The sequence below is a fragment of the Bombina bombina genome, chromosome 4 (genome assembly GCF_027579735.1).
Source record: "Bombina bombina isolate aBomBom1 chromosome 4, aBomBom1.pri, whole genome shotgun sequence".
Lineage (NCBI taxonomy): Eukaryota > Metazoa > Chordata > Amphibia > Anura > Bombinatoridae > Bombina > Bombina bombina.
This window is the reverse complement of record NC_069502.1, coordinates 624,168,396-624,280,911: the sequence shown is the minus strand read 5'-3', so window position 1 is coordinate 624,280,911 and position 112,516 is coordinate 624,168,396. Positions and strand designations below refer to the sequence as shown.

Sequence of the window (112,516 nt, the reverse complement as noted above, 5' to 3'; positions counted from 1 at the left end):
CCCTAGGTGTTAGATTTAAGGATAATCTTGTAGCATAATCTACATCTTAATTATGCTATTGTGTATTGTTTTGTAAAAAAACACCTTATTTTAGAGTATTAGTTAGGCTAATCGTTCAATTATATTAACACTGAAAGATCAATTTCCCATTTATCAATAGTTTTTAAAATTCTAAACCGCCATTATTAGAAATATCAGAAGTTCTAAGCAGCCATTATTGTTAATAATGCTCAGTTTGATTTAAGTATCAGATTCATATACGGTAAATTTTACATAGATACTATTCAATTTTTATAGAGTCTGTAAGTCAATATTGCGGCACGTTAAAAAACAGGAGTTCCCCTCAACTCCTAAGGCCCTAACATGTTTCGCTGTTTCACACAGCTTTTTCCAAGGGTATCGCGAGTATGGCCATAAATGAGGCCCCGGTCGAACGCCTGTGAGAGGAGGGGCCAGTGACCTCACTCTAGGCGTAGGGGTGTGTCTACGTGAGCCGTTGCTCACTTTCCCAGTCAGCGTCGACAGAAGAGGACCTGGAAAGAAGCGTCGTACTTACCATGGCGGATCTTCAATCAATTCTCGGCACAGTCCAGGAGCTGCTGAAGTCGAAGGGAGTCGAATGAATCCAGCGGAGACTCGTAACATGTTTCGCCGTTTCACACAGCATTTTCAAAGGGTATCGCGAGTATGGCCATAAACGTCTTTATTTATAGCGTCTCCAAGTGTGACTCCAGTGTGGACGTGTCTTGAAGGGGTGGAGTCACACTTGGAGACGCTATAAATAAAGAAGTTGACCACACATCTAGGTATTGCTAAATGATTAAATAAAGAAATAACACACAGACACAAACCATGGATGAAAAAGGCTGCAGCCCACATTTATTAAAATTAAATGAAGATCAAAACTTTATTAAAATACACAAACTTCATTTAAAGGTGCTTGCCCTAAAACAAAAAAGGTGTGCCTTCCACTGGCTCTCAGCCAGGCACGCCCCCAGCTATAACCTCTCCCCATATCTGAGGAGGTACCCACAATAATATTTCAATTTTTAGGCTAGCACCCCGCAACAGCTGCGACAACCACTTACCAAATAAAAGGGGGAGGGACGCTTCTTTCCAGGTCCTCTTCTGTCGACGCTGACTGGGAAAGTGAGCAACGGCTCACGTAGACATGCCCCTACGCCTAGAGTGAGGTCACTGGCCCCTCCTCTCACAGGCGTTCGACCGGGGCCTCATTGACCACACATCTAGGCATTGCTAAATGATTAAATAAAGAAATAACACACAGACACAAACCATGGGTGAAAAAGGCCGCAGCCCGCATTTATTAAAATTAAATGAAGATCAAAAATTTATTAAAATACACAAACTTCATTTAAAGGTGCTTGCCCTAAAACAAAAAAGGCGTGCCTTCCACTGGCTCTTAGCCAGGCACGCCCCCAGCTATAACCTCTCCCCATATCTGAGGAGGTACCCACAATAATATTTCAATTTTTAGGCTAGCACCCCACCACTGCACGAATTACAATCATGCACCAACCCACAGGGCTAAGGCCTTTTTCACCCCTTCGCTTAAATTAAAGTTAAACAAATGAAGCCCAATCTCGTTAAGGTGAACACCATCATTTAAAAAGAAACATCTGCCCGTTTCACCTTCAAATTCTACATGACGGATTGCACAACCACCCAATTTTGCCACAAAGCTAGAAATAGTCCTGTTGACATTCTTTCTAGAACTATCCAATTTCCTAGAATCCCATGCTGATCCAACACAGTCTACATTCTATATCCGACCAAACTATCGTGATTCGAGGAAATAACTCCCTCAGTCTAATGATGTCCCACTTAATCATATCTATTAACATGTTTTGAGCCATAAAACCAAGGTCATTGCCCCCTGCATGAATGACAAGAATATCGGGAGGATGGAAAAGTCTCGCCCAACTAATAACATGACCTATTAATTGATCCCACCTCAAACCCCTAATTCCAAACCATTTGATAAACACATTCTCATATGAACAACTAAGCTGGGACCCCGCATCTTTACATGAAGCCGCTTTTCTCGCCCAGTAAATATAGGAGTGGCCCACGATCCAACAATGCGGGGGACCTGCCGAAACAAAAAACTATCACACTAAATCAGGCCTAACATATAACCTGAAACATCCAGATTTCCACCTTCCAATCTTTTTCACCACACCTTCATTCAAGCCCAAAATGCTTGCCTCCGTAGCTGCCCCAATCATAAAAGAATGGCAACCAAAATCCTTACTATCAATTCCAATCTCCACTAATGCTTTCTTCAACACAGCTTCAAATTGAAAACGAGATAAACAGGTCCCATCTTCATGAATTAACAAAGCTCTACCCTTTAAACAACTCCTAAATTGCAAAAATTCCCTAACTGCCGTAACCGGGCAGCACACCCATCATTCAAATCAAAACCACCTTGACTCCAACGATTCGCTGAAACCAATTCAGACACTCTGAAAACTCCAAAATATGCTAATAAAAAAGCTACTTTAAATAGTAACACCTCAAAACTAGAAAAACAAACTCTATGTAAGACTAAAACCATTCTTTCCAAAATAGAAAAAACCAAGGGACGCCTCTTATCCAAAACCACTTTTCTCTTTAACAAACCTCTCACCGCCATACGTATACAAAAATTTTTGGACAAATCAACCCAACCTAAAGTTTTAAACAAGAATGATAAGGCCGCCATGTTACGTTTTATCACCGATTTAGAAAGTCTCCTATCCCTCCAATCCTCAATCCAATCCAAAAGCAAATTTGCTTCATCCACATGCCTATCCTTCCCAACTAGTTTATTGAGCCACTGGACCCAAACAGACACATAAGCATTCCATGTCCTAGGAGCTAAGGCTCCCCTCACCATATTCAGCACTCTAGAAAATTCAGGTACCACATTTCCTCCGGGCACGTAGCACCCAACATGTCTGCATCCGGAACTGCTTCTCGAAACCTCTGCCACTGAAAACGAGAAAGAGCATCAGCCCCTATATTCTCCTTTCCAGGAACATGAACAGCTCTAAAGTACACATTATGTTTCAAACATTCGAAAACAAACATTCTGATCAAACCAATAACAGGTTTAGAGCTAGAAGATAAATGGTTGATGGCAAAAACCACGCCCATATTATCAGAATGAAAAAACACTTTTTTGTTTTCAAACTCACAACCCCAAATCTTCAAAGCCAACACCAACGGGAATAACTCCAGAAAAACAAGGTTTTTTGTAAGGCCAGCTGCCGCCCAATCTCCAGGCCAAGCACCCGAACACCATTTGCTACCAAACAAAGCACCAAAACCATGCACACCAGAAGCATCAGTAAATAGATGCAATTCACTGTTTGCCACTTCCGCAGACTGAATCAAAGAATTACCATTGAAGTCCTTTAAAAAAGCCTTCCAAACACGTAAATCCTCCTTAACCTGAGCAGACAAACGAATCCTAAAATGGGGAATCTTAACCCCAACCGTTGACAAAGACAATCTCCTGCAGAAAATCCTGCCAACAGGGATAATCTTACAAGCAAAATTCAACTTGCCAACCAAAGATTGAATTTCCCTCAACGAAAGCTTCTTTTTCTTGAGAGCAAAATCAATAGAAAATACCAAATCCTTCACCTTGTCCTCAGGAAGCCTACATTCCATAACCACCATATCAATGCAGATACCCAAAAAACAAATAACAGAAGGCCCTTCTGATTTATCAGATGCAATTGGGATACCAAAATCCCCAGCCATAGCAACAAAAGAATCCATAAGGACCTGACACGAATTCTGTCCAGAAGGGCCCACAAAAAGGAAATCATCCAAATAATGGATAACTGATGACAACCCAGAAGTCTGCTTAACCACCCATTCCAAGAAACAGCTAAATTTCTCAAACAAGGAACAAGAAATGGAGCAACCCATAGGTAAACATAAGTCCACAAAATAAGAACCATCCACAAAACAGCCCAATAAATGATGGCATGACGGATGGACAGGCAACAACCTAAAAGCCGATTCAATATCCACCTTAGCCAACAAGGCATTAGAACCCGCTTCTCTAACCAAAGACAAAGCTTTATCAAAAGAAGCATATCTTACATAGACAATTCAGGTTCAATTCCATCATTCACCGAAAAACCTTTCGGAAAAGACAAATGGTGGATAAGTCTATATTGATTCGGAACCTTTTTTGGAACAACACCCAAGGGGGACACCCTTAGATTATCAAAAGGAGGAGCAGAAAAGGGGCCCACCATCCTGCCTAAAGAAACCTCTTTCTGAATTGTTTCCAAAACCACACCAGGGAAATCCTTTGCAGACTTAAGATTACCAGCAAAAACAGACTCAATACCCTCGACAAATGGTATAAAGAAGCCATCATTGAAACCATTGAACAGAATCTCCGCATCAGATGCCATACCCCTTCTCCTACCGTACAACCTTAACCAACGCTCCATCCTTTCTACCTTCACCGGAGTCTTGGCCTTGAATGACACTATCGACCTTTGATGCAGATTTAACCCTCTTGAAACACTTGACGCTGGAATGAATTCCTCCACAAAAGGAACATTCATGCTTGTACTTGCACGCCGCTCCAAATTTACAAACTCCTTCATTGAACTGAAAGCAGAGACCTTTCCTAAAGGCCACTGCTGATGAAGCCGAAGTGGAGGCACTGGAAACAACTCCCAAACCCCAAAGGGCTGCGCAGACCTTAAAGGAGTCATAAGCTCCAACCAGATGCCCATATCCCTATCATCCCAAAGCATCTCCGGCCGAACCGCCAAACGTTGGCGGAACTGCTCATCATACTTCCACCAAGCTAAACCACCATAAGTATGACAAGCACTAGCTATCTATTCTAGGTAACAAAAAAGGGAAGAACACAATTCTGGGTTCTTCTCCCCAATCACACTAGCCAAAATACAGAAGGCCCTAGACCAATTAGACAAAGTCTTAGGAATCTTCCTAAATCTTCTTCTACGTTCGTCATCTTCCTTCTTTCCCGAATCACTCTTAGGATCATCCTTACTTTCAAAACTTTGATCCACAGGAAGAAGAGAAAAAATTTAAACGAACTCTTGTCTCCAAATCTTCTCTTTAACCTCCTTAGAAAGGTGAATTCCCAAAGGCCCCACCGAACACAAACAAGGACGCCTCAAAGCTTGATCAGATATTCTAACCTGACTAACCACAGGAGTACCAGATGCTACTGAGACAGCCTGATCCAAGAGACTACCTCCAGATGCCACATTCTGTGCAACCCACGCACCAACCGGACCCGAGGGAACACTAACATTAGACTGCGCACTGTTAGGAACACTAGCATTAAACTGCGAACTATTCTCAATCTGAGAAACTAAATCTTTCAAACCTCTCAGTAAAGCTTCACACCTATCATCAGCAACACTCGCACTCTGTACAGGAATCACACTACTACTCACACCTGCATCACATGAAATTTTAGATGTCTTCTTAGAAGTACCTGCTTCCTTCCTTGCATCCAGGCGTAAAGATTAGCTTCCCTGCCTCGGACCAACTCTTTCTTTGTGACTCCTTCTTTCAGGAGATCTGGATCTCCTATATCTCACTCTCTTCCTTGACTGACTATCCAGTGTACCCCAGACAGACGTTTCTGAATCCTGATTCTTTCTGACACTAATTGGCGAACGGGATCTTACCCGACGCCGTGCTACTGGGATCCTGGACCTTCCTTCCTGTCTCTTCCTCTCTCCTGAGTTGCCCTGTGACCGAGAGGATGCGTAATCCCTATTAGCTATAATTCTACCACTAACAGAATTATTATCCTCCCTATGACCCCTATCAAAGCTAGGCCTAACAAAGCTCTCCCTCATCTCAACTAAAGGAGAATTCCTTTCCCCCAAACTACCGTAATATTAAACCCTCCTACTTTATCAGGAACTAAAGCCCTAATTAATTGATTTAACATTTCAATACCCCCTACCTGTTCTGCTGAAACTGGTCCTGAACAAGATGGGGACTGCTCCTCCTCCTCACCAAAGTTGCTGTACTGCTCCTCTAACCATAAAGAATCACCATCTTCATGTCCACTCTGGCGAGCGATGTCAGTCTGCCCTGAAGCACAGCACCTATCCTGAAAAACAGCTGGGGATAAAGACACATTACCCTGCCTAACGGCAGCCCCCCTAAAATCCTTAATACCCTGATTAACTCCACTATCCCTACCTCTGCTAACCTGCCTACCTTCCCAAGCTACCTCATATTCTTCTAAAAACCCTCCCTCCTCAACTCCCACGTCTAAACTAACATCCTGTGCCACAGTGTAAACAGGTCCAGCTAAATCATCACAATGCTTGGTTTTACATAAAGCTTTTTTACCAGACCCTTTAGAATTAGGGTCTTGAAGGGTCCTAGCTGCAGCAACCACAGGCCTCTCGAGCCCGTTACATTCCCTTTCGCTGCAGGCCTTGTCAATATGTCCCTGGCACCTTCATTGAGGGCCGTAAATTCCTGAAATTGTTCTAAACTAGGCCTTGTTGCCGTAACACCCCTCCGGATAAGTGAGCCTGCTGGGCCAGCAACGGCCATTACCTGCTCCTTAATTGGCGCCAAATTTGTGAGGGCCTCTTCTTCAGAGTCTTCCTCCACAGCACCCATTGCTGCCTCACTATCCTCCTGCAAACCGCCAGACACCCCGCATTCACCTGTGAAAGGAAGAAGATTACCTGCACCAGGCTCCGAAACTGGCAACCGTGACTCCTCCGGAACGCTGCCAACTCCACTCCCGCTCCGCCGCTTGCTTCCAACTCCAGACTTGCTTGCGATGGTGCCGGCCTGCACCGCCCGTTGATCGGAATCACCTCCAGCTGTTGACGTCCTCACCGCTCTTCTTCTCCTGCTTCCAGAATCCTGCCTCTTCGCTCCCGACGGGCTGAGTCTCTCAGGCGGGCGGGACCTGCGAACAGGCCTAGAGGCTCCTCCACCCTCCGTTGCCGCTCCTCCGGAACCGATGACCTCTTCAGGAACGAGTCTCCGCTGGATCCATTCAAATCCCTTTGACTTCAGCAGCTCCTGGACTGTGCCGAGAATTGATTGAAGATCCGCCATGGTAAGTACGACGCTTCTTTCCAGGTCCTCTTCTGTCGACGCTGACTGGGAAAGTGAGCAACGGCTCACGTAGACACACCCCTACACCTAGTGTGAGGTCACTGGCCCCTCCTCTCACAGGCGTTCGACCGGGGCCTCATTTATGGCCATACTCGCGATACCCTTGGAAAAAGCTGTGTGAAACAGCGAAACATGTTAGGGCCTTAGGAGTTGAGGGGAACTCCTGTTTTTTAACGTGCCGCAATATTGACTTACAGACTCTATAAAAATTGAATAGTATCTATGTAAAATTTACCGTATCTGAATCTGATACTTAAATCAAACTGAGTATTACTAACAATAATGGCTGCTTAGAACTTCTGATATTTCTAATAATGGAGGCTTAGAATTTTAAAAATTATTGATAAATGGGAAATTGATCTTTCAGTGTGAATATAATTGAACGATTAGTCTAACTAATACTCTAAAATAAGGTGTTTTTTTACGAAACAATACACAATAGCATAATTAAGATGTAGATTATGCTACAAGATTATCCTCAAACCTAACACATAGGGACGCTGCATTTATTTCAAGGTGTTGTGACAGCAGTGTACAAACTGCAGCTCCGGCGGTTACTCACTAAACAGCACAATCAAGATTCAGATGTGCTGCAAGCTGACTTTATCATACAGCTCATAGGGACGCCATACCTATTAAACAGCACACACTAGCACAATTAAGATTTAGATTGTGCTGTAAGCTGACTCTATCATTCAGTTTATAGGGACGTTACATTTACTTGCTTGTGTTCTATTGGCAGTGATACAACTGCAGCCCCGGTGCAGTAAACACCCAATAAAGATGTGTATTGCACTATAACTATACTTTAGTACACAGCTCATAAGTTTGTTATTTTTATTATTTTGTGGTGGCAGTGAATTAACTGCTGCTCAGGTTACAACTTTAATATATATGTTTAATTAAATACATATGTTTAATATCATCTGCAAACAGTGTTGCTATTTTCCACAGAATATATTTAGTGAGTAATAAATGTATGGCCACAACATGGATACTACCATTTTATAAATTAATCGCAGCATTTCTGATCCCAAGTAAGGAATATTAAAAACTTAAAATCTAGATCTTAACATAATTTAAATTGCTGCTGCAATTGCAGCTTTAATATACAATTTTCTAGATCTAATATAAACATACGACAGATGAATAGCTGCTGTTTCAAACACACTTTGAAGATACATTTCGGAAGATCCAAAAAATATATATATATATTGTGCATGACAAAACATACAGTTGCGACATTGTTACTACTATGTAACATTTAATTTAAACAAATGTAGAAACTGAGCACAAACCGCAACACTTATGTATGTACTATAAAAAATATATACAAGTGTACTACATAGACAGTGAAGCCCGAATTGCAATCCTAATATATACTTTCATCATCCAAAAATTAAGTGCACTATTATATCAGTGGTGTTATATCTAACAACAATACATAATTTCAAAAATCAAATACAAACAGACTATATATGTATAATGTGCACTACCACACTAGTGGTGTTACTAACTAATATAAACTACTGAAATACTTTTTGCTATTATTTAGCACAAAACATAATATTAGTATATATGCTATAATAAACATAGGGAATATCCAATTCAGGTTGTTGACTTTTTGGTGCACAATATGAATAAAAGGATGTATACTCCTTAAGGTTGGGTTATTAACCACACTTATATGAGCCATTTTACAGATGATCAAGACTAATCTTCTTAATACTATTACAATACGTGCTCTAATATTCATGCTAGCATACCAATACAATTTGTAGACTACAATTGGATAGTAATATTTCCCAATATCGTTCTCAGTTTGGATCCTTACAATGGGCCTATCTTCACCCTTCAGTAACAGAGGGTAATTACATAGATATATATATATATATGGTCGCTTTACATATTAGTCTATATATATTGTGTTTTTAAATTGTTTGCATCCCCCCCATTATAAAAGCAATTATGTAAATAAAAGTTATATTTTATTATCTCCCTTTCCTCTCCCCTGCTACTATTATACAATCATTTATTGTGACTAACTGATAGTTATTTCACCACAATTTTGTTGTCATATACACGAACAAACAGCTCTTGAGGGCTATAAGTGTATTCTTTTTTGGAGGGTTTTCCTCAACCCACCATAAGTTTGCTTCAAGTTTAAATAATACACAGCACCACTAACTCATTTACTCTGAATTTACAGAGTTTATAATTAATATTTACTTAAATACTGAAGTTATTGAGAGTTTTTCCTAAAAACCTATACAACTAGTAGTGCCATTGGTTTTTTGTCTGTTCACAATCTGTAGACTTCAGTCTATGGGGCTGATTTATCAAGTGTCGGGCAGACAGGATCCGCTGTAGTGGATCCTGTTAGCCTGACTTCGCTAAATGCCGACAGCATATGCTGCCAGCAATTATCATTGCACAAGCATTTCTAGTGAAATGCTTGTGCAATGCCGCCCCCTGCAGATTCACGGCGGTTGTCAATCATCCTAATCATATCTGATCGATATGATTGCTGTCCGCCGCCTCATAGGTGGCGGATGAGTTAAGGAGCAGCGGTCTTATGACCGCTGCTCCTTAACTCTTGTTTCCGGCAAGCCTAAAGGCTCGCACGGAAACAGCTGCATTCGCAGCTACATAAATCTACCCCAATGTCTGATACTTTGGGGCTGAAAATCAAGACAATGTTATTATACAAATAAGCAAAACTATACATTGTTACAAAAACACTCACAGCTGAGCTATATAAATGGACCACCTACAAAACATTTATGCAAAGAGAATCCAAGAAAAACTTGAAAAAAAAAATCTGATCACCTGCAATACTGGCAGTTGTTGCAGCACAAAGTGAAAACGATTACTGTACAAACATTTTTTCGAATGAATTTGAATTTACCCCATCACCCAATACTGAGTCCTTTAGACTTTTTTTGTGACCGGTGTGGGAGGAGGAGCAAAACTGAGTGGTCCTGGAGACAAATTTCTGCAGAATGGAGGACAAATTTGACTGATCCTGACAGAGCTGCTTGTGAAAGTGGAAAATAAAAATGGAAGGTAAAGTGAAAAAAGGGACATAAACTGTAATAAAAGCTCAAATTGTGGGATGGTAATTGTGTAATTGGTTACAGATAAAGCCAAAGTGCTTTAACACCAATTTTCCCTACTCTAGACTTCCATCAGGAAAGTCCCAGCATGCTCACAGAATGCTACGAGTTGTGGATAGGCTATGCGCGATCCACCATCGGTAACCCCTCTACTATGTGATCCTTTCCTCTATCGCCAATACCTCCCAAACAACTATGTCATATAAACCAACCTCATCCCTATAAAAATATCCTTAAACTTCCTAAAGTCTGTCATGCCATCACAATCTTTCTCGCATCTACAAAACAATCCAGTAGTGCGATGTATTCCAATCTCTGAAGTGCAGGTTACAGGTAGGGTTGTCAGTCATGTTTGTCTCTCCACCTTTTCAGGTTACAGTATGAGGCAGGTAGTGTAGGTGTAGTTACAGTTAGGTTACACAGACATTATTTGAAGTGTTTCTAAACAGAAACCGTTTTTGGTTTTTAGTGAGTGCACTGTCTGTTCTGTGTAGGAACACTTCAAAAATGCCCCCCGTGCTAAAAATGCCAACAAGTTGCGATGTTGGTGGAGTTGAGCAGAAGCTGCAATTCCCATTATGTCCAATGGGAGACGCATCGCCATTCGACGGTACTTCACAGCTCCGTCCCTTTTATTCAAATATAATGACAGACCAACGGACTGCGAGCCTGGCAAACCCAAGCAGGCAGTTTCTCGTTGTTCTGTTAATGTTTTGAATATCGGGGCCTTAGTGTTACTGCATTGTCTTGTTATCATGCATTTGTTGATTATTCAAATCCGCGGTTTTACTAGTCCTTTAAGTAGAACACTGTTCCCAATGAGCGTATTATCTTGTGCTATTACACATTAGAAAAACTGCCAACTCACAGTAAAATCCATACCATTTATGTTAGAATGATCCTAATAAACAGTGCTGTTTACATATGGTAAAGTACTGATTAAAAAAAAAGAATATATTTATGGCAGGTACTGAATCTCAGCTCTTGATAAATTGTGGAGAATTAAAAGCTTACAGCTCTCCTTTATATGTGCATGAGTTCAGGTTCTAAAATCATGATCTATTATATTCTCTCAAGAGGCTCTATCAAGACATAAGCAGGATGTGATTATATTTGTCAGGATTTTATTTAGCTTGCTCTACCATATTGAATAGGATCAATAGTGGACAGCAGTTCTTAAAGTGAAGGTACATTTAGATTATAAAGTGCCCGTTTTTTTAAAATACTATTAAAAACAGGGGCACTTTAATTCATCAAAATTTACATTTCACTCCTGTTGTGAAAATACTTACCTTTCAATCTTGACAGCCGCCCCAGTGATTACCCCGGTTGTCACAAGCCTCTTCATACGCCAGAAATGAAGGATCGGTCATCCAATCACAGCTTCCCCCGGATTCCTCATTTTAGACCCGGGAAGAGGCTTTGCGATGGGCGGGGGAAGCGATGCAGTGGCTGTCAAGAAGGTAAGTATTTTCACAACACGAGTGAAATGTAAATTTTGATGAATTAAAGTGCCCCTGTTTTTAATCGGATTTTTTAAAAACCGGGAACTTTAGCATCAAATTTAGCTTCACTTTAATGATATGCTATATATATTGTGTGAGCCTACATCTAATGCATTTCAATGCTGACAAAAAGCAAAATGAACAGCGCTTGCGCGTTATAAAATTATTATAGTTCACTTTATAAAAATTCATACACAAATACAATCAAATACAACTGACAGTGACAAATAGAACAATTATATAAAATAATATTCCTGCACTATTAAAAGCAATTTGCAGTGACATTGCTGAAAGCGCACAGCTGTCTGGCACAAAACCGCTCAGCTGCAGATTGCTTTTATTATTAGATGGATTTTATTTTATATATAATTGTTTAATTTGTCATTTTATTGTATTTGGGTATGAATTTTCATAAAGTGAACTATAATCTATTTATAACGTGTGAGCGCTGTTCATTTTGTTTTGTGAGTTTTGGTTGTGATCTATAATGGCAGCTTCCATTTAGTTATACACCTTGGTTTTAGTAACACCTAGGGTCTTGTTGACCTAAAGCTCTCTGCTCTGGTGAGATTATCTAACAAATCTTGTCAGTACTGTGAGGTGAGGTTCCTTAAATAATTTTAGAAAGGCAAAATAGAGTACTAAGGACACTTACACGCTTCTATGAGCCCACCAAGATTAACTATTCAACAAAGGATAAAGAGCAAACAAAGAGAAGTAATTTGGACAGTTTCAATTTGCATGAAGCTTTACTTTTGACTTCACTGTGCCTTTATTCCACAATTATTTCTGCAAAGGAGTTTAACCTATTTACTGTCACACATACAGATTATTTGTGTAATACAGTAAAACTTTTTTATGTGAAACTCAATACGTGCATAAAAAAATGATGTCAATTCTTTCGCCTATAAAACACACAGGACTCCATAAATTAGCTATAAATACACGTACACGCAAAAACAAACGAAAATATAGTATATGTAAAACTTCTCATCCACTATCCTCACACATCTAGGTCCCAAAATGTCTAAAGAAAAAAACAGTTAATTATGAAGATTCGTTTCTATGATATTCATTCGTTTCCCACACAAAGTCAGATAATTCTAAAAGAAACATCATGATGAAGCAAAAACAAACACTATCGTCCCGCAGCTCTCCGCATCATGTGATCGCCGCAGTCACATGACGGCTGTCACATCATGTGACATTTAACTGTCTGGGAACAAACGTCTATTGTTACAATGTACATGTGACATCATAAACACCTGTACTCTAGATACTCCTAGTGGCCGTTTCACTAGACTGGGGTGCAGCACTAATAGAATGTGAGCCATGTTCCTGGCAGCTAGTGTGCAGATAGCGCTCCCCCTGCTGGCGGTGCTGATCTTGCAGCCAGCGGAGGCTAGATACACTTACGAGCCTACCTGGGAGTCCCTGGATAGTCGGCCGATCCCCCAGTGGTACGATGAAGCGAAGTTCGGGATATTTATCCACTGGGGAGTATTCTCAGTGCCTAGCTTCGGCAGCGAGTGGTTTTGGTAAGTACAGGGGGTTGTTGCTTGGGGCTGATTAGCATTTGTATAAAACATCTGAGTTTTGCAGACTGATCTTAAACATAGAAGTGATCTATTTCTCACGTCATTGTTTCTAGTTGTAGTTCCAGAAATCTGATCGGAGTTATTGTATTTGCAATTTACACCTGCTGCAACTTAACCCTTTGCTTACCAGATTTTACTATGAAATGATGTGAGAAAACACTAAGCCAATGGGGTTTAGTTACTAGTTAATTTTCTTTTATACCATATTTCTACTTTTTAAGTCTATGTTAGTAATTTATACGTATTTTTAAGCATTATGTGCAAATTATCAATTTATTATGTATTTGTTATGAAATTAATTAAGATTTTTTTTGTATTGTTGTTTTAGTTGTCTACTACACCCACAAACATCTTTCTTCTTTTTAACTGCTACAGTTCTGAATTTGATATTATTTTTATGAATATTAAGCTGTGCTGTGTTCCCATACCGGTGACAGTTATAAGATTTGTATCATTCTGTTTTTGATTGTGATATGTAAATATCTTTGCAGTTTATTGTAAGTATGAATATGCAGATATTTACTTTTACATGTGTTTCTTTAAGAAAAAAAAACAAACAAAAAAACCTATATATATATATATATATATATATATACACACACACACACATATACTGTATATACATGCACTTTGGAAGTTTTTTATAAACATAAAGGGAACTATTTAGCCTTTAATTAAAAGAACATGGTTGACAACATTTTAATGTCTTCAAAAGGACATGGGAGTTTACTGGCTATCAAAATAAGATGCTTATACTGTGTATGTATGTGTATATGTATATATATGTTACAGGTAAAGTCAGAAATCCAGGTAAACCTGACATTACCCAAGTGGCTGTGGGTAAAGCCAGATGTAATGTAATTCCTCCATCTACACTATTTCTTATCCTCCGCCTAGGAGGTTCAAGGAAGGCGCCCCCCGCCAATCCTCTGGCATCCAGTCCAAGTGAACCTTGGGGAAGGAGGTTTACATGAACCCCTCAGGCGGAGGCAAAAAGATAGTGAAGATGTGTGAATTGCAGTGCATTGTATATATGTTTGATGCAGTGACTCAATGCACTCTTGAGAAGATTTATCATGTTACATCGGGCTTTACCCACAGCCACTTGGGTAATGTCACATTTACCCAGGTAATGCTAGGATTACCCAATTTCTTACTTTACCCACAAGAAATATATATATATATATATATATATATATATATATAAAATTCAAGAAACGTCACCAGCGCTAAACCCTCCAATACAGTATTCTTGTTACACAATATATGTATTTGTAAGTTTTTTGTTTTTTTTTTAGTAATGTACTGTTGTAATTCACAATACTTTGTAGTTGCTAATATAAGCACAGGATCGTGCTGCTCCAATGTTGATACAGTGTACCCGTGTCACTGTTAGAATTAATAATAAAAAGAGGAAATCAATAATACAAACAAAAGCACACTGATACAATATATCTCTATAAATAAGAATGGATTCCAAATAACAATGAATCGCAGTTCTTTCACATCACTTGGTATGCAGTCCCACTCTAAATGGAAGTAATGTTTTCTGCTTAACAGATGAGACCTCAATCCTAAGAGGTACGTTTTCAGCTCTATGAGGGTGAGGGGAACCCTCTGTCCTCCAATGTAGGAGTTGTACCTCTGCCTTGGATCGCTTGTCCTAATCCCACTCCAATGAGTAGTGAAGGAAGGGTCAGTATTAGATGAGTGCTCCAGTTGGATCCTTGGACTGGTCTCAATCTTTCATGTGGTGGTGAGAATCCTGGTCAGCTCAGGAGTATAGATTATTAGGACTTTTTATCAGCTTTTCTCAGCTCAGCTGCAAAGTGTCTCTCTCCAAGTCAGAAACACTCTCACTGGCCACTTTATTAGGTACACTTTGCTAGCACCGGGTTGGACCCTTTTTTGCCTTCAGAACTGCCTTAATTATTTGTGGCATAGATTCAACAAGGTGTTGCAGGGCCGGACTGGAACTAAAAAAAGGCCCAGGCATTTTAGGGCAAAAAGGCCCCCGCCCCTCCACTAACCATTTCTTATTCACATACATGGAGGCACAGCATTCACATACATGCAGGCACAGCATTTACATACATTCAGACAGACACAGCATTCGCAGGCATGCAGACACACACACACACACACACACACTATACAGCATTCACATACATACATGCAGGCACACAACACACACAGCATTCACATACATGCAGACACAGCATTCACATACATACACACTACACAGCATTCACATACATGCAGGCACACACTACACAGCATTCACATACATGCAGGCACACAACACACACATCATTCACATATATGTGACTTGATCAAAGGGTTAAGTTAGTTACAACACTCAGTGTACTAGGTTAGCTTTAGTTTAGACTGACTGTAATCTAACACAACAGGACAGTCATGGTTTGTGCCCCATTTTCCCCTCAGGGTAAACATCCCAGTTTCCAAAAAAAAAAAACAGGGACTGCCTAGGCTTCACCCATAACCTGCACCCACTATGCCCATAACCCAACCACGCCCATGGCTTGCTCTTGACTTTGGCTTTTTTTTTCAAACTTATTACAAGGATTTATTGACTTCACAGGGCAAAGTTGTTTTTTTTTACAAAAGTTGAATATTTACAGAAATATCTACAGACGAGCCAAGAATACAGCCAGATAATTACATTATGGTGTAGACCTCAATATCTGCAGACATGCTAAGAGTTACTGTTGGGGACAATGGTTTATCTTTTGTGAAGAAATTCAAATATCTAAGTGCAAATGTAAGCTGGACTGGCTCATTCAATTAGCATCCTCCTCCTTATCAACATTTGAGGTCTGTGACAACTTCACATTTCTAGTCCCCAGTTCTCCACATGGTTGTGAAGGTGGGCTGTGTTAGGTAAAAGGCGGGCTATACAGATCATATGATGGGCCACTTATTCAATGGCTTTCTGCCACCCGATCTGTTCCCTTGTCTCACAGCTACACCAAGCCGCTAAAACAGGTGCCAAGTCTTGACTCTGGCTTAACATACCTGCAACCCATCCTGTCTGTCATGGCTCTTCCTATACCCAGCTACCCGCTTCCCTCACTGGCTGCTGTGCTCCAGAACTTCCTTCAAGCTACACGAAGATCCAGCGTGTGGCAGCCAGTGAGGGAAGCAGTGATAACTCCGCCCCTCAGCAGCCAGCTCCGGCTGCCGCACACCTGCAATCAGCCAGTTTCTGCTGATAGACAGTGGGATTAGGCATGCTGCTGGAGATCACCAGGGACAGTTTTTATGCAGGCGCAAGGGGCAGCTGCTTTGGGCCCCACAACAATGACTGGGCCCAGGGCAACTGCCCCTTTTGTCCCAAAGACGGCAGCAGAGCTGGTTGTAATACCAGACTGTCCAGCAACCCTAGGTGGGTGGTCTAAGGGGATCAGCGGCCCACCAAGCATTTGCCCGCTATGCCCGATGGCCAGTCCGGGCCTGAGGTGTTGTAAATATTCATCCAAGATTTTGGTCCATATTGACAAACTGCTGCAGATTTATCGGCTGCACATCCATGATGCAAATCTCCCGTTCCACCACATCCCAAAGGTGCTCTATTGGATTGAGATCTGGTGACTGTGGAGGACATAGAATACAGTGAACTCATTTTCATGTTCAAGAAACCAGTTTGAGATGATTTTAGCTTTGTGACATGCTGCATTATCCTGCTGGAAGAAGCCATCAGAAGATGGGTACACTGTAGTCATAAAGGGATGGTCATGGTCAGCAACAATACTCGGGTAGGCCGTGGTGAGCCCCTTAGTGGCTCAACTGGTACTAAGGGGCCCAAAGTGTGCCAAGAAAATATCCCCCTCACCATCACACCACCACCACCAGCATGGACCGTTGATACAAGGCAGGATGGATCCATGCTTTCATGTTGTTTACACCAAATTCTGACCCTACCATCTGAATGTCGCAACTGAAATCGAGACTCATCAGACCAGTTAACGTTTTTCTAATCTTCTATTGTCCAATTTTGGTGAGCCTGTGCGAATTATAGCCTCAGTTTCCTGTTCTTAGCTGACAGGAGTGGCACCCAGTGTGGTCATCTGCTGCTGTAGCCTATCTGATTCAAGTCTCGACGTGTTGTGCGTTCAGAGATGGTATTCTGCATACCTTGGTTGTAAGAAGTGGATATTTGAGTTACAGTTGCGTTTCTATCATCTCAAACCAGTCTGCCCATTCTCCTCTGACATCAACAAGGCATTTTCTTCCACACAATTGTCGCTCACTGGATATTTTCACTTTTTTTGATCATTCTCTGTAAACCCTGAAGATGGTTATGCGTGAAAATCCCAGTAGATCAGCAGTTTTTGAAATACTCAGACAAGTCCATCTGACACCAACAACCATGCCACGTTCAAAGTCACTTAAATGAATCCCCTTTCTTCCCCACTCTGATGCTCGGATTGAACTTCAGCAAGTCATCTTCACCACGTCTAGATGCCTAAATGCATTCAGTGTCTGCCATGTGATTGGCTGATTAGCAATGTGTATTAAAAAGCAAATGAACAGGTGTACCTAATAAAGTGGCCGGTGAGTATGTGTGTGTATGTGTGTGTGTATATATATATATATATATATCTGCGGAATCTGTTGGCGCTCTACAAATAACCGATAATAATAATAATAATATATATATATATATATATATATATATATATATATATATATATATAGGTAAAAGTACAAGAAGACAGAGGGGCGCCTCATGTGTGGTATAATCAGATGGTATGATACAGAACAAACAGAATGGAGCCAAATGAGTACTCACATACTATTGAAGCGCACCTATGTGCTGGTAGAGACAAGCTGCAATTTCAGATAGGTGTGACAGCTCACCCTCCAGGCAAAACTGTGTATCTGGTGAGAGATTGAAAAAAAAAAAAAAAGCACTACATGTGCAGACCATTAAAGGTATAACCGGCAATATCTCTTAGATGATACAAATGGGTACTCACATACTCCTGTAGCACACTTATGTGCTGGTAGAGGCAGGCTGTAACTTTATGACAGGTGTAGCAGCTCACCCTAGATGTAGATTCTTGGTTGTACAGGGGTATAGGTCCCAGTGAGCAATCAGCAAAGGCAGAAGGTAGGAAAAGAACTCCACTCAGAGTGCATTTAGAATAAAATGTAGCTATTTATTAAAAACAAAGATAAAAAAACAACACAGCAGTTGTTTATGATGAGTGGATAAAAGGGTTTACAGTGGCACCCCTCAAATGCAACGCGTTTCTCGGTTAGAACCGTTTCATCAGGCATATATTCATTCAACATCCTACCTCTGCCTTAAATAACAAACTAACAGTTATCCACCTCCTTACAAAGGGGTGTGTTTCCTAATTGATATCTAACACCTGTCTGATGACATCAGATCTTCTAATTGCAACAGTTTTTCGCATAGAGTAAAAACCACATTATACACATGTAAAGTATTTTAGCAATAGTATCCTATACTAAACAATAATTAGACAATCCAATAGAACACTGCATGTTTGCATTTAAAAATAAAAAAATTGGTATTGACCCACAGTAATCAAAGGGTTATTCGATCTATTCTCCTATTCACACAATGTTTATAATTCAAAATATATATTGGGAATGTTAGCTTCTATTCAAAGTAAAAATCTGGGCTAGATTTAAACATATTGTTAGTATGTGGAACGACCTACTGTGCGTTAGACCCGTATTAAAAAAAAATATATATACAAATAGTAAGAAGTTGGGCGTGTATGTTTACAGGAGCTGTGTGAACACCGCCAATAGGCTGACGTGGGTGTATCTATCGGGGGGGGGGGGGGGTGAAGGCAGCCGATGAGCTGACATTAGTAAATATAGTAAATAGTAAAAAGTGGGTGTGTATGTTTGCAAGTGCTGTGTGGAAACAGCCAATGGGCTGACGTGAGTGTATCTACAAGGGGGTGTATTAAGGCAGCCAATGAGCTAACATTAGTGAGCATGTGAACCCTAGATGCTGTGTGAAATACACCTTTTTATAGTGGACCTAGTTACATGTATCTGGCAAAAACGGATACATAAATATAATGTCCGTGGTGAAGTACATGCACATTAAGCATTTAGTGTCAAACCCAAAAGTATATTTTAATGACACACAAATCAGTGAGAACGAGAATATCAATATTCTATGCTATATAAAGGATTGGATGCGCTAACTCATATAATAATTCAGAAAAAAAATACCAAATAATTGTGTCTAGGGAGAGCCCTATAATCTCTCTAAACTTAACGTGATGTATATGTGATAAGACACGCTCTTCGAAGAGATGCTATTTATCTAAAATAGAATAAATAAAAAGTGATAACCATGTGTTTGATGGTATATAATCTAATGATAAAAAGACTAGCTTCTTAGAAAGAACAGAGTAAAACACCAAAGACACCCTATTTGGAGGCGTGCAACTCCAAAGTGAAAATATCAAAAATGGAGTAAAATAATCCGTAAAGGACCACGAATGATCAAATATGTAAAAACAAATGATATAACTATATCTAACAGTGAATTGACCAAGAGATAATAATATATCCAATATATATCATAATAAACCCTAAGGCATCCTACCATAACAAGACATAAAATAAACAACTAAACAAAAATAACAAATAATACAAGTATCCAAAATTTTCAACCCTAACAAAGCAAGCGGTTAACTACCACCTAGACTAAATAATTATTTAAGTCAAATGACTATAGATAATCTGATAGTATAGTACTATATAGAATGATTTTAAAAAGCTGCCAGATCGAGGACCTCATTTAAGCCAGAGGGAAACAGAGATTGGAACTTATAAATCCAATATGTTTCCCTCTGGCGTAGACGAGTTTATCTGTTAGAGCCAACCTCATATGGTATGTGTTCAAGGGGAGTAATGGAAAAGGTATGGTGATGTCCTTGATGCTGTATCGTACTATGTCGAGAGATGCTGTGTTTTAGTGACCGTTTTTTAATATTTCTTAAGTGCTCACTCCATCTCGTACGTATCTTCCTGCAGGTGCGCGCTAAATACTGCAGACCACACCTGCATGTCAGAACGTAGATGACAAATTCCATACTACAATCTATTCTGTTTCTAATAGGAAACACTTCCCCTGTGATATGACACTTGACAGAGGAATTGAAAACAGTTACAAGGGAAACTACACAAAAGGCATACGGTATATTTTTGTGAAATATTGTTCAATCCTGCAATCTAGCAATTAAACAGTCCCAGTTCTCAGGGCAGTACACATAAATGAACAACAACAGATGATGTGGTTGGAGTCTGTCTTACCGCGTCCGGTCCACGGGTGTGACTGTGGTTCCCCGTCGTCAGGCTTGTATCTGAATTCCTTTACGCCTGAGACCTCCTCCGATCAGACGGTATCTAGGGTCTCCGGGCTTCCGCGTAACAAACACACCCTCCTCAGACAGGTGCAGTTGCTCACGCCCTGCTCAACGTAGGACCAATCCGGATTGAAGAAGGGAGGAGACACACAACTCAATTGGTGTCTGCGTCCGTGCTCACTGTGGGGAATCCTGTAATGGCTGCACAAATGAAAAGTCAGGAGCACCAGTAGATGAAAAAAGTAGCTTTTATTCACTCATAAATAGCTACAAAATAAAAGTTCCAATGCTTGCTTGCTTACTTATTTTGATATATTCTGTATATTCAGAATTTTTGGGCTTGACAGCTTAGCTGTTTTTTCTTTCTCCATCTTACCAACCAGCTGCTGTCAAGCCCAAAAATTCTGAATATACAGAATATATCAAAATAAGTAAGCAAGCAAGCATTGGAATTTTTATTTTGTAGCTATTTATGAGTGAATAAAAGCTACTTTTTTCATCTACTGGTGCTCCTGACTTTTCATTTGTGCAGACTTGACAGAGGAATGTCCATGTGTGATGTAGCTACACATAAGGCATCTTGTTTTATTACATCTATAGACTCCTAATCTTCTTTTCCCATTGACTGAAGTTTTTTGAATTTGTGTACCTTTCCTCCTTGATACTACTATCTTACTGGGAGCCAATTTCTGTTTTAGAGTGGGTGCCCTACGGAATACTATCTGTGGATTGTTACCAATGCTATTCTTAAGGATAGGATCCTTACGTATTATAGGCCAATGTCTTTTTAAGGTTTTTCTGATAAAAGTGTGTTCAGAATTGAACTGGGTTATAAAAAGAGGATCTTTGGCAAAATTATTCTCTCATCTTTTTTGACCATTTGGGCGGGGAGCTAGAATGGTACTCCTATTTTCTTCTCTCACTTTCATATAGCTATCCTTAATTAATTCAGAGGGATAGCCTTTTTCTCTGAATCTGGTGATTAAGACCTCCGATTGTATATCATATGATGATAATGTGCTGCAGTTTCTTCTAATCCGCCTAAATTGACTGTAGGGGATGTTGATCTTCCAGCTATTCAAATGGTTGCTGGAAAAGTGGAGGAAATTGTTGCTGTCAACCTCTTTGAAATAGGTGGAAGACACAACATCCCCCACGTCACCCCAACCAAGACAGACATCCAAAAACTCAATCTGTTCAACTTATAGATTGTATGTAAAGGAGATACCCATATTATTAGAGTTTAAATGACCAATGAATGTTAAAGCCTCGTCTTGTGTCCCTTCCCAGATAAAAATGAGATCATCAATATAGGTTTTATATATATATATATATATATATATATATATATATATATATATATATATATATATATATATATTTGAGTTTTATGAAACTGCATATTTCATGTAGCCAGGCAGCACCAACCAGTATCAATAAATACTAGACAAAAGTGGAGGCTTTTAAAACATTTATTTAATGAAAATAGTTATTTTTTACTTTTCTCTTTAAAAAAAACTATAGCTTGTCAAAATGTAGGTGAGATTCCAGCGAAAGAGTCACCAGACAAAGCACCTGGGCAACTGCAGAAGTGTCACTTACCTCGTGACTCACTGTTTACTTTGCAGAGCCAGAGAAGCTGACTTTGCGTTAGGTAGGCTGGCAGTTTTTTTTTACAACAGCGTTACGGCTTTTGATTTGACTTACCACCTGCTTTATTTTAGGAAAAAAGAGCTAAAGGATATGGGCAACTGATGAAAGGAAGATGGTGGTAGGTGGAAACATGGGGGGGGGTAAAATGGTTCATGGACCAAGTGTTGTAGTCCCCGACTGAGACATACCATTATGGTTTAACAGGTCTTTTACACAGAAGCTTTAAAAAGACATGACACCCAACAAAAATTATTTCAAGATTCAGATATAGCATACAATTTAATCTATTATCTAATTTGCCATTTTTATTGATATCTTTTGTTGAAAATAATACCTAGGTAGGTTTAGGAGCAGTAATGCACTATTAGGAGCTAGCTGCTATTTGGTGGCTGCTCTTGTCTTTAATTCACAAAATGTGTTCAGCTAGCTTCCTGTAGTACATTGCTGCTCTTTCAACAAAGAATACCAACCGAATGAAGCAATTTTGCTAATTGAAGTAAATTGAAAAGTGTTTAAAGTTTTATGCTGTATTTGAAACATGAAAGAAAAAAAATGGGTTTCATATCCCTTTAAACAGTGTGAATTAAGGGTTCCTTTAACATAAATAAAATAATTTTGTAATATACAGTCATTACACATTTTGCTTTCTATTGCTTTAAAATACCTTTGAAAAGTGTGCTTACTTGATTACATCTAGAGAAGAGTAAGCATCTCCTTCATACTTAAGTATGGAGAAAGTTACCTGAGCCTCTAACACACTACACAGTGGTTGGGTACACCAGAACACAAGTTCATTTTCATTTGTCTCTATTTGGCCACAGACCAGGAAAATCCAGTCTATTTCTATTGTCAAATTTATTTTTACCTAGTGGAAGCTTAGCTCATTTATGTAAAAAAAAACCTCGGTAGGTTCAGGAGCAAACACTAGGTGGGCAGTGTTTTTGTAAAAATGTATAACATTGTTAAAAGACATTGCTGTGATATAGTGTTCAAAACACATGCACAATCATGAGCATACCTAGGTATTCCCTCATGCAAGGAGTAAAGTTTCAACAAGGATATCAAGAACCAATACATTTATAAAAGTAAATTGGAAAGTTTTTCTTGTAAGTTGCATGTCCTATCTGAAAGTTTCCTTTTTAACTTCCGTGTTCCATTAAATTGTGAACAAAACCAGTTCTCAAACAGGTTCCAAATGTAACTGCAATAAACAAGAACTTGTGTTTTAATGAGTTAACTCAGTTTACCATTGTTTACTTACAAGAAAAAAAAATAACTTAGCTGGGATCAAGATTAAATTATTAAATGTCTAAAAATGCGTCCATGGCATATAAATGCATATTGAAAGAATAAACACTATTGCACGTTAAATAGCAGGATGACTGTAGCATTAAATTAGACACACACGCATATATATATATATATATACACACACACGTATATATATATATATATATATATATATATATATATATATATATATATATATATATATATATATATATAGATATATATATATTGTGACCTGGGATCTTGGAAACACACAGTCCTCAAAGCTGGAAACACCACACAAGGTTGTAGCTTTATAAAATACAGTCTGTTTATTATCAGGTCTGGCAAAAACAGGCAAAATAAACATAAACAAAACAAAAGAGGCTTGCTCCACTGAGCACTTACTAACAAGTACAACTGTCTGCACTAAGTAGCTTTTCACAAAAGTAATATTGCACAGACCTTTCAAACTTTGTCCTTTAGATATAATTCCTCTCAGTCTCTCAGGAGAGTGTTTGCAGTTTTCCTTTACTGCTGGCAAAAATCTACCTCTCAAACCCTGACTGGGGATTTTATTAGCACCTGCTGTCAATTACCATATGCAGGTGAGTAGCTAGCTGAGTCAGACAGAATTCCTGGACTGGACTTTTTGACATAATGTGCTACCTGCAAACTGCGGGGTGGAGCACTGGCCCACCCTACTCTCCAAATACTCCACCCCAGGGACCCAGAAATAAATCACATATTTTCTCTATGTGGCAAACAAACATAACAATTCTCCCTGGGGTTGTCAGACCATACCCCGCACTGCAGCACTTTTGAGGGAATATAGACACCTTCCATTACTATGCCTTGGGTTCTGTCACAAATCCTCCCCGCCAGCTCAGACCTAGTGGGATGAGCGACCATGGCCAAAAGCGTATGCATACGTGAAAGGCCATCAGCATTACCCTGTTTACTTCCTGCCCTGTGTTCTACTGAGAAGAGATAGGGTTGCAAACTAAGGAACCAGCGTGTAACTCTACTATTATTATCCTTATTTTGACTCATCCATTTGAGAGGTGCATGATCAGTAACTAGTCTAAATTTTCTGCCCAACAAATAATATTTGAGAGTTTCAACAGCCCATTTAATTGCTAGACACTCCTTTTCAACAATCGAATAGTTCTTTTCTCTAGGTTGAAGTTTACGGCTCAGGTATAGTATTGGGTGCTCTTCACTTTGACTTTCCTGGGAAAGCATTGCTCCAAGCCCTACATCAGAGGCATCCGTCTGTAAAACAAACTCCTTTGAAAAATCAGGGGTGACTAACACTGGTTGTCTACAGATGGCTTCCTTGAGATTTTGAAATGCCTGTTCAGCTTCAGAGGACCATTTCACTATTACTGGAGCTTTTGCTTTAGTGAGGTCAGTTAAAGGACCTGCTATAGTAGCAAAGTTGGAGATAAACCTTCTGTAGTAGCCAACAAGCCCAAGAAATGTTCTGACCTGTTTCTTCGTCATAGGTCGTGGCCAATTCCTTATGGCTTCAACTTTAGCAAGTTGTGGCTTTACTATTCCTCTTCCAATGGAATAGCTAAGATACTTGGCCTCCTCCAAGCCAATGGTACATTTACTCGGATTTGCTGTCAGACCAGCATTTCTTATGGAATTAAGGACAGCTTGCACTTTTGGCAAGTGAGACTCCCAATCTTCGCTATGTATGACCACGTCATCTAAGTAAGCTGCAGCATAATGAGCATGTGGCCTTAAGATCCGGTCCATCATTCTTTGAAATGTTGCTGGAGCACCATGTAGGCCAAAAGGTAACACCTTGTATTGGAAGAGCCCATCTGGAGTAGAGAAGGCAGTCTTTTCCTTTGCCCGTCCTGTAAGCGGCACTTGCCAATAACCCTTGGTCAAATCCAATGTTGTAAGGTACCTGGCTCTCCCGAGTCTCTCCACAAGTTCATCAACCCTTGGCATGGGGTATGCATCAAACTTGGATATTGCCTTCAGCTTCCGGTAATCATTACAAAACCTGATTGTGCCATCAGGCTTTGGTACAAGCACAATTGGGCTACTCCAGTCACTTTGGGATTCTTCAATTACCCCAAGGTCCAGCATTTTCTTTACTTCCAATTTGATTGCTTCCCTCCGGGCTTCAGGTATTCTATATGGCTTTAGATTTATCCTTTTTCGTGGTTCAGTGACAATGTCATGCTCTATTATCGTAGTTCTTCCTGGGACTGAGGAGAAAACATCTTTATTTAACCTGATGAAGTCTGTTACCTCCCTCTTCTGGTGGATAGTCAGGGTTTCTGAGATATTGACTACGGGTTCATGCTCCTCCATTGTAGGGAGGTCTGCTGTTTTTATAGCCACAAGTGTTTCTCTTTCTTTCCACGGTTTAAGTAAATTCACATGGTAAATCTGTACCTCCTTTCGCCTCCCAGGCTGTCTTACTTTGTAATTTACTTCCTCCACTCTGTCAATGACTTCATATGGCCCATGCCATGTTGCCAAAAATTTGTTCTCTACAGTGGGAACCAGGACTAGTACTCTGTCTCCTGGATTAAACACACAAACCCTGGCATTTCTATTATAGCTCTTCTGCTGGTGCTGTTGGGCATTTTCCATGTGTTCTCTAACTATGGGCATAATGGCTGTCATCCGATCCTGCATCTGAGTTATATGTTCAATCACACTTCTGTGAGGGGTTGACTCCTGTTCCCAAGTCTCCTTAGCTATGTCTAGCAACCCTCTGGGGTGTCTTCCATACAAAAGTTCAAAGGGCGAAAACCCAGTAGAAGCTTGAGGGACCTCTCGGATGGAAAACATTAAATAAGGCAAAAGGAAATCCCAGTTTTTTCCATCTTTATCAATTACTTTTTTGAGCATAGCCTTTAGTGTTTTATTAAATCGCTCTACCAGACCATCAGTTTGTGGGTGATATACGGATGTTTTTAGATGCTTTATATGAAGAAGATTACACAACTCCTTTGTAATTCTCGACATAAATGGAGTGCCTTGGTCTGTTAATATTTCTTTGGGAATCCCAACACGGCTGAACATTAACATTAACTCCTTAGCAATTGCTTTTGCTGAAGTAGTACGCATGGGTATTGCCTCAGGGTAACGTGTAGCATAGTCTACTATTACCAATATATACTGGTGCCCCCTTGCAGACTTTACAAGAGGACCCACAAAATCCATACCAATGCGTTCAAATGGGACCTCAATTATGGGTAAGGGCACCAAGGGGCTACGGTATGCTGTAAGAGGGGCAGTTAATTGGCATTCAGGACAAGAAGAACAATAATTTGTGATAGATGCCATTACACCTGGCCAATAAAACCTCCTAAGAATTCTCTCTCTGGTTTTTTCAATCCCCAAGTGCCCCCCAAGTATGTGGCTATGTGCCAGATTTAATACAGTGTGTCGATATGCCTGGAGTACTAACAGCTGTTTGACAGACTCCTTTTTCCCAACTCTGTACAATAAATCATTTTCCACTTCAAAGTATGGATAGGTGAGTGCTTTATCAGTATTAATGGGGGTGCCATTTCTTACGGAAATATCGTTTCTAGCCGCAGCTAAAGTTGGATCCTCCCATTGTGCAGCCCTAAAGTTACTTGGGCTAACCTCTAGGTCAGTTATTTCTACATTAGGTTCAGATATATTAGATTGACCTGTATTATTCTGTTCAGTATTACCTCCAACTAGGGTTTCCATAGGGGTTGAGTGTTTCCCTCTAGCAGGAGTTATTTTGTCTAAGTCATCCCCCAATAAATCAGAAAAGGGAAAGTCACAAACAGCGCCCTCTACTGAATCCAGTGAATTTTCCTCAGCAGCATCCCATAGATTCAAAAAATGGGGAAAATCTCTGCCTATTATCATTTCATGGACTAATTTATCAACTAAACCAACTCTATGATTTATAGGGCCATTTTGAGTTTCAATAAGTACTTTAGCAGTTGGATACTTGTGTATGTCCCCATGGACACAAGCAATATCTAGGTTCTGGTAATTATCAATAGGAGTATTTCTCAACAGACCCCTGTCTATGAGCGTAACCATGCTACCAGAGTCCAGCAAAGCTTTAATTTCATTTCCCTCCACCCTTACAGTGCACCAAGGGTGGCCATTTAAACAATCATTTTTGGTAATTACATATACTGAGCGAGAGTACAATGAATAATTGTCTCTCATATTGCCAACATTACATTCCATAGCAACATCATTCTCAGGGCAGTCCTTTGCAAAATGTCCATACTCTTTACATTGAAAACATTTAATATTAGCATTAGACAACATCTTTGAGGCTATTGTGGACCCTTCCTGCCTCACAAAACTCTTGTCCCTTGCTGTAATGTCTCTCGGGTTGTAAAAACCCATCTGCTCCTCCCGATACCCCCTTTTCCCCGGAACAGTCTTACCCAATTTACTGGGACTCTGGATCTTCGGGGTTCTAGGTCTTTCCTGGTTGGGGATTTGTAGAAACTCTCCGGCAGTCAAATAGCGTTCCACCAGGGCAACTAGACCGTCAGCAGTTTTAGGTTCACTCTGGCTGACCCACCGCCGCAGGGAAACAGGCAATCCTCGCAGGAACCGGTCCATCACGAGCTGTTCCACAATGTGACTAGCTGAGTTGACCTCTGGCTGTAGCCATTTCCTGGCAAGATGTATCAAGTCAAACATCTGTGACCGCACGGCTTTGTCTTGACTGTAAGTCCAGGAGTGAAATCGCTGGGCCCTTACTGCTGTCGTTACTCCCAGGCGGGCCAAGATTTCTGTTTTTAGCTTTTTATAGTCACTGGCCTGCTCAGGCTCCAAATCATAATATGCCTTCTGAGGTTCTCCACTCAGAAATGGCGCAAGGAGACTTGCCCATTCAGACGCAGGCCACCCTTCTCTTTCCGCTGTCCTTTCAAAAGCCATCAGGTAAGCCTCCACATCATCTGTAGCCACCATCTTTTGCAAATAGTTACTCACTCTCAGAGTCTTAGAACTGTGTGGAATTTCTGCAGCACACCTGCCCAGTCTTTCAGATAGGCCTCAAATCTCCTGCTGCATGGTACGTGTGATATTCTGCTGTTCCTCTCTTTGTGTTAATACCAGTTTTTGTAGCACTGCAATATTTTCTTGCTGGCTGGCAGTAGCTTGCTGCTGTGTGGCAGTGGCCTGTTGCTGTGAGGCCGTAGCCTGTAGTAAAGCCTTTACAACTTCCTCCATTTTAAGTGTGGTATTGTTTCCTTAACAGACTATCAGTGTGTTGCCCGCTACCTCCACCATATGTGACCTGGGATCTTGGAAACACACAGTCCTCAAAGCTGGAAACACCACACAAGGTTGTAGCTTTATAAAATACAGTCTGTTTATTATCAGGTCTGGCAAAAACAGGCAAAATAAACATAAACAAAACAAAAGAGGCTTGCTCCACTGAGCACTTACTAACAAGTACAACTGTCTGCACTAAGTAGCTTTTCACAAAAGTAATATTGCACAGACCTTTCAAACTTTGTCCTTTAGATATAATTCCTCTCAGTCTCTCAGGAGAGTGTTTGCAGTTTTCCTTTACTGCTGGCAAAAATCTACCTCTCAAACCCTGACTGGGGATTTTATTAGCACCTGCTGTCAATTACCATATGCAGGTGAGTAGCTAGCTGAGTCAGACAGAATTCCTGGACTGGACTTTTTGACATAATGTGCTACCTGCAAACTGCGGGTGGAGCACTGGCCCACCCTACTCTCCAAATACTCCACCCCAGGGACCCAGAAATAAATCACATATTTTCTCTATGTGGCAAACAAACATAACAATTCTCCCTTGGGTTGTCAGACCATACCCCGCACTGCAGCACTTTTGAGGGAATATAGACACCTTCCATTACTATGCCTTGGGTTCTGTCACAATATATACACACACACACAAACATTCTATGATTTGAGAGGTTAGTATATATCTCTAGTTTTCTATGTTAATCTTTTTAATTTTGTTTTTACCATATTGCTTGTTCAAATGTAATTAATACTCTGTTTGTCTTTATTCAATAATTTAAATAAACTGTACAATTATGTAGAGTTTGATAATCCACAGCACTAGGTCACCATGATGACCTAAAAGCTAAGCCTGGCACAAAGAAATGTGAGCCCTGATCTTACCACCCTACGATTACAAAGCTTTAATTAGAGTGAATTTAGTGACCCTTTATTATAAAGTAGCTTTGTAATATATAGTCAATACTTATTTTGCCTGCTTTTGCTGTAAAATACTTTAGAAAAGTGTGCTTACTTCACTTAATCTACAGTAGAGTGGCTGGAGTGTCTTTTTCATACTTAAAGGCACAGTTTTCCCTATATTTTTCTCTCTTTTAATTTGTTCCCAGTAATCCTCTTTACCTGCTGGAGTGTATTAAATTGTTTGCAAATAGCTTACTTTATATCAGCACTTAAAATAGCTGATTTTGCCTGCGATAGCCCTACCTTTATTGAAAGTTCCTATACTTAAGTAAAGTCTTTATAAAAGCTGTATAAACATAGCCAGCAGAAGAAATTACACTCCCAGTCGGAGGTAGGAGAGATAACCAATAAATATTAATTTTGAACTGTTCAAGGGCCTGGTATTCAAAACCCTTGCCATCATGGAGAGAAATCACGCAAAATCTTAGGGATTTTTTTTAGAGCTTGTATTGCGATGTATGAGTCCCCGTTTCACATAAAGAACACTAAATAGCAAGCAACATAATCATTTTTTGGTTTACTGACAGATAATATAAAGAAGCATGTGCGAGTACAGAAAGGGATACAATAAAGAAATCTGATTTCCCTGCAAGCTCAACCCATTTTAATTACAAGCCATTGGAAACAGATTAAGGGAAAAACTATTTTAAAGGCACTGTCCCTTTAAAGAGCCATTATCAGTGGTGGCTGGTGAAGTTTTAGGTCAGTGGTTCAGAATATTCTTCCATTACCATAACCTTACTAAGTTTAAAATTTAGCTAAAATATTGTTTGTATCATATTAAAGGGACACTGAACCCAAATTTTTTCTTTCAGATTCAGATAGAGCATGAAATTTTAAGCAACTTTCTAATTTACTCCTATTATCAAATTTTCTTTATTCTCTTGGAATCTTTATTTGAAATGCAAGAATGTAAGTTTAGATGCCGGCCCATTTTTGGTGAACAACCTGGGTTGTCCTTACTGATTGGTGGATAAATTCATCCACCAATAAAAAAGTGCTGTCCAGAGTTCTGAACCAAGAAAAAAAGCTTAGATGCCTTCTTTTTCACATAAAGATAGCAAGAGAACTAAGAAAAATTGATAATAGGAGTAAATTAGAAATTTTCTTAAAATTGCATGCTCTATCTGAATCACAAAAGAAAAAAATTGGGTTCTGTGTCCCTTTAAATCTCTCTCTTTTCTTTTTCTCTCTCTCTTGTTGCCATTTCTTTGCAGAGGGTGTATATGTGTGCATGTATACAAGTATGTGTGTATCTATTCATGTATATGTAAGTGTGTATGTGTGTGTGTCAATGAAAGTGTGTGGGTGTAATATACAAGTGAATAATAGAAGCATAAATCTACATATTTAAAATTAAGCTTCAAAGAGGTTACAAAAATTAAACGGCCTCACATTTTGCCTCCCACCTGGCCTCACAAACTTTAGAGCTGGCCCTGTTATTGATATTTATTTAGAAATAATCACTGAAGGAACTAAAACGCTCAAGAAGTTAACATTACGTTTCTGACATTTAAACAAGTGTTTAGTGAACAAACTTCACCTGCATGAAGCTGTCGAGATAAATCAGTGAGACCTCTGAAGGTATAAATTATTAGAGAATATCATGAGCAATGGGATGGAGATTCAGACATACCCTGGGAATTCCCCTGCTAAGCCTAGGGAACTCTTCTGTCCTTTCCACTTTCGGAAACCGTCAGGCTTATTTCACATAGAACAAATACAAAGCACAATTTGTTAAAGTTACACAGAAACTTTCAAAACATAATAAGAATTTGTAAAATCACTGCTGTATACATAATCTAAATGCATTAAAACACAAAATATGAGGCATTGAGAATACAAGGCTTCTGGTTGATGGAGGAGCGAGCAAGGCGGTGCAGCTCTGTGTCTCTCCGTGTCTGAGACTTACACCAACTCCCGTCATCGAAGAGTCCCTTGGCTGTTTTAACTATTACCGGCCTAGACGTCGGATCTATGGATCTGCGATGTGAAAGTCCTACGTAGGCAGCAACGGGCTTCGTGGTTGAAGCAACCCCATTACAAGCAGTCTACCCTAACCCTGCAGCAGAACCGTTACCCACATACTCTCCTGCTAAATTGTGCCTTGGAGGCACTGGATTACAATACAGCCTGGCACACTGGCACCTGTCTATCTCATATCAATTGTGCGGTCTACCCGGGGATGGGCAAATCCCGCGGCCCCTTGGCTGTCAAACCTGCGGCTCTGTGGCAACTCTGAGATCCATACCTGGAGAGTTGGCTGACACTCTGGGAGACGACCACCTGCGCCGGAGCTGTGGATATCGGAAGGGCAGAAAGCTGGGTCACAGCTTCATACATCAGGTGTACTTGTGCCAGTGCCATCTAATTCTCTCGCATTGGTGGTGATGTAAGGAAAGTGCGTCGGAAGCTGTTACACACGGAGGATTGACTGACCGGTGAGTGACAGGCAAGCCCGTGGATGAACATGGGCTCTACGGAGATTCCAATTGTTGGTAATATCAGTGTCTAGGGCTGGGCTAAACTGACGGCACATAAAGGACCCTGAAAGAATCACAGCAGACTGTAAGACACTATTGAGCGATTTTGTTGTGTAATTGCTGGCTCCTTCTGCATACAGAATGTGTATCTGCTGAGACTAAGGGGAATAACATTCCATGTATATCTATTTACCCCAAGTGTCCTAAATACCTATCCCAAGATTTGCTTACATTGCCTTTAATGCTGGATCTATAATGGCGTTTGAACCAGCTGGTGATATTTGACTATACAGACCAGTCAGGTCTTTGTGACTGTTTAATCAACGCTTGAAGGCCTAAAGTACCCTATGCATATTGACTGTTCTTTATATATAAGTATTAACCTAGTTCAAGGCTCACTTGAGAACATATCAGAAGGGCTCCCTTCACTGCTTATGTGCTTATGCTTATACTCTCTAATTGTGTATTTGGGACTCACTGAATATACTTTATATTTACCTCCTATGGGACATAAGGGTAATGGAAACAACAAAAAGGGCTACTACCCTACTTATTCTAACCTAGATTTAACCAGTGAATAGTAGATGTTCCCACTTGGGCCTTATAATATGGTTTAATTTGCACAATGTATATTTATTTCACCCTTGTGTAGATGCAAGGTTACACATATTGATTATTTGTTCACTAACCTAATTAGGTTGCTTACATTGACACATCCAATTTAAACTGGATGTGCCACAGATTCACGACTGATCTAATCTTGGACTCTGCTATCCAAGATTTTGTATTTTTTGGATCTCGTCTCTTAGAGATTCTCTGTTTAATAATACTAAGTCACTCTAAGAATTTGGGGAACAACGGTTCTCCTTTATTTTATACCCCGTGTGAAAGGGTTATTTTTTCATTTTTTTATTATTGTTTATTGTCACTTTCACATAATATTGCACTGTGTGGTAGTTTATCACTGTGATGGATACCCCGGCTACCCCGACTCCTGCTTCCTCCCTGCCGACTGCAGCTATGTAGCTGGCAAGTGACCACAGCCTGTAGCCACCCCTGATGCCCGACAGCACCAGTACTCAGGGTCCCACCCTGTGGCAGACTCCAGCTACCCAGACTAGGTAGCTCTGCCAGAGTGTCCTTCCTCTGCCTGGAACAGACTACTATGTAGCCCAGGAAAGTGATTTCTATGTAGCCCAGGAAAGTGATTCTAGCAGGAGCCCACCTAAATGACTAGACAGACTAGCATTCAGGTGAAATAAGGACTGATTTTATTGAGAAACATACACTCCTTTTATACACACAACTCATCTTGATAAGAGGCTGAACAATGCCCCAATTTTCCCGCCCCTCCAGACAAGCTGGCACCTGCATAGAAGGCACAGTCCCACATAATCCCAGTACATAGGGGTGGGGGTTTCGGGGTGATCCCGGTGGAGCAGCGGCACTTCCAGGGTGTCATTTTAAAGAATGATTTGTTCCTGGGGACCGGAGTTACAGTCCTTTGAAGTTATGGGGTTAGGGGTGTCCAAAACCCCCGGTTCCCAAAGGAGCTCCCCTCCCATAATTCCCACAGCTCTTGTCCTCCCTAGGGGCTACCAATCCCAAAAGAGCGGAGCTCTGGGACAAAGGGCTGCTGGAGTGACCAGGGGTAAATTTAGCGGGTGTCCTGCTGTTCTGTGGCCGACCGGGAGTTCCAGGAGCCCGGCCAGCCTGAGAGGAGTTAGGCGGGTGTCCGTTGTCAGGCGGCCGACCGGGAGTTCCAGGAGCCCGGTCAGCCTAGGAGGGTTTTCCTGGTCATAGACCAACTCTTCTCTGAACCAGTTTTCAAACACAAAACAAGCCAACAAAAGCTTCCAGAGATTGTGGTTACTCTGAGGAGCCCAAAACCACTGAGAAACAACAGGGGTGAGGTTGTAGGGGGGTGGGGGGTAGCCTTAGCTGTCTGGTATCCATTACATCTCCCCCCCTTCAGTTCGGCAGACCTGGCTAGACCCTTAACGGGTCGGCCTGGGGCTCTCCGACGGTGGCCCTCCACTTCTCGGTTGCTTGGAGATGTTATTCCATCTCTCCTGAGTTTGGGGCATCCTGGGGGGTTCCTGCTGGCGTTTATACCCTGCGACCTGGGCACAGGGATAGTCACATAAGGCAAAGTCTCAAACAAGTATGCCAAGGCTGGCTCCCAAACAATTGCTGTCCCATAAGTTCCAGGGTCCTCAAGTTCCAGGGCCACACTGCCTCTCTCCGTGACACTCAGTTTAGTACAGGCGGACCCACCCACAAACAATTCCAGTGCCAGTTTCCCGGCTGTAGGTGGAAGTTGCTCCTTGGTGGGGCAGGCAAAACTCGGGTGCCCAAACTTGTGGCACCAACTGTATAAACTTTTCTCCTCCTTGCCTAATGCAACGCCTGCCCCCGGTGAGAAATACTCCAGGACAAGAAAAGGGTAGAGACCCTGCCAAGCTACTGAGGGGAGAGACCAACTGTCTCCTCTCCCAGAAAGGGATTCGACCGCTGGGGAGAGATATCGATATCCATCTCTCCCTGCAAGGGCTCCTCTGTAAAGGGAGGGAGGATGACTACCTCTGCTCCCGAAGGATGGATCTGCCGCTGGGGAGAGAGACCGACTGTCTCCTCCCAGGAAGGTGTTCTGCTTACGGGGAGGGAGGATGACTACCTCCACTCCCAAGGGATGGCTCTGCCGCTGGCGAGAGAGACCGACTGTCTCCTCTCCTGGCTCTGCCACTGGGGAGAAAGACCAACCAGCCAGGGTACCCCCGAGAGATCCAACAGCTGCTCTCGGGAGAGGTATATGTTCATTACTCTCAGTTTTGCCCTGCTCCCAAATTCTGGGTCTTCTGTCAACTTTTCCAATAGTAACCCAGGGCTGCCAAAGCCCTCTGTGGGGGAGCAATCCTCCAGCCATGGCCGTGCTTGCATAGCAAGCCATCGGAAGTCCCAGTAAATGTCCTCCACCCACATCTCTGCCCGGACCAGTCGATCTAGATCCGATAGCCATTCCTCCATGGGCTGCTCTCCCAGGAAAAGCGCTAGCAAGTCCTACCGGACCCAGTACCTCTCATCATCTGTGGGGAGGACCATTCCATCACAATCCTTTTCTTGTTGAAGCCTCTCCCTCCATAGTTGCCGGCGGACAATGCTCCTGCAGCTCAGCTGGTCCAGTTCAGAACCAGGATCGTCCAGCTGGGTCAGTGCCTCCTGTACTCTCCTTAGGTACTCAGCTTCCATAGTTACCAGCTACTATGGCCCTTCTGTCAGCAGGAATCTTGTGGAAGAAGCAGATCCCACCGCTGCCAGCCAATGTGACGGATACCCCAGCTATCCCGACTGGGTAGCTCTGCCAAATGGGTCCTGCTTCCTCCCTGCTGACTGCAGCTATGTAGCTGGCAAGTGACCACAGCCTGTAGCCACCCCTGATGCCCAACAGCACCAGTACTCAGGGTCCCACCCTGTGGCAGACTCCAGCTACCCAGACTAGGTAGCTCTGCCAGAGTGTCCTTCCTCTGCCTGGAACAGACTGCCAGGAAAGTGATTTCTATGTAGCCCAGGAAAAGTGATTCTAGCAGGAGCCCACCTAAATGACTAGACAGACTAGCATTCAGGTGAAATAAGGACTGATTTTATTGAAAAACATACACTCCTTTTATACACACAACTCATCTTGATAAGAGGCTGAACAATGCCCCAATTTTCCCGCCATTCCCGCCCCTCCAGACAGGCTGGCATCTCCATTGAAGCCACAGTCCCACATAATCCCAATACATAGGGGTGGCAATAGGATTGAGCTTGCATTCTATTGGCTGATTGGAACAGCCAATAGAATGCCAGCTCAATCCTATTGGCTGATTGCATCAGCCAATATAATTTTTTCTACCTTAATTCTGATTGGCTGATAGAATTCAGCCAATTCAGCCAATCGGAATCTAAGGGACGCCATCTTGGATGACGTTACTTATTTATTGTTAGGGTTAGACTTAGGTTTAAGGGTTAATAAATGTAGAATAGTGGCGGCGACGTTGGGGGCGGTAGATTAGGGGTTAATAAGTGTAGGTAGGTGGCGACGATGTTGAGGTTGGTAGATTAGGGGTTAATAAAAATACTGTAGGTGTCGGTGATGTTGGGGGCAGCAGATTAGGGGTTTTTAAGTATAATGTAGGTGGCGGCTATGTCCGGACCGGCAGATTAGGGGTTAATAAATGTAGGTAGGTTGCGGCGATGTTAGGGGCGGAAGATTAGGGGTTAATAATATTTAACTAGTGTTTGCGAGGCGGGAGTGCGGCGGTTTAGGGGTTAATATGTTTACTCTAGTGGCGGCGATGTCCGGAGCGGAAGATTAGGGGTTAACAATTTTATTTTAGTGTTTGCGATGCGGGAGGGCCTCAGTTTAGGGGTTAATAGGTAATTTATGGGTGTTAGTGTACTTTTTAGCACTTTAGTTATGAGTTTTATGCTACCGCGTTGTGGTGTAAAACTCATAACTACTGACTTTAAAATGCGGAAAGAATCTTGACAGGATAGGGTGTACTGCTCACTTTTTGGCCTCCCAGGACAGACTCGTAATACCGGCGCTATGGAAGTCCCATAGAAAAAAGACTTTACAAAGTTTCCGTAAGTCGTTTTGCGGTAAGGCCAAAATAGTGTGCAGTGACTCTAAACCTGCAAGACCCGTAATACCAGCGGTAGTAAAAAAACAGCGTTAGCACCTGTTAACGCTGCTTTTTATCTTACCGCAAAACTCGTAATCTAGCTGATTGTGATTTCTGATCACGCCATCATTCATTGGAGTTAAGTGTTTGATCACCCCAAACGAATAGTAATAATAAAATCAACTTTCCTAGATACTTAATTAACAACACCAATTTCTAAAACTGGCTAAGGGATAGATGGAGAGACTATTATAATTTTAAGTCTGCATATTTAGAGAAAACAGAAATTTTTGGGGAGTCAGCTAAAGTGGTGCTGCGGAGTGAAATTAAAGCCTATCTTTGCTCCTTTAAAAAAAGAGCTAAGCAAAGAGAACTACAATTCTCCAACCAGGTTAAAAATATATATAATGCGTATATAGCCAATTCAAGTAAGGTGTTATGGGTGAAATATGTGAACGCTAAGTCTCAAAGAGACATTCAAATTAAGCAAAAAAACATAATTTATGTAAGAACTTACCTGATAAATTCATTTCTTTCATATTAGCAAGAGTCCATGAGCTAGTGACGTATGGGATATACATTCCTACCAGGAGGGGCAAAGTTTCCCAAACCTCAAAATGCCTATAAATACACCCCTCACCACACCCACAAATCAGTTTAACGAATAGCCAAGAAGTGGGGTGATAAGAAAAAAGTGCGAAAGCATAAAAAACAAGGAATTGGAATAATTGTGCTTTATACAAAAAAATCATAACCACCACAAAAAAGGGTAGGCCTCATGGACTCTTGCTAATATGAAAGAAATGAATTTATCAGGTAAGTTCTTACATAAATACATAAAAATGTTTTCTTTCATGTAATTAGCAAGAGTCCATGAGCTAGTGACGTATGGGATAATGACTACCCAAGATGTGGATCTTCCACGCAAGAGTCACTAGAGAGGGAGGGATAAAATAAAGACAGCCAATTCCGCTGAAAAATAATCCACACCCAAAATAAAGTTTAAATTATAAGCAGAAGATTCAAACGGAAACAGCTGCCTGAAGTACTTTTCTACCAAAAACAGCTTCAGAAGAAGAAAACACATCAAAATGGTAGAATTTAGTAAAAGTATGCAAAGAAGACCAAGTTGCTGCTTTGCAAATCTGATCAACCGAAGCTTCATTCCTAAACGCCCAGGAAGTAGAAACTGACCTAGTAGAATGAGCTGTAATCCTTTGAGGCAGAGTTTTACCCGACTCGACATAAGCATGATGAATTAAAGATTTCAACCAAGATGCCAAAGAAATGGCAGAGGCCTTCTGACCTTTCCTAGAACCGGAAAAGATAACAAATAGACTAGAAGTCTTTCGGAAATTCTTAGTAGCTTCAACATAATATTTCAAAGCTCTAACAACATCCAAAGAATGCAATGATCTCTCCTTAGAATTCTTAGGATTAGGACACAATGAAGGAACCACAATTTCTCTACTAATGTTGTTAGAATTCACAACCTTAGGTAAAAATTTAAAAGAAGTTCGCAACACCGCCTTATCCTGATGAAAAATCAGAAAAGGAGACTCACAAGAAAGAGCAGATAATTCAGAAACTCGTCTGGCAGAAGAGATAGCCAAAAGGAACAAAACTTTCCAAGAAAGTAATTTGATGTCCAACGAATGCATAGGTTCAAACGGGGGAGCTTGAAGAGCCCCCAGAACCAAATTCAAACTCCAAGGAGGAGAAATTGACTTAATGACAGGTTTTATACGAACCAAAGCTTGTACAAAACAATGAATATCAGGAAGATTAGCAATCTTTCTGTGAAAAAGAACAGAAAGAGCAGAGATTTGTCCTTTCAAGGAACTTGCAGACAAACCTTTATCCAAACCATCCTGAAGAAATTGTAAAATTCTCGGAATTCTAAAAGAATACCAGGAAAAATGATGAGAAAGACACCAAGAAATATAAGTCTTCCAGACTCTATAATATATCTCCCTAGATACAGATTTACGAGCCTGTAACATAGTATTAATCACAGAGTCAGAGAAACCTCTTTGACTAAGAATCAAGCGATCAATCTCCATACCTTTAAATTTAAGGATTTGAGATCCTGATGGAAAAAAGGACCTTGCGACAAAAGGTCTGGTCTTAACGGAAGAGTCCACGGTTGGCAAGAGGCCATCCGGACAAGATCCGCATACCAAAACCTGTGAGGCCATGCTGGAGCTACCAGCAGAACAAACGAGCATTCCTTCAGAATCTTGGAGATTACTCTTGGAAGAAGAACTAGAGGCGGAAAGATATAGGCAGGATGATACTTCCAAGGAAGTGATAATGCATCCACTGCTTCCGCTTGAGGATCCCTGGATCTGGACAGATACCTGGGAAGTTTCTTGTTTAGATGAGAGGCCATCAGATCTATTTCTGGAAGTCCCCACATTTGAACAATCTGAAGAAATACCTCTGGGTGAAGAGACCATTCGCCCGGATGTAACGTTTGGCGGCTGAGATAATCCGCTTCCCAATTGTCTATACCTGGGATATGAAACGCAGAAACTAGACAGGAGCTGGATTCCGCCCATACCAGAATTCGAGATACTTCCTTCATAGCCAGAGGACTGTGAGTCCCTCCTTGATGATTGATGGATGCCACAGTTGTGACATTGTCTGTCTGAAAACAAATGAACGATTCTCTCTTTAGAAGAGGCCATGACTGAAGAGCTCTGAAAATTGCACGGAGTTCCAAAATATTGATCGGTAATCTCACCTCCTGAGATTCCCAAACCCCTTGTGCTGCCAAACAGCTCCCCAACCTGTCAGACTTGCATCTGTTGAAATTACAGTCCAGGTCGGAAGAACAAAAGAAGCCCCCTGAACTAAACGATGGTGATCTGTCCACCACCTCAGAGAGTGTCGTACAATCGGTGTTAAAGATATTAATTGAGATATCTTTGTGTAATCCCTGCACCACTGGTTCAGCATACAGAACTGAAGAGGTCGCATGTGAAAACGAGCAAAGGGGATCGCGTCCGATGCTGCAGTCATAAGACCTAGAATTTCCATGCATAAAGCTACCGAAGGGAATGATTGTGACTGAAGGTTTCGACAAGCTGATATCAACTTTAGACGTCTCTTGTCTGTCAAAGACAGAGTCATGGACACTGAATCTATCTGAAAACCTAAAAAGGTTACCCTTGTCTGAGGAATCAATGAACTTTTTGGTAAATTGATCCTCCAACCATGATCTTGAAGAAACAACACAAGTCGATTCGTATGAGATTCTGCTAAATGTGAAGACTGAGCAAGTACCAAGATATCGTCCAAATAAGGAAATACCACAATACCCTGTTCTCTGATTACAGACAGAAGGGCACCGAGAACCTTTGTAAAAATTCTTGGAGCTGTAGCTAGGCCAAACGGTAGAGCCACAAACTGGTAATGCTTGTCTAGAAAAGAGAATCTCAGAAACTGATAGTGATCTGGATGAATCGGAATATGCAGATATGCATCCTGTAAATCTATTGTGGACATATAATGCTCTTGCTGAACAAAAGGCAGGATAGTCCTTACAGTTACCATTTTGAATGTTGGTATCCTTACATAACGATTCAATATTTTTAGATCCAGAACTGGTCTGAAGGAATTCCCCTTCTTTGGTACAATGAAGAGATTTGAATAAAACCCCAGCCCCTGTTCCAGAACTGGAACTGGTATAATTACTCCAGCCAACTCTAGATCTGAAACACATTTCAGAAATGCTTGAGCCTTCGCTAGGTTTACTGGGACACGGGAAAGAAAAAATCTCTTTGCAGGAGGCCTTATCTTGAAGCCAATTCTGTACCCTTTTGAAACAATGTTCTGAATCCAGAGATTGTGAACGGAATTGAACCAAATTTCTTTGAAAAAACGTAATCTGCCCCCTACCAGCTGAGCTGGAATGAGGGCCGCACCTTCATGTGGACTTGGGAGCTGGCTTTGGTTTTCTAAAAGGCTTGGATTTATTCCAGACTGGAGATGGTTTCCAAACTGATACTGCTCCTGAGGATGAAGGATCAGGCTTTTGTTCCTTGTTGTGACGAAAGGAACGAAAACGATTATTAGATCTAAATTTACCTTTAGATTTTTTATCCTGTGGTAAAAAAGTTCCTTTCCCTCCAGTAACAGTTGAGATAATAGAATCCAACTGAGAACCAAATAATTTATTACCCTGGAAAGAAAGGGAAAGCAGAGTAGACTTAGAAGACATATCAGCATTCCAAGTTTTAAGCCATAAAGCTCTTCTAGCTAAAATAGCTAGAGACATATACCTGACATCAACTCTAATGATATCAAAGATGGCATCACAAATAAAATTATTAGCATGTTGTAGAAGAATAATAATGCAATGAGAATTATGATCTGTTACTTGTTGCGCTAAAGCTTCTAACCAAAAAGTTGAAGCTGCAGCAACATCCGCTAAAGATATAGCAGGTCTAAGAAGATTACCTGAACACAAGTAAGCTTTTCTTAGAAAGGATTCAATTTTCCTATCTAAAGGATCCTTAAAGGAAGTACCATCTGCCGTAGGAATAGTAGTACGCTTAGCAAGAGTAGAGACAGCCCCATCAACCTTAGGGATTTTGTCCCAAAATTCTAATCTGTCAGATGGCACAGGATATAATTGCTTAAAACGTTTAGAAGGAGTAAAAGAATTACCCAAATTATTCCATTCCCTGGAAATTACTTCAGAAATAGCACCAGGGACAGGAAAAACTTCTGGAATAACTACAGGAGATTTAAAAACCTTATCTAAACGTTTAGATTTAGTATCAAGAGGACTAGAATCCTCAATTTCTAATGCAATTAGGACTTCTTTAAGTAAAGAACGAATAAATTCCATTTTAAATAAATATGAAGATTTATCAGCATCAACCTCTGAGACAGAATCTTCTGAATCAGAAGAACCAATATCAGTATCAGAATGATGATGTTCATTTAAAAATTCATCTGAAAAATGAGAAGTTTTAAAAGACTTTTTACGTTTACTAGAAGGAGGAATAACAGACATAGCCTTCTTAATGGATTTAGAAACAAAATCTCTTATGTTATCAGGAACACTCTGAGTATTAGATGTTGACGGAACAGCAACAGGTAATGTAACAGTACTAAAGGAAATATTATCTGCATTAGCAAGTTTGTCATGACAAACAGTACAAACAACAGCTGGAGGAACAGATACCAAAAGTTTACAGCAGATACACTTAGCTTTGGTAGCCCCAGCACCAGGCAGGGATTTTCCAGAAGTATCTTCTGACTCAGCTTCAACGTGGGACATCTTGCAATATGTAATAGAAAAAACAACATATAAAGCAAAATTGATCAAATTCCTTAAATGACAGTTTCAGGAATGGGAAAAAAATGCCATATAACAAGCTTCTAGCAACCAGAAGCACAAAATAATGAGACTTAAATAATGTGGAGACAATAGTGACGCCCATATTTTTTTAGCACCAAAAAAGACGCCCACATTATTTGGCGCCTAAATGCTTTTGGCGCCAAAATGACGCCACATCCGGAACGCCGACATCTTTGGCGCAAAAAAACTTCAAAAATGACGCAACTTCCGGCGACACGTATGACGCCGGAAACAGAAAAAAATTTTGCACCAAAAAAGTCAGCGCCAAGAATGACGCAATAAAATGAAGCATTTTCAGCCCCCGCGAGCCTAACAGCCCACAGGGAAAAGTCAAATTTTTAAGGTAAGAAAAAATGATTAATTCATATGCATTATCCCAAATATGAAACTGACTGTCTGAAATAAGGAACGTTGAACATACTGAGTCAAGGCAAATAAATGTTTGAATACATATATTTAGATCTTTATATAAAAGTGCCCAACCATAGCTTAGAGTGTCACAGAAAATAAGACTTACTTACCCCAGGACACTCATCTACATGTAGTAGAAAGCCAAACCAGTACTGAAACGAGAATCAGTAGAGGAAATGGTATATATAAGAGTATATCGTCGATCTGAAAAGGGAGGTAAGAGATGAATCTCTACGGCCGATAACAGAGAACCTATGAAATAGACCCCGTAGAAGGAGATCACTGCATTCAAATAGGCAATACTCTCCTCACATCCCTCTGACATTCACTGCACGCTGAGAGGAAAACCGGGCTCCAACCTGCTGCGGAGCGCATATCAACGTAGAATCTAGCACAAAACTGATTTGTGGGTGTGGTGAGGGGTGTATTTATAGGCATTTTGAGGTTTGGGAAACTTTGCCCCTCCTGGTAGGAATGTATATCCCATACGTCACTAGCTCATGGACTCTTGCTAATTACATGAAAGAAATGGCTCTTGAGGACCTTAGACAGAGGGCTATATTCGGGGGCCATGTGGGCAGATCATCAAAATTCCTTGCCAGGATCACTAAACCAACATCTAGAAATATCATTACCTATATTAGAAGTGGTAAGGACAGATTTACAGATAACACAGACATTGAAAAAGTGTTTTATAGCTTCATCCAAGATTTATATAAAGCTGATAAGGTAGACCCAGTAAAGAAATATTCTGGAGAAATATTAAGATACCTAAACTCTCGCAAAAGAAATGATAGACTTAAATAGACCCATCTTACTCCAGGAGATCTCTGATGGTATTAAGACTGCAAAGTTAAATAAAGCAGCGGGCCCAGATTTACTTCCCTTAGAATTTTATAGAGTTCTGCAGGACCAAATCACTCTATACTACATAAATTATTCAACCTGTACTTTTCTGATAATACTGCATGCTCACCGTATTTCGCTGCGTCAAACATTACTCTAATCCCCAAAAAACACAAAGATCCAGAACTCCCCACCTCATATAGACCAATCTCCCTCCTGAATTTTTATTATAAATTGTTATCCTCTATCATAGCCAAAAGACTTAAAGGTTATTTAGGCAATATAATTCATGAGGACCAAACAGGCTTCATGGCGGGTAGGAAAAATATAAACATTCGGAGGACAGAAGTTTAATTGATTTTGCACTATTAACGGTTGATGCGGAGAAAGCTTTTGACCATATTAGTTGGGACCATCTTTTCTTTACGTTAGAACAGTTTGGGTTTTCAGGCCATAGAAATAATTTTATAGATTTGATATATAGTACCCCAGTATCCTCCCTGGTTATTAATAACTCACTCTCCAAGCGGTTTTCTCTATACAGGGGCACTAGACAAGGCTGTCCATTGTCTCCGCTTGTCTTTAATATTTCTCTGGAACCCCTAGCAATCCTTCTATGCCAAAATCTTGATGGGCAAACAAATAGGAGGCCAGAAACTCGTACTATCATTATATGCAGAGGACTTATTATTTTTAAGTAATCTTAAAGTTAATCTACCAAGGGCTTTAGTCAATACTAATTTATTTGGCATTACCTCAGGGTATAGGATTAACCTGACGAAATTGTTTTGGCTGTATAAATCCAGAGACAGTAACATTAAACACCCCTTTATAGAGACCCAATCTATTAACTATCTGGGTATCAGATTAAGCGCAAATCCTCAGGAGTGGTATCATTTAAATTTTCCTAAGTGCTTCAACTTTTGCATAAATAAATTGGAGGATTGGTTTAACCTACCGATTTCTCTCTTCACACGTGCCATGCTGATTAAAACATTAATATTTCTAAAATTGCTATATCTAATACAAAATATCCCGGTATTTATATCTAAAGCAGATATTAAAAAGTTTAACAAAGCTTGCTCCAGGTTCATCTAGAAAGGAGCTAAGCCCCGGATAGCGTCTTATGAAGCCTAGATTCTCGGCAGGTTTAGCTCTACCCAATATCAAACATTACAATTTAGCTGCTCTGGGCAAATTTGCGATAGATTGGATCACCGAGAAGGAACAGGTCACATTCTTGAACTATGAATCTGAGTTAATAGCGCCATTCCATCTGAACGCTATACTTCACTGCCCGCTAAGGTCCCTGCCATCGAACATTTTGTAGTTTAATAACAAATAAAAATATAACTTTAGCATGGCAGAAAACTTGCCTAGAGTCCAAATGTACCCCATTCGCTTCAGAATATCTCAGATTACTCAATGCTCGGCGGATCAGTATAGATTTCAGAATCTGACCATTGCACACCTGGCTGCATATTTAAAAAAAATGGACTGGGTTTGTTCGCACCCTTCCTGAGATAGCACAAATTCAATTAATAAAACCATTAATAAATTCTGTCTATGTCCAAGTGAATATCTACCCTGGGCACCTGCCCAATGTATGGTTAGGACTATAGGGATAAGGATTTCCCTAACCAGTGCGCCCCCCTTATTTTATTTAATCTCATTAATCCACTAGTCTATCATCCCCCTTTATATTTGTGTTTTTGTATTTTATTTTTTTTCTCCTCTTCTTTTTTTATATTATTGATTGATGTTATTGTCTTATCTCTATTGTGGATGGTAGTTTTTGGTGACCAATCAATAGTTAAATGTTATATAGGGAATTGTTTAATTTCAATGGAAAATACCAACAGGTGGGTTACAAGAAATGTAAAACATCTTGTTTTTGTATTCGGGACTTGAAACATGTATGTTTACTCCTTTTTTCTATGTCCTGCGAGACGTCAACTTTATGATTGGCATGCTGTACCCACTGTTTTCTTTAAATAAATGATTTGGAAAAAAAAACACAAAATATAAAATAGAAAGTGCAAAGCTTAAATGTGATAAAACTTAAAAGACAAAATCGGAAGTGTAAAATATTATAAAATACAAAGCACATAGTGTAAATGTAACAAAAACATAATTTATGTAGGAACTTACCTGATAAATTAATTTCTTTCATGGTGGCAAGAGTCCACGAGCTTGTTACTGATGGGATATACATTCCAACCAGGAGTGGGAACAGTTTCCCAAACCTCAAATGCCTATAAATACACCTCCCACCTCATTTGTACCTCAGTGCCAAGTATTGCCAAGTTGGTGAGGTGTATAAGGAGTAAAAGCATAAAAAGAGGAATAGGATAAATAATGTGCTTTAGATTCTCGCCACCATAAAATAAATTAATTTATCAGGTAAGTTCTTACAGAAATTATGTTTTCTTTTATATAGGTGGCAAGAGTCCACAAGCTTGTTACTGATGGAATAAAATACCCAAGATGTGGAAATCCACAAGTAACAATAAAGGGAGGGATAAAATGAGAAAACGCTATTTTCGCTGGGAAATGAAATCCAAAAAAATTGTTTCTTTAAGAATCAAAAAACTTAAATTATAGGCACTAGAATCAACCTGAGACAGCTGCCTGAAGAACCTTTCTACCAAAAAATTTTGTAAAGGTATGCAAAGAAGACCAAGTAGCTGCTTTGCAGATTTGATCAACTGAAGCTTCATTCTTGAAAGCCCAAGATGTGGAAACTGATCTTTTAGAATGAGCTGTAATTCTCTGAGGTGGAGACTGGCCTGCCTCCAAATAAGCTTTGTAAATCATAAGTTTCAATTAAGATGTTAAAGAAATGGCAGAGGCTTTCTGACCTTTTCTAGAACCAGAAAAAAAATAGCAAATAGACTAGAAGTCTATCTGAAATCCTTAGTAGCATCAACATACTATTTCAAAGCTCTTACCACATCCAAAGAAAGCAAAGATATTTCAAAAGTATTCTTAGGATTAGGACACAAGGAAGGAACAATAATTTCCATATTAATGTTGTTAGAATTCCCAACTTTAGGCACATTTTTTTTAAAAAGTCTGCAAAACTGCTTTATCTTGTTGAAAAATCAGATAAGGAGACTCATAAGAGAGCACAGATAATTCAGAAACTCTTCTAGCAGAAGAGATTGCCAATAGAAATAACACTTTCCAAGAAAGTAGTTTAATGTCCAAAGAATGCATAGACTCAAAAGGAGGAGCATGCAAAGTCTTTAATACTAAATTAAGTCTCCAAGGAGGAGAAATATATTTAATATCAGGTTTAATTCAAATCAAAGCCTGGGCAAAACAGTGAATATCAGGAAGATTAGCAATATTTCTGTGAAATAAAACAGAGCAGAGATTTGTCCTTTCAAAGTATTGTCAGACAAACCATCCTGAACGAACTGAAGAATCCTAGGAATCCGAACGGAATGCCAGGAATAATCGTGTAGAACACCAAGAAATATAAGTTTTCTAAACCTTGTGGTAAATTTTCCTTGAAACAGGCATACGGGCCTGAATCATAGTTTTAATCACTGAGTCAGAGAATCCTCTATGACTGAGGATTTAAGTTCAATTTCCATGCCATCAAATTTAGAGATTTGAGATCTGGATGGAAAAACAGGCCTTGAGACAGAAGGTCTGATCTTAGAGGAAGAGGCCAAGGCTGGCAACTGGACATTCAGACAAGGTCCGCATACCAAATCCTGTGAGGCGACACTGGTGCTATTAGAAACACATAAGATTGTTCCATTATGATCTTTGATATGACTCTTGGAAGAAGAACCAAAGGGCAGAAAATTTAAGCAGGCTGGTAAGGCCAGGGAACTGCTAGAGCATCCATCAATTCCGCCTGAGGTTCCCTGGACCTGGAAAGGTACCTGGGAAGTTTCTTGTTCAGACGAGAGGCCATCAGATCTCTGGAGAACCCCACATCTATACAATTTAATAGAATACATATGGGTGAAGAGACCACTCCCCTGGATTTAGAGATTGCCGGCTGAGATAATCCGCTTCCCAATCGTCTACACCTAAGATATGAATTGCCGTGATTAGACAGGAATTGGATTCCCAAGAAAGTATGCAAGATACTTCTTTCATAGCTAGGGGTCTGTGAGTTCCCCCTTTATGATTAACATATGCCACTGTAGTGATATTGTCTGTCTGAAAACAAATATAAGGTGTCCTCTTCAATAGAGGCCAAGCCTGAAGAGCTCTGAAGAGAGCACAGTGTTCCAAAATATTGATTGGTAACCTTGCCTCTCGAGGATTCCAAACTCTTTGTGCTGTCAGAGACCCCCAGACAGCTCCCCAACCTGTAAGACATGCATATGTTGTGTTCACAGACCAGGTAGGAAAAACAAAAGAGGCCTCTTGAATAATAAAGTGGTGGTTTAGCCGCCAAGTCAGGGAGAGTTGAGTGTTGGGATTTAAGAATATCAGTTGTGATATCCGAGTGTAATCCCTGCACCATTGGTGCAACAAGCAAAGCTGAAGAGTTTAGAGAATTATAAAGACTGAAGGTTTAGACAAGCTGAAACCAATCTTAATCATCTCTTTTCTGTTAGATTCAGTGTCCATGACTCTATCCCTATCTGGAAACCTAAAAAAGTGGCCTTTGTCTGAGGAATCAAGAAACTCTTCGGTAAATTGATCCTCCAACCGTCTCTTCGAAGAAACAACAGTAGCTGGCTGTGTGAGATTCTGCTAAAAGATTGAGCTAGTACCAAGATATTGTCCCAATAAGGAAACTCTGCAGTACCCTGCTTTCTGATAACAGATAGAAGGGTACCAAGAGCCTTTGAGAATATTCTCAGAGCTGTTGCAAGGCCAAATGGAAGAGCGACAAATTGATAATGCTTTTCTAGAAATGAGGATCTCAGAGATTGATAATGATCTGGGTGGATTGGGATGTGAAGATAATCATCCTGTACGTCTATTGTGGACATAAGTTGACCTTGCTGAACAAAAGGCAGAATAGTCCTTATAGTCACCATCTTGAAAATTGGGACTCTTACAAATCGATTTAAAGTTTTCAGATCCAAAATTGGTCTGAACGAATTTTCCTTCTTTGGGACAATGAAAAGATTTTGAATAAAAACCCAAACCCGGTCTCCTGAAGAGGAACTGGGACAATTACCCCCAAGAGTTCTAGATCTGAAGCACATTCCAGAAATGCTTGGGCTTTTACAGTTTTTTTGGTATATGGGTGAGAAAGAATCTTCCCATGGGAGGCCTTATTCTCAATCCAATTTGAATCTGCCCAAGATTCTTGAAATAGCTTTAGTCTGCCCCCTGCCGGAAGAACTGGATTAAGGGCCACACCTTCATGCAGGTTTAGGGGCTGGATTTGGTTTCTTATAAGGCTTGGATTTATTCCAATTTGGAGATGGTCTCCAATTAGAGCCAGAGGCTTTTAGGGCAAAGAGCAGTTTTCTGTTCTCTATTCTGATGAAAGGAACCAAAATGATTAGTAGCTTTAAATTTTCCCTTAGATTTTTTTTGTCTTGGGGAAGAAAAACTCCCTTTCCCCAAGTAATAGTGGAAATAATATAATCAAATTGAGAACCATAAAGGTTTTTACCTTAAAAAGAGAGACCGTAATCTTGTTTTAGACACTGTCAGCATTCCAAGATTTAAGCCATAATGCTCTTCTAGTAAAAAATTTCTAAAGAAATAGATTTGATGTTGATTTTCATAACATCAAAAATAGCATCACAAAGAAAATGATTTGAGAGTTGAAGTAAAAGAATAATGTTAGATAATTCAGGTTCTGAAGACAGATGCTGAGCTAAACTGTCCAGTCAAAACGCAGAAGCCTTAGACGTAACGGGTCTAAGAATATAGCCAGTATGTAAATATGCCCTTCTAAGATAAGATTTAAGCTTTCTATCTAAAGGATATTTAAAAGAAATGCTGTCTTCCATAGGAATGGTAGTACGTTTAGCAAGAGCGGAAATAGCCCCATCAACCTTAGGGACTGTTTCCCAAAGTTCCAAATTAGCAACAGGCAAAGGATACACTTTTTTAAACCTAGAAGAAGGGTTAGAAGAGGTACCAGGTTTAGACCATTTTTTAGCAATCACATTAGAGATAGCATCTGGAATAGGAAATACTTCAGGTGTAATAACAGTAGTCTTAAATACAGAATTTAAACGATTACAAGATTTATCATCAGGAGGTTTAGACTCCTCAATACCCATAGTAAATAAAACTTCCTTCAAAAGTAAGTGAATATGTTAAATTTTAAATAAAAAAGATTTATCAATTTCTGTCTCTGATATATGATCCTCTGAATCAGAGAAACCCCCATCAGTAGAAGATACATCAGTTTGCTTTCGGTCAGTAAAATTTCACTAGACGTAGGAAAAGTTTGTAAAGTCCTTTTACATTTATTTGAAGGTGGAATAGCAGTCATAGCCTTCTCTATGGCTGCAGCAATAAAATCTTTCATTTCTGTAGAAATGCCTTTTGCTTTAGACTGAGATGGAATAACAGTGGATGCATTTGTATTCATAGAAATATTATCAGCATGTAATAATTTATCAAAACAGAAGCCTCATAATTGAGCTGAATTTAAATCAGCTTTTTTTTTACAACAAACACACTTAGCTTTGGTAGAAATATGTTCAGGCAGCTCAGATTCCTTGATAACATCAGAGGCAGGTTCAGTTTGAGACATCCTGGCAAAAAAATGTAACAAACAAAAATTAAAAGCAATATTAGTTGCAAAATATCACATTCTCCTTAACCCCTTAACGACCGAGGACGTGCAGGGTACGTCCTCTAAAGGATGTCAGTTAACGATCAAGGACGTACCCTGCACGTCCTCAGTCTGGAAAGCAGCTGGAAGTGATCCTGCTCGCTTCCAGCTGCTTTCCGGTTATTGCAGTGATGCCTCGACATCGAGGCATCCTGCAATAACACTTTCTGGCCATCTGATGCAGAGAGAGCCACTCTGTGGCCCTCTCTGCACCGGACATCGATGGCCGGTATCATTGGTGGGTGGGAGCCGACTTGGGAGGCGGGTGGGCGGCCATCGGTGAGCTCTGTAAGGTGGAGGGGGCGGTATTGGGGGTGGAGCCTTCGGGGGCGCGCACGGGGGTGCGCACGTGCACGGGGGTGGCGGGCGGGTGCGTGCACGGGGCGGGAGCGGGTGGGAACCGCTACACTACAGAAAAAAAGTTACAAGTAAAGTGTAAAAAAAAATGAAATAAACTTTTTTTTGAAAAGCATCTAAGGGATCTGGAAGGGGTGGGGGTTGGTATTGGGGGGGGGGGAAGCTACACTACAGAAAAGGGACATTTTTTTTTAATAAAAAAAGCATATTTTTCACTAAAATGGGTACTGGCAGACAGCTGCCAGTACCCAAGATGGCGCACATTAAGTCAGAGGGGGAGGGTTAGAGAGCTGTTTGGTGGGGGATCAGTGAGGTTGGGGGCTAAGGGGGATCCTACACAGAAGCATATGTAAATATGCACAAAAAAGCCCAAACTTTCCTTTTATTTTAGTACTGGCAGAGTTTCTGCCAGTACTTAAGATGGCGGGGACATTTGTGGGGTAGGGGAGGGAAGAGAGATGTTTGGGAGGGATCAGGGGGTCTTATGTTTCAGGTGGGAGGCTGATCTCTACACTAAAGCTAAAATTAACCCTGCAAGCTCCCTACAAGCTACCTAATTAACCCCTTCACTGCTAGCCATAATACACGTGTGATGCGCAGCGCCATTTAGCAGCATTCTAATTACCAAAAAGCAACGCCAAAGTCATATATGTCTGCTATTTCTGAACAAAGGGGATCCCAGAGAAGCATTTACAACCATTTGTGCCATAATTGCACAAGCTGTTTGTAAATGATTTCAGTGAGAAACCTAAAATTGTGAAAAATGTAACGTTTTTTTTAATTTGATCGCATTTGGCGGTGAAATGGTGGCATGAAATATACCAAAATTGGCCTAGATCAATACTTGGGGTTGTCTACTACACTACACTAAAGCTAAAAATACCCCAAAAAGCTCCTTACAAGCTACCTAATTAACCCCTTCACTGCTGGGCATAATACACGTGTGGTGCGCAGTGGCATTTAGCGGCCTTCTAATTACCAAAAAGCAATGCCAAAGCCATATATGTCTGCTATTTCTGAACAAAGGGGATCCCAGAGAAGAATTTACAACCATTTATGCCATAATTGCACAAGCAGTTTGTAAATAATTTCATTGAGAAACTGAAAGTTTGTGAAAAAATTTGTGAAAAAGTGAACGATTTTTTGTATTTGATCGCATTTGGCGGTGAAATGATCGCATGAAATATACCAAAATGGGCCTAGATCAATACTTTGGGATGTCTTCTAAAAAAAAATATATACATGTCAATGGATATTCAGGGATTCCTGAAAGATATCAGTGTTCCAATGTAACTAGCGCTAATTTTGAAAAAAAAATGGTTTGGAAATAGCAAAGTGCTACTTGTATTTATGGCCCTATAAGTTACAAAAAAAGCAAAGAAGATGTAAACATTGGGTATTTCTAAACTCAGGACAAATTTTAGAAACTATTTAGCATGGGTGTTTTTTGGTGGTTGTAGATATGTAACAGATTTTGGGGTTCAAAGTTAGAAAAAGTGTGTTTTTTTCAATTTTTCCTCATATTTTATAATTTTTTTATAGTAAATGATAAGATATGATGAAAATAATGGTATTTTTAGAAAGTCCATTTAATGGCGAGAAAAACGGTATATAATATGTGTGGGTACAGTAAATGAGTAAGAGGAAAATTTCAGCTAAACACAAACACTGCAGAAATGTAAAAATAGCCTTGGTCCCAAACAGACAGAAAATGGAAAAGTGCTCTGGTCACTAAGGGGTTAAATACAGCAGATTTCAGGAATGGGAAACAATTCTTATTAAAAATTGTTATAATTAATATCAGTGATGAATAAAAACAAGCGTTATAGCGCTCTGAAAAAATATGAGAGCACAGAGTGAAGTGGGAGCATCTTTTTAAACTAGAAAAAAGCGTGAAAAAAGGCACGAAATGATGACGCTTGATGATGACGTAAATAGTGTCATCACATGTGCGACTTTGTGAATGCAGAGGTAATAGGGGCCTAAAGGTAAGCATTTTAAAATAATAAATAAAAACCCCACATTCAAATTTCTAAGCAAAATTTCCAATACTGATAAAAACAACCCGTCTCTCATATATATATATATATATATATATATATATATATATATATATATATATATATATATATATATGAAGCTGCCTAATGTTGGATTATGGAGTGCCTATTCTATTGACTGTTTGAGATTGATATATATATACATTAAGAACTTTACAAAATAAAGTGCTTTTCCATAACTGAGAGTGTCCCTTAAAAAAAAATATATATATATATATACCATAAGACACCCGTTCACATATAGCAGACAGCCAAACCAGTACTAAAACAAATCAGCAGAGGTAATGGTAGAGGAGTATAATGTTGATCTGTAAAAGGAAAGCAGCAGATGAATCCCTGCGACCAATTTACAGAGAGCCTTATGCATAGATTTCCCATAGGTAAAACATTGTATCATCAGGCAATAATCCGTTCACATCCCTCAGACAAACACTGTACCTAGAAAGGAACTGGGGTTCAATATGCTTAGAAGCACTTTTCACTGAAGAATCAAGCACATCAGGCTTCACCACCTCCTAAAAAGGCAATTTTAAAAAAAACTGAGGTATGAGTGAGGTGGGAGGTGTATTTATAGGCATTTGAGGTTTGGGAAACTTTGCCCCCTCCTGGTAGGACTGTATATCCCATCAGTAACAAGCTTGTGGACTCTCGCCACCTATATTAAAGAAACATGCATAGCACACTGGTCTTGTCTCTCCTTCACATTCAGAAATGCAGGGAACATAAATATAAAAATATTTGTGACTATTCACAAATGTCTTGGAATAATTGTATTATGTAGTGCTAATGCAATGCACTCTGAAATGGCCACAGATGCCATTTTAGATGTATTTTCTCAATCTATGGATAAACAAATGTTATTCAGTTTGTTTATCAATTATCAAGATAGTTTTCACAATAAAAAAACATTAATTTTACACTTGAAAATATCCAAACACCACAATGTTGTTAATAAAAGATTTTAACATAGTAAATGAGGTTGAAAAAATACTTAAAGTGCCATAAAACATGTTGAGATCTGTGCATATTCTAAAAGGCATATTAAGTAAAAATAGTTTGCTTAAAAAAATGTTTGAAAGTTGCTGACAAGTATTTTAAAATAATTTTCAAAAATAAGCAAAATTACTTAGGCCTAGATTTAGAGTTCGGCGGTAGCCGTCAAAACCAGCGTTAGAGGCTCCTAACGCTGGTTTTGGGCGCCCGCTGGTATTTGGAGTCAGTGATTAAAGGGTCTAACGCTCACTTTTCAGCCGCGACTTTTCCATACCGCAGATCCCCCTACGCCATTTGCGTAGCCTATCTTTTCAATGGGATCTTTCTAACGCTGGTATTTAGAGTCGTTTCTGCAGTGAGCGTTAGAGCTCTAACGACAAGATTCCAGCCGCCTGAAAATAGCAGGAGTTAAGAGCTTTCTGGCTAACGCCGGTTTATAAAGCTCTTAACTACTGTACCCTAAAGTACACTAACACCCATAAACTACCTATGTACCCCTAAACCGAGGTCCCCCCACATCGCCGCCACTCGATTAAAATTTTTAACCCCTAATCTGCCGACCGCCACCTACGTTATACTTATGTACCCCTAATCTGCTGCCCCTAACACCGCCGACCCCTGTATTATATCTATTAACCCCTAACTTGCCCCCCACAACGTCGCCGCAAGCTACTTAAAATAATTAACCCCTAATCTTCCGACCGCAAATCGCCGCCACCTACGTTATCCCTATGTACCCCTAATCTGCTACCCCTAACATCGCCGACCCCTATGTTATATTTATTAACCCCTAATCTGCCCCCCACAACGTCGCCGACACCTACCTACACTTATTAACCCCTAATCTGCCGAGCGGACCTGAGCGCTACTATAATAAAGTTATTAACCCCTAATCCGCCTCACTAACCCTATCATAAATAGTATTAACCCCTAATCTGCCCTCCCTAACATCGCCGACACCTACCTTCAATTATTAACCCCTAATCTGCCGACCGGAGCTCACCGCTATTCTAATAAATGTATTAACCCCTAAAGCTAAGTCTAACCCTAACACTAACACCCCCCTAAGTTAAATATAATTTTTATCTAACGAAATAAATTAACTCTTATTAAATAAATAATTCCTATTTAAAGCTAAATACTTACCTGTAAAATACATCCTAATATAGCTACAATATAAATTATAATTATATTATAGCTATTTTAGGATTAATATTTATTTTACAGGCAACTTTGTAATTATTTTAACCAGGTACAATAGCTATTAAATAGTTAAGAACTATTTAATAGTTACCTAGTTAAAATAATTACAAATTTACCTGTAAAATAAATCCTAACCTAAGATATAATTAAACCTAACACTACCCTATCAATAAAATAATTAAATAAACTACCTACAATTACCTACAATTAACCTAACACTACACTATCAATAAATTAATTAAACACAATTGCTACAAATAAATAACATTAAATAAACTATCTAAAGTACAAAAAATAAAAAAGAACTAAGTTACAGAAAATAATAAAATATTTACAAACATAAGAAAAATATTACAACAATTTTAAACTAATTACACCTACTCTAAGCCCCCTAATAAAATAACAAAGCCCCCCAAAATAAAAAATTCCCTACCCTATTCTAAAATACAAATATTACAAGCTCTTTTACCTTACCAGCCCTGAACAGGGCCCTTTGCGGGGCATGCCCCAAGAATTTCAGCTCTTTTGCCTGTAAAAAAAAACATACTATACCCCCCCCCCAACATTACAACCCACCACCCACATACCCCTAATCTAACCCAAACCCCCCTTAAATAAACCTAACACTACCCCCCTGATGATCTTCCTACCTTGTCTTCACCATGCCAGGTTCACCGATCCGTCCTGGCTCCAAGATCTTCATCCAACCCAAGCGGGGGCTAGACATCCACTGAAGAAGTCCAGAAGAGGGTCCAAAGTCTTCCTCCTATCCGGCAAGAAGAGGACATCCGGACCGGCAAACATCTTCTCCAAGCGGCATCTTCTATCTTCTTCCATCCGATGACGACCGGCTCCATCTTGAAGACCTCCAGCGCGGATCCATCCTCTTCTTCCGACGACTAGACGACGAATGACGGTTCCTTTAAGGGACGTCATCCAAGATGGCGTCCCTCGAATTCCGATTGGCTGATAGGATTCTATCAGCCAATCGGAATTAAGGTAGGAATTTTCTGATTGGCTGATGGAATCAGCCAATCAGAATATAGTTCAATCCGATTGGCTGATCCAATCAGCCAATCAGATTGAGCTCGCATTCTATTGGCTGTTCCGATCAGCCAATAGAATGCGAGCTCAATCTGATTGGCTGATTGGATCAGCCAATCGGATTGAACTATATTCTGATTGGCTGATTCCATCAGCCAATCAGAAAATTCCTACCTTAATTCCGATTGGCTGATAGAATCCTATCAGCCAATCGGAATTCGAGGGACGCCATCTTGGATGACGTCCCTTAAAGGAACCGTCATTCGTCGTCTAGTCGTCGGAAGAAGAGGATGGATCCGCGCTGGAGGTCTTCAAGATGGAGCCGGTCGTCATCGGATGGAAGAAGATAGAAGATGCCGCTTGGAGAAGATGTTTGCCGGTCCGGATGTCCTCTTCTTGCCGGATAGGAGGAAGACTTTGGACCCTCTTCTGGACTTCTTCAGTGGATGTCTAGCCCCCGCTTGGGTTGGATGAAGATCTTGGAGCCAGGACGGATCGGTGAACCTGGCATGGTGAAGACAAGGTAGGAAGATCATCAGGGGGGTAGTGTTAGGTTTATTTAAGGGGGGTTTGGGTTAGATTAGGGGTATGTGGGTGGTGGGTTGTAATGTTGGGGGGGGGGTATAGTATGTTTTTTTTTACAGGCAAAAGAGCTGAAATTCTTGGGGCATGCCCCGCAAAGGGCCCTGTTCAGGGCTGGTAAGGTAAAAGAGCTTGTAATATTTGTATTTTAGAATAGGGTAGGGAATTTTTTATTTTGGGGGGCTTTGTTATTTTATTAGGGGGCTTAGAGTAGGTGTAATTAGTTTAAAATTGTTGTAATATTTTTCTTATGTTTGTAAATATTTTATTATTTTCTGTAACTTAGTTCTTTTTTATTTTTTGTACTTTAGATAGTTTATTTAATGTTATTTATTTGTAGCAATTGTGTTTAATTAATTTATTGATAGTGTAGTGTTAGGTTAATTGTAGGTAATTGTAGGTAGTTTATTTAATTATTTTATTGATAGGGTAGTGTTAGGTTTAATTATATCTTAGGTTAGGACTTATTTTACAGGTAAATTTGTAATTATTTTAACTAGGTAACTATTAAATAGTTCTTAACTATTTAATAGCTATTGTACCTGGTTAAAATAATTACAAAGTTGCCTGTAAAATAAATATTAATCCTAAAATAGCTATAATATAATTATAATTTATATTGTAGCTATATTAGGATTTATTTTACAGGTAAGTATTTAGCTTTAAATAGGAATTATTTATTTAATAAGAGTTAATTTATTTCGTTAGATAAAAATTATATTTAACTTAGGGGGGTGTTAGTGTTAGGGTTAGACTTAGCTTTAGGGGTTAATACATTTATTAGAATAGCGGTGAGCTCCGGTCGGCAGATTAGGGGTTAATAATTGAAGGTAGGTGTCGGCGATGTTAGGGAGGGCAGATTAGGGGTTAATACTATTTATGATAGGGTTAGTGAGGCGGATTAGGGGTTAATAACTTTATTATAGTAGCGCTCAGGTCCGCTCGGCAGATTAGGGGTTAATAAGTGTAGGTAGGTGTCGGCGACGTTGTGGGGGGCAGATTAGGGGTTAATAAATATAACATAGGGGTCGGCGATGTTAGGGCAGCAGATTAGGGGTACATAGGGATAACGTAGGTGGCGGCGGTTTACGGAGCGGCAGATTAGGGGTTAAAAGTGTAATGCAGGGGTCAGCGATAGCGGGGGCGGCAGATTAGGGGTTAATAAGTGTAAGGTTAGGGGTGTTTAGACTCGGGGTACATGTTAGGGTGTTAGGTGCAGACTTAGGAGGTGTTTCCCCATAGGAAACAATGGGGCTGCGTTAGGAGCTGAACGCTGCTTTTTTGCAGGTGTTAGGTTTTTTTTCAGCTCAAACAGCCCCATTGTTTCCTATGGGAGAATCGTGCACGAGCACGTTTTTGATGCCGGCCGCGTCCGTAAGCAACTCTGGTATCGAGAGTTGCATTTGCGGTAAAAATGCTCTACGCTCCTTTTTTGGAGCCTAACGCAGCATTTGTTTGAACTCTCGATACCAGAGTTAAATTTATGGTGCGGCCAGAAAAAAACCCGCGGAGCGTTAACAGCCCTTTTACCGCCGAACTCTAAATCTAGGCCTTACATAGCTATGCTGTCAGGAGTAGTCTGATCCACCCCTTATCAGTGTTTAGCATCATAATCACAGGCATTGTATTTAAACTGATTTCACAGGTGCTTATTTGCTTCTAGGCAATCAGATGAGTGGCTACTTTTGCATTCTACCAAATCAAATGTAGATATAGATGCAACCATAGAAGAAATTGTGTGGGGGGAGTTAGAGCTGTACAATTCGGAAACTTAAAAGAAAGGGTTAATAGTGGATACTGCAGAATAAATTTGCAGGTAAAGTAATTAAAGTACATATTATTATATTTTGTCTTCCCAACTTGTTTTATGTCCCTTTAAGTCCATCGAGTTCAACTATACAAATCTAATATAATTACAAAAAGATCCAGTTTAATTTAACTTAATCCCATTAAAAAAGGTGACCGATTTAACACAATGATATCCCTGAATTCTGTTTCTAGCCAGAAATCTATCCAAACCATTTTTAAATATATCTAAGGTATTGGCATTCACTACCTCCTTTGGTAGTGAGTTCCAAAATGTTATTGCTCTTACAGTGATGGATAACAAGAGAATGAAGAAAATTTGATAATAGATTAAATTGGAAAGTTGTTTAAAATTGTATGTTCTATCTGAATCATAAAATAAAAATTTGGGGTTTACTATCCCTTTAAGCTGCAAAGAGAAGCTTTTGCTTTAGAAGGCAGTAGCCAAAGACTTTACCTGCTAATTTAATTACTGGCTGCCTTAGACTTATGTTTTCTCTCTTAGCACTTTGTCAGGGTGACCTGTAAACAATAATTCATCCATTTATACATATGTCATGAACATAATGTAGGTTACGTAGCCTTTTTCCATTGTTGTCTCAACCCTTCATGACTAGCACACCATTTAAAGCTTGTGTAACGTTTTTGTTACCTCAGACTGGTTTTGGCTTTATAATCCACTAAGGGCTAGATTACAAGTTAAGCACAGATTCATTGCGTGCCTGTAAACTGACAAATTTGCGGGCACACAATAAATAACCAGCCATTACAAGTGGCTGGTTAATGCTACCACAAGCTCGCGGTAGAAATTAGCGCTTTAAAAATTAATTAGGTCAGACCTCTGGTTAACTTTAAAAATATCCCCCAATTTAAGTGTGAGGTCCCTTTTTAAAATATTCATGCCTTTGCCAGTGAATTGCTTAAAAAAAATAAAAAAATTAGAAGCATCTGCACAACACAAATCCGTTCCTAATCATGCTACAAAAGTTTACCATCTGCTTGCTGGTGAGCAACAGTGTAAACAAGACAGCAACACTCTCTCACACACACACACACACTCTCTCTCACTCTCACTCACTCACTCACTCACTCACTCACACACACACACACACACACACACACACACACACACACACACACACACACTCTCACTCTCTCACTCTCTCTCTCTCTCTCTCTCTCTCTCTCTCTCTCTCTCTCTCTCTCTCTCTCTCACACACACACTCACTCACTCACTCACTCACTCACTCTCTCTCTCTCTCTCTCTCTCTCTCTCTCTCGCTCTCTCTCTCTCTTTCTCTCACACACACTCTCTCTCTCTCTCTCTCTCTCTCTCTCTCTCACACACACACACACACACACACACACACACACACACACACACACACACACACACACACACGCTCTCTCTCTCTCTCTCTCTCTGTCTTTCTCTCACACACACACTCACACACACACACACACACACTCTCTCTCACTCTCACACACAAATACTCATACACACACACACCCACACACTCACTCTCTCTCACTCTCTCTCTCTCTCTCTCTCTCTCTCTCTCATACACGCACAATATAGCAATAATTTTTCATATAACTGAAACATAACATTTATCATTTTTTAATACATTTTTTAGAACAATAATGAATAAATAACAAACTTTCATGAGGTTTACATGCTAAAATTGTAAGTTTTTCGGGCAAGTATACAAGTGTTTGCTTGGTTTTCCCGTGTAGTGCTGAGTTTTCTAGTAGAGTGTAACCTTCCTCTGTTTGTGTGCATTATGGTTTATAGTTTCTTTTGCATATTGTTGTGAATAAGGTCCTGCTGACTGGATGTGTTTATAAGGCCCCCCCCACCCCTTACCTTGCCTCAGTTGCCTTCCAAGTTCTCTGTCTGTTCTAAGGGGCTTTTAATCTGCCTCTTCAGGCCACCACGCCCACAGTAGGAGTGGAGCAGCCTTGAATAGATGTGCTGTGCTTGCGCACAAGGCTTACTCCATGACCTCCCTGTAGGCTCCCTCTGCCCAACAGATGTGGTTCTGCTGCGCCGGTGGAAAATTCCCGGTATCCCAGTGGGCCAATCTGGCACTGCCAGTCAGAACAGTAAATGATGTAAGAAACACAATTTGTACAGCACTAGTTGAATATTTCTGGCATAATTATAAAATTAACTAAAATGTACTTAAAGCACTGTGAAAAGCTTCTTTGCCATATAATAAATGGGTGCTGTCATACTGTATATTGCTTACAGTAATAAAAACTACTAACAAATAACTTGTATTCGATATTTTTATTTTAGGTGGAACTGGCAGGGGCGCAAATTAAAGTCTTATGTAGATTTTATGTCAAATAATTACCCCCCTGGGTTTCGATATGAAGACTTTGGACCACAGTTTAAAGCAGAATTTTATGATCCCATGCAATGGGCAAACATACTGGAAGCTTCTGGAGCAAAATATGTTGTCCTAACGTCAAAGCATCATGAAGGTAATATTTGTTAACAAAACTAATTTTTATTTATCTGCTCATATAATTCTTGAACTGACTTAAAGGTTTAGGGAAGAGTAGCCAAAGCTTGTTTCGCCAGGATGGTAAGATGATTTTTTTTAGCTTTATTGTAAATGCCACATCACTCTGAATTAAATCTGTTATTTTTGATTTCTTAAAAATAGCAAGGTGTTCCTAGGTTTAAATGCCCTTATCTAATGACAGTAACATTTTTGAGGTCAAGCAGACACTGCATTGAATGACAAGGGTAATCCTATACACTTAATAATTGTAGTAGTAATTTAACAATAACAATTGTGAAAATTTGTATTTAAAAGATTAGAAGAGAGGGTCGGATACAGAGCATTCTTTTTAGAATAAAAAAAAACCAAACTGTTTTTGTGTGACAAAAGTACTTCTTGATTTTAAAAAAACAAAACGTTTTCTTTCCTATGACATAGAGAGTCCACAACGTCATTCCAATTACTAGTGGGATATTCAACTCCTAGCCAGCAGGAGGAGGCAGAGAGCACCCCAGCAAAGCTGTTAAGTGTAACTTCCCTTACCCATAACCCCCAGTCATTCTCTTTGCCCCTGTCAATGGAGGATTTGCGAAGATGGTGTCTGAAGAATTTAATCCTATAATGGGTTATTTTCCCTGCAAGCAAAGATAAGATGCTATGCTGTGTTCATGTCAATCTCTTTAGTAAGAGTAGTAGTAGCTTTTAGCAGTTTGAAGACGGCGAGGAAGTTTTTGCTTAACTTCTAACATCAATGCTACCCCTTTTATAGAAATCCTGGGTTGGTTACTGTTTTTGCTTGTCTACAGATCCCTGTCAGACAATTCTGTCACACCTAAGACACTGTTCCTGTCCTACACTGCAACTGAAGCTCCAGGGTCTATGTCAGGAGTCTTTCTGTCACACCGGGGCCTTCTGAGAAAGCTGCAAGACTGGTAAGTCCCTGATTCCATTATCCTCTCCTTGGCTTGTGGTCTGAGAGGGGGACTTTACTGCTAAGGGGGGGGGGACTTTTACTATTTTTGATACTGTGGGGGCAGGAATATCTGTAAACTACAGATTTTGAAAATGAAGCGTTAACTATGGCTTCTTTGCGGTTGTGAATTCTGATAGCGTTATTAGGGCGGCAGAGCCTCTGTTTATAACATTCAGAGGTATAGCTCGCTGTTATCTGTGTTTTTAGACCTCTAACATCCAACGTAGTTGTGCTGGTAACAGAGGTACGGGCCACATATCTATCTATGAGATGGTGTCTCATGATATTGTGCATACTGCATAGCGGAGCAATTAGCTTTAAAAGCAATCCAAGTCCAAAATGTTGATTTACAGTCTATCTGTATTCACTATAGGCACTATGAATAGGCTGAGTCAATCTTTCCTATTCCTTTGATCATACATATGGTTTAATCCGTATGTGCGGATTATATTCAGGATTCTCCGGTGTATATTTTGTTTCACACTGGAGCTCATGTTTCTTATGCATGGGTAGTATATTTTTCTTTATTCTTGTGAGACCGCGTGGCCGTTGTCCTCTTTATATATTATGCTTCTACCCTCCCCTGTGGCTATAATCGCTTCTATTGGCAGATCTCTAGCACAGTATTGTTGGCGACATTTTTTATTCTCTGACTTTTTACGCTGCGTCTCTTCCCGCCACTGGCGGGGTGTTTGGCGCTCTTTTATTGAGAGAAGTCTTATGTACTAATGACTAACTGTGGTTTAGAAGTCCTGCACAGTAATAGGAGCCATCAGTTCTGGGTGTAATAACCGTGTAAGCTGAGACAGAGTATGCAATCTTTTAAGCTTCTAAATAGTTTTATGGTGGCAGCCATATCTGTGAGAAGAACCCTATCCTTCGAGAGATCAGGTTCTTTTCTGAATTGTTGACAAGCATTTTCACTCGAAGGAGTTCTGTTTAGGTGCAGTTTTTTTTCTTCTAGGGACATATGTAAAGGGTTTTTTTACCTTTATTTCCCTATAGCTGGTATTCTGGGTGAGGAAGTTTGTGTGTGATGGTAGACTGACGTTTTTTATTTTATCAAAATACTGGTCTCTACTTTCGCTAAAGTTCCCTATATTTCTGCAACCTCATGTCTGCTTCCATCTAGTGGCTCTTTTTTATTACTGCACCTTATGAAGTTCCGTTTTTTTTTTCTGTACCCTGATTAAAATTCTAATAGAGCTTTTCAATGGCTCAAGAGAAAAAGACACAGCCAGAGAATCTGGGAAGCCCAGGCTCAGTCCTGGGCATGGGCCTGACAATACATAGTTTAATCAAAGTCTCAGACATATATCTATTAAATTGTCCTTGACTGAATATTTGTGCTGATATATTATTCAGGTCAGGTGTATGTCTCATTACAGCGGATGTTTGGGGTATGTGTACTCATATACTTTTCTCCTGTTGTTGTTTTTTATACTTATGGTTGCATTATGTTATGTCCTGAGGACCATTTTTTGTAGTTATCTTTGTCCTCTTTATTTTTGGGAGAATAGAATTTTCTCAGTATAGAGACTGTTTTTCATGAAAATTGATTTGTCACTCTAGCTGTTTGAGTTCAACAGCGCAGGTGTTTTCTTTGACTGTGTCTTATATTTCGTCACTCTTATAACTTCTACTGGAGTGTATTTATCTTGGATCTCCCTCCTGTTGAGACCTTTACATGAGGTCTGAGACTGAGATGTATCTTAAGTATAGGAATTTTCTTGATTTTTTTCTAAATTTTTGTTTTTAGCAGAATATCTGCTTGTCCTTCGTTGGTCTTTCAGACATTTTTCTATAGTCCTATATTCCTACAGTAGAATATATGATGGACTGTATCATAGGCATATTTATCTTTGACCTACAGTGCATTTTAGAGGAGGTTCTTAGGGATTTAATTGTTATCCCTGTTCTTTCTGCAGTATTTCTATATCGGGAGATTGTTATAAGCATTATCTGCTTATTTTTCAAGTTAATAATTCTAAATATGTTTTGGAATTTTATTTTCATGGTCTATTTTTTCTCTATGCAGTACACCTTAGGATTGAGATTGCTTAAGCATTCTATTTGCTTGTTTTAATCCTTTTATGCTGTATGTTTGCAGTATTCTGCTGTGCAGGTCTATGCTTACTTTTAGATATTTTGTCCTTCTCTTCTTTGAAGGGACAAACATTTTCATAACGGACATAGGAGAGGAATAGGTTTGTGGTTCCTAAAACAGAGGGAATTTTCCGTCCCATCCTAGACTAGAGGGTTTTCAACTAATTCCTCAGGGCTCCGTCTTTCAAGATGGAAACTATTCGTTCCATTTTTCCTTTGGTTCAGAACGGTCAGTTCATGGCGATAATAGACCTGAAGGATGCGTATTTACACATTCCATTCACAGGTATCATCACCAGTTTCTCAGATTTGCCTTTCTGGACAAGCAGTTCCAGTTTATTGCTCTTCCCTTTGGTCTTGCCACAGCTCCCAGAAAATTCACAAAAGTTCGTGGAGCTCTATTGGCAGTGATCAGATCCCAGGGAATTGCTGTGGCGCCTTATCATCTTGGTTCAGGCCTCATCTTTTCAGCTAGCAAAGTCTCATACAAAGATGTTGTTGTCCTTTCTACGTACCCAAGGGTGGAAAGTGAATCTAGAAAAGAGTTCCCTAGTTCCAGTTACAAGAGTGTTTCCTTGGGACAATTATAGATTCCCTGTCCATGAAGATTTTCCTGATGGATGTCAGAAAATCCAAGCCTCTTGCTTCTTGCCTTTCTCTCCAATCTGCTTTTCTTCCAACAGTGGCTCAATGCATGGAGGTGATTGGTCTGATGGTGGCTTCAATGGACATCATTACTTTTGCTTGGTTCCATCTTTGACCGCTGCAGCTTTGCATGTTCAGTCAATGGAACGGAGACCTTTCAGACTTATCAGAGAGGATAATTCTGGACTCCCTGACAAGAGACTCTCTCTCGTGGTGGATTTTACAGGAACATCCGTCTCAAGGCATTTGCTTCCTGAGACCTTCCTGGGTAATGGTGACTTCTGTCGCCAGCCTGTCAGACTGGGGAGCTGTTTGGGGTTCTCTAAAAGCTCATGGCCTGTGGTCTCAGGAAGAGTCTTCTCTTCCCATAAACATCTTGGAGTTGAGAGCAATCTTCAATGCCTTGACAGCTTGGCCTCAATTATCTTTAGTCCAGTTTATCAGATTTCAGTCGGACAACATCACTTCAGTTGGCCATGAAGGAGGTGACTCGAATTCTGCAGTGGGTGGAAGCTCACAATTGTCTTCTATCTGCCATCCAAATTCCAAGAGTGGACAATTCTGATGGCATCTCGTCAGAACGCCAAGCTTCCAAAGTACGGTTCAAGGTCTAGAGATCCTCAGGCTGCCCTTATAGATACTCTGGCAGTTCCTTGGGACTTCAGTCTAGCATTCCTTTTCCTTTGTTTGCTCTCCTTCCACAAGTCTTTGCTCATATCAAGCAGGAGAGAGAATCTGTAATTCTAATAGCTCTTGCATAGCCTCACAGGATCTGGTTCGTGAACCTGGTGAAGATATCATCTCTTCCACCTTGGAGGTTACCTCAGGGTCCATTCATCTATCCGAATCTGGATTCTCTGAAGCTGACTGCTTGGAGATTGAACGCCTAGTTCTGTCCAGACGTGGTTTTTCGGAAACGGTCATTGATAGTATGCTTCAGGCTCATAAACCTATTACTCGCAGGATTTTCACAAGGTATGGTATAAATACTTTTATTAGTGCCAAGCTAAAGGTTTCTCATGGAGTCGGGTGAGGATTCCCCAAATTTGATCTTTTCTTCAGGATGGCCTGGAGATAGGTTTGTCAGTCAGTATTCTGAAGGGTAAGATTTTTGCACTGTCTATTCTTTTGCACAAACGTCTGGCAGATTTGCCAGATGTTCAAGCTTTAGTTTAGACCCTGGTCAGAATTAGGCCTGTGTTTAATCCTGTTGCTCCTCCTTGGAGCCTTGACTTAGTTATTAAGGTTTTGCAGTAGGCGCCATTTGAGCCGATGGCATGTTGTTGATATAATGTTATCTTGGAAGGTTTTGTTTCTCCTTGCTATTTCTGAGCTTTCAGCTCTGCAGTGTGATTCCCCCATACATTATCTTTCATGCAGATAAGGCGGGCCTTCGTACTAAAACATAATTTATGTAAGAACTTACCTGATAAATTAATTTCTTTCATAGTGAGAAGAGTCCATGAGCTAGTGACGTATGGGATATACATTCCTACCTGGAGGGGGCAAAGTTTCCCAAACCTCAAAATGCCTATAAATACACCTCCCACCTCACTCATACTTCAGTTTAATGTATAGCCAAGAAGTGAGGTGTAAAAAAAGAGTAAAAATCATATAAAAAAGAGGAACTGGAAACAATAATGTGCTTTATACAAAAAAAAAACATAACCACAAAAAAGAGTGGGTCTCATGGACTTTTGCCACTATGAAAGAAATAAATTTATCAGGTAAGTTTTCTTTCATGTAAGTGGCAAGAGTCCATAAGCTAGTGACATATTTGATATAATACCCAAGATATGGAAGTCCACGAATAACTAGAGAGGGAGGGATACATTTTCCTGGAAATAGACTTATCATAGAGTCAGAAAAACCTCTATGACTCAGCACTAAGCGTTTAATTTCCATGCCATCAAATTTAGAGATTTGAGATCCTGATGGAAAACGGCCTTTGAGACAGAAGGTCTGGCCTTAAAGGAAGTGGCCAAGGTTGGCAACTAGACATCTTGACATGGTCGTCATACCAAAACCTGAGAGGCCAAGCTGGAGCTATCAGAAACACATAAGATTGTTCCATTATGATCTTGGAGATCACCTTTGGAAGAAGAACCAGAGGCGGAAAAATGTAAGCAGGTTGGTAAAACCAAGGAACTGCTAGAGCATCTACCATCTCTGCCTGAGGATCATTGGACCTGGAAAGATATCTTGGAAGCTTCTTGTTCAGATGCGAGGCCATCAGATCTATATCTGGGGGACCCCACATCTGTACCAATTGAAAAAACACATCTGGATGGAGAGACCACTCTCCTGGATGTAAAGTCTGACGACTGAGATAATCCGCTTTCCAATTGTCTACTCCTGGGATATGAATCACAGAAATTTGACAAGTTAGATTCCACCAAAGAAAGTATCAGAGATACTTCATTCATTGCTGAAGGACTGCGAGTCCCCCCCCCCCCTTGATTATTGACATATGCCACTGTAGTGATATTGTCTGTCTAGAATTGAATATAAAGTTCTCTCTTCAATAGAGGCCAAGCCTGAAGAGTTCTGAAAATAGCACAGAGTTCTAAAATATTGGTTGGTAACCTCCAATCCTGAGGTTCCCAAACCCCTTGTGTTGTTAGAGACCTCCAGACAGCTCCCCAACCTGTAAGACTTGCATCTGTTGTGATCACAGTCCAGGAAGGACGAACAAAGGAGACCCCTTAAACAATAAGGTGATTGTCGAATGTTGGGACTTAAGTATATCAACTGTGATATCTGAGTACAATCCCTGCACCATTGGTGTAACATGCAAAGCTGAAGAGGTCTCATATGAAAATGAGCAAAGGGGATCGCGTCCGATGCTGCAATCATGAGACCTAAAACTTCCATGCACATAGCCACTGAAGGGAATGATAGAGACTGAAGGTTTAGACAAGCTAGCACTAACTTCATTCATCTCTTTTCTGTCAAAGAAAGAGTCATGGACACTGAATCTATCTGGAAACCTCAAAAGGTGACCTTTGTCTGAGGAATCAATAAACTCTTTTGTAAATTGATCCTCCAACCATGTTTTTGAAGGAACGACACAAGTTGTTTCGTGTGAGATTCTGCTAAATGAAAAGATTGACCTAGTAAGAAGATATCGTCAAAATAAGGAAATACCGCAATACCCTGCTTTCTGATTACAAATAGAAGGATCATCGAGAACCTTTGAAAAGATTCTCAGAGCTGTTGCTAGATCAAATGGAAGTGCGACAAATTGGTAATGCTTGTCTAGAAAAGAGAATCTCAGAAACCGATAGTGGTCTGGGTGAGTTGGAATATGAAGATAAGCGTCCTGTAAGTCTATTGTGGACATGAAATTACCTTGCTGAACAAAAGGCAGAATAGTCCTTATAGTCCCCATCTTGAAAGTTGGGACTCTTACAAAACGATTTCAAGTTTTCAGATCCCGAATTGGTCTGAATGAATCCTCCTTCTTTGGGACAATGAACAGATTTTAATAAAAACCCAAACCCTGTTTCTGTAGAGGAACTGGAACAATCGCCCCTGAAAGCTCTATGTCTGAAACACACTTCAGAAAAGCCTGAGCCTTCACAGGGTTTGTTGGAACATGGGAAAGAAAGAATCTTCCCATGGGAGGTCTTATTATGAAACCCATTCGATACCTCTGAGAAACAATATCCTGAATCCAATGATTTTGGACAGAATCTGCCCAAATTCTTGAAATAATTTTAGTCTTCCCCCCACCAGTTGAACTGGATTGAGGGCCACACCTTCATGCAGTCTTAGGGGCTGTATTTGGTTTCTTATAAGGCTTGGACTTATTCCAATTTGTGGATGGTCTCCAATTGGAACCATAGGCCTTAAGGGAAGGAGTGTTTTTTTTTGTTCCTTAGACTGACGAAAGGAATGAAAAAACGATTGGGAGCTTTAAATTTACCCTTAGATTTATTATCTCGGGGCAGAAAAACTCCCTTACCCCCAGTGATAGTGGAGATAATAGAATCCAGTTGAGAACCAAATAAATTATTACCTTGAAAAGATAATGATAGTAATCTAGATTTAGACACCATTCCATGATTTAAGCCATAAAGCTCTACTAGATAGAATAGCTAAAGACATAGGGGCCTATTTATCAAATGTCTTGCGGACCTGATCCGACAGTGCGGATCAGGTCCGCAAGACATCACTGAATGCGGATAGCAATACGCTCTCCGTATTCATCATTGCACCAGCAGCTCACAAGAGCTGCTGGTGCAACACGGCCCCCTGCAGACTCACGGCCAATGGGCCGCCAGCAGGGGGTGTCAATCAACCCGATTGTACTCGATCGGGTTGAATTCCGGCGATTCCTGTCCACCTGCTCAGATTAGGCGGACAGGGTTATGGAGCAGCAGCCTTTGTGACCGCTGCTCCATAACTTGTGTTTCTGGTGATTCTGAAGACTCGCCAAAAACACGGGCCGTCAAGCTCCGTTTGGAGCTTGATAGATAGGCCCCATTGATTTAATATCTTAATAATATCAAATATAGCATCACAAATGAAATGATTGGCATGTTGAAGTAAAACAACAATGTTAGACAAATCAGGATCCAATAGATGCTCTGCTAAATTGTCCAACCAAAAAGTTGAAGCAGCAGCAACATCAGCTATAGAAATAGCAGGTCTAAGAATATAGCCAGTATGTAAATATGCCTTCCTAAGATAAAATTCAATCTTCCTATCTAAGGGATCTTTAAAATAAGTACTATCTTCCATAAGAATAGTAGTACGTTTGGCAAGAGTAGAAATTGCGCCATCAACTTTAGGGACTTTCTCCCAAAGCTCTAAATTAGACACGGGTAAAGGATACAATTTTTTAAACCTAGAAGAAGGATTAAAAGAAGTACCAGGCTTTACCATTCCTTAGTAATCATATTAGAGATAGAATCTGGAATTGGAAAAACTTCAGGAGTAACCTCAGAAGTTTTAAAACAGAATTCAAATGTTTGCTATTCTTTTTATCAAGAGGACTAGATTCCTATATACCCAAAGTAAACAATACTTCCTTTAACAAAGAACGGATATATTCCATCTTAAAAAGAAAGGAAGATTTATCAAATTCAGAGTCTGAAGTAGGATCCTCTGAGCCAGAGAAATCATCAGCAGCAAACAATACTTCAGTATGCTGTTGGTCAATACAAACTTCATCAGAATTATGAGAAGTAGGAAGAGACCTTTTACGTTTATTTGAAGGCGTAATAGCAGTCATAGCTTTCTCTATGGCTGGAGCAATATAATATTTTATATCTACAGGAATATCATTCACATTAGACTGTGAAGGTTTAACAGTAGTTGTATTTGTACTTATAGAAACTTATAGAAACTTTATCACCATGAAACAATTTCTCATAACAAGTGCCACATACTTGAGCTGAAGAAGGAAGATCAGCCAATTTACAACATACACACTTAGCTTTGGTAGATTTGTTTTCAGGCAACTTGGTTCCTACAATAACATCAGAGGCAGGATCAGTTTGAGACATCTTGAAAAATATAACAAAAAAGAAAATATAACATTTAAACAAAATATCCAATTTCCTCAAAAGTTTCAGGAATAGAAAAAAAGGGAGAGATTTAATATCACAAAATTTTTGGCCCAAAAAATGACGCCAACAAAGATGATGCAAATGCTGAGAAAAAACTTTTGGCTCCAAGGTTAACAGGAAATGACACAATTTGCGTCATAACAGGCACGATTTTGCACCAAAAACATTTGCATCAACAAAGACACAGAAATGACGTTACTGGCGTCACAACAAATGCAACCTTTGTGCCAAAAAAATTGTGCCAAAAATTATGCAATAAATAGAAGTATAAGCCTAATTTGCCCCGCGAAAATTTGAAAAAACAGACCAAAGTTACAACTAGCTGAAACTTCAGGTATGTAAAAAATATAATAAATTTCTCCCGAACATAATTTTCCATGCTGAAGCTGATAGACTGCAAACGGAAATAAACATAGACCTGACTCATGGCAAATATATGCAATATATATTTAAAACTTGTAAAAATATAAAGTGCCAAACATAGCTGAGAGTGTCTTAACAAAAGATATATACTTACCTGAAGACACCCATCCACATATAGCAGGCAGCCAAACCAGTACTGAAACATATCAGCAGAGGTAATGGTAGAGGAGTATAATGTCGATCTGTAAAGGGATGTGGCAGATGAATCCCCATGACCGAATTTACAGAGAGCCTTAGAATAGATTTCCCATAGGTGAAAACATGGCATCATTAGGCAAATACTCCCTTCACATCCCTCAGACAAACACTGTACTTTAAGAGGAACTGGGCTTCAAAATGCTTAGAAGCGCCTTTCACAGAAGAAATCAAGCACGACTTGCTTCACCATTCTCCAATGAAGGCAAAGTTTGTAAAACTGAAGTATGAGTGAGGTGGGAGGTGTATTTATAGGCATTTTGAGGTTTGGGAAACTTTGCCCCCTTCAGGTAGGAATGCATATCCCATACATCACTAGCTCATGGACTCTTGCCACTTACATGAAAGAAATTGGGTTTTCTCCCTAAGGTGGTGTAGTTCCTTCTTTTTGTCCTAATCCTTCTCATAAGGATGTTGTGCATGCTCTAAAGTTTTACCTTCAAGATACTAAAATTTTTCGGCAATCTTCTGCCCTGTTTGTTTTTTTTCTCTGGAAAGCGTAAAGGTCAGAAGGCCACTTCTACTCTTTCACTCTGGCTAAGGAGTGTGATTTGTTTGGCTTATGAGACTGCTGGACAGCAGCCTCATGAGAGAATTACGGCGCATTCCACTAGGGCTCCTCTTCTTGGGCTTTCAAAAATGCACGGCGGCAACATGGTCTTCCTTGCATACTTTTTCCAAATTCTACAAATTTGATACTTTGCCTCGACTGAGGCTTCTTTTGGGAGCAAGGTTCTTCAAGTGGTGGTGTTCTGTTTAGGTCCTCCTGCCTTTTTCTCCCTCCCTTTTCATTCTGTGTCCTCTAGCTTGGGTATTGGTTCCCACTAGTAATTGGAATGACATTGTGGACTCGCCATGTCATAGGAAAGAAAACAAAATTTATGCTTGCCTGATAAATGTCTTTCTTTCCGGACATGGAGAGTCCACGACCCGCCCTCCTTTTTAATTTATAATTCGGCAGTTTTTTTTTTCAGTTAACCTCAGGCACCTTTTCACCCTTGTGTTTCTTCTTTTTCCATTTTCCTTTGGCTGAATGATTGGGGGTTATGGATAAGGGAAGTTACACTTAACAGCTTTTCTGGGGTGCTCTTTGCCTCCTCCTGCTGGCCAGTTAGTTGAATATGCCACTAGTAATTGGAATGACTCTCCATGTCCGGAAAGAAAGACATTTATCAGGCAAGCATAAATGTTGTTTTCCATTGGAAAGAGAGAATAAAAAACACATATAATCACATACACATACAAACACACACATACATGTACACACACATACATATACACACACATACACATACATATACTTATACGCACCCAGACACACATACATATACACACACATATATATATATATATACACACACACACACACACATATATATACACACACACACACACATACATATACGAACACATATACACACACACACATATATACACACACGCATATATATATATATATATATATATATACACACACACACACACACACACACACACACACACACATATATAATGTACATACATACACACACATGCAATCTCCTGACTAGTAACTTGATTGCTAATCTATAGTATTATGTTAAAAACTTGATATGTTGATTTCCAGTTAATTAGGTTCAATCTGATGAAAAAGTAGCATCCCAAAATGTAATTTATAGGAGGAAACAACATGACATTGCTGAAGAAATGATGCCATTATCCTGTATGTCTTTAAACACCATCTGGTAATTTGTTTTCAAGGTTTCACCTTATGGGGATCAGACGTCTCCTGGAACTGGAATTCAGTGGATATTGGGCCCAACCGTGATCTAGTTGGGGAGCTGGCTGTTGCCATTAGAAAAACAAACATGCGCTTTGGCTTGTACCACTCTCTCTTTGAGTGGTTTAACCCTCTCTTTCTCTCTGATAAAGCCAGCTCTTTCCAGACAAGTATATTTCCAGCCTTAAAGTCATTGCCAGAGCTTTATGAGCTTGTGAGAAAATATAAGCCAGAAATCATTTGGTCTGATGGTGATGGTGTTGCTCCATATACCTATTGGAACAGCACTGGCTTCCTAGCATGGCTCTATAATGAAAGGTAGGCACTCGTTTCAAATAGATTTTGCTTTTAATGCGCACTGTACACATTATTAAGAGTTAACCAGTGTTAAATGAAGTATTGCTGGGCTGGAAACACATGAGTTTAAATTCTGTGTTTTTCTCATCTACAGTATCTCAGAAAAGTGAGTACACTCCTCACATTTTTGTAAATATTTTAATATATATTTTCATGTGACAACACTGAAGAAATGACACTTTGCTAAAATTAGACATGTGCGGTTCGTTTCGGATTAATTCGGAAATTCGGTAAATTCGGTAAATTCGGAGATTCGGATCGATTCGGATTTCCGAATTAAAATACTTCCGAATCTACCGAATGAATCCGAAATAGCTGCCGTATCTCCGAATAAATCCGAATTAGCTCGTTAAGATTCGGCATTTCCCCATAGGAAACAATGGGAGTTTCGGCTGAAAAAAAACTAACACCGCAGCCCCATTGTTTCCTATGGGGAAACACTAAGTCTGCACCTAACACCCTAACATGTACCCCGAGTCTCTAAACACCCCTAATCTAACACTTATTAACCCCTAATCTGCTGCCTCCGCTATCGCTGACACCTGCATTATTTTATTAACCCCTAATCTGCCGACCCGATATCGCCGCCGCCTACATTATAACTATTAACCCCTAATCTGCTGTCCCTAACACCGCCGACCCCTACATTATAGTTATTAACCCCTAATCTGCCCCCCCCAACGTCGCCGCAATCTAACTACAAGTATTAACCCCTAATCTGCCGACCGAATATCGCCGCCGCCTACATTATAACTATTAACCCCTAATCTGCTGTCCCTAACACCGCCGACCCCTACATTATAGTTATTAACCCCTAATCTGCCTCCCCCAACGTCGCCGCAATCTAACTACAAGTATTAACCCCTAATCTGCCGACCCGATATCGCCGCCGCCTACATTATAGCTATTAACCCCTAATCTGCTGTCCCTAACACCGCCGACCCCTACATTATAGTTATTAACCCCTAATCTGCCTCCCCCAACGTCGCCGCAATCTAACTACAAGTATTAACCCCTAATCTGCCGACCGCAAATCGCCGCCACTATAATAAATGTATTAACCCCTAAACCGCCGCACTCCCGCCTCGCAAACACTATAATACATTTTATTAACCCCTAATCTGCCCTCTCTAACATCGCCGCCAACTACCTACAATTATTAACCCCTAATCTCCCGCCCCCATCGTCGCCGCTACTATAATAAGGTTATTAACCCCTAAAGCTAAGTCTAACCCTAACACTAACACCCACTAACTTAAATATAATTTAAATAAAACGAAATAAGTTTACTATAGTTAAATAAATTAATCCTATTTAAAACTAAAGACTTACCTGTAAAATAAACCCTAATATAGCTGCAATATAACTAATAGTTACTTTGTAGCTATTTTAGCATTTATATTTATTTTACAGGCAACTTTGTATTTATTTTAACTAGGTACAATAGTTATTAAATAGTTAATAACTATTTAATAACTACCTAGCTAAAATAAATACAAATTTACCTGTAAAATAAATCCTAACCTAAGTTACACTAACACCTAACACTACACTATCATTAAATTAACTAAATAAATGAATCATATTTAAAACAAAATACTTACCTGTAAAATAAACCCTAATATAGCTGCAATATAACTAATAGTTACATTGTAGCTATTTTAGCATTTATATTTATTTTACAGACAACTTTGTATTTATTTTAACTAGGTACAATAGCTATTAAATAGTTATTGACTAATTAATAGCTACCTAGTTAAAATAATTACAAAATTACCTGTAAAATAAATCCTAACCTAAGTTACAATTAAACCTAACACTACACTGTCATTAAATAAATTAACTACAATTATCTACAATTAAATAAACTAAAGTACAAAACCCCCCCACTAAATTACAAAAAAAAACAAACACTAAATTACAAAAAATAAAAAAATATTACAAGAATTTTAAACTAATTACACCTAATCTAAGCCCCCTAATAAAATAACAAAGCCCCCCAAAATAAAAAAAAATGCCCTACCCTATACTAAATTACAAAAGTTAACAGCTCTATTACCTTACCAGCCCTGAACAGGGCCCTTTGCGGGGCATGCCCCAAAGAAAACAGCTCTTTTGCCTGTAAAAAAAAAACACAATCCCCCCCCCACATTACAACCCACCACCCACATACCCCTACTCTAACCCAAACCCCCCTTAAATAAACCTAACACTACCCCCCTGAAGATCTCCCTACCTTGAGTCGTGTTCACCCAGCCGGGCCGAAGTCTTCATCCGATGGGGCAGAAGAGTACATCCAGACCGACAGAAGTCTTCATCCAAGCGGGGCAAGAAGAGGTCTTCCATCCATCATACAAGTACCAAAATACAAACAAACACTAAATTACCAAAAATAATAAAATATTACAATAATTTTAAACTAATTACACCTAATCTAAGCCCCCTACTAGCTATTAATATAGCTTCAATATAACTAATAGTTACATTGTAGCTATTTTAGGATTTATATGTATTTTACAGGCAACTTTGTATTTATTTTAACTAGGTACAATAGTTATTAAATAGTTAATAACTATTTAATAACTACCTAGCTAAAATAAATACAAATTTACCTGTAAAATAAATCATAACCTAAGTTACAATTACACCTAACACTACACTATCATTAAATTAACTAAATAAATGAATCCTATATAAAACTAAAGACTTACCTGTAAAATAAACCCTAATATAGCTGCAATATAACTAATAGTTACATTGTAGCTATTTTAGCATTTATATTTATTGTACAGGCAACTTTGTATTCATTTTAACTAGGTTCAATAGCTATTAAATAGATATTGACTATTTAATAGCTACCTAGTTAAAATAATTACAAAATTACCTGTAAAATAAATCCTAACCTAAGTTACAATTAAACCTAACACTACACTATCATTAAATAAATTAACTACAAGTACCTACAATTAAATGCAATTAAAAAAACTAAACTAAAGTACAAACCCCCCCCCCACTAAATTACAAAAAATAAAAAAATATTACAAGAATTTTAAACTAATTACACCTAATCTAAGCCCCCTAATAAAATAACAAAGCCCCCCAAAATAAAAAAAATGCCCTAACCTATACTAAATTACAAAAGTTAACAGCTCTATTACCTTACCAGCCCTGAACAGGGCCCTTTGCGGGGCATGCCCCAAAGAAAACAGCTCTTTTGCCTGTAAAAAAAACCCACAATCCCTCCCCCCACATTACAACCCACCACCCACATACCCCTACTCTAACCCAAACCCCCCTTAAATAAACCTAACACTACCCCCCTGAAGATCTCCCTACCTTGAGTCGTGTTCACCCAGCCGGGCCGAAGTCTTCATCCGATGGGGCAGAAGAGGACATCCAGACCGGCAGAAGTCTTCATCCAAGCGGGGCAAGAAGAGGTCTTCCATCCATCAGAAAAGTACAAAAAAACAAACAAACACTAAATTAGCAAAAATAATAAAATATTACAATAATTTTAAACTAATTACACCTAATCTAAGCCCCATACTAGCTATTAATATAGCTACAATATAACTAATAGTTACATTGTAGCTATTTTAGGATTTATATTTATTTTACAGGCAACTTTGTATTTATTTTAACTAGGTACAATAGCTATTAAATAGTTAATAACTACCTAGCTAAAATAAATACAAATTTACCTGTAAAATAAACCCTAACCTAAGTTACAATTACACCTAACACTACACTGTCATTAAATTAACTAAATAAATTAATCCTATATAAAACTAAATACTTACCTGTAAAATAAACCCTAATATAGCTACAATATAACTAATAGTTACATTGTAGCTATTTTAGCATTTATATTTATTTTACAGGCAACTTTGTATTTATTCTAACTAGGTACAATAGCTATTAAATAGTTATTGACTAATTAATAGCTACCTAGTTAAAATAATTACAAAATTACCTGTAAAATAAATCCTAACCTAAGTTACTATTAAACCTAACACTACACTATCATTAAATAAATTAACTACAAGTACCTACAATTAAATACAATGAAATAAACTAAACTAAAGTAAAAAAAAAACAAACACTAAATTACAAAAAATAAAAAAATATTACAAGAATTTTAAACTAATTACACCTAATCTAAGCCCCCTAATAAAATAACAAAGCCCCCCAAAATAAAAAAAATGCCCTACCCTATTCTAAATTACAAAAGTAATCAGCTCTATTACCTTACCAGCCCTTAAAAGGGCCTTTTGCGGGGGCATGCCCCAAAGAAAACAGCTCTTTTGCCTGTAAAAAAAACACAATCCCCCCCCCACATTACAACCCACCACCCACATACCCCTACTCTAACCCAAACCCCCCTTAAATAAACCTAACACTACCCCCCTGAAGATCTCTCTACCGTGTCTTCACCCAGCGGGCCGAAGTCTTCATCCGATCGGGCAGAAGAGGACATCCAGACCGGCAGAAGTCTTCATCCAAGCGGGGCAAGAAGAGGTCTTCCATCCATCAGAAGTCTTGATCCAGGTGGCATCTTCTCTGTTCATCCATCCGGAGCGGAGCGGCAGCATCCTGAAGACATCCCACGCAGAGCATCCTCTTCTTTCTTGATCCGACGACTAGGTGACTGTACCTTTAAGTGACGTCATCCAAGATGGCGTCCCTTGAATTCCGATTGGCTGATAGGATTCTATCAGCCAATCGGAATTAAGGTAGGAAAAATCTGATTGGCTGATTTAATCAGCCAATCAGATTCAAGTTCAATCCGATTGGCTGATGGAATCAGCCAATCAGATTGACCTCGCATTCTATTGGCTGTTCCGATCAGCCAATAGAATGCGAGCTCAATCTGATTGGCTGATTGGATCAGCCAATCGGATTGAACTTGAATCTGATTGGCTGATTGAATCAGCCAATCAGATTTTTCCTACCTTAATTCCGATTGGCTGATAGAATCCTATCAGCCAATCGGAATTCAAGGGACGCCATCTTGGATGACGTCACTTAAAGGTACAGTCACCTAGTCGTCGGATCAAGAAAGAAGAGGATGCTCTGCGTGGGATGTCTTCAGGATGCTGCCGCTCCGCTCCGGATGGATGAACAGAGAAGATGCCGCCTGGATCAAGACTTCTGATGGATGGAAGACCTCTTCTTGCCCCGCTTGGATGAAGACTTCTGCCGGTCTGGATGTCCTCTTCTGCCCCATCGGATGAAGACTTCGGCCCGCTGGGTGAAGACACGGTAGAGAGATCTTCAGGGGGGTAGTGTTAGGTTTATTTAAGGGGGGTTTGGGTTAGAGTAGGGGTATGTGGGTGGTGGGTTGTAATGTGGGGGGGGGGTATTGTGTTTTTTTTTACAGGCAAAAGAGCTGTTTTCTTTGGGGCATGCCCCCGCAAAAGGCCCTGTTCAGGGCTGGTAAGGTAATAGAGCTGTTAACTTTTGTAATTTAGTATAGGGTAGGGCATTTTTTTATTTTGGGGGGCTTTGTTATTTTATTAGGGGGCTTAGATTAGGTGTAATTAGTTTAAAATTCTTGTAATTTTTTTTATTTTTTGTAATTTAGTGTTTGTTTTTTTTGTACTTTAGTTTAGTTTATTTCATTGTATTTAATTGTAGGTACTTGTAGTTAATTTATTTAATGATAGTGTAGTGTTAGGTTTAATAGTAACTTAGGTTAGGATTTATTTTACAGGTAATTTTGTAATTATTTTAACTAGGTAGCTATTAATTAGTCAATAACTATTTAATAGCTATTGTACCTAGTTAAAATAAATACAAAGTTGCCTGTAAAATAAATATAAATGCTAAAATAGCTACAATGTAACTATTAGTTATATTGTAGCTATATTAGGGTTTATTTTACAGGTAAGTATTTAGTTTTATATAGGATTAATTTATTTAGTTAATTTAATGACAGTGTAGTGTTAGGTGTAATTGTAACTTAGGTTAGGGTTTATTTTACAGGTAAATTTGTATTTATTTTAGCTAGGTAGTTATTAACTATTTAATAGCTATTGTACCTAGTTAAAATAAATACAAAGTTGCCTGTAAAATAAATATAAATCCTAAAATAGCTACAATGTAACTATTAGTTATATTGTAGCTATATTAATAGCTAGTAGGGGGCTTAGATTAGGTGTAATTAGTTTAAAATTATTGCAATATTTTATTATTTTTGCTAATTTAGTGTTTGTTTGTTTGTTTTTTTGTACTTTTCTGATGGATGGAAGACCTCTTCTTGCCCCGCTTGGATGAAGACTTCTGCCAGTCTGGATGTCCTCTTCTGCCCCATCGGATGAAGACTTCGGCCCGGCTGGGTGAACACGACTCAAGGTAGGGAGATCTTCAGGGGGGTAGTGTTAGGTTTATTTAAGGGGGGTTTGGGTTAGAGTAGGGGTATGTGGGTGGTGGGTTGTAATGTGGGGGGGGGGGATTGTGTTTTTTTTTACAGGCAAAAGAGCTGTTTTCTTTGGGGCATGCCCCGCAAAAGGCCCTGTTCAGGGCTGGTAAGGTAATAGAGCTGTTAACTTTTGTAATTTAGTATAGGGTAGGGCATTTTTTTTATTTTGGGGGGCTTTGTTATTTTATTAGGGGGCTTAGATTAGGTGTAATTAGTTTAAAATTCTTGTAATATTTTTTTATTTTTTGTAATTTAGTGGGGGGGGGTTGTACTTTAGTTTAGTTTTTTAATTGTATTTAATTGTAGGTACTTGTAGTTAATTTATTTAATGATAGTGTAGTGTTAGGTTTAATTGTAACTTAGGTTAGGATTTATTTTACAGGTAATTTTGTAATTATTTTAACTAGGTAGCTATTAAACAGTAAATATCTATTTAATAGCTATTGTACCTAGTTAAAATAAATACAAAGTTGCCTGTACAATAAATATAAATGCTAAAATAGCTACAATGTAACTATTAGTTATATTGCAGCTATATTAGGGTTTATTTTACAGGTAAGTCTTTAGTTTTATATAGGATTCATTTATTTAGTTAATTTAATGATAGTGTAGTGTTAGGTGTAATTGTAACTTAGGTTATGATTTATTTTACAGGTAAATTTGTATTTATTTTAGCTAGGTAGTTATTAAATAGTTATTAACTATTTAATAGCTATTGTACCTAGTTAAAATAAATACAAAGTTGCCTGTAAAATAAATATAAATCCTAAAATAGCTACAATGTAACTATTAGTTATATTGAAGCTATATTAATAGCTAGTAGGGGGCTTAGATTAGGTGTAATTAGTTTAAAATTATTGTAATATTTTATTATTTTTTGTAATTTAGTGTTTGTTTGTATTTTGGTACTTGTATGATGGATGGAAGACCTCTTCTTGCCCAGCTTGGATGAAGACTTCTGCCGGTCTGGATGTCCTCTTCTGCCCCATCGGATGAAGACTTCGGCCCGGCTGGGTGAACACGACTCAAGGTAGGGAGATCTTCAGGGGGGTAGTGTTAGGTTTATTTAAGGGGGGTTTGGGTTAGAGTAGGGGTATGTGGGTGGTGGGTTGTAATGTGGGGGGGGGGATTGTGTTTTTTTTTTTACAGGCAAAAGAGCTGTTTTCTTTGGGGCATGCCCCGCAAAGGGCCCTGTTCAGGGCTGGTAAGGTAATAGAGCTGTTAACTTTTGTAATTTAGTATAGGGTAGGGCATTTTTTTTATTTTGGGGGGCTTTGTTATTTTATTAGGGGGCTTAGATTAGGTGTAATTAGTTTAAAATTCTTGTAATATTTTTTTATTTTTTGTAATTTAGTGTTTGTTTTTTTTTGTAATTTAGTGGGGGGGTTTTGTACTTTAGTTTATTTAATTGTAGATTATTGTAGGTACTTGTAGTTAATTTATTTAATGACAGTGTAGTGTTAGGTTTAATTGTAACTTAGGTTAGGATTTATTTTACAGGTAATTTTGTAATTATTTTAACTAGGTAGCTATTAATTAGTCAATAACTATTTAATAGCTTTTGTACCTAGTTAAAATAAATACAAAGTTGCCTGTAAAATAAATATAAATGCTAAAATAGCTACAATGTAACTATTAGTTATATTGCAGCTATATTAGGGTTTATTTTACAGGTAAGTATTTTGTTTTAAATATGATTCATTTATTTAGTTAATTTAATGATAGTGTAGTGTTAGGTGTTAGTGTAACTTAGGTTAGGATTTATTTTACAGGTAAATTTGTATTTATTTTAGCTAGGTAGTTATTAAATAGTTAATAACTATTTAATAACTATTGTACCTAGTTAAAATAAATACAAAGTTGCCTGTAAAATAAAAATAAATGCTAAAATAGCTACAATGTAACTATTAGTTATATTGCAGCTATCTTAGGGTTTATTTTACAGGTAAGTCTTTAGTTTTAAATATGATTCATTTATTTAACTATAGTAAACTTATTTCGTTTTATTTAAATTATATTTAAGTTAGGGGGTGTTAGTGTTAGGGTTAGACTTAGCTTTAGGGGTTAATAACCTTATTATAGTAGCGGCGACGATGGGGGCGGGAGATTAGGGGTTAATAATTGTAGGTAGGTAGCGGCGATGTTAGGGAGGGCAGATTAGGGGTTAATAAAATGTATTATAGTGTTTGCGAGGCGGGAGTGCGGCGGTTTAGGGGTTAATACATTTATTATAGTGGCGGCGATTTGCGGTCGGCAGATTAGGGGTTAATACTTGTAGTTAGATTGCGGCGACGTTGGGGGAGGCAGATTAGGGGTTAATAACTATAATGTAGGGGTCGGCGGTGTTAGGGACAGCAGGTTAGGGGTTAATAGCTATAATGTAGGCGGCGGCGATATTCGGTCGGCAGATTAGGGGTTAATACTTGTAGTTAGATTGCGGCGACGTTGGGGGAGGCAGATTAGGGGTTAATAACTATAATGTAGGGGTCGGCGGTGTTAGGGACAGCAGATTAGGGGTTAATAGCTATAATGTAGGCGGCGGCGATATCGGGTCGGCAGATTAGGGGTTAATACTTGTAGTTAGATTGCGGCGACGTTGGGGGAGGCAGATTAGGGGTTAATAACTATAATGTAGGGGTCGGCGGTGTTAGGGACAGCAGATTAGGGGTTAATAGCTATAATGTAGGTTGCGGCGATATCCGATCGGCAGATTAGGGGTTAAATAATGTTATTATAGGGTTTGCGATGTGGGGGGGCCTCGGTTTAGTGGTTCATAGGTAGTTTATGGGTGTTAGTGACTTAGTGTACTAAATGGGTGTTAGTGTACTAAAAACATACCGAATTTCGGAACGGAATAGAACCGAATTCAGCCGAATCCGAATAAATCCGAAACGAATTTATTCGGATCCGAATAAATCCGAAACGAATTTATTCAAATTTTGCCGAATCAGATTCGATCCGAAACGAAATTCTAAAAGTCCGAATCGATCCGAACCGAAAACGAACCGAATTTTTTAGCGGTGCACATGTCTAGCTAAAATATAAAGTAGTGAGTGTACAGCCTTTATAACAGTGTAAATTTGCTGTCCCCTCAAAATAACGTAACACACAGCCATTAATGTCTAAACTGTTGGCAACAAAAGTGAGTACACCCCTAAGTGGAAATGTCCAAATTGGGCCGAAAGTGTCAATATTTTGTGTGGCCACGATTATTTTCCAGCACTGCCTTAACCCTCTTGGGCATGGAGTTCACCAGAGCTTCACAGGTTGCCATTGGAGTCCTCTTCCACTCCTCCATGACGACATCACAGAGCTGGTCGATGTTAGAGACCTTGCGCCCCCCCACCTTCCGTTTGTTTATGTCCCACAGATGCTCAAGGGTTTAGGTCTGGAGACATGCTTGGCCAGTCCATCACCTTTACCCTCAGCTTCTTATGCAAGGCAGTGGTCATCTTGGAGGTGTGTTTGGGGTCATTGTCATTTTGGAAAACTGCCCTCTGACCCAGTCTCCGAAGGGAGGGGATCATGCACTGCTTCAGTATGTCGCAGTACATGTTTGTATTCATGGTTCCCTCAATGAACTGTAGCTCCCCAGTGCCGCAGCACTCATGCAGGCCCAGACCATGACACTCCCACCACCATGCTTGACTGTAGGCAAGACACACTTGTCTTTATACTCCTCACCTGGTTGCCGCCACATACGCTTGACACCATCTGAACCAAATAAGTTTATCTTGGTCTCATCAGACCACAGGACATGGTTCCAGTAATCCATGTCCTTAGTCTGCTTGTCTTCAGCAAACTGTTTGCGGGCTTTCTTGTTGCATCATCTTTAAAAGAGGCTTCCTTTTGGGACGACAGCCATGCAGACAAATTTGATGCAGTGTGCGGCGTATGGTCTGAGCACTGACAGGCTGACCCCCCACCCCTTCAACCTCGGCAGCAATGCTAGCAACACTCATACGTCTATTTCCCTAAGACAACCTCTGGATATGATGCTGAGCACTTGCACTCAACTTCTTTGGTCGACCATGGCGAGGCCTGTTCTGAGTGGAACCTTTCCTGTATGGTCTTGCCCACCGTGCTGCAGCTCAGTTTCAAGGTCTTGGCAATCTTCTTATAGCTTAGGCCATCTTTATGTAGAGCAAAAATTATTTTTTCACATCCTCAGAGAGTTCTTTGCCATGTATGTAAGAGTGTGAGAGCGATAACACTAAATTTAACACACCTGCTCCCCATTCACACCTGAGACCTTGTAACACTAACGAGTCACATGACACCGGGAGGGAAAATGGCTAATTCGGCCCAATTTGGACATTTCAACTTAGGAGTGTACTCACTTTCGTTGCCAACGGTTTAGACATTAATGGCTGTGTGTTGAGTTATTTTGAGGGGACAGCAAATTTACACTGTTATACAGGCTGTACACTCACTACTTTACATTGTAGCAAAATGTTGTCACATGAAAAGATATAATAAAATATTTACAAAAATGTGAGGGGTGTACTCAGTTTTGTGAGATACTGTATGTCTTTTACCTTTTATTGGGTAGAATGTATTCCAGTTATAAATGTTACTATTTACCCAAATCTTGATTTTAATGTTATTTTATAGACAAACGTGTTAAGCAAATTTTTAACTGAAATATCATCTAACAAATTCTGTCTGTCTCTGTTCTCTCTTTATGTTTGTCTATGTACCCTATCAGTCTTTTACTCTTTTCACATCAAAACTTGTTTGCTTAAAGGGACAGTCTAGTTCAAAATAAACTTTCATGATTCAGATATAGAATGTAATTTTAAACAATTTTCCTATTTACTTTTATCACCAATTTTGCTTTGTTCTCTTGGAATTCTTAGTTGAAAGCTAAACCTAGGAGGTTCATATGCTAATTTCTAAGCCCTTGAAGGCCGCCTCTTCTCTCAGGGCATTTTGACAGTTTTTCACCACTAGAGGGTGTTAGTTCACGTGTGTCATATAGATAACACTGTGCTCATGCACGTGGCGTTCAGGTGAGCCAGCTCTGATTGGCTAAAATGGATGTCTGTCAAAAGAACTGAAATAAGGGGGCAGTTTGCAGAGGCTTAGATACAAGGTAATCATAGAGGTTAAAAGTGTATTTATATAACTGTGTTGGCTGTGCAAAACTAGGGAATGGGTAATAAAGGGATTATCTATCTTCTTAAACAATAACAATTCTGGTGTAGACTGTCCCTTTAAAATCTCCATCTCTTCTCTCTCTCCCTCTTACATCCCCCAGCCTTTCCCTCTGTATCTCTGCCCTCCTACCTTTTAGCTTTCTTTCTCTGGGCCCATTTTTCAAAAAAACTTGCTAGCATGGGGAGAAATCATCAGCTTGTAAGTTTCTCTCCTTCACATAAAGGATATTGTTGAACTCCCCTTATGGGATACACAGTTCCCAAATGCAAAATAACAAAAACAATCCCTGAGGGGGCTCATAATACTGAAAGTTACAGAATTTCACCAGACCAGAGAGCTTTAGAGAATTGGGCCCAACACCGGCAGTTATGGCAATTAGCCAGCAGAGCAAAGCTGATTGGTTTACTTTAGAAATAAAGTTTATATGCAGGAAGAAGAATTGAAACACACATCTCAGTAATAAATATACATGTAATAAATTGTATTTGTGTGTATATGTGTAATATAATATTCCAGTATGATGGAAAGTAGTGATTATTTACAAATTAATGATACTATCAGTATCATAAGAGGTCAGCTCTAGTGAACCCCAATGGAAGGTTTGTGGTCTTGCAGGTAATAGAAAAATTTGTAGCAGAGTTTATGTTCCAGGAGGAGTGGATCAAATGAGTAGTGAAATAAATGATGTATTGAGGGGCAGATTACTCAATCCACAGCGCTTGCATTTTTGTTGCTGGTATTACAAGTCCATGGTTAAAGGGACAGTAAACACCAAAAATGTTATTGTTTAAAAATATAGATAATCCCTTTATTTACCACGGTTATAGAAATAATACTTTTTACCTCTGTAATTACCTTGTATGTAAGCTTCTGCTGACTGCCTCCTTATCTCAGATCTTTTGACAGACTTGCATTTCAGGCAGTTAGTGCTGACTCTTAAATAACTTGACATGCCTGAGCACAGTGTTATCTATATGAGACACATGAACTAACGCCCTCTAGCTGTGAAAAACTGTCAAATGCATTCAGATGAGAGGTGACCTTCAAGGGCCTACATAGGTTTAGCTTTTAAAGGGACATGAAACCCAAATTTCTTCTTTTGTGATTTAGAAAGAGCATGTCATTTTAAACAACTTTCTAATTTACTTCTATTATCTCATTTGCTTCATTCTCTTGATATCACTTGCTGAAAAGCATATCTAGATATGCTCAGTAGCTGCTGATTGGTTGCTGCACATAGAGGCCTTGTGTGATTGACTCACACATGTGCATTGCTATTTCTTCAACAAAGGATATCTAAAGAATTGAGCAAATTAGATAATAGAAGTAAATTGGAAAGTTGTTTAAAATTACATGCCCTATCTGAATCATGAAAGTTTAATTTTGACTAGAGTGCCCCTTTAACTAAGAATACCAACAGAACAAAGCAAATTTGATGATAAAAGTAAATGAGAAAGTTGTTTAAAATGACATACCCTATCTGAATCATGAAAGTTTCATTTGGACTTTACTATCCCTTTAATACTCGCTGTGTGTAGCGTGAACTAAATTCATGTGGGATAGAGCATGTAGCTAATTTTTCTCAGGTAATACATTTCTATGAGGGCCCGCACTAAAGTTCATGTTCGATAACTCTGGAGCGCAAAATGTAATGGAATTTTTGGTTATTTTCTTTGCTATACACCTTTTATTATTATTATTATTAAAGGGACCTTAAATACTATACATCAATGAAATGTAACTAATGAATGTGTTAACATCCTTTTAGTGTTAGGATGCAAAACACATACATCTTTTTAAAATTTAAAAATCCATCCTTTATTATTTTGATTTAAAAGATCTTCTATTTTACACTGACAAGGGGGCTGGGCACCTTCATGGATGCTACGTCATCCGTATGTGATCGTGCACGCAACCCATTATCTAACATCCTCCCCACTGGTGTTGTATCATAATGCAATGGTTACCCTGTAGAATTCCGGGTCTTCGGCTCCTCGGCAAGAATCGGAACTCCGCCCCCCCACCGCAGCTACTCCCATTCTCCTCCCTCCTCATACATTTCCAGATCCCTTCTTGAAAGCTCAGTCTCATTCTACAGGGGAGCCATTTATGAATGATACAATACCGGTAATAACTTGTCTGCACACTTCACTGTCAGACCTGATAGCAGTTGCAGCGTTTTGGATATATTCACAGCCGGACAACAAAATTGTTTATACGTTGATCCTTTCCTAAGCTTTACTCTGCTCTGCTGCCCTGCTGGCTACTCGCTTTTCTCTCTAAGCTGTACCATGTGTGTACAGCTTAGAGAGAAGAGCGAGCAGCCAACAGAACAGCAGAGCAGAGTAAAGCTTAGGAAAGGATCAACGTATAAACAATTTTGTTGTCCGGCTGTGAATATATCCAAAACGCTGCAACTGCTATCAGGTCTGACAGTAAAGTGTGCAGACACGTTATTACCGGTGGGGAGGATGTTAGTTAATGGGTTTGCGTGCACATTTAGTAAATTATAAAAAAAATTGCACAGGTTCACTCGACTCCACGATTTAGCGCATCACGTGATCGATCACCCTTTACAACGTGCGTTACAACATGGCTGCTCCCAGTCACACAGATAGGCTGCAGTTTGGATGGAAACTTAATCATGTCAAATTATCTAGAAAAAGACCAGATCCTGCTAATATAATAAGGACTGTCTTTTTAGCAGTATAAACTTTAATAATATTATAGTAATTGGTGAAATTGCAAGGTGTTTAGGGTCCCTTTAATAATATTTTGATTTATTTGTATAGCGCTGCAAAATTCCGTAGCACCTTCCATATTTTTGCCTACACAACAGCAAGTTACAGTTAATACCTAGTTGTTAAAAGTGAAAGTGACATTGGGTATATATTTTTTCACTACTATAGGTAGGAATCCTAAATGGAATCTACTGTAGATAGGACTTTACCTATCCCCCATTTTTCATAGTTTTATTCTTCAAATACCTTTCTTCTTTATCTTCTACTTGAGTTTTTTGAGGAGCAGCCATTCCCTCCCTAAAGTTTCACGCCACTGGCATTCTTTAGTCTTCTTTTTATGGTTGGTTGTATTGTTGGATATATGGCTAATCCATCATGTTATCTTTCACATATATATTAGTTCAATTATGACTTCAATACTGATGATGATAGTACTTCTATAAATATTTGAGATCAAACCTTTTGTTTTCTTGTCATCTGTATCCCTATGTATAGAAGTCTGATTACGCGCAAGCTCATCAGCTGATGATTTGTAATACGAGCACAATGAGCATGCTACTACTGTTTCCCATTGAAAGTATGAGGTGCACTATATAAGTATCTGATGCGTTAAAAATTGTTTGGTAAAATCATTTTAACCAACAACTTTTAATACTCGATCATTTGTTTGTGCAAGACTGGGGAACTCTCTATAAGATTCCTCTTAGATGCTAATTATAACAGTGATTCACTGGGAAGAATCCTGTTTCACACAGGAGGCACTAGTATGTATACATGAACAGCCTTAGAGAATGATGTATTAATGAGTTTTATCAAGTGTCAGACATTTGTTTTTATACCTGCATCAAATAGAGGATGTTTATAGCTAAAAAATGTCTCCTCAGTGAAATGATATTTGCTAGTTTCTAAATGGAAGCTACAGAGGCGGTAATGTATTTTTAGGGGCTCCTTTATTTGCTATAAGTTCTTGTTGTTATAAACTGTTTTTCACATGCCATTTCATAACTTTCCAGGACAATATTTAAGTAACAATGTCTGATTTTATTGGCTAGCATGTTCCTTTTTTGTTTGAACATTTTAGCCCAGTTCGTGACACTGTTGTGACAAATGACCGTTGGGGAACTGGCTGCTCGTGCAAACATGGTGGATTTTACACATGTACTGATCGCTATAACCCTGGACACCTTTTACCCCATAAGTGGGAAAACTGCATGACCATTGATAAATTATCTTGGGGATATCGGCGGAATGCTATGATCACAGATTATCTCACTATTGAGCAACTTGTAAAGGTTAGTTGAACATTTTGTGTACTTTATAAATTAGTAGATATACTCTGATTATATCTGTAATATACAACAGAGCTCATACAATAGCAAAGGTTTAATGGATTTTATCCAGTTACTCTCTGATAATTGTGTTAGTAAGTAAATGTAATGTGCAACACAAAGGCTCCGCCGTTATTATTGGTTTATAACAGAAAATAAACACGTAAATTTTAATGGAAATAATCTCAATTGATTGCTGGAACTTTTGAAGTCTGCTTGTTTGTGGTCATTTTTATGACATTTCCAGCTCTGAAAGTAATCTTCACATAAAGATCCATATCTGAGATATAAGACTACAAAACCATATGGGGAGATTTTATCAAGTTGCACTCACAGATTCTGACACATTGCAGTGCAATCACAACTGCTTCTTATCCTCTTGAAATAGCAGCCATGTATGGCGTTGCCATTGCTTTTTGGTAATTAGAAGGCCGCTAACTGCAGCTGCTCACCATACTTTTGAAATTCCTGGCAGTGAAAGGGTTAATTATTTAGCTGGCATGGGTTATAGTATATATATATATATATATATATATATAGTATTCTAGTGTAAGGATTACCCTCCGACCTGATCCCTCCCAAACAGCTCTCCCCACCACGCATACTCCTCACCACCATCTTAGGTACTGGCTGACAATCTGCCAGTATTATGTTTATGGCTTTTTTTTATTTTTGCATAAATTCAATTGTATATATTTTCTGCAATGTAGGATTCCTCCTTACAATCCCACTTCCCTGATCCCTCCCCCCTCTTAATGGTGTCCACCATCTTAGGTTCTGGCAGCTGTCTGCCAGTACCCAGTTCAGGTGTTAATTGTATTTATTTATTTTCTGTAGTGTAGCGGTCCAACCTCCCCCTCCCTTCTATCACCAAAGTAATGTCCCCACACCCTGATTCCCCATTTTTCTGTAGTTTAGCCTCCCTCTGCCTTCCAAACTTTATTTTCTGTAGCATAGGGCAGCTCCCTCTCCATGCCCCATCTGCCTTTGTGCCACCCACCGCCTCCCTCCCGCACCTCCCACCGGCACTGAAGGAGATTGTTACAGTGACACAGACCGTGTCACTGTCTGTAACGATAAGGCAATCTGCACTCATATGGTAACATAACACCAATCGTGCTCTGTTAACATATGAGGACAGATTGCCTGCAGCTCAGGAACAGCAGCTCTCGGCTGTCACATTACACTTTGCAGAAACCTGAAACTCTTACATGCTGCACATTGGTTCATATGTACAAGAGATTTTGTATATCTTCCCCTAATTGGCCACAGCAAAGGAAATAAAATAAACAACATTCAAGAGGGTTTTCTGGGTGTGTCCTAAGCTTGTTTTTCTAACAAAATAATAGGACCACAGGTAACCCAGGGAAAGGGTTGATTGACAAGCCTTTGCTCTAATGCAAATGGTGTGAGGGCAGGCTGCACAAGCATTCACTTGTGCAGGCAATGGATGCTGCTTGCTCACCCTGAACAAATTAGAACAGGTTCCCTAGCTGGGAAACTTGTCTGCTCAAAACATACCCCCCTTTTAATGAAGAATAGAAAGGTCCTATAATAATGTCCTGGCTAAAGGATGTCTTTTTATATCTCTGCTGGGCTTTCATTTATGAATCTTCTGCATGGCTTTTACATGATTTGGAGAACAAGAGAAAATCTATCATAGGTGAGCAGCAGTCTTGCTTGGTAACACTGCTTTGTACATTAAAATAATGGAGTATAAGTATTCTTTTTTGAAAGACTCACTTCTGTACCAGTGCAGATGTAGAGAGATGTGGAAAGGTTAAGGTGAGCATATTTCTGTTGCTTTATTGACTGATCTCATCCACAATAAAGCAATCCTTTATTATGCCACATGATACAGGTATCTAAAGCTGTACCGCATTTAGTATGTATAAATCTATAATATGGTGTGGCAAGTTTTCTGATGTAGAAAGCATATATAGGTTTAAAACTGTTCTGTCCACCATCATTTGTAAATTGAATACTTATGTATGCTTCTAAAATGGGTGTTTATGCTGATAAATTGGTGTATGTGTAATCCATCCGATTCTGGCACTCTGCAGGAACTTGTGGAAACTGTATCATGTGGAGGAAATTTGCTGATGAACATTGGACCCACTGCTGATGGTCGAATTCCTGTCATTTTTGAAGAACGTCTCAGGCAGATGGGGCAGTGGCTTAAGATCAATGGAGAAGCCATTTATGGCACAATCCCTTGGAGAGCACAAAATGATTCTGTCAATCCAGACGTTTGGTAAGAGCCAACTTAAATTAGCAGCTGGATACAAATAATATATGTTTGCTGTAATAACCCTTAAAGGGCCAGTAAACATAGAAAATAATGTTAAATAATTCTGCACATAGTGCAGAATTATATAACATTATTTTAGTACTAGCTTTATGTAACCTAATATTGCCGGGCATTTTTTATTAAAAAAGAGGGTTTTTCAGACACGCCCTCTGTTCTCTACTGAGCGGATCTGGTTTTCCCTCAGAGCGCATCTGGCCAGCTGTCTAGTCACAGCCCGGCCCGACTGCACCATTATACGCAATGTAGCTCGCTCCCGCTGTCAGACAGAGCAGGAGCAAGCTACATTGAGAGTAATGGTGCGGTCGGGCCGAGCTGTGACTAGACAGCTGCCCAGATGCGCTCTGAGGGAAAACCAGACCCGCTCAGTAGAGCACAGAGGGCGGGTCTGAAAAACCCTCTTTTTTTAATAAAAAATGCCCGGCAATATTAGGTTACATAAAGCTAGTACTAAAATAATTTTATATAATTCTGCACTATATGCAGAATTATATAACATTAACATTATTTTTTAGTTTACTGGCCCTTTAATGACCACGGACCTACAGGGTAAGTCGGCCGTTAAGGGGTTTTGTTTATTGAGCTTTTCCTCTGCCTATCTCTAGTTATAGTTGAGGGCGGCCATGTTGAAAGCTCGCTTTCACTGCAGTTCAATGCTGACATGTGGTTGTATAGGTGTATTAGCTCTCCTTTACCTTCAGATACCTGCAGTGAAACTTGGGTCCGAAAATGGCAGCACCCATAATTAGAGGGAGGTGCATGAAATTTATTTTAGAGTCTAATGTCACTTTAAAATAGCAGCATATTCTAACACTTTTGTCTTAAAGGAACATGAAACCCATTTTTTTCATGATTTAGATATAGAGCATGCAATTTCAAACAACTTTCCAATTTATTTCTATTGTCTAATTTGTTTTATTCTCTTTGTATCCTTTGTTTAAAAAGTTTACATAGGTAGGCTCAGAAGCTGCCGATTGGTGGCTGCACATATATTCCTCTTGTCATTGGCTCTCAGCTAGCTCCCCTTAATACATTACTACTCCTTTAACAAAGGATGCCAAGGGAATGAAGCAAATTAGATAATAGAAGCAAATTAAAAAAGTTGTTTAAAATTAAATGCATTATCTGAATCATGAAAGAATAAATGTGGCTTTCGTGTCCGTTTAATTTTCCATTTTTTCTGATTTAATTTAACACAGAATATGTATAAAACATCAAAAATATGTATATAACATCAGGCTTAAATGACCGATATAGTCATAGTTTTAGTTTGCTTTGTCGTATACCTCTGTCTAGGGCTGTCACTAAATGAGTATGAGTATATGTATGATTCTCGCAAAAGAGCATAAAAAAGAGATGCTGTAAGAATTATTCTTTAATATCACTATTAAATGCCTTGGTTAGACAAAAAAACATAACTATAGACAAATATTCAATCTGGGTTATCTAACAGATTAAATTAATACTGATATTTATAAAATATTAGTTGACATAAATTATTTATTAATCACAACAAGATTGATACATACCTTGAGATCTGAAAGTGAATGTAAAGTGCGCATCCTCACTAACGTTACCCTTAACGTCTATTAAAAATAAATACCAGTTTCATTCATCGATTTACAATGTTTTTGTTATATACCTTGTTTTTTTATTTTGTTTGTTGGCTCCCGTTATTTTGATCCTCCACCCGGCAAGCGCGCCTACTTAGTGTCAGTCTGATTGATGTCTTAATTACCAATCAAGGCTCTAACCACAGGGGGACCCACCCGCTTACACTGACATCACTACTCCTTTCTGCACCTGCGTTGTTATGTTCACCGACAATTTCCTTTAACGCTCGTGCACATTTTGCGCATGCGCAGTTGTTTTACTTTACGGAGCCCTGTCATTTCTGAATTACTGTACCGCTCGGTAAGTACATCAGTAACAGGGCTCCGTATTCTCTAATTACAGCTTATTTTGAAAATCAATACTGTTTGAATTCAAAGAATAAATTTTAATTATTATTCTTGTCACCAATTTTTAATAACCATATGAACAATGTCGGTTTACATTTTGGGAAAAATATTAGTTAGCAGGCAAAACATAATGAAAATAATAAGTTCCGTTTCAATAAACACTTACAATCGATGTGTATTGTATTTTTATTTGGCGGTATTAGGTGCTGGGTTAGCAGATCGTTTCCTTCTCTTCACAATGATAGTATTCATTGAATGTATTGATTCAATGAATACTATGGTTGATTGACAGCGGAAACAGCATTTCACGCATGCGCAATGGGAAGTGAAAACGGGAGCGCGCATTGAAGAGACATAAACAACGGGTGGGACCGCTGTATACGTGATATGTCTAAAACTAAGGAAGTAAACTGTGGGAGGAGCAGGTACTGTGAATAGTCGATATTTCGACTAAAAAATAAACTACATATTACTAATTTTTTAATAAATGTATAGTGGCAGTTAGGTTAATATCAGGATTGCCTACAGTAATATGTGTTCAAAATAACGAAAATTGACAATTACTTGAAGGCAGAAGATAACAATAGCCTCATACAAATGTAAAGCTTATATACAAATTTTAAGCCAAAGAAATCAAAGCATACCATAAATGAAAAGGCTATCTTTGTATATTTTAACTTCCTTAAAAGACTTTATAATTTTGGCTGACATATAGAGAATACTATTTTAACTTGTTCATGCGCAGTCTATAGGGTGTTAATAATAATATGTGTCTTAGCTAGCAGTATGTAGATGTTTTGATTGACAACAGCAACTGAATGTACATGTCACAGTTCTAAATACATTGTCCTTAAAACAGCATTTAACCCATTACTAGCTAAACTCTGGCTAATCCTATCTAGGTTAATTTTATTTATAACTCTTGATTCCATATTCTATATTTTATAAATACACATCATAAACTTAAAGAAATAATGATTTAGCAATAGATTTATTATTTTATATCTAAATGTTTTATCTATGAAGAACATATTTAATGTGTAATTCTTCTTTTAAATAGTATATTTTATTCTAATCATGATTTTATAATTTATAACTCCACATGCTTGACTGTTTAATTTTAAAGCCTGTTTTTCAGGTGCTTTAAACATTGGATTGTGTGAATACATTTGTTTGAAATCAGTAAACAAACAAATTTAGTGAAAAGAACAGTAACATCAAAATTAAACTTCCATGATTCAGATGGAGCATGCCATTTTAATCAACTTTCTAATTTACTTCCATTATGTAATTAATTTCAGTCTTTTGGTATCCTTTGTTTAAAAACACAGCTAGGTAGTTTCTGGAGTAGCAGTGCACTACTGGGAGCTAGCTGCTGATTGCTGACTACACATAAATTCCTTTTTTCATTGACTCACCAGGTGTGCTCAGCTAGCTCCCAGTAGTGCATAGCCATTCCTTCAAAAAAGGATACCAAGAACTAGCAGAAATGGCTATTGTTGGCTTTTCAAGGGTGTTTTGCATGGATTTCTACTGATCTTTACAGGACCAAAGGTTCACAGCCCAGCAAAATTAAAATATAGTTAGTTATTTTCATGTATTATTTATAATTACTAGAGTGTGACCATTGCTATCAATGAATATGAGCACTTAATAATTTGAATTAATTTTATAATTAGCCTGTTTTAAAAGTCCAAATACTTCATTGCAATCATAAATTCAGATTCAAATCATATTATTTAATTTGTGCACAAATTTTATAGTTTAAAAGTGTGATTTAAGCCAGTTCCGTTTTTATAATGTTTAACAAATTTCCCTGAATAATTGATAATTCATTATGATCAATTGTGCCAAGCAGGTAATTCCAAAACAGTGGAATCAATTAGAAGCCCCTACTTAATCAGAATGAAAACCTTGCTTACATCCACGTTACATTTAGAAAACTATTATTTTGTATTCACTAAACCTATTGATGTTTTTCTTTCTATAAACTTTTAATGGAACAGATATAACACATTGACAGCTGGGAACCCAGTATAGATGGAGAATTCATACCAGGGTTTGTGAAATGATGCAATGATTATCATTTGAACTATTTTTAAATGGATATCTGCTTTGTATTAGTTATTTTTGTCCACTTAGCAACATAATTGAATTGTGGAATTAACTATTGAACTATGTATGTTTCACACTTATCTGTTGTAATATGACTGACGTGTAGAATTTGAAAAGTTGAAAATCCTGTGAAAATGTGCACAAAGGTGTTTTTTTGTGTTTTTTTTATTCTGTTGGCTTGGAATTGACTCCAATGACAGTTGGAGGGAAGTCCTCTTTTTCCGGATAACCTTTTTTTATTTGTAAATTTGACCTAAGATATAGAAGCTTGAAAATAAAGCGGTGCGGCTGATTAGGACTGGGCAATATGGGGAAAACAAAAATCGTGATTTTTAAAAAAAAACAAAACCCGCAATTGCGATTTAATCACGATTTTATTAAAAATTACTATAACACCTTAATTTTTCAATAAAAAGTTTATCTAAGTCTACAGAATCTTAATGTACATGTTTCTCAATGTCCAATACACTCTTGAAGCATAAGAATACAAACCACAAAATAGTTAAAATAAAATTAGCTGCCTGTGCTGTGGTTAGTAGCAACTAGCCAGTTCTTAGGTCTTCTGACACAACATTGTCATGTTTTCTTGTACAGTCAGTCTAGCTGTGGTACGATTAACATATGAAGCAGTGTATGCATGGAGAAACCTAAAAAGTGCTGAATTTACAGCAGTATGATTTGTGTACAAGTATACAGCAAAGGTAGTACAATGCACACACAGCTAAATGAATAGGAAATTAAATTAGTTGGCCGGTTCTTACCACATTGACCATAACCATGTTATCTTGGGCACTGGGCAGTTAGTCTAGCTGTGGTATGAGTAACAAAGGAAGCAGTGTATGCATGGAGAAACCTGAAAGCTGCTGCTGACTTGATTTTTGACTGACTGATTGATTTGATTGATTGATTTTTGACTGATTGATTTGATTGATTGATTTTTGACTGATTTGATTTATTTTTGACTGATTGATTTGACTGACTGATGATTTGTGTTTCTAAGTGTAGTAATTTAGGTAGTACAATGCACACTGCTTCATGTGTTAGTCATTTAGCTGAGTGACTATCCACCCAGGAAAACATGAAGAATGTGACACATAATACATAATACAAACAAGTGAACTCAAGACACACAAAGCTAATTGAAATTAAATTGGCTATTGGCCAGTTCTTACCACATTGTCCATGTCCATGTCTATGTTTTCTTGGGCAGTCAGTCTAGCTGTGGTATGAGTAACAAATGAAGCAGTGTATGCATGGGGAAACCTGAAAACTGCTGCTGACTTGATTTTTGACTGACTGATTGATTTGATTGATTGATTTTTGACTGGATTGATTGATTTGACTGACTGATTGATTTGTGTTTCTAAGTGTAGTAATTTAGGTAGTACAATGCACACTGCTTCATTTAGCTGAGGGACTATCCAGGAAAACATGAGGGATGTGGCATTGACAAGGTAAATCCTGCAACCTGTTTTTAACATCCATGCATCAACTAATAGCAGCAGCACTGCAGCATAGTACAGTAAGAACTGAAAAACACAAAGACAGCGCATCCCATCTAAGAGTAACAATTTATTTTGACAGTGTTAGCGCTTAATAAAAACACACTTACAAGATAGTAGTGATAATCAAGCATTCAAACATATATAACTGCTCTGAGCCATGCTACGAGCCAAACCGGACTGAGAGATAGATGTTAACGGCCACAAACAAGGTAGGCGCCAAAGTCTCTCGTGGGCTCTCCTGTCAGAATGAAACAGTCCGTGTGCGTGCGTGATGTCAGAGCGTTGATGACCTCAACGCGTTACGTCCTATAGCGTTAGGACTTTCTCAAGAGGATGTATAATAGGAGTAGCCGGGAGCACGCACATATAGCTGGAGATTGCGCCTGATTGGCTGATGGTGTATTTTGATCATTGCTCTGTGATACAATATTCTCTGCTATCTGTGAATGCGCCCGGATAGGTCCAAGTCATATTACTATGGGACAAAAGTTGGACACAATAAATATATATGCACAAATTCTCTGAAAAACCTACTGAAATTAGTGATAATGATCTAAAAAACATGATATGTTGATAAATAACACACCAAGTAAATACATAACATAAAAATAAAAAATTACAACTAATGTTCAATATTTGCAAATATAAAAACTAGAATACACATATAATAAATACTGAGGACATAAAATCTGGAATGCCTGAAAAGCAATTAGCAATGATAAAATTAGATAAATAAAAATATGAATAGCAAACAGAAGTGGAAAAAATATATTTAGAATGATTTAAAAATGATTCTTCGGTGTATTAAGCTAAAAGGTGCTTCTATATATAAGTAGTAGAAAAAAGTTTTTTAAAATATATATAGATGATTACTTATATGTATAAGGCAGGAAGTATTTCTACATAAAAGCATTCAAATCTAAGTCGATCTTTAATCTATTAGGTGTAAGTGTATTTAATTCGTGAATTCAGAAGGTCTCTCTTAGACAGAGAGTTCTGAGTCTATTCACATGTTTACTTGGTGGTACCCCCTCAATAATTTTTACTTTAAGGCTATCTGGACTGGACCTATGATGGGTTTTGAAGTGATAAGATACACTATGTGTCTCAAGCTCATGTGTGATGTTATATTTATGTTCACTGAACCTTTTTCTCATGGTTCTCTTAGTACGCCCAAAATAGATCAAATTACAATCGCAGCTGAGCATATATACAATATATGTAGAACTACATGAGAATCTTTTTTTAATGGAGTATTTCTTTTCATTTTTAGAATCGTGAAAGTGATCTTGTTTGCAGATATGGGAACACATTCCACATCTGGCTACTCCACATCTTCTAGTACCTTTAAAGTTGCCTAACCAATTACAACCCATACTATTGTTTGTTGTTGTCTGGGTGACAGGTCTAAGTTTTGAAGGGGCCAAGATGTTCTTGAGATCCCTATTTTTCTTATAGGTAAAAATAGGTCTATTTGGAAGGGAATTACCTAAAATGGGGTCTGCTTTGAGGATATCCCAATGAGAATTAATTATTTTTTCTATCGCTTTACTACCTTGATTATATGTGGTAATAAATCTAATATTGTCGTCCTTGTTTTTCCTCTCTTGCTACTGGTTCAAGCATTTTTTGTCTATCCATGTTTTCTACTATTATTTTTGCTTTCTCTAAAAGTTCAGTGGCATAACCTTTTTCCCTAAATCTCTCATCTAGAATGTGAACTTCTCTGTTGAAATCTGATTGTAATGTACAGTTTCTTTTGATACGTTGGTACTGTCCTAAGGGTATATTCTGTTTCCACCTTGCAAGATGCCCACTGTTGGCATTCAAAAACCCATTCTTGTCAGTGGCTTTTCTAAAGTTTTTTACCGCTACTTTATTATTTGTTGTTTTGAAGAGTGTGAGGTCCAGGAAATCGATATGTTCCTTATGTGTGTTATGAGTAAACTTAAGATTAAAGTTATTGTTATTAATGTGTTCAATAAAACAGTTGATCCGTGACTCTTCCCCTTTCCAGATGATAATTACATCATTAATATAGCGATGGTAATGAATGATGTTGTTATGGAATGGGTTATTTTGCCAAATATAGTCTGACTCAAATTTACCCATATAAATATTGGCGTACGATGGCGCGAATGTCGTACCCATCGCGGTACCCTGGGTTTGTAAATAATTTTTTTTTTCAAATTCAAAAAAATTGTGATCTAATATGAATTTGATGCATGACAATAAGAAATCGAGTTGTTCAGACATCATTTCACTTGCCATGAGACTGTCCCCAATAGCCCGCAGTCCCAAATGATGGGGAATGCAGGTATAAAGGGCAGTCACATCGCAAGTGAGCCAAATAAAGTCCTCCTCCCAGTCTATTCCTTCAAATGTGTTAATTACATGGGTGGTGTCTCTAATGAAGGAGGGAATGTTTCTGACTATAGGCTGTAGAAAAAAGTCTATGTAAGTGGACAAATTGCTAGTGAGGGAATTAATTCCAGAGATGATGGGCCTCCCTGGAGGGTCTATGAGAGATTTATGGACCTTAGGAAGGTGGTAAAATAGAGGGGTACTGGGATGTGGTTCAGAAAGGAAGTTGAATTCTTCCTTGGTGATTATGTTTTCCATTTTGGCCGCTGTCAAAATTGTAGAAAGTTTTTTTGTATATGTCTCAGTGGGGTTAAAGCTGAGTCTTTGTTCTATATGACCACCCCATTCCCTTTATCTGCGGCCCTTATCACAATATTAGTGTCTGATTTAAGTTTAGAAAGGGTGTATCTTTCCTCACGAGTGAGGTTGTCATTAAATTTATTTACCCACTTTCCTTTATTGTGTTCCCATAGTTTGGAAAAATCTTCATTAACTAGCTTGTTGAATATATTAATAAATTCACCTTGTGCACCTACAGGATAAAAGGAGGATTTTCTTTTAAAATTTGTTGTAATGATCTTATCTTGATCTTCATGTATACTCCACTCTAAATCTGGCTCAGGGGAAGTATCTGTGTGGGTTGTATATGAGCTTAAAAGTGTGGATGAATTGGTAGGACTACTATATGATCCCAAAGCGGGAGATATATTAGTTGTTTGGTTGGGCTCCCTTTTATTAGATGTTTCATACTGTATTGTATTGTTGGAAAGTGGCGGATTTTTAATAAAATAACGTTTCAATGTGAGTTTCCTAATGTATTGCTGTATATCAATATAGCATAGTACAGTAAGACAGAGTACATTTTTCTGAGTCGTGCAGCATCCGCAGCGATTAATCACTGTTTAAAATCTCATCAGCGATTAATTGTGCAGCCCTACTGCCGATTCATTAATAATTGGATACTGTTCCCGTGACAAACCGCCATACAAAATGCCAGCAGATGGCGCTATAGAGTGTTTGTCTGTTAATGGCAAAGAAATTCACCCATCTAAACCCTTTATTGCCTTCTCCTGGGGGGGTTCAAGGGTGAAGCCACCCTTGTAAACATCATTCACCAAGGTTCACTTGGGGTGGATGTCAGAGGATCGGCAGAGCACCCCGCTAAGTGTGACAAGCCTTAGTGCAGCAAGAAAAATGTGGTGAAAGAGAATCAAGCACCTAAGATGGAAGTTATGCTTCTGAAAATAATGGTACTTTTCCATTAAAGGGACAGTCAAGTCCAAAAAAAACTTTCATGTTTCAAATAGGGCATGTAATTTTAAACAACTTTCCAATTTACTTTTATTACCAATTTTGCTTTGTTCTCTTGGTATTTTTAGTTGAAAGCTAAACCTAGGAAGGCTCATATAATTTCTAAGCCCTTGAAGGCTGCCTCTAATCACATGCTTTTTTATTTGCTTTTCACAACAGGGGAGAGCTAGTTCATGTCAGCCATATAGAAAACATGTGATCATGACCGTGGCTTGTAGCAGACACTGCACTAATTGGTTAAAATGAAAGTCAATAGATAATAAATAAAATGTCATGTGATCAGGGGGCTGTCAGAAGATGCTTAGCTACAAGGTAATTACAGAGGTAAAAAGTATATTAATATAACAGTGTTGGTTATGCAAAACTGGGGATTGGGTAATAAAGGGATTATCTATCTTTTTAAATAACAACAATTCTGGTGTTGACTGTCCCTTTAACTAATGGACTAAAACTCTATAGCGCCATCTGCTGGCATTCAGTATTTACCAACAGAGCGGCGGCCCGTTAATGGGAAAGAGCAAATAATTGTTACCTACAGAGACACCTCCAAAATCATTAAGGCTGTGACACACTGCAAGTGGAGCGGTGCGCAGCGTGTAGATGCGGCTGTGCGCGCTCAGTGTGTCCTGCCTTTTCATCTCTGAGCACTCTGCCGCGTCAGCTCGCGTAGCTGAGCGCTCAGAGATGAAATATTTGAACTTCAGAAGCGATGAGAAGCAGCTGCTTTGCCTCGCGCCGCATCGCTTGCAGTGTGTCACAGCCTTTAAGCTTACTAGTGTATAACCAAGTTATAATGTTTATTTGTTTACCTTCTAAAATAAACATATTTTAATGAAAACATATAGACATTTTATTCTGAAAAATGGGTAGCTAATTTATTGTTCAGTATTTATTAAAATTGGTATTCAATTAAAGGGACATGACACTCAACATTTTTCTTTTTCTTATTTTTTGTGATTCAAATAGAGCACTGGTTTTCAAACCTGTCTTTAGGCTCCCTAACAGGCCACATGTTGTGAATATCTGATCTGGAGCACAGGTGAAATAATCAGCTGATTAGTAAACATAGTTTGTTTTACCTGCTCTCTTCCAAGGTAATCCAGAAAACCTGGCCTGTTGGGGAGGCTTGAGGACAGGTTTGAAAACCAGTGGAATAGAGCATGTGCTTTCAAACAACTTTCCAATTTACTTTTATCCAATTTGCTTGATTCTCTGGGTGGGTATCGTTTTTTTGAAGGAGCAGCTATGCATTGCTGGGAGCTATCTGAAGACATCTGGTGAACCAATGAAAAGAGGCATTTTTGTGCAGCCACCAATCGGCAGCTAGCTCCCAGTAATGTAATGCTGCTCCTGAGCCTACCTAGATATGCTTTTCAACTAAGGATACCAAGAGAATAAAGCAATTTAGATAATAGAAGCAAATTGGAAAGTTGTTTAAAATCACATGTTCTGAGGGAGGAGCCCAGGTGTGTGGTCACGTGAAGCACCTGCTCCGACTACCTTCCCTGCAAGCCTGTTGGCGAGAATTCGGCGCCCAAACCCTTGGACCCCGGGCGGCTTGCAAATTAAAATACTACCACTACTGGAACTCGGCTAGTGCCATACCAACGCACTAAGCTGCTTATGCCAATTGTATGGACACATACCTCTCAGAAAATATCGGCATAAAGATCCATCGCATAACATAAAGATTTATCTAACACCATCACTAAACTGCACTACTGCCTGTAAAGGAGAAAGGGAACAGAAAGGTGAACCTTACCTAAACGGCTATACCCAGAGTGTTAATCCTCCAATACACCTTTTTCCTGCAGGCGCTGGGTGAGAAAGGTTGCATCTGTCTGGGAATACCTCCTCAGCCATACATACCAGAGGCGAAGCCCAACTGATCAGTTACCAGCCTGTACGGACGGAGCCCCCCTGCACCTTAGCCCTTTCTGACCTGTCGGGTAGTTGAAGGAAGTTTGCCTCTGCTGTCCGGTGGTGGGTGCCGACGCGGCTGTCTTCATCTTCCTGACTCGGGAGTAGGAGGAATCACCTGATTGCCGGATCTTCTTTGGCTGCGGTCTGGCCGTTTTTTCCTGTGTCCCGCTACGCTTCTGGCAACGAGGAAAAGGAGCGCAACGTCTCCGGGAGTGTTACTCCTCATTGGCCCAGGGATCCCCTCCCACCGATGTTGCGTGAGGGACTTGGATCACTCCGCTCGCCTAATTGTCTCCCCGGGACCGGGCCGCTGTCCTCATCTAAATACCTGCCCTGAGTCTTGGCTGGTGAAGCTGACCAGCGCTGCCTGCCTGGTCTCCACACTCACCACTCTCCTTTCATGGTTGTTGTGAAGGGGGAGCCCGGATTACCCAGAAAAACTTCTGTGATTGCTTCTTAGCTCCTCGTGTACAGTCTGGACGGTAGCTGGTAAAGTACATGCTAACTGTTTGATATCTGCACATGTTTTCTTAATGTGTTAAACAGATTAATAGCCACTATCTTTGTTTTTTAACTTTCCTTTGCTATAAATAAGTTGTGGCTGACATCCCTCCCAGAACTTTGCCGGTTTCTTTGGGAAAGAAACCATATAACAAGAACAGTACTATTAGAACGGTTTAAAAAACATGATTGTTCTTAAGAGACATAACAGTGTCAACCTTGGAGACACTGATTAATCTTTTTTTTTGCACACATACTTTGAGGAAGATAAAGTGAACAGAAGAGATTAATATGTTTGGCATATGATACTACCCCCCTTTCAGAATTTGTTGTATGTTTCTTTTTGCAAAAAGGGGAAAGGTTCAGAAGGGAAGAAGGAAGGAAGGAGGAAGGCTGGAAAGATATTGCTTCTGTTTATATTAACAAATTAATATTTTCTTATTTTAAGTGCATAGTAATGTATCCCCTTGAATATGGTTACACAGGTTTTGCGATTAATTTGATGAAGGTTAAATAAGGCACCGAATAGCTGTTTAAGTTAAGACATAGTGATGAATCATAGCTTAAGTGCTAAAGTGTATTTCCTTCTGTGTTTCTTATTCTAGGAGGGTAACAAATTGCTGTCCTAAGTGTAAACATAAATAGTTGATAACCTACGTTGTGATACATATACAAAGCTGGGTACTGCCCAGACTAATATCGAATACAAAAGTGGAGTACATTTGTGACTTTTTCTGTACCATATAATACACTCAACCTAGAAAAATAGAAAGACACTATATAAAAAGTGTCATTTACAAGGAAATTTCAAGTTCGGTGGTGATTACTGAAATAAAAATATTTACTATATAAGTAACAGATTGTGAAGAGATACACACAGGTACTAAAGGGGGTAAATTAATGTAGTAGTTTTCTTGATTTCATATACTGGCAAGTTAAAAGTGATTATATATAAAACCTAAATAACTGAGTACAAAGCATAAGCAAACTGGATACTGTTTAAGTATAGCTTAACTCTCTAGGAATCAGGAGCATTGCAGTAACTAGAAATAGGAGAGAAGAATAATTCGACACATAGGTTAAGCTTGTTTGGCTTAACTTTTTCCTTCCCTGTTTTTTCTGGGATTGAGAGTCTTGTAGTGAATAAATAAAGCCATTTATTAAACAGCTAAACAAATGCACTAAAAAATAAAAAGCATTTCGATACTTAGAAAGAACTGATTGAACTCTTTTTAAGGACATAAAGTAACACACCGCCATAATTTAAAACACTTTAATTCACTTTTTTTTTTTTTTTTCCTTCCCCCCACATCCTCACGAAACTCACTCCCTCACTCCTTTTTTTTTTTTTTTTTTCTCTCTCTCTACCCCTTCAATAGATAACACTTTAAATCACTATTCAGCACTTTAGGTGGGGGAATTTGTCCCCCACCTTCTTTTTGTTTCATTTTTAAGCACTTAATCAATTCATGGATAAATTTCTACACACACACACTAAGACCCCCTCACCAGCTATGGCGGCCAGACATAGAGATAAGAAAAACAAAAATACGATAGAAACACAGGTAGACATTCACTCACTCTCCTCTAATCTCTCCTATAACAAAGAAAGTGCAGATACTCAAGCACTGGTATCCAGTATAACTGAAGCACTTTCCCCAAGATTTGAATCTCTCAAACTTGAGATTAAACAAGACATCGTATCCCTCACTAATGAAATTCGACAATTTGCAAATAGACTTCAAGAAGCTGAACAAAGAGTGTCAGACTTGGAGGATATTAGCTCAATTCACAGTTCTAAACTAGAAACTGCAGATATAACACTATCCAAAATACAAACTAAAATAGAGGATCTTGAAGATCGCTCGCGGAGGAACAATTTAAGAATAATAGGGGTCCCAGAGGGGAAACAACATGAAGATTTGGGAAAATTTATATCTGAAACCTTAGTACAAATACTAGGATTACCTCCCTCATATCCTCCAATAATAGTTGAAAGGGCCCACAGAGTAGGGCGTCAGTCTGATGAAGGAAGAGGGAAGACTAGAGCTAGACCAATAATAGCTAAATTACTAAATTTTCAGGATAAGATGGTAATATTTCAGTACTACCGAAAGAATCAACCTATCTCCCTAGGGACAAACAATATACTAATATTCCAGGATTTCTCCGCTGAAACAGCAGGGAAAAGAAAAGAGTTATCCCCTATCTGTACGAAACTTATTAAAGCAGGTTACCGTGCCACCATAATTTATCCGGCTAAATTAAAGGTTATTCTCAATGACGAAGTTCACTTGTTTGAATCTGCAAAAAAAGCAGAGAAATTTGTAGAAGAGCTAGAAAGGAATGATAATAGATGAAAAATCAGTATATTTTTTGAGTTTTACAGATTATAGTCTGATACTCTATGCAAGGTGTAAGCTCTATTAGGGGGTTATGCAGGGCCCCCAGGGGAATGCCTGCATTAGGAGGGTATATAGCTTCAGGGAATTTTCTTTTTTTTTTTTTTTTTTTTTTGTTTTTTTTTTTTTTTTTGTTTTGTTGTCTTTTTTTTTTTTTTTTGGGTGGCTGAGAGATGGGCAGGGCAGATAAATGTAAAATAACCTCTTGGAATATTGGAGGTCTCACCTCCCCTATCAAACGAAAATCAGTTTTGGCTCACCTACAAAAAATTGGCACTGATATAGCTATGCTACAAGAAACTCACTTAAATTTGCAGGAAGTGCTAAAATTAAAGTCCTCTTGGGTAAAGGAAGTGGTTGCTTCTACGGGCACAAAAAGGAAGAGAGGTGTGGCAATCTTGTTAGGGAAAAGAATTAATTATGAAATTTTGCACAGTATTTCAGACCCGGAAGGGAGATATATAATTTTAAAATTAAAGATAGAAGGAATCCTGTATACACTTTGTAACCTATATGCTCCTAATGTATTCGATCCAATATTCTGGGACAATCTGCAATCAAAAATAATTTCTGAATCAATAGGATACCTAATTCTGGGCGGGGATTATAACATGGCCCCACACCAACCCCTGGACAGACTCAGACAGAAGTCCATTGTGGGGAAGAATAGGCGAGATAGCCTGGAAACTAAAATGTTCAAGAAAATCTCTCAAAATTTGTTAGTCAGGGACATATGGAGACTACAGAATCCAGATCTGAGAGATTTTACCTGTTTGTCTCGAGCTCACAAAACTCTATCCAGAATAGATTTATTCCTTATAGATGAAAGGCTATGTAAAATGAAAATTATAGCCAAAATACTTCCCATATGTATATCAGACCATAGCCCCATCACAATAGAAATTCAATATAATGACTTCAAACTAAGATCCTCTCGCTTCTTCTTCCCCACATGGCTGGCGAATGAGTTAAAATTTAAAAACTGGTTAAAAAGCAAATATGAAGAATATGCTGAATTTAATAAGACTTATGGTGACCGCCCAGATATTTTCTGGGAGGCTGCAAAGGCAGTTCTTAGGGGGGAAATGATTTCATATATTGCTAACAGAAATAAAACACTAAGAATCAGAGAAACAGAAGTGACAAAAGCTGTAATCAACTCATATAATCGCTATTTGCTGGATAACTCCCCGGGAAATTGGATCAGATATATTAGAGCAAAAAATGAAAGAGACTCATTTTTAACTTATAGAGAGACCCAAAAGGAGCTTAAACTTCAGGCAAGACTTTATCGCTATGGCAATAAAGCTGGAAAGTTATTGGCTAATTTGATGAAAAAAGAAAAAAGATCTCCATTAATAGATAAGCTTCTGCATAAGAAGAAAACTCACACAAATGTAGATGATATCTCTAACATATTTTTAGAATACTTCAAAGAGATCTACTCTTTAAGGGATGCAGATAAAACTAAATCAGATGAATTCTGGAGCAAAATTACCCACCCTGTACTTGACGGTGAAAAAATGTTAATGGTTAACTCCCCAATTTCTCAGGAAGAAATTCTAAAGATGATTCAGGATCTTCCATCAAACAAGGCTCCTGGTCCGGATGCATTACCAAATGAATTTTATAAAATTCTTGCACCATTCGTTGTTTCACCGTTAAGTAAACTTTTTAACCACATGTTTATCAATGGAAAGGCAGTCTCGCCTCAGTTTTGTGCATCTCACACTACTTTGGTTCTTAAACCCGGGAAGGATCCGACAAAAAAGGAATCTTACAGGCCCATAGCACTATTAAATTCTGATTACAAGATCCTGACCTCTATTTTAGCCAAGAGACTGCAATTAGTTCTCCCGGAAATAATACACAAAGACCAAGCTGGATTTTTGCAGAAACGAAATCTAACAGCAAAGATTAGGGAAGTATTAGTCACTTTAGACTACTTTAAATCTACTGAGTTGGCGGGGCAGAGGAGAGAGGGGGACTCCCCAGATCTAGCAATTGTTTCAATTGATGCAGAAAAAGCATTTGATTCAATCCATCAGGACCACCTGTTCTCGTCTCTCCACAAGTTTGGCTTCAGTGGGCACTTCCCTAAATTTGTGGAGAACTTATATAAAAAATCATTCACCAGGTTAATCGTTAATAATACATTATCTTCTGAGATATTGCTGGAAAGGGGAACGCGCCAGGGATGCCCCCTCTCTCCTCTCCTCTTCAATATTTCAATTGAACCACTGGCAATAGCGATAAGAACACAAATAGAAGGAATCAGAATAGGTAGAGCAGAGCTTAAAATTGCGTTATACGCAGATGACATCCTGCTTTACATCTCTAACACGCAAAATAATATACCTATACTTATTTCAATTATAGAACAATTCGGATCCTTCTCGGGTTATAGGATCAATGCGTCAAAATCTGAATTATTATGGATTAGAAAAAACCCAGACTCCTTGATAGAAATTCCTTTTAGAGTCTCAGAATCATTTAGATATTTGGGGATAATGATCATTTCCGACCTAGATAAATGCTATGATCTTAATGTAAAACCAGTACTGAGAGAGATTGAGGCGAGTTTAAAATTATGGCAAAATTTCCCACTCTCGATCTCAGGTCGTATTGCCGCATTTAAAATGATTTTGCTTCCAAAGTTGTTATTCATTTTACAGAATACTCCAATAATTCTTAAAAGGAAGGATATTGAAAAAATTAATAGTAGGTTGAGAATTTTTATATGGCAGAATAAAAAACCAAGAATCTCGTTAATGAAGCTTTCACTTCCCAGGAAGTATGGTGGACTTGCATTGCCGGATATACAATTCTACAACCTGGCCTCACTGGCCCGAATAGTTGTAGATTGGATTCTAAACAAAGATTATGTAACAAACAATGAACTTGAAAAAAATGTAAGTCTACCATATCTTCCCACAGCTTTGATACACTGCAATCCTAAGACAGTCCCCCAGGAAATTAAAATATTCAAAACATTAATATATCCACTACAGGCATGGAGGAAGATATGTAGGTTATTATCTATCAAAGGAAATGTCTCCAACTATATGCCAATTAGAGGGAACCCTAAATTTCAAGCGGGACTACAATCGGCACCTTTCCAAAAATGGCATACATTAGGTTTGAATAATGTCTCCCAGATGATAGACTGGAATGGCCAATGTATTAAAACATTTGAGAGTTTAAAAAGAGAATTCAGTCTTAGTAACCAAGAATTTTTTGCATACTTACAAATTAGACACTTCATAACTAAGATGACAAATGAATCTGGCTGGAACTGGTCCTGGGGGAAGTTGGAGAATCTGCTGGTGTTAGCTAAAAATGGGTTTATGTCAATCTCACCATGTTATCAATTATTAATATCTAACAAAGGGGAGATGAATTTAGGAAACTTAACAGTTGCATGGGACTCCATGATAACTCAACATACCATAAATCTAAATAAAATCCAGGCTTCTATTTCAAAAGTATCACAAATTACTTTATCGGCCACATGGAGAGAATCCCATATTAAGTTACTGTATAGGACTTACTATACCCCGAAAAAAGGGACAAGATGTGGGAATATTAGTTTTTGTATATGTCCAAAATGTTCATTACCATCGGCAGACCTTATCCACATGATCTGGGAATGCCCTAAGATTAAAAATTTTTGGGCTAAAATAGAATACTGGATTAATCATGTTTTAAAAATCTCTCCTCTGAGGTTAGACATAGTTTCTGTAATCCTTCTATGGGAAGCAACGAAAGACCTCCGGAAGCACAATAAAATAGTTAATATGATTATCCTAGCGGCAAGATATCTAATTTTCAAAAAATGGAAAGGAAGGGCAAGTCCCAGTATAAATGAGCTTAAAAATTGCCTAAAAAAACAATATATGATAGAGCAAAGAGACACCAACATAGAAGAAGAGAATGACATTGAAGGTTTCTTTAAAAAATGGACAACTTTCATTAAAATATTTCCATTGAATGAAAGAGAACATTTGATATACCCATTCAGGAACTCAGAATTGGTACTCCTGGGTCTATGGTAGTCTTCCTTGCTCATCTCTCGCCCCCCCTCCTTTTTTCATGTTTTTTTTTTTTTTTTTTTTTCTTCCCTCTGTTGATGGTTACATGCTGTGTTTAATGTTATTACGCCTAGCGCTGTTGGGTTGGATAGGCCATTCCTCCCTTAGTGGATTAGGTATGGTAGGCTGGTTGACTTTCATATGAATAATTGATTTAAGACGGAAAGGGAAGTAAAGGGTAAAATTTAATTATTGTTTTGGCTGTTAATTTATAGCATGATAAAATGATGTAAATTATGGTATATGTTGTACCTGAAAGTTTAATTTACATTAGCATTTTGTGAAAAAGAATAAGCACTATATCATTATGCTTTACTTGTTTGATATGAATATCTCGAAGCTAGGGAAAAATAGAAAAAATGAGGTTGAGACTATTTCTTTTTCTTTCTATTTCATTTCTGTGATGCAACAGAAATAATAATATGCTGGTCATGATGTGTATATTGTTAATACTTTTCTCTGGTATTTATGCATTTTTGATGATGTATTACATCCATGTTGTATCGTGATCTCAACCTCAATAAATAAAATATAAAAAAAAAAAAAATCACATGTTCTGTCTGAATCATGAAAGAAATTATTTTGGGTTTCATGTCCCTTTAAGTAAAAGAAAATGTAATTGTTTTGTCATGTAAGTGCTAACAATATGTTGCTAATAGGTATACTTGGCGTGCCTCAGAGCAGACATTATATGCCATATTTCTGAAGTGGCCTTCTTCCTGGAAAGTAATCCTTGGAGAGCCTGTACCTGTAACTGGAAAGACACAGGTAAGAGATATATTCAATCTGACTGCTCTCTTGCCTTTCCTTAGAATCTCACAATTAAACAAATCTTTCACTTTTACCATTATTACCATATTGTCTTTGTTATTACATCATAATCCTTGCTCTTTCCAGCTCAGATAGATAGTTTCAGTAGCAACATCATCTTGACAGCTGCCACTCGGCTCGTTTATGACATCTCATCATACCTCTGAGAGGTCAGCGCTACTTGAAAATCTCAAAAAAGTGTTCCACAATTTAGACCATCTAAAGTGGAATTGTCTCTTAAGGGACTGAAGCACATGAGTCTGATTAGGCATGCCTCCATTTTATTTATGTTAATTTTGTAATAAGAAAGATGTCCAAATCAGGTCAGTGGATCCAGTAGGGTGGGAGGGCACTGATAAGAAACAGGTCAAATAATGCAGATTTGAGGTGTATCATGCGACATGAGACCCTGAATCTGTGCATTTTTTCTAATTGACACAACTAATAATTTGATTGAGTGAAAAGTAGGGGGAACAGCAGGCATCCCTCCTGTGTCCCATTATTAATTGATAACAGTGAAGAACAGAATCCCATTGCACGCACCCTCGCAGTAGGAGTTGAATAAAGAGCACTAACGACTTTGCAAAAAGACTCCGGGAGTCTGAACATCTCAATGACTTCATTTAGTTTCAGCAGGTTCACATTTTCCATTCAAGTTGTTAGAGGGTTGTAAGAGTTGAACCTGTGAAATTAATTTAAACAACAAAGTTGAAATCTCCTATTAACAGTAAACCTCATTTGACGTGGGCTGTATAAAGAAACAGGGTTTGGAGGAAGGTAATTTGGTTGGACATAAAGTGATCAATAGTACACAACATATTGCTTAATTTACATACCATTATTATAAATATAACCTCAGGGTCTCTTTAACACACTGGAGGTCGCAAGAGACATCTCTATGGATCAGTACAGCAACACCTTACTTCTTTTTAGAATAAGGGGAGCAACTCACACAGGCTACAAGGCTTGTGTGATCAAATATCAGGCATTTTTGTTTGCACTCCAAGGCATCTGTTTGTTCCTCCATTAACTCAATGTCCCTTTTTATATCAGCATAGGATTCTTGTTAAACTTTTTAGAAAGGGGTCATGATGGGAAGCTAATACAGTGAAGCTTATGGCTTCTATAAGGACATTAGATTTATCCCTTGAAGGTTCAGGGCCAGTTGGGTTGTGTTCAAAAGAGATCCAAGTGTCTCATCAGCGGATCTAGGAGAATCGGGTAGTTTATCTTCAGAGAAGCCCTGCTGGTCTGTCAGTGGCTGATGAAAATAATCTTTGACAGTCTTTTTAGGTGTTGGTAGACGTTTTGCTTCTTCTTCAAATTCTTTGCCATGTCCCTTAAGAGCAAGGGGGCAGATCTCTATGCAGTGATGGGCGACAGGGGAGGTGAATATTAGGATCTGAGTAGTAAGTATCTTTCACATAGGTACTGGAGAGTAGAGAGCTACAGGTATTGATACATGTAGGAGATGAGAAGACGGTAGAACAGGTCTAAGGCCTCATTATACTATGTAGGCCTAGATCTTCACAAGTTAGGTTAGGAGTTAGCAGTATAGAGGCAGGCAGTCTGGATTTAGGGAAGACAGAAGGGCAAGCACTAGGAGCAATAAATAGGAGAAGGGTTCCTGAGAATAGTGCATGTGACCCTGTGATTGCTGTGAGATGGTGGAAAGTATAATGAATTATGTGGGATTATTTTGTTTCCTATTTTATTTTAGTGTTTTTAAATGTTCTATTCCTCCATTAAATGATGAATTTGTGCTTTTTCAGGTTCAACTAATTGGCTGTACAGGAACACTGAAGTGGTTACCATCACCACAAACAGGAATGGTTATTACTTTGCCTTTTATGAATTACTCTGGGCTACCGGTTCACTGGGGCTGGGTTCTGAAGATAACAATGTTAAAAAAAGAGCCCTAATCACCATATGTTTTAAACTATTTTTTTACTGTAACAAATCAATAAAAACACACTATGATCATTATAATATTGGAATTAACTTTTATATGATTATTTGGTCAAAAAAATTGTATTTTGCTAGTGGCAAAACATAACTGAAATGTAATTCATGATGTCACAGACACAACTTGCAAGTACAATTGTAATAAAAATACACCTTCATAGCCAGGAGTATTTATTTAGGTTCAACAATTTAAAGGGGCATAATTTCTTTCACCTTTCTCTAATTATGGGTGCGGCCATTTTGGAAGCTAGGTTTCACTTCGGGTATCTGATGTACTGTTGTTACACATATGCAAACACGTCAATGTTGGAATGCAGTGAAAGTTAGCAAAACCTGCATTGTCTTCCAGGATGTAATCTAATCTTTACTGTTGAGGCCATTTGGGATAGATATGTAGCAGGGTTAGGCATGTAAAGTCTGCAGTGTATACTTCCAGTTCTTAAAGTTGGAACGTTCACCATTTCAGAATTAAATTAAAAAGTGGGCCAAATAAAGTATAATACAATTTTTCTACTATCCATAATTAAACATT

General features: G+C 38.9%; 1 protein-coding gene across 1 annotated transcript; it reads left to right on the top strand.

Annotated features, from left to right (window-relative positions):
• The first annotated feature begins 12,998 nt into the window (after positions 1-12,998).
• Positions 12,999-112,008, top strand: FUCA2 (alpha-L-fucosidase 2). Its single transcript, XM_053710644.1, has 7 exons — positions 12,999-13,332; positions 60,834-61,021; positions 72,703-73,039; positions 88,482-88,692; positions 90,792-90,982; positions 109,869-109,977; positions 111,792-112,008. Exons 1-7 carry the CDS (start codon positions 13,127-13,129, stop codon positions 111,939-111,941), a joined length of 1,392 nt encoding a protein of 463 aa, XP_053566619.1. The 5' UTR covers positions 12,999-13,126; the 3' UTR covers positions 111,942-112,008.
• The last annotated feature ends 508 nt before the right edge of the window (positions 112,009-112,516 follow it).

What these genes read in the sequence shown, in the direction of transcription:
- FUCA2 (XM_053710644.1), top strand. Translation starts at nt 13,127, where the DNA reads ATGTTCCTGGCAGCTAGTGTGCAGATAGCGCTCCCCCTGCTGGCGGTG. An exon ending in TCTGTCAATCCAGACGTTTG is followed by an intron (nt 90,983 to 109,868) that starts GTAAGAGCCAAC and finishes TGTTGCTAATAG; the next exon opens with GTATACTTGGCGTGCCTCAG. An exon ending in CTGTAACTGGAAAGACACAG is followed by an intron (nt 109,978 to 111,791) that starts GTAAGAGATATA and finishes GTGCTTTTTCAG; the next exon opens with GTTCAACTAATTGGCTGTAC.